This window comes from Xyrauchen texanus, chromosome 20 (assembly GCF_025860055.1).
Source record: "Xyrauchen texanus isolate HMW12.3.18 chromosome 20, RBS_HiC_50CHRs, whole genome shotgun sequence".
NCBI lineage: Eukaryota > Metazoa > Chordata > Actinopteri > Cypriniformes > Catostomidae > Xyrauchen > Xyrauchen texanus.
In genome coordinates, this window is record NC_068295.1 from 40,316,965 (window position 1) to 40,461,143 (window position 144,179).

General features: G+C 39.5%; 6 protein-coding genes across 6 annotated transcripts in view; 4 read left to right on the forward strand and 2 right to left on the reverse strand.

The window, feature by feature from the left end:
- The first annotated feature begins 9,747 nt into the window (after positions 1-9,747).
- LOC127660550 (CB1 cannabinoid receptor-interacting protein 1-like) lies at positions 9,748-19,099 on the forward strand. Its single transcript, XM_052150870.1, has 3 exons — positions 9,748-10,048; positions 14,812-14,956; positions 18,470-19,099. Exons 1-3 carry the CDS (start codon positions 9,870-9,872, stop codon positions 18,632-18,634), a joined length of 489 nt encoding a protein of 162 aa, XP_052006830.1. The 5' UTR covers positions 9,748-9,869; the 3' UTR covers positions 18,635-19,099.
- Positions 19,100-22,266: 3,167 nt separating this feature from the next.
- On the forward strand, positions 22,267-69,386 carry LOC127660549 (calcineurin subunit B type 1-like). Its single transcript, XM_052150869.1, has 6 exons — positions 22,267-22,440; positions 48,229-48,268; positions 60,206-60,382; positions 64,572-64,631; positions 64,742-64,926; positions 67,014-69,386. The coding sequence occupies exons 1-6, from the start codon at positions 22,438-22,440 to the stop codon at positions 67,059-67,061; spliced, it is 513 nt and encodes a 170-aa protein (XP_052006829.1). The 5' UTR covers positions 22,267-22,437; the 3' UTR covers positions 67,062-69,386.
- On the reverse strand, positions 67,129-80,263 carry LOC127660548 (RNA-binding protein PNO1-like). The gene is made up of 7 exons (XM_052150868.1): positions 79,987-80,263; positions 72,293-72,442; positions 72,079-72,162; positions 71,359-71,419; positions 70,659-70,776; positions 69,745-69,815; positions 67,129-69,663 (listed from the first exon to the last, which is right to left on the reverse strand). Exons 1-7 carry the CDS (start codon positions 80,179-80,181, stop codon positions 69,596-69,598), a joined length of 747 nt encoding a protein of 248 aa, XP_052006828.1. The 5' UTR covers positions 80,182-80,263; the 3' UTR covers positions 67,129-69,595.
- Positions 80,264-86,280: 6,017 nt separating this feature from the next.
- dnaaf10 (dynein axonemal assembly factor 10) lies at positions 86,281-97,128 on the forward strand. The gene is made up of 8 exons (XM_052151606.1): positions 86,281-86,550; positions 91,478-91,578; positions 91,656-91,786; positions 91,932-92,033; positions 92,567-92,682; positions 93,090-93,224; positions 94,003-94,100; positions 96,334-97,128. Exons 1-8 carry the CDS (start codon positions 86,365-86,367, stop codon positions 96,539-96,541), a joined length of 1,077 nt encoding a protein of 358 aa, XP_052007566.1. The 5' UTR covers positions 86,281-86,364; the 3' UTR covers positions 96,542-97,128.
- A 1,743-nt stretch (positions 97,129-98,871) lies between these two features.
- psmb1 (proteasome 20S subunit beta 1) lies at positions 98,872-105,953 on the reverse strand. The gene is made up of 6 exons (XM_052151295.1): positions 105,809-105,953; positions 105,245-105,352; positions 105,046-105,127; positions 102,801-102,930; positions 102,560-102,666; positions 98,872-99,557 (listed from the first exon to the last, which is right to left on the reverse strand). Exons 1-6 carry the CDS (start codon positions 105,907-105,909, stop codon positions 99,372-99,374), a joined length of 714 nt encoding a protein of 237 aa, XP_052007255.1. The 5' UTR covers positions 105,910-105,953; the 3' UTR covers positions 98,872-99,371.
- Positions 105,954-132,681: 26,728 nt separating this feature from the next.
- LOC127660272 (p53 apoptosis effector related to PMP-22-like) overlaps positions 132,682-144,179 on the forward strand; it is a 12,510-nt gene continuing 1,012 nt past the window's right edge. Inside the window, exons 1-3 of the mRNA XM_052150399.1 lie at positions 132,682-133,029; positions 137,917-138,057; positions 144,033-144,179. The exon at positions 144,033-144,179 is cut by the window's right edge and continues 1,012 nt beyond it. Of these exons, the coding sequence (XP_052006359.1) occupies positions 132,825-133,029; positions 137,917-138,057; positions 144,033-144,179 (493 nt within the window). The 5' untranslated portion in view covers positions 132,682-132,824. The remainder of the gene's footprint in view (positions 133,030-137,916; positions 138,058-144,032) is intronic.

Here is a 144,179-nt window from a genome sequence, read left to right on the forward strand (position 1 = left end):
CGGCTCGATGAGAACAATATAATTACTGAGTTTTGTGACTGTGGGTCAAAGTGTAAAGCAACCCCCACTTTTGTCAAAAGGTGGCGCTACTGAGCCCCTGCACCACGCCCGTTTCTGAAACTTTGCACATGTCTACTGGCTAATAAATGTGATGTGTCTGTTGAGTTTCATGCAATTTCAAGTATGCTAAGAGTCTCAAAAGCATCAAAAAAGAATATTCAAGTTTGAAGCGTTGCCACGACAACAGTATCTAAGATATCAATAATCCTTTCACACGTCTACATCTGCCGTTGTGTTTACATTATACACATAAAGTTTTAAGTAAATCGGGTAAAAATAAGAGGGTGATTTCAAAGCATTTTGAAAGTGACACACTTCCTTCTGCCAGTTGGTGGCGCTATAACTTTGACTCACAATAGTCACATCCATGCGATCGGCCTCTTACAGCAAACACACTGCTGAAGTTTCATCGAGATCAATTAATGTATGCAGAAGTTATAACACACTTCCTGTTTCTCTTTTCGTGCCATCATTTCGCTTCTCGCCACGGCCAAACCGCTCGAGATATCAAAAATCCGCTGACAATTTTTCATCCTCAATGTCTTGACTTCATGCTGACCGAGTTTCGTGGTGATTGGTGGAATTCTCTAGGAGGAGTATTTCAAATTCCATTGCATGCGTTTTCCAAACAACCCTAAATAGACGATTTCCTGTTGGCCTGAGGTAAAAAGTAAAAGTATGAAGGATATATGAAACGATGAGATCTATATGTGTACCAAGTTTCATATTATTACATGCAAGCGTGTTTGATTTATGGACCAAGTTTTCGGACCCTGTTCCAGGGGCGCTGTCGAGCCCCCTGCCACGCCCGGTACCAGCTTCAGCCCGGCCCTAATGGCCGCGGGTTCTGACCCGTGTGCAAAGTTTCAAGAGTTTTTGAGCATGTTAAGAGCCCCAAAAGTGCCCCAATAGTCGTAAAAAAAATAATAATAATAATAATAATTAAAGCTGCGCAAGCAGCGTATGACGGGCCCAAAGCCGGTGGCACCGCCACCCCTGGGCCTTTAGGGTCGCCACAGCACGACGGGCAATAACGTAAGCTCGCTTCGACCGTCGAGAAGATGTGTGCAAATTCCAAGAAATCCACATTCAAACCAAAATATCTGACTTTCTGTTGGTCTGTTTGTTCACTTGAGACATAAGGGGTGATTTAAAAGCATTTTGAAAGTGACACACTTCCTTCTGCCAGTTGGTGGCGCTATAACTGACTCACAATAGCAACATCCATGCGATCGGCCTCTTACAGCGAACACACTGCTGAAGTTTCGTCGAGATCAATTAATGTATGCAGAAGTTATAACAGACTTCCTGTTTCTCTTACTGCCTTCTGCCAGTTATTATAGGCTTTGTACTTTACTCACGCTCCAATACCGACGTAGAAAATCATCCTCTTTACATGCGCAAAAATATGCTTGGAAACATCACAGTGGAGCGGTGCTTACTGTGAATGATACTGAATTGTACTACTGACTATTTAAACAGAGTAATTTTTATATGGTAGGTTTACTATTTTATTATTATATTTTATTGCGGCTATAATGAACAGGCTGCAATGTCAAGATTGCAATGATGGAGTGTGTGTGTGTGTGTGTGTGTGTATTTGTAACCTTAAAGGGGTCATATAATGCCATTTTTGTACAAGTTAATATGAATCTTTAGGGTCTAAATGAAAACTTTGTAATATACTTTTATTAAAAATTCTCATTAGTATTTTAAGAAAACACTAATTTTAACTGCTCAAAAACAGCTCCGCTTTCAGCACGCCGCTTCAGTGCATATGACTTTAAATGATAATGAGGTTTGGTCACCCCGCCCTCCCTCCGTTCTGGGGGAATTCTAGTCTTGAATCATATGCATTTGCAAGATGTAAACAGTATTTTGCCAGTATTGTGTTACCATTCATCTTCATGCAGTTATAACTGTTTTTTTTACATTACTTCTTAATCAGTAACATACAAGTAAACCAGGTGTAACTTAGTGTTACCATGTTAACTGTAACACCTGCGTACACAGTTTTTAATAACACAATAACCATAACGCGTTGTTCATTATAAACGTGTGATTATGAATTATATTGAGAACGTCGTAACGTTATGGAAAACATGCCGTAATGTACCCTGAGTGTAAACATTAGCCACATGCAGTTTAGCGTTGTTTTGGTTGAACTCACCTCTGAGTGCTGCTTTACCTGCAGTTGAGCGTTGTTAAACTCACCGATGAATGGTGTTGTACGCCACAATGAGCGTTGTTAAACTCACCGATGAATGCGGTTGCCTATGAACGCGCTAAACCTTTGCTGAGAGGGCACTTTGATATCAGATTGTGAGGGTTTTTAAAAATAAAAAAACTGTTGGAGGGCCAGATAAAGATGATCTGGGGGCCACCATTATACTAGCCCTGCCATAGATCATTCATTGTAGCCTATTCCTTTTTATTTTTATTTATTGCAGTCTCGACCCATTCGCAGCAGACCAAAAACGTACGTGCAGGTCCAGCTGTTTCGTTTTGGTGGTGCGATGAAGACTTTCGTCGAACATCAGCACGTAACGGTCCCGTGATTTTGGAAATTAGTCATCATCCGCTATTCCAAAGCGCGTAATGGCTGATGGCTGTAGTTTGCTGGAGACCCTTGACAGCAGTTAGATATTTTTCACTTTTTGAATGAGACTCCAGCGCCCGTACACCCAACATTCCCAATTTAATAGCTTTCTTGCATAAGCAGTAGGCTTCAAATGCGTTATTTGCAACTGGCTTTAACCAAGCACGAAATTCAGATTTTTCAAGCCAAGTATCGCTAAACTTGCACTTCCTCATAGCTGAATAAAATCCGTTTAACGTCTTTCTGTTGTATCCGAGAGACTCGCGCCAATAACACGAAAGCTCAAAGCTGGCTGTTGCATGTTGGTCTATTTTGTAGTCATAATACAGCGAATTATATTTGGACTAGCGAAATAAGAAACTACAACAGCACGGAAGTAAAAAAAGAAACATTCCAAAGCGCTAGGGAGCATTTAAATGAGATTTACATGGACGTAGGAAAATTAAGACCTGTTAAAAATTATTTAAGACCTAGAACACAATACTTCAGCAAATTTAAGACTTTTTAAGGCCTTAAATTGTGATTTTGAAATTTTAGACTTTTTAAGACTTTTTAAGACCCCGTGGAAACCCTGTTTTTTTTTTTTTTTTTTTTGTAGAGTATTTTTTATTGTATCACCAAAGCAATGACGCTCACGACTCCCGTTGAAGTATCCAGCATCTCTAAGGTCTGCAAATAACTCCATCCAGAACTGAGACCTATATACATTTTGAAGAGTCCTCAAGCTGATGCTTACACCGTGTACAGCGTACGAGTGGCCCTCGTTAAAATATTGAACGCAATGATGCAGTATGTCTTGTTTTTCCGTCTGGTCCGCGTCTTTTAAAATCTCCAAACACCGTTCTCAACAGTCAACACGTACAAGTGTTCTTCTTACGTTAAAACAACGAGAATACAGAAAATGTGCTTAGACCTCCATCTAGTGGTTATATTATAGAATTAAAGGAGAAATTACATATGAGACAGCTTTATAACTGAAATAGACAAGTTTAATATAACTATTCTGATAAGTGTATATTTCCAACGTCATGTTTGTGTTATCCGTTTCTGTAAGTTTTTGTGACGTGTTTCAGAAAGATAATCGCTTAGACAGAGTAATAGTTTATTTTCATCTTAACCGGACATCACAGTTGATCAGTGAAATAATTAATAATTCAATATATTGATACCGATTTCTTTATCAACTGTTTGTTCAATTGAGACATAAGGGGTGATTTCAAAGCATTTTGAAAGTGACACACTTCCTTCTGCCAGTTGGTGGCGCTATAACTTTGACTCACAATAGTCACATCCACGCGACCGGCCTCTTCAAGTGAAGAAACTGCTTAAGTTTCATCGAGATCAAGTAATGTATGCAGAAGTTATAACACACTTCCTTGCTGTTTAAGCTTCATTTATGTGCTTTTTGAGCTTCAAAGTTCTTGTGCAATGTGTTCCACATTCAAACCAAAATATCTGACTCTAGGTCAAAGTATGAAACCAATACCCCACTTTTGTCTGAAGGTGGCGCTACTGAGCCCCTGCACCAGGCATCAAAAAAGAAATTCAAGTTTGAAGAGCTGCCACGACAACAGTATTTAAGATATCAATAATCCTTTCACACGTCTACATCTGCCGTGTGTTTACATTATACACCTAAAGTTTGAAGTAAATCGTGTAACAATAAGTGGGTGATTTTAAAGCATTTTGAAAGTGACACACTTCCTTCTGCCAGTTGGTGGCGCTATAACTTTGACTCACAATAGTCACATCCATGCGACCGGCCTCTTACAGCGAACACACGGCTGAAGTTTCATCGAGATCAATTAATGTATGCAGAAGTTATAACACTCTGACTGTTTCTCGCTTTCGCCATCATTTCGCTTCCTCGCCACGGCCAAACCGTTAGAGATATCAAAAATCTGCCGGCAATTTTTCATGCTCAATGTCTTGACATCATGCTGACCGAGTTTGGTGGCGATTGGTGGAATTCTCTGGGAGGAGTATTCCAAATTCCATTGCGTGCGTTTTCAAACAACCCTAAATAGACGGTTTCCTGTTGGTCTGGGGTAAAAAGTAAAAGTATGAAGGATATATGAAACGATGAGATCTATATGTGTACCCAGTTTCATATTATTACATGCAAGCGTGTTTGAGTTATAGACCAAGTTTTCTGACCCTGTTCCAGGGGCGCTGTCGAGCCCCCTGCCACGCTCGGGTACCAGCTTCAGCCCGGCCCTAATGACCGCAGGTTCTGACCCGTGTGCAAAGTTTCAAGAGTTTTTGAGCATGTTAAGAGCCCCAAAAGTGCCCGTAAGTCGTAAAAAAATATGATAATAATAATAATACAATAATAATAATCTAATCTGAAAACAATAGGGTCCTCGCATGGCAGGCCCATATATATAGCTTAAAGCAATTAATTAAAGCTGCGAGCAGCGATGACGGGCCCAAGCCGGTGGCACCGCCACCCTGGGCCTTTAGGGTCGCCACGCACGACGGGCAATAACGTAAGCTCGCCTCGACCGTCGAGAAGATGTGTGCAAATTCCAAGAAATCCACATTCAAACCAAAATATCTGACTTTCTGTTGGTCTGTTTGTTCACTTGAGACATAAGGGGTGATTTAAAAGCATTTTGAAAGTGACACACTTCCTTCTGCCAGTTGGTGGCGCTATAACTGACTCACAATAGCAACATCCATGCGATCGGCCTCTTACAGCTGAACACACTGCTGAAGTTTCGTCGAGATCAATTAATGTATGCAGAAGTTATAACAGACTTCCTGTTTCTCTTACTGCCTTCTGCCAGTTATTATAGGCTTTGTACTTTACTCACGCTCCAATACCGACGTAGAAAATCATCCTCTTTGCATGCGCAAAAATATGCTTGGAAACATCACAGTGGAGCGGTGCTTACTGTGAATGATACTGAATTGTACTACTGACTATTTAAACAGAGTAATTTTTATATGGTAGGTTTACTATTTTATTATTATATTTTATTGCGGCTATAATGAACAGGCTGCAATGTCAAGATTGCAATGATGGAGTGTGTGTGTGTGTGTATTTGTAACCTTAAAGGGGTCATATAATGCCATTTTTGTACAAGTTAATATGAATCTTTAGGGTCTAAATGAAAACTTTGTAATATACTTTTATTAAAAATTCTCATTAGTGTTTTAAGAAAACACAAATTTTAACTGCTCAAAAACAGCTCCGTTTTCAGCACGCCGTTTCAGTGCATATGACTTTAAATGATAATGAGGTTTGGTCACCCGCCCCTCCCTCCGTTCTGGGGAATTGTAGTCTTGAATCATATGCATTTGCAAGATGTAAACAGTATTTTGCCAGTATTGTGTTACCATTCATCTTCATGCAGTTATAACTGTTTTTTTTACATTACTTCTTAATCAGTAACATACAAGTAAACCAGGTGTAACTTAGTGTTACCATGTTAACTGTAACACCTGCGTACACAGTTTTTAATAACACAATAACCATAACGCGTTGTTCATTATAAACGTGTGATTATGAATTATATTGAGAACGTCGTAACGTTATGGAAAACATGCCGTAATGTACCCTGAGTGTAAACATTAGCCACATGCAGTTTAGCGTTGTTTTGGTTGAACTCACCTCTGAGTGCTGCTTTACCTGCAGTTGAGCGTTGTTAAACTCACCGATGAATGGTGTTGTACGCCACAATGAGCGTTGTTAAACTCACCGATGAATGCGGTTGCCTATGAACGCGCTAAACCTTTGCTGAGAGGGCACTTTGATATCAGATTGTGAGGGTTTTTAAAAATAAAAAAACTGTTGGAGGGTCAGATAAAGATGATCTGGGGCCACCATTATACTAGCCCTGCCATAGATCATTCATTGTAGCCTATTCCTTTTTATTTTTATTTATTGCAGTCTCGACCCATTCGCAGCAGACCAAAAACGTACGTGCAGGTCCAGCTGTTTCGTTTTGGTGGTGCGATGAAGACTTTCGTCGAACATCAGCACGAACGGTCCCGTGATTTTGGAAATTAGTCATCATCCGCTATTCCAAAGCGCGTAATGGCTGATGGCTGTAGTTTGCTGGAGACCCTTGACAGCAGTTAGATATTTTTCACTTTTTGAATGAGACTCCAGCGCCCGTACACCCAACATTCCCAATTTAATAGCTTTCTTGCATAAGCAGTAGGCTTCAAATGCGTTATTTGCAACTGGCTTTAACCAAGCACGAAATTCAGATTTTTCAAGCCAAGTATCGCTAAACTTGCACTTCCTCATAGCTGAATAAAATCCGTTTAACGTCTTTCTGTGGTATCCAGAGACTCGCGCCAATAACACGGAAGCTCAAAGCTGGCTGTTGCATGTTGGTCTATTTTGTAGTCATAATACAGCGAATTATATTTGGACTAGCGAAATAAGAAACTACAACACCACGGAAGTAAAAAAAGAAACATTCCAAAGCGCTATGGAGCATTTAAATGAGATTTACATGGACGTAGGAAAATTAAGACCTGTTAAAAATTATTTAAGACCTAGAACACAATACTTCAGCAAATTTAAGACTTTTTAAGGCCTTAAATTGTGATTTTGAAATTTTAGACTTTTTAAGACTTTTTAAGACCCCGTGGAAACCCTGTTTTTTTTTATTTTTTTTTTTTTTTGTAGAGTATTTTTTTATTGTATCACCAAAGCAATGACGCTCACGACTCCCGTTGAAGTATCCAGCATCTCTAAGGTCTGCAAATAACTCCATCCAGAACTGAGACCTATATACATTTTGAAGAGTCCTCAAGCTGATGCTTACACCGTGTACAGCGTCACGAGTGGCCCTTGTTAAAATATTGAACGCAATGATGCAGTATGTCTTGTTTTTCCGTCTGGTCCGCGTCTTTTAAAATCTCCAAACACCGTTCTCAACAGTCAACACGTACAAGTGTTCTTCTTACGTTAAAACAACGAGAATACAGAAAATGTGCTTAGACCTCCATCTAGTGGTTATATTATAGAATTAAAGGAGAAATTACATATGAGACAGCTTTATAACTGAAATAGACAAGTTTAATATAACTATACTGATAAGTGTATATTTCCAACGTCATGTTTGTGTTATCCGTTTCTGTAAGTTTTTGTGACGTGTTTCAGAAAGATAATCGCTTAGACAGAGTAATAGTTTATTTTCATCTTAACCGGACATCACAGTTGATCAGTGAAATAATTCATAATTCAATATATTGATACCGATTTCTTTATCAACTGTTTGTTCAATTGAGACATAAGGGGTGAATTCAAAGCATTTTGAAAGTGACACACTTCCTTCTGCCAGTTGGTGGCGCTATAACTTTGACTCACAATAGTCACATCCACGCGACCGGCCTCTTCAAGTGAAGAAACTGCTTAAGTTTCATCGAGATCAAGTAATGTATGCAGAAGTTATAACACACTTCCTTGCTGTTTAAGCTTCATTTATGTGCTTTTTGAGCTTCAAAGTTCTTGTGCAATGTGTTCCACATTCAAACCAAAATATCTGACTGTAGGTCAAAGTATGAAACCAATACCCCACTTTTGTCTGAAGGTGGCGCTACTGAGCCCCTGCACCAGGCATCAAAAAGAAAATTCAAGTTTGAAGAGCTGCCGCGACAGCAGTATTTAAGATATCAATAATTCTTTCACACGTCTACATCTGCCGTGTGTTTACATTATACACCTAAAGTTTGAAGTAAATCGTGTAACAATAAGTGGGTGATTTTAAAGCATTTTGAAAGTGACACACTTCCTTCTGCCAGTTGGTGGCGCTATAACTTTGACTCACAATAGTCACATCCATGCGATCGGCCTCTTACAGCGAACACACCGCTGAAGTTTCATCGAGATCAATTAATGTATGTAGAAGTTATAACACTCTGACTGTTTCTCGTTTCTCGCCATCATTTCGTTTCCTTGCCACGGCCAAGCCGTTGGAGATATCAATAATCTGCCGGCAATTTTTCATGGTCAATGTCTTGACATCATGCTGACCGAGTTTGGTGGCGATTGGTGGAGTTCTCTGGGAGGAGTATTCCAAATTCCATTGCGTGTGTTTTTCAAACAACCCTAAATAGACGGTTTCCTGTTGGTCTGGGGTAAAAAGTGAAAGTATGAAGGATATATGAAATGATGAGATCTATATGTGAACCGAGTTTCATATTATTACATGCAAGCGTGTTTGAGTTATAGACCAAGTTTTGGCCCCTGTTCCAGGGGCGCTGTCGAGCCCCCTGCCACGCCGGGTACCAGCTTCAGGCCGGCCCTAATGACCGCAGGTTCTGACCCGTGTGCAAAGTTTCAAGAGTTTTTGAGCATGTTAAGAGCCCCAAAAGTGCCCGTAAGTCGTAAAAAAAAATAATAATAATAATAATAATAATAATAATAATAATCCTAACTGAAAACAATAGGGTCCTACGCACTTTGTGCTTGGGCCCTAATAATAATAATCCTAACGAAAACAATAGGGTCCTACGCACTTTGTGCTTGGGCCCTAATAATTCTAACGAAAACAATAGGGTCCTACGCACTTTGTGCTTGGGCCCTAATAAAATAGTTATAGTACCATTTCAGTACAGTTATAGTAGGTGGTATGTTACTTCTGTCATATATTCATATGTACTGATATCTATGACTATGATTACCATATGGCACATGGTACTCCAAGACACTTCAGACAATACTAGGGTACAGAATTAATGACCACAGGAAACACTGTTTTTAACTCATTGTCTCTAAGCAGCCTATATTTTTCACTGCCAACACTGCAAATTGACACCCATCAAACCTACTTCAGGGGTTTTCTGACATGGTTAAAGATCTGGGCTAAAGTTTGATTTATCACCGTATCATTGATAAAGACATAAAACCTCAGGTTGATCCAGTGGGTCTGCCTATCTTGTGTAAAACATACAAATAAACACACACACACACACACACACACCCAAACAAATCTCCTAAAGAGTTGATCTGAAGTGGGCTACACTGCGTCTCCCTTGATCTCATTAGATTGGCACACGGGCTTGTAAGGATTACTGTTGTGAAGGGGATTATTGTCAGGAACAGTAGAGATGACTTTGGAAGTGCTTTCTGCAATGCATTTTTTACGGTTTTCCAAGCGAGTACCTCACAGCCTCTCGATTTAGTTCAGCCTGAAATATCTTGAGCTGTTCGCACACAACCGACTGCCTTTCCACAACATTTAGCATTATGGCCGACATACCACAGCTGATTAAAATCGCCGTTTCCTTGAAAACGACTCCAAATAACGGACCTGTGTTCTTCAAGACGGATGGGACGAGATTCGGGCAGACCCGAACGATTAAATTATTGACCGGAACCAAGTACAAGATAGATGTGGTCGTGAAACCGGGAGCAGTTGAGGTGATGTGAGTAGATAACAATTAATCAATCAGAAAGTAAAATGTCTTATTGATCCTCTCATTTTATATTTTCAAAGTAGTTTCACAGAAAGTAAAACTAAAATAAAACGAAACACTTATTTTGTGTATTTACTACTGTGGCATATGATATAGACTAATGTGTTGTACTTTGAAAATCATATAATACTACCTTATTGACATATGACACTTATAGATCTTGCTTTCTCCTCCACTATGTATTTAAAAGAATAACATATTACTATAATACATGTCCAGAAAAACATGTCTGAAAAACCTTTCTAATTTTTTTGAAAATAATAAAATACATCTTTGAACCATGATAAAGCTGTGCCTTAATCTTTGACATCAAATACATGCCCTTTCAAACATGTACCACTGTGGTACCTTAATGATATCAGATTGCAATGATGGAACTTTGATGCATACCATGGTGTAATTGATGCAAGACAATTACAATAGTATACATGTGAAAAACCATGTTACGTTTGTGAGAGCAAAATTATGCATTTGATAAGAAAACTTCCCTCTGGATGTAGCATTTCATGCCATGCATGTCAGTCCAGATGCATAGCTTCAGGGCTTATCCTGCATGTCATGCCCTGACAGAGGGAGCAGACAGATTGCTTGCTTCTACTGGCAGTCAAATCCACAGACGATTAGGGCATCAACCATGTTTGACTGGCAGCATGTGCACAATTCTGCCCTGTTTTAATGTGTGTTGTATTTTTTGTTTCGCATGCAGATATGTAGGCAAAAATGTCTAGATGTTGCTTTCTAAACTCTCTCTACAGTTTCAGTTTTTAAAAGTTGTTTGTTTAAGGCATGTTTTCCACATTGTGTTTCACTAAACAAACATAACATTTAATTATTTTCATATATGGGTGATTCTCACAAAACCTGCCAAGAAAATGTTCTGGTCCTATTTTACTCTAAAATCAAAAGAAACTAAGACATTTTATTTTGCATATAGATAATGAAGCGTTTTTATAGGGGCATTAAGATTTTTTAAACAATGACATTTTCATAACAATTATGCACATTTTACCCCCCATTTCATATTACCGCAATGCAACAACAAAAAAAACCTCTCTTTTTCATATTCTCGTTACCGCAATGTGGAAAAAGTGATATGTTATTAATTAGTAAAGTATCTATACATCATAGTACTAGCCTGGTAGCCTACTGCCTAATTCATTAAATACCAAAAAGTACCAAAAAGAGCTCAATCTAATTACAAAATGTACTATTTTACTAATATGTGTGTTTGTAATTGTATGCTTGTAAGAGTATCAGATTGTTAGCTTAGCATCACGCTACCACCAAAGTCTTTTAATCAGTTGAGTGATTCTCCTGTTTGCTTCACATAAGGAGCACTAATTTTATGACACAAGTTGAAGAATTAGTCAGTTAATGCTGTGACGCTAGTGTTAGAGACTACCAGGCTAGCAAGATAAAATACTTTCTTTAAATCCTTACAGATCTCTGCGTTCTCGCCTACTCTGAAAATCCAAGCCAATGTTGATTTGTGTTTTATAATGGGCTCTGTCCTTTGTCTTTCACTTTTTGTCTGCAAGGTTCAAGGTTTCTTTATTTTTACAATGGGTGATTCCCCAGAGGGTTGCCTTTTTGAATGATCCACGATCAATGTTGCAATTTGTTGTTACTTTTAGCTTCAAGCTACTACCACACATTCCACCGCACCATACATGCACAATAGTAGCCGGACCTTCTTTATTTATGGACATGATGTAAACACTCATTGAAAAGTGAACTATTATTAATTAGTAATGTATCTGTACATCATAGTACTAGCCTGGTAGCATACTGCCTTTAATTTTCGCTGATTTTAATTAAAATACTCATTGAAAAATTACTATTTTATGGTATAATGAGATGAAAATCACCATTGAAAATATGGGAGTAACAGAAGTAAATATCCGGATGCATTGCGGTAATGAGAACTGGGGGTTAAAATGTGCTTAAGTGTCCTAAAAATAATGTCAAAATGCAATGGTCCTAAATGTAGCTGTTATGTTCCCGTGTTGTCTGCCCAGTGTTTTCTGTTTCACTCGTCACTGATCATATTCCATGTCACGTTTTCCTTGTTGTCTGCCCCGTGTTTCACTGTCCTTGTAAAACTACATTTTCCATCATTCCCGACCCTCACTGCCAGCACTGCGTTATTGTCCACACCTGATTGTTATTTTGTCATCATCGTATCTGTTTATTTAAACCCCGCTGTTTCCTCCTTCCTTTGTCAATCGTTATCGTTTCATGTTCTCTGCTCCTGGATGTTCCTCATGTTTGTCAACGTTTGCCCTAGATGTTTATTTGTGTTCGCTTGAGGTTTCCTTATCCTTCGTGGTTGTGTTTCACTTGTATACTTTGAATGTTGTTTCGTGCTTTAGTTTAATTTTCCCATCGTGGACCTTTGCTTTTGTTCCTGTGTTTGTTTATTTTTATTTGTAAATAAAACCGCATCTAGATCCGAATTCCCCGTCTGCCTTCTCCTGCTTCCTACACAAGCCTAACAGAACGATTGACCCAACAATGGATCTAGCGGTGTAACATGCCAACTTCCGGCTGCTCTGCCTCAAACAAGAGGACCGCCCTGTGGAAGACCACATCAGCGACTTCCTTGCGCTGGCGAAGATCTCGGACTTCCCGGACTCAGCTCTGATGGTCTTCTTCAGGGACACTTTACACAGTTCGCTTAGGGAGCGTTTGCCGCCGGCGACGTGCGGCTGGACTCTCCGCGACTTCCTGGAGGTGACTTTGCTGGTCTGCGGCTCGCCGCTCACCGTGGGCGTCGTTGAGGAGGACCCTACCTCTCCACCCACGGCGGTGACTCTCCAGTCGTCCCTAGCGCTCCCTGTCACGCCAGCCCCACCGGTCAGTGAGCAAACCCCCACGCCTGTCGTTGTCCATGAGCCAGCACGGTCAACTTAGTCTGCCCGGAGGAGGAAGAGAAATGAGGAGGAGCCAGCGCCAGTAGCCACCACCGTCCAAGAGCCAGCGCCAGTAGCCACGACCGTCCAAGAGCCAGCGCCAGTAGCCACGGCCGTCCAAGAGCCAGCGCCAGTAGCCACGACTGTCCCAGAGCCAGCGCCAGTAGCCATGACCGTCCAAGAGCCAGCGCCAGTAGCCATGACCGTCCAAGAGCCAGCGCCCCCCGAGCCTCCCAGGGCTCCGCCTCTCAAGTCTCTCGAGCCTCCCAGGGCTCCACCTCCTGAGCCTTCCAGGGCTCCGCCTCTCAAGGCTCTTGAGCCTCCCAGGGCTCCGCATCTCAAGTCTCTCGAGCCTCCCTCTGCTCAGCCTCCCCAGCCTCCCTCTGCTCTGCCTCCTGAGCCTTCCACGGCTCCGCCCCCCTGAGCCTCCAGAGCTCTCCATGGTTCCGCCCCCTCAGCTCCGCCTCCTGAACCTCCCTCGGCTCAGCCTTCTGAGCCTCCCGAGCCTTCCTCAGCTCCGCCTCCAGAGCCTCCCTCAGCTCCGCCTCCGAAGCCTCCCTCGGCTACGCCCTCAGAGCCTTCTTCACCACCTACGCCTTCCACGGCGCCACCTCCCAAGCCTTCTACGGCTCCGCTGCCGAAGTCCCCCTTGGCTCCGCCCAACACGGTTCCGCCTCCTGACCCAGTCTGCCATGGCTCAGCCAGCTTCTGCTCTACCCTCAGTGTCTCCCACGGCTCTGCCTGTCTCTGCTCCGCCCCAGGGTCTCCTGCGGCCTTGCCTACGCCTCCTTCGGCGCCGCCACCCAAGTCTTCGACTACTCCGCCTCAGAAGTCCTCCTTGGCTCCGCCAGCTTCCCCAGTGGCCACTCCTCCTCCCAGGCCCCCTGAACTGGCCCTTGCCCTATGGCCACCTCCTAGGCCACCTAAACCTATCCCTGTCCTGTGGCCACCTCCCAGACCTCCTGAACCGGTCTTTGCCTTGTGGCCAACTCCCTGGCCTCCTAAACCTACCCAGTCCCTACCCAGTGGACGCCCCCAGGCCACCTGACCCTGGCCCCGTCTCACACACCCATAGACTGCCTGCCTGCCCCCTAGGCCTCCGTGGACTGCCTGTCTGCCCTCTCGGCCTCCCTGGTCTGCCTGTCTGCCCCTTGTGCCTCCGTGGACTGCCAAATTTCCCCTTGTGCCCCCTTGGACTGTCTCAGTGTCCCTTGTGCCTCCGTGGACTGCCTGATTGCCCCTTGTGCCTCCTTGTTCTGTCTCTGTGTCCCTTGTGCCCCCTTTGGTCTGTCTGTTTTCCCCCTTTTCTAGCCCCTCTCTCCTTGAACATTTGTTCATTTTTGCTATTTTTTTTTTTTTAGGACCGTCTGGAATCCGGTCCTTTTGAGGGGGGATTATGTTACGTTCCTGTGTTGTCTGCCCCGTGTTTTCTGTTTCACTCGTCACTGATCATATTCCATGTCACGTTTTCCGTGTTGTCTGCCCCGTGTTTCACTGTCCTTGTAAAACTACATTTCCCATCATTCCCGACCCTCACTGCCAGCACTGCGTTATTGCATTGGTGTGTGAATGTGTGTGTAAATGGATGAATGAGACACAGTTTAAAGTGCTTTGAATACCACTAAGGTTAAAAAAGGCGCTATATAAATGCAGACCATTTACCATTACTAATAAGCTGTCAAATGTAAAATAATTGTTAACTTTTTTAGCTCTTACAGTTCTGTTGATTCTGTTAACACTTTGTTTTGAGTTGTTGTGACAGTTTATCCCATCTCTCCCTCTGCATGTCTCATTTCTCAGATCCATGACTGTTGCCGGGGTGACTTTCCCTTTGGAGCAGCAGTCTAAAGACCCCCAGTCTGTAGTATACACTGGAATGTATGACACTGAGGGAGTAGCACACACTAAAAGTGGAGAAAGACAACCTGTTCAAGTCAGCATACAGGTAAGTATTGACAGTCGCTCCATTATCCAAAAGCCTAGTGAGCTATGTTAATAGATAGAAATTTAAAACTTCATAGTCACTCTCTCAACATGAAGTCTGTTTATAAAGGTAGGGAGAAGAATTATGCTGGCTTCTAAGATGCCTTGTTTTGGCCATATTGTAAGGCAGCATCGCAAGTATCCTTCACAGAGAAGGCAATTCTATAATCTATATAGCATCATGAATAAAATGGCAAATTAAATGTAAATTATGAATATTGGTGATTCTCACTAACCTGTCAATAAATGTCCAGCTCCTATTTTACTCCAAAATCAAAAGGCACAAATAAGAAATTATATTTTGCTTATAGAAAATGAAGCCTATTTTTAGGGGCATTAAGATTTGAGAATCTCATTAAGTATCCCCCCAATTCTCATTAACGCAATGCATAAATTGTAGACCATTTCATAATGATATTCAGTGGTGTGGGAAGTGAAGTCTTTGTTCCAAAACATTTCCAGTTAGTTGTCAAACTCATTTAAAATAACAGCTGTAGGCCCTTTAGTCATAGTGACTCATAGTGGTAACGTTAGCATGAAAGTCAGCATTAAAATTTGGACCATGTTGTTTGGTGGCTGGATGTTTCCTATATGCCTTGAACAAGGCATATTGAATTGTTTAGATTTCCGGGGGAAAAAAAAGGGAAAAAAACACAAATGGCCGTGAACAGCATCCATGAGGCGAGACAGCTGGATTTGTGCAGTACTTACAATTGTAGGATATGTAGCACATGTTTTGTCTCTGGTAGGTGAACAAAACATTTTCCAACAACGTACGTTTGATAGTAAGAGTCTAGCTGGCTTTTAAGTCTGAGTTTTTCTTTAAGGCTCTAAAATTGACCTTCATTTATTATAATAGGAGGGATCAAATATTCTCGACCTTTCATGACCTTCAGTGTCACAAGGAAAAAATCATAATAGTCCTAAATGTAGGCTTAATTTTCTTTATGCAAAATGTAATTTCATATATATTTTTTATTGATTTGGGTTTAAATGGAGTGGTATAGCGTAGTGGGCTAAAGCACGGAACTTGAAAGCAGGAGGTTGCCGGTTAAATCCCCACAGCCACCACCATTGTGTCCTTGAGCAAGACACTTAATTCCAGGTTGTTTGGGGGTATTGTCCATTTAATTAATCCAGTGTAATTAGCTTAGGATAAATGCATCTGCCAAATGTAAATGTGACCAAGAATTTTTTTTTGCCAGGTTTTATGAGAAATACCCATTATAGGCTACTTAATTCACTAACCTGTTGATACGCACCCCCTTTTTGAGCACAAACCATGAAAATGACATACCTGAACTTAAATGGTTGTATTTACTGAAACCTTTAGAGTATGCACACAGTTGTAGTATCTTTTGAAAGAAGACACTTTGGGCTTTATTGCCCAGCATTAATTATATGTTGTTATTTTTTTAAGTTAGAGAAGCAGAAGTTTATAGTAATGGAAATATTTTGTGCTGAACATGTTTTTATAATCTAAAAAAACTATAATAAAAGTGCCAAGACAACCCAGAAATACAATGTTCTCAAAGCCACAAGTCTAAAGAAGTTATGTTTCAAATTTGAAGATGATCTAACAAAAAATGAGGTTCCTGCAATCTTTTATCTCTGAAAATCGCTGGAAGCGTACAGAGTCAAATTAAGGCTCCGCCTTTCAAGACTACACAAAATCTGAGTGCGGGGAACTTGCGTATCAACAGGTTAAATACCAAAAAAAGTACCAAAAAGAGCTCAATGTAATCATTTTATTTTTTACTATTTTACCAATGTGTGTTTGTAGTTTGCTTGTAAGAGTATCAGATTGTTAGCTTAGCATCACGCTACCGTCAAAGTCTTGATATCAGTTGAGTGATTCTCCTGTGTGCTTCACATAAGGAGCACTCTTTGTTTGACACAAGTTGAAAAATTAGTCACTTAAAGCTGTGACTTTTGGCCCTCTAGCGATTGAAGCATAAAACTGCAAGTTACTTGTGGAGGAACATTATTTTGATAAATAATTGAGTTGGGCTTCAGCTCTGCTCTTAACTCAGTATAGGCGTATTAGTGTACCCTTGCTGAAAACAAAAAAAAAACTAAAACTAAAATAAAAGCAGATTATCCTACTGATCATAACACATTCGCTACAAAGTGAATAGCTCAAGAGATAACCTGTTTAGCTGGAAATGGTCACTATTCGGCTAATTAGATAGATGAAGACGTAGCTAGTTTACAGATCTATAAAGTAAAAATTTTCCACTGTCCTTCATCGAAAATGAAATCAAGCACTGCAGTACCACAACCCACAATAAAATGCCCCATTAGAGTGGCTAACACTATCTAACGATCTACAGCGCTAGTGTTAGAGACTACCAGTCTAGCAAGATAAAATACTTTCTTTAAATCCTTTCAGATCTCTGCGTTCTCGCCACCTCTGAAAAGCCAAGCCGATGTTGATTTGTGTTTTATTATTGGCTCTTCCATTGTCTTTCACTTTTTGTCTGCAGACTCTTCTCGGTTCAAGGTTTCATTATTTTTACAATGGGTGATTCCCCAGAGGTTTGACTTTTTTAATGATCCATGGTCAATGTTTGTTGTAACGTCAAGCACAATAGCAGCCGGACCTACTTTATTTATGGACATGACGTAAAAAGTTATGGACGAATGACCGAAGTATGCAATTTTTCGGGAAATCCAACCCAACTGCTCTAAAATATATATCATAGGCTTACTATAGTGAATCGTGGTGAGGCAAAACACAGTTTGGAAGATGGATTATTGGTGTACTTGCTCATTAATTCAATTTTATTTATTTCTAACAAACAATCTTAAATAGTGTAGCTTTAAGACCTGTTCACATTGTAAGCGACTTTGTTGCTTGATGTTGCTAGTTTCTGTACTCTTGTGTCACTAGTGGGCGTTCCTACTGCTGTAGCTCTAACGTTATTGGTCAGCAGCACAACTGGCCATTGCTTTGGCTATACATGTTTGTAGTTACAGGCAAGTGATATAGATCAGTGAAATCTTTGACAACATTAACACCTCCATCTTTCCTGCACTTGACTCCTCCAGTCTCTCACAGGAAACGGATTATGTGAGCTTCACCATCTACACTAATATTGGAAGTCTCTGTCCAGTATCGCTCTGCATTGCAAAAAGTTACACTTTTCTTAACTTTGTCACATCTCTTATCATGCCCACATCCTGTTGCCAACGGCCGCTGCAACTTCTGTTGCCGGAAGTTGCCAGTTAAAAAGAATGATCTTCTGTCACTTTGTGGCTGTGAGACGCTGACAATGCAAATGGGGCTTTATGATATTCAATGACAGTGTGGATGCTACCTTATAAGACAAGTGCATATGTAGACAGTAGAAAGCAAGGCAGCTCACTAGGTTTTGGGACAGGGCCTATAATTATATTACAAAAACCTGAATAAGAACATAAGTGGTTGTAAAAGTAAGAGCTACTCCTGATATGTTATCACTGTACTTTACAGTTCACTCATGCAGGCCTTTTTGAGACCGTCTGGCAGGTCAAATTCTACAACTACAACAAGAGGGACCATTGCCAGTGGGGAAACAGCTTCAACAGTATTGAATATGAGTGTAAACCCAATGACACACGCACACTCATGTGGATCAATAAAGAACTATTTCTGTGAAAGATGTCTATGTGTCAACCGTGATAGCAGGTAATCTTATGACAAACACAATATAGAGCTAGAGACCTCCCTAGACACCACCCTGATGAGTCATGTAGAAACAAATCAAAGACTCTTGATAGTGTAGGGATGCAACCTGTTTCTTTCCTGTTAGTGACGTGTGTCTAACAAGTGATTCGAGTGTTGTGATGCATTTACAAGTGGGAGTTTTGTTGGATTTGTCTTGGTGCTGCTGGAAAATTTGTAACATACTGTGTCTAATGCAATATAGTTACACTTTACCCTGTTAGTTTTCGTGTTGTCTGTTTTTAGAGTTTTCCTTCCAGTTGTCTACCTCTGAAGAATCCTGTGAGGATGAAGTTTATTTTAATATGGGTTTACAGATTTTATGATAAAACTATTACAATGTGTGGCCTATTAATTCAGCAGTTACAGATTCAATGTATCATCTTTGCAATAAATCTTACCGTACATGAACTTCTGTACATGAGTGTTTTTTTTTTTTTAAATCAGTATTTTTAAATGTGCAATAATGGTATCTGGATCTATTTTTTGTTTTCCACTGATTTTGCAAAATTGATATATATAGTATATTGTATATTTGATCAAATAAAAAATGAAGTATTTCAAAAAATGCTATCTGTTTTGTTTCAGTTAAGTCATTACATATTTAAATTGAGCTAATGATCTGTCATTTCTGCAGCACTTTCCAAAAAAGATGTTTTCATACTCACCCCTTCAGCTATTGGTCTGACAAACAGGTTGTCTCACCTCAAATTCACGTCATTGGTTGAACCAATGTTGCTATGCTGGGCCGGTCAAACAAACAGAGCAATGTTTTGAGAGCAGCACAAATGGTGCTTGTTTTTGTTAAACAAGCACCATTTAAGTACAAGGATCAACTTTCTTGCTATATACAGTAAGGCACTTCCATTTGTTCCATGAATTACAGAATCTCGCCAGAAATAGTAGGTCATCCAGGTGTATCGCTTACTCTTTTATAAATACTGAGGATTCGGACATACTACTCCATTGGCTTACTGTTAATGGAATACTATATAAGTAGAAATGTATGCAAATTCAGATGCAGGGACAGTGTTTACACCTTTCATGCTATTTAACCAATAGATGGTTACTTATAGCTGTCTCTGCACATTAAACTGGGATAGGAGAAAGTATTTTATTCTTTAAACAATTACAAATGTCACCTTAAAGACTTTTAAGCAAATCCATTAGGGTCAATAACACAGCTTTGTTCAGTACGTAGGATGTAGAATGCATCTATTTTGAGCTTTGAGATGTGCTGCAATTCCCCTTCCCAGCATATTTGTAGCTGGTGAACTACTGGCATTATCAGACACCAGTGATAGGATTATCACACCAGTGATTTGCAGGACTAGTGATACGTAAAAGAATTAATTCTGTTAACACTTGTTTCCAAATTGTGTTTATTACTTTATTAAAATGATGCCCAACAAGACATCAAATGTTGACGCAGTGATAACTCTCATGCCACACTTTCACAAGCTTATAGCGGGAAACTTTTGAGGGAAATGTCCTTTTCAGTATCGCCACACACTATTGTATATTATGCAGTCTGTGTAGGGCACCAAATCCCTAGGGGGGCACCACCTTACCCAAGTGTCCTTACTTACACGCTATGTCATTCAAGGACCCGTCAGCAGTCACAGAACACAAACGATCGTACCATACGACTGATATTCGGCCTGATCAAAAACAAATCAGGATCATTGTATGCACTCTCATTAATTGCGTTCTTGAGGGTTGGAATTGAACTTCGGCAGTGGGTGAAAACATCAAACAAGTCCACAAGAACGTAAGAACACATAAGAATGCACATTGAGAAGCACCCAATTTCTCTCTCTTGGGCTAAAAAGTCTTTGGTAGTATTCGGCTGGTCATGTGTTCTCAACATGGCGGCCACCATGAGAGGTTAATGGACAGCTTTTCTAGGCCTTCTAGATATATATTTGCCATGTTTGTCAAAAAGTGCTAGTTATTTCTTTTGACTTAAAGCTTCTAAAGTGAAATTAACAACGCAGTATATTTCAGTATGTTGATGTAGTACATTTTGACTCCAGCAGGTGGTGCTGTAAATTGTCCATGAAATCTCCTCTAGATTAGGTGGTGTCCGAAATCATTCACTCATTCACTATTTCCTATATAGTGAATGGTAGTGAGTGAACGAAATGAGTGAGTGAATTCGGACCCTGACGTATACACAGAGTGTTCTGGGACTGTCACAGAAACATTTTACATATGAACTTTTAAAATACTTGGGCCTTACTTGATATTCTTCTTCAAAAATATATGAACACAATCTTCATTCTGTTTGTCATTGTTAATATATATGTTAATATAAAGAGGAAACGCATTTGATCAAATGTACATTATTGTATTTATTTGTTATACTTTAATATCTTTAAACTCCAATACAAGCTGGGTAGCATTTCATCTGACCAAATGATCCTAACCTACATGTTATTACAGAATATTTCAATCATCCACAGCATTATCATTTACACTGTGTGCAGTCTCCTGAGTTAAAAATAATATCACATCAGTGAATTATTTAGTAAATAAAGAATTATTCAACTTATTGGCAAAATTCTTTATAAAATATAAATAAAGAGTACAGAGTAAGAGTAAAATTTATCTGTATGTTTTGTCTCTCTATATATTATTATGTTATTTTAATCCAGTAATGATTTGTCAAAAAGTCATTTAATACATTCAGCATGAAATAAAACATGGCAGGAGTGAAGGAAGCAGTAAACTCCCAGCTCGTAGGTCTTCCCCGCAGTGGAGTATGGGCAATTAATCTAAGGGACACCCGAAATAGTGCACTATATAGTGGATAGGGGGGTGGTTTCAGACACAGCACAGTCTTAGCTTGTTAATGAAGCATGTTCTAGACATTTAACAGTTGGGTAAATATTTAAGACCATTTTAATACCTAAAAATTAGGTGTGGTATGACCACTTTAAGACTTTTACATTCATGAAACCTCAAGAAGATTAAAGGTAATATGTTATTTTTCAATGTGGAAATGCTTTCTCCTATCCCAGTTTAATATACAGAGACAACTATAAGCAATTTGTTGGTTGATGAAAAGTGTAAAGTGACACTGTGCCACTATTAAAACATGTGTTGTTTGTTTGAGCATCCTGACCATCCCAACAAAGCAATATTGGTTCAAGCAATGGTGTGAATGTCAATCTCACAGCTATGTGATTACTGTAGATGGTTGAACAGTAACACTTCATTTTGTTATTGTGAAAGAAAACAAATATGACTTCCCTCTTTAAAAAATTATGAATTTAATAATATATCCAATAGATAAAGAAAGAAAAATGATGGGAACATGAAAATGTACTGCATACTATGACCCACCTACAGTACGCACAGTAACACTTGTGAAGCCCTGACTCTGAGCAGCTGCTATGCAAATGTGTTTTTGTGTGTGGGCGAAAGGGTCCCGTATGCAGTGTACAAAAGAACCGCCCATCAGCACGTATGTGCTCCGCCTCCTTCATCTCTCGTCCAATAGCAGTGCGTCTCCTCTGCCCCTCCCTACCTTCCCGCCCTGCGGCTCTTCCTCCCATCGCTACTGCAGTGAAACCCACGGAAACAGACGGAAGATAGCTTACACCGCCGCTGTATCAAAACAAGCCTTTTCTTTACAAAATAACGATATCAAGAGCAGAATTTTCTTCTTGTATCTGTGCTCTCATTATTTGCTGTTCATTTCCGAGGGTGAATTCCGTCGCGCAGGCAGCAAAATGGTAAGGAAAACAACACATTCATAGCATTGTTTATAAATACCAGACATTATAGTTTCAAATTCATCTTTTAAACAATTAAGAACAAATTCGACTAATGAAAGAACTGTTCTACCCAGAAGCGTTTATGCATTTCATAATGTGCATCTGCCGGGGTTCAGTAGGTGTATCTATTCTCAGTCTGTTTCATGCAAAGTTGTTGCAAAGCCATTGCAGAAATGACAGATCAGATCATCAGAGTTAAATGGTGTTGAATGAGGCTGCTGTCTTGTGTGAGGTTATTTGCTATGTGAAGTTAAAGCCTCAGCTACTGTGTATATCTATATTAGTTATTAGAGCAAGCAAGCATCTTTATTTCCATTAATACGAGCTCGACAGTTTTATACATTGGGAGATTTTTTCCTCCAGTGGATGCTGTGGAAAAAAATCTGGATGTTTTATTGTTTCTTTCTGCAAATCCATTATGGAATGCATTTACTGATATATAGGGTGTCAGATATGTTGCATGCAGTGTGGAGACTGATTAGAAATACGCATTGCACTTATTGAAGGGTTTGTGTTGTATATTATTTCGTTTTTTCATGCCACCTCTGAAACAGACTAGTTGGGTAATAGAATCACGCTTTATTGTGCTATGCTATATATAATATGTAGATGACCAATGTAAAAGGACTTAGTATTACAACACAAGTGTATTCAGCTCTCTTTTTTGATCAATTGTACTGAAGTGCTTAAAAAAAGCATGTGATGGTATCCGATGGTAATTCCATAGTTTTGTAATATACTATGGTACTGAATGATAACTATATTCACATATCATGATATGTAGGGCACACCTTAAGGAACATATGCTTTTTTTCTGGTCACAAAGTGTTTCAAGATTGAAAAAATGTATGTCTTTTTATTGAATATTGATGAAGCAACAACATTTGTGTGGAAATAAAAACCGTAATAATGGAAGGTTGTTTTGATATAGTTTTAATTATTTTTGTAAGGTGGTGAAGGGGCCTTTTACTCCACACTTGGGGTAGAAGGCCCGCCGCACACTCAGGGTAAAAGGCCCCTAGGGGGGTTTAGTGATACCGTAGTAGATATAGGGCAAAATCGGTCAACTTAGGCAAATACTTTTGAGACATTTTAAGATAATGCCTATTTGAAAGAACCATTTCCTGTAAACATCAAATTTGGCATTTTATAACATCTCAAGTATTCTATAAACAAATGAATCTTCATTTTGATTGGATCAGTCAATGTGAGCCCAGTTTGAAAATTTTTCATAACAAATCTATTCATTTAATAAAAACCCTATACCAGGGCTATAGTCCCTGCAAATCCTGTCACTTATTGGACAATTATTAAAAAAACCTTTGATTCAGTCGCCTTCAACAAAACAGAAAATTAGTCCAAATTAGAAGAAGAACCAAAATAATTGGAACAAATTTCAAAATAGTTTTTTATTTTGTTTTTGGGGGGGGGTCTAAATTCACTCTACATTAACACTGTTGTTTCTTTTTGGAAACAAGACCACAATAATATTATATTAATGATAATATTAAGTTATCTATTCATTTCTGTTTCAATGCTGACATTTCAGAAGGTACGTACATTATAAGAGTGCCATCAAATCCATACTCCTATCGCCCACACTGATCTCACAGTGAAATTGTAAATAGTAGGTTGACTTTTCTTTAGATGAAATCGATCTGCGCTTACCAAAATCCAAAACACAGCCCCCAGTGGTCAAAACGTTAAGTGTTGTTGGGTGAATGTGCACGTAGAGGTACAAAAGGTGAGTTGTTTTCAGTTGTACAGGCTGTAATACAGTGCAATCTCAGAATCATGCTGTTCACTGATTATGCAAATGCGATTACTTCCTGGTTTCAAAGTGGGATCAGAACCCAGGTCTCCCACGCTGCTGACACAACACTCTTCTGGTCCCGATACAGGGGACACTTGCCACACATGTTGGAGCCGATGCAAACATGTCTGATAGGAGATAGCGCTTGTCAGTGAGTCTGCATAATGTGGCCGATACTAGGGTTCCAGAACTATCAAAACAACAAGCAGACTTCCCGTGTGATCATATTGGATCACCTTCCGAGATGCTGTAAGTGTGATTCTTTCTAAAGGGTCTAAGATCATTTGTTGGAGTGTACACATATGAGCTAAAGTTCTTGCAAAACACTCTCAGACCATTTAAATCTATAAAGTGTGAAAACACCTCAAACCAGAAACTAACACCTTCCTTACACCTGATTACAAACATCATGGTTTACAGAATGCTACAATGCAAAAGATATATTTCTAGAAGCATCACCTAGCTCTTACACACTCTAGCTGAATCACTTTAGGGTTAAACATTTGATCCAGTTGTCCTGTTGTTAGTAGATGTAAATGAAATTGGTTGGTTTTCCAAATGCATTAATATTGCAAGTTCTGATATTCATAGCTTGTAACAAGAGACAAATATCAAAACATATATGATATGTAAGAATATTAATATAATATATCAGAGCAGCATGTTATATGGTTGGCCTAAATCATTGTAGAGACATTGAAGTTAACTGGAACAAAAACTAGGTCTGTCCTACCAGGTTTTGTTTCAGGTCCTTAGGGCTTCGGTGTAATATAACTGTTCTGTGCACACAGTCTTTGTCTGTTTCTGGAAGGGTCTAGAAGTGACTTTGTGAAAACTGGCAGCACTAGGGATGGGTGCAGACTTCTTGATCAAAGTCATGTTAAACTTGCCACAATGTCCACGTTTACATGAACTTAGGAAAACCATTTATTCTTGGGTTTTTGCAGAGAGCAGATTTTGAAACGTCATGTAAACGAGAATGGCATTTTCCTTATGCCATTTAAGGGATTAAGAGAAATCCGTTTAAAACGCCTGGGATTATCCCGGAGAACGTGGTTTATGTGGTCATGTAAACACATTAGCTGTGTTTTTCAGGTTTTTGAGGAGTGCGCATGTGCGTGAACAGACTGGATAACAAACGTCAACGAATGGAGCCCAACAACAATACACAGCAGAAAGATTTCAAAATTTTACAGATTACAGTGGGGAAAGCACATAAACTTAAAAATATACAATTTATACAAACCAATGTAAAATATCGACTTTCCCTCAAGTTCGGGTATATGCGCTCATATATTGGGGGAATCCCAGAGTTGTACATTAGAGGAAAACCCCACCGCTGCAGGACACTATGAAAAGTTTAGGAAACAAATAGCAGTCGACTGATAGTGGGTTTTGCCGATACCGATAACAAAGTTTTGGAAACAAGGCTGATAGCCGATTCATTGGCTGATAGATTTTTAAATGTAAAATATGAATGAAAATTTTCCACTCACTGTAAATTAGTTGTGGAATAAGTGGAGCAGGAGCTGAGGAAAACTTGTGTGTCGTGCATCTTTAAAGGAAACATCCTGGCATTACATCTTAAATGCAGTTATATTTAATGCGTTATAGCTTTATTAAAGTTAAAATAATATGGAAGAAGATCATGTAAATAACTACAAACTCAGAAACTGGCATTTCTCTGTGTGGTCTGTGCCTCTTCTATGAGTTGAGCGAATGTTCCGTGAGAGATTGAAACTGCAACCGGCTGATGCACAGTTTGTCACGTGGAAGCTCGTCCCTGGAGCGCGCACGCTTAAGTCAAGTCAAGTCAAGTCAAGTGGTTTTTATTGTCGTTTCAACCATATACAGTTAGTACAGTACACAGCAAAACGAGACAACGTTCCTCCAGGACCATGGTGCTACATAAAAACAACAAAGGACCAACATAGGACCACATGAGACTACACAACGAAATAAAATACCTATATAAACTACCTATATATACCTATATAAAGTGCACGTGCAAACATGTGCAAAGTACGGGACAGTACAACAAATTACTGACAATGAACAGGACAATAGACAGTGCAGCGCCGACCAGTACTCAGTAGTGCAAAAAGATGACAGTTTCTAAAAATGTAAACATAACATACTATGAGATAATGTTCTATGCACATAGCAGTTATTGAGGTAGCAGACAGTTATAAAGTGACAGTAATTAAAGTGCAACTCAGGACACGTGTGTGTCAAACCAGTCTCTGAGTATTGAGAAGTCTGATGGCTTGGGGAAGAAGCTGTTACACAGTCTGGCCGTGAGGGCCCGAATGCTTCGGTACCTCTTGCCAGACGGGAGGAGGGTAAAGAGTTTGTGTGAGGGGTGTGTGGGGTCAGTCCACAATGCTGGTTGCTTTGCGGATACAGTATTTTTTGTAAATGTCTTTGATGGAGGAAGAGAGACCCCAATGATCTTCTCAGCTGTCCTCACTATCCTCTGCAGGGCTTTGCGGTCCGAAGCGGTGCAAGTCCCAAACCAGGCAGTGATGCAGCTGCTCAGGATGCTCTCAATAGTCCCTCTATAGAATGTAGTGAGGATGGGGGTTGGGAGATGTGCTTTCCTCAGCCTTCGAAGAAAGTAGAGACGCTGCTGGGCTTTCTTGGTGATAGAGCTGGTGTTGAGGGACCAGGTGAGGTTCTCCGCCAGGTGAACACCAAGGAATTTGGTGCTCTTGACGATCTCCACAGAGGAGCCGTCGATGTTCAGCGGAGTGTGTTCATCTTGTGCTCTCCTAAAGTCAACAACCATCTCTTTTGTTTTGTCGACATTCAGGGACAGGTTGTTGGCTCTACACCAGTTCGTCAGCCGCTGCACCTCCTCTCTGTATGCTGACTCGTTGTTCTTGCTGATGAGACCCACCACGGTCGTGTCATCGGCGAACTTGATGATGTGATTCGAGCTGTGCATTGCTGCACAGTCGTGAGTCAGCAGAGTGAACAGCAGTGGACTGAGCACACAGCCCTGGGGGCCCCAGTGCTCAGTGTGGTGGTGGTGGAGATGCTGTTCCCGATCCGGACTGACTGAGGTCTCCCAGTCAGGAAGTCCAGGATCCAGTTGCAGAGGGAGGTGTCCAGGCCCAGCAGGTTCAGCTTTCCAATCAGGTGCTGGGGAATGATTGTGTTGAATGCTGAGCTGAAATCTATGAACAGCATTCGAACGTATGAGTCCTTATTGTCTAGGTGGGTGAGGGCCAGATGGAGGGTTGTGGTGATGGCATCGTCCATTGAACGGTTTGAACAATACGCAAACTGCAGTGGGTCTAGTGAGGGGGGCAGCTGGGTCTTAATCTGCCTCATGACGAGCCTCTCGAAGCACTTCATGATGATGGGTGTAAGTGCGACGGGACGGTAGTCGTTGAGGCAGGACACTGAAGACTTCTTTGGCATGGGGATGATGGTGGTGGCCTTGAAGCACGTTGGAACAATGGCGCTGCTCAGAGAGATGTTGAAGATGTCGGTAAGAACATCTGCTAGCTGGTCTGCACATCCTCTGAGCACTCTGCCAGGAATGTTGTCTGGTCCAGCAGCCTTCCGTGGGTTGACTCTACGTAGAGTTTTCCTCACATCTGCCGTGGTAAGACAGAGCACCTGGTCGTTGGGAGGAGGGGTGGACTTCCTCGCCATCACGTCGTTCTGCACTTCAAACCGAGCGTAGAAGTCGTTCAGCGCATCTGGAAGGGAGGCATCTTTGTCACAGGCAACTGATGTTGTCCTGTAGTTGGTGATGGCCTGGATGCCCTGCCACATGCGCCGCGTGTCACCGCTGTCCTGGAAGTGACTGTGGATTCTCTGGGCGTAGCGCGCTTTGCCTCTCTGATTGCCCGTGACAGTTTGGCCCTAGCTGTTCTTAGGGCTGCCTTATCGCCTGCTCTGAAGGCGGAGTCTCGGACCTCAGCAGCGTGCGCACCTCCGCAGTCATCCACGGCTTCTGGTTGGAGCGTGTGGTGATGGTCTTGAGAAAGTGACATCATCAATGCACTTGCTGATGTAGCTGGTCACTGATGCTGTGTATTCCTCCAAGTTGGTAGAATCGCCATATGTTGCAGCCTCCCTGAACATGTGCCAGTCAGTACACTCAAAACAGTCCTGAAGAGCAGAGATGGCTCCTGCTGGCCAGGTTTTCACCTGCTTCTGAAGCGGTTTTGTGCGTCTGACGAGCGGTCTGTATGCTGGAATTAACATAACAGAGATGTGGTCTGAGTAGCCGAGGTGGGGGCGGGGCTGGGATGTTTGTGTAAACAAGATCAAGCGCGTTCGCCCCTCTCGTTGCAAAGTCCACATACTGATGGAATTTAGGGAGCACTGTCTTGAGATTTGCATGGTTGAAATCTCCGGCGACAATAAACAGTCCAATAAACAGTTAATGCAGCTAGATTATAACGTGATGGCTTGCGACTTATTGAATCATAACGTGTCACTGTGCATTTCTGATCATGAAGAAAATTGCCAATACGCATCCTTATTAATAAGAGAGAGTTAAAGAAGGATTGAAATGAACAGAAAGGTGAGAGAGGGCAGTCTTTGCCTCATTATACACTGCAACAAAATACATTTTTTATTTGATTTTGTTTTGGCTTGTTTTCCCATAAAACATAGAATAATTTTTTTTTTATCTAAGTGTACGTTTACATCACAATGATGTACTAAAAACGGAATGGTTTTCCTTTGCATTTTTTAAATGTTCCGCGTACCGACGACAACATTGTTGAAACGATACCCATTCACACAGATCTGCGAAAACGACTAAAAACGCTGTATAATGCATTCCAGGCCAGTAGTTGTCGAGTTAATTTGTAAAGAAACTCTACGCTCCTGCGCAGATAAGCATTCTTCCACAGAGTGGTGAATACAAACAATGAAGATGGCGAAAGCATCGAGCAATTTTGTCTGGAAGGACGATGAGGTTGATTTATTACTACAAGTGACCCTGGACTATAAAGCACGCCATCTTTTTAAGGACTCCAACTGATGATCTCGTGTTGGTCTGGAGGTAAGGACGAAGTTTTTGAAGTTCATGCCTATAGAAAGAACACGTAATACGCTTGCACATGACGTCATCGTTTTCACAAATTAGCATTTTTGTATGTTTACACAGAGATGATAATGCCATAGTTTTCAAAAACATACACTTTGAAACACGTTTTCAAAAGTTTGCATTTTCAGGCCCAAAACGCCGTTGTCGTGTAAACGAACACCAAAACACATAAAAACTTTTCAGTTTTTAGTTGAAAATGTTGTCGTGTAAACGGCTCCTAAGAATGTTGAATATGTTATAAAAAATTAGACTTGCTTTTAGAGTCTTTACTCCACTCGCAGAAGTATAACCAAGTGAAAAAATACACTAATATACAAAATACACTTACTGTATATTTAAGATACATTCTCTTAAAGAAAGTCTAAATATCTTTTATGTTGCTTCTCAAGTAAATGTATCTTGTTTTAAGGATTTTTAGACTATTTTAAATGAAAACAAGACAAAAACACTTGATAAAATTAGGATTCCTGCAGTGAATTTTTTACTGAATTAAATTTTATAACAATAATTTTTTCCCTTTAATTCGGTGAATGCCATTTAGAGGTATTTTTAAAAGATGATTTTGTCCTCTTTATTAATAGTAAGCACGGTTAATGCAACCTTTTAAGTCGGGGCACAAGCTGAATAATCTGTTAAGAGCTAATGATTAATCGTTGCAATAATCGGAAAATAGTCATTCTAATAATTGTTAGATTAATCAATTATCAAAATAATATTAGTTGCAGCCCTATTTATAATTCTTTTTTTTTTTTTCAAATAGCATATTAAATGTATATCTTTGACTTGTATCATTGTTCTAACCATTCAAACAGCTAATGTTTGCATCCTCTCCACCTTGTCGGCAATGCAGATATCCAGTGCGGCGATTAGTTATAAATAGGGCTGTCGATTAACGCATTCATTCAGTGCGATTCATTTTACAAATCCATACCCACAGACCATAATAAAGAAGATTCCTGAGAAATGCAATCTTTTAGTACCACCTGTTTATTCCAGAGGGCAGTAAGTGAAATTTCAGCTCTATGAGCAACACACAGTTTATAGAGTGAAGAAAACACTTCAGTAGGCAGAACAACACAAACATTAGCGTTACGTTCTTGTGTTCAAAACACTCGGAGTGCAAATGCAAACTAAGGGATCTCAAGATGTGTTTAAAGATTGAGTATTAAACTATATTTAACTTGACACAGTGAACTAAACATTTTATGTTTATGACACAACACACCCGAGACGTCTGATGTAGGTGTAAATTGACAGTCCTTAAACAAGAACTCAAAATAAATCTCCAACTGATTGATAAATTCACTTTCAATTGCTGTGAACTGTATGCCAATGATTGACTTATGATCAATAATATGGTAATAAACAATACATTGTATTCTAAAGCCGTTTTTATATTGTCTTATCAATGATGAACTCTTCTGCTACAAGAATGTAATGCATTTTAATGATCTGAATATTTTTTTATATATGTATATATAATTTTTTAATATTTAAAGATAACTATGTATAATTATATATTGATATAAATATGTATAATCATTATATATTGAGTTATTGTTATATGAGGGGCTTTCTCAGCAAATATTTGTATATGCGATTAATTAATCGGGACACCATGTAATTAATTCGATTAAAAATTGTAATCGATTGACAGCCCTAGTTATAAACAAATGAATTATCAAACCACCGTTGGTTGTCTTAAATGACTGATACGTTTTACCATGACAATAATAATAATGTGCTTGACATACATACCTTGGCTTTTTTCTGTCGATGTTTCAAACCCGCTTTTGAAGCATCTGTCTCTATGAGTCACGTTGCAAAACAAACTCCATGGGTAGACATTGATTGTTTTTATTTAACCTCTAGAGGGGACCGTTATATTGATGAACCAAGTAGTTAAGACAGTAGAACCCTCCAGCGCCAGCCATGCAGAAATGAAACCAAAAATAACTATCAGAAAATATGGGAGTAGATTTTTTTCTGGTAGCCGATAGTTAAAAAAAACACAGATATATCGGTCGACCTCTAGAAACCAACACAGCAACTGAGAATTAAATGGCAAAGTCTTCCTTGGATTCCATGTTTGTTATTTACACAAGCATGGTGGGGAAATTACTTTGCTGTGGAGCTGCTTACTGACTGAGCCTCATGTATACGAGAGTAAAGAGTATGCTGCTTATACAGTGCATGTTAATGGGAACTCCACTTTCTCTCAATAAGCCGCTACTTTCTGGCATTCATTTAAACTTAGCCACTGTCAACTGGAGGTCAAACCACTAACAGCACAGTATCCCTGAAACATTGAGTTTGTCTTGTGACATATTGAAAAAAACACAGCCTCAGACGGCACACCCACCACAGTCCATTAAATGGCTGTCTGATGCATGTTGAATGCAACTTTCTTAATATGACCATCTCTAATCTGATTGGCTGACTAACATGCAACTTCTTGTGTAAGTGCACAAGTTTTTTTAGTAGTTCACTTGGAAGTTGTGTTTAACAAGTTGAAGCTTTTTTGGAAGAACTGGTCTCTGGATTTGCCAAAGTTTGCCAGGCATAGTGGCATCAAAGGCTTCATAGAGTTTGTTAGAGGACTGCAATGTGGAACACACTTTATGCCAACAGTCAAAAGTCTGGCTACCGAAGACTAGCCTGGCTAAGACAGTGCCTTGCAAATGTTTTCAGACCCTTGACCAATTCTTTTATTTGTTATATTATAACACTGTGTTAACATTTGTCTTTTCTGATATGTGTATTTCAAAGTAATTCAACTTAAAATGTACTATTTCAGTGTGACATTGTTTCATGTTAACTAACATAAGCTAACAGTTGACAACAACATGATTGTCAGAGTATACACCAATAAGCCATAACATTAAAACCACCTGCCTTATATCGTGCAGGTTCCCCTCGTGCCGCCAAAACAGCGCCAACCTGCACCTCAGAACAGAATTCTGAAATGCATATAAGTAACAATACTTATATGCATTTTTGCTTATAACTTCACATAAAATAAACCGAACATAAAATATCACATGCCATTACTTAAAAATGGTGTTGATCTTTCAAACAAGCGCACAAATAAGGTAATCAGATGCATAGATCATTAAATAAACCTCATGAAGCACAATGTTACATGTGGCCACCAGGAGATGGCGCTATGTAAATAACAAACTCGATGCAGACTCATTGAGTCAAAAGGCACTCATTCTGAGAAATCTCATTACTAAAATCATGTCTGCATGCTATGCATACCTTTAGTCATTGTTCTTATGTACAAATATTATGTTGTATTTGTTTGGAGAGGCCTTTGGATACATGGAGACGTTTTTGGACACTATGATAAATAATTTCTGTAATGCTGTAACTTTTTGGCGCTTTTCCATTACCAGTATCAGCTCGCGTCGGCTTGCCTCGCCTCGGCTTGCCTCAACTCGTCTCGCTTTTCGCTCTGTTTTCCATTGCAGACAGTACCGCCACAAATAGTACCCGGTCGTCATAGCGACGCCGCAGGAAACTGCCGTGACGTAATCTTATGCGCGACACACATATCCGCTACTCACGCACACAGGACAATGGAGGAAATCGAGTGTATGCTGTTTTTGATCCTCGGGATGTGGCTGTTTCTCACAGCAAGAAGACAAACGTTGTTTCATGAGAGGCTGAGGGCAGCAAAACGAAACACTGCTGAAAAAAACAGGAGAGTTTGGGAATTACTACAGAGTTCAGACTACGAGACGAATCCGGTTGTTCAAAGCCGACGCAAGAGGGTAAGTTATGCTAACGTTTGCATATGTGTAAATACTATACTATATGCAAAGTATTTAATCAACTTTATAGCTACCAGTATTACGTACTAAAATGTGCATGGTTTATGTGTTTCAGATCCGTTTAGCTTTGCAAAGTCGCCGCGACGAACCGTCTGTTTGGGCTTTCAACCGAGCTACCGAGTGGTGGGATGTTATTGTTCCTGGTTTCACAAACGCGCAGTGGGTTCAGAACTTCAGAATGTCGGAAGAAACATTCATATATTTGTACAACAAACTGCGTCCAGTGATGGAGAGACAAGACACAAGCTTCCGCAAGTGTGTTCCTCTAAAGAAGAGAGTGGCCATCGCACTATGGAAGCTTGCAACCGGTTCAGAGTACAGAACTATCGGCCATCTTTTCGAGTAAGCATAACAACTGTTTGCCGGTGTGTTCAAGAGTTCACTGCTGCTGCAGAAACGTTGTTGGTTCCCGAACAAATCCGTTACCCAGACCAGGAGAAGTTTGAAGAAATGGCTGCCTACATTGAGAACAGATGGGGGCTCCCGCAGTGTGTTGGTGCTATTGATGGATCACACATACCCATTTTGGCACCACAGGAGTACCACTGTGACTATTTCAACCGTAAAGGCTGGCACTCCATCGTCCTTCAAGGTGTTGTAGATGGAAAAGGACTGTTCTGGAACGTGTTTGCAGGACTGCCTGGCAGCTTGCATGTTGCTCGTGTTTTAAGACTGTCCACATTGTGGGAGTTGGCCAGCCGTGGCAACCACTTTCCAACTTACACCAGGAATATTGGTGGGGTGAATGTTGGCTGCTACATCCTGGGAGATTCTGCCTATCCCCTGCAGAACTGGCTCCTAAAGCCATTCACTGACACTGGACGGCTGACAGTAGAACAACAGATCTACAACAAGAAAATATGTCGAGCACGGGTAGTGGTTGAAAACGCTTTTGGTAGACTGAAGGGAAGGTGGCGTTGCCTCATGAAAAGAAATGACTGTGATGTTACAATTGTGAAATCTATGATTCTTACTTGCTGTGCTTTGCATAACCTTTGTGAGAGTCACGGAGAGGACTATGACAATGACTGGGATGCACCTGCAGCAGCAGAGCCTATGGTTCCAGTGGCACAGGGTGTTGAGGAGGAGGGCAGAGATGTACGAGAGGGTCTGATGCGTTATTTTAATTGCTAAATAAATACATTATCATTAAATATGTTGTCTCTGCTGTTTTTCATTAAAAGTTATCACAGTATACAATCTGAAAATACTTGTTCAAACCCTTGTAAAAAAGCAAACCATCCAAAAAAAACACTGTTTGTAATAAGTTTCAAAAAGGTTTTATTTAAACACGCATACAAATAGAAAAAAAATATAATATTAATATAAATTCACACATCCAACTATATACATATGTTACATGTAGTGCAAACATTAAATTAAAATAAAATAAACAAAGGGGTTTCAGTCCAGGGGCGGTGGAACAGCATCCCGCCGGTTCAGTGCCTGGACAAGCTGGCTCAGGGTTCCCAGAAAGGCCTGGTTGAAGGACGACATTGCAGCAATCTCCTCTCTCCTTAAAGCCGCCGAGTTCTCGGGCATGTGCTGCATCATCGAGTGCCATCTGTAAATGGCGCTCCGCTGTGCCCGGTTCAACTCCAGCTGCTCGACATCCGATGTCTGCATCTCCCTCAGGACAGTCAGATGCTCCTGTTCCCTCTTTCGTTTCCTCCGTCCTGGCCAAAAAATAATTACAATGAATGAGTTATAAAGAAAAACGGACCAGTCACGTTTCATTCAAAGGTTGTGTGTGTTTTAAATTGTTCACATGTATTATCATTACAGCTGCTACACAAAAAAGACAAGCCCACAACTTACTATTACTTATATAGTATATGTAACGACTTAACATCTGAGCCCAACTATTTTAGTAAATGTCAACTTTAAAATACTATGTGTACAGTATAGGTGTACACTGTGTACGTCTGGAAAGTTATAAAAATACTGAACAGGTATATTAATGAATCCTGTATTCCCATAACTGGGAATGCTTCCTGTTGTTATGCAAGTAAGTTTACGTTATTGAGTTATTGATACGATTAATGATATATTAATAAGTGTGTATGGATTCACAGACAACAGGCTAGAAGGGTTTACTTTTTCTCAATTATACTAACCGGTTGCCGGTGTCGACGCTGCTGCGGGTCTCGGTGTCGACGCTACTGATCTTGTTGGTGTCACTGAACCATTCTCCCTCGTCGAAAATGAATCTTAGATAGAAAGATCATACAAAAGTCAACACAATACGAAAATAGCAATGGCAGATTGCTATTAGCAGCTAGCTAGAGGTAGCAGCAATTGTTATCTGCGACACAAGTTTACAGTCTTCGTTGTTATAAGTGAGCTTCAGCTTTTCAAAAGCCAGCCTACAGAAAACATAACTCTCGAGCTGAGTGCGCCTACAGAATTAATGTAATGTAAACTTAAAACACTTACCATCCTCCATCATCCTCCAACAAACTGGTGGCCGAGTCAAGTCCACCCTCCCCCCCGTTGCTCGCCGGTCTATGGCCGTAGATACCGTCCATCTGTTCATACCACTTCCAGCTTTTTCGGTTTGAACCACTGCGGCCGTTGTGGTCCTTTACAGCTCTGTAGTCACTTTTCAGTTTTTTAACTTTTCCCTACATTGCTGGAAAGTCCTGTTGTAGCCATGTGTGGACAGCAGTTCGAGATTTCTCGATAAACTTTTTCGTTCCTCGTTGCCCCATCAAGCTCTCGCTGGATCCTTTCTTCGGCAACCAAACAAAGAAAAGTCTGCACCTCCTCGTTTGACCACGGCGTATTCTTCCGAGTTGCCATAATAATAGTTTTGTAGGCTATATCTGTGTTTACTTTTTAAACTATTTAAAAATGGCGGGGTTATTCTGGCTACTCCGTCTGGCGCGCGCAATGATGACGGAGTGAATGATGACGATTCTCTCTGACCAATCAGCAGTCGGCATTATTTTTACGTCACATTTTAGTATCGCCTCAGCCCGCTCAGAACCTCGCCGGAGGTGGTACGAAAAAAAGTACCCGAAAGCAGGTACAGGTACAACTTTTACACAGTGGAAAACCAAACAAAGTCGAGTTGAGGTGAGCCGAGGCGAACTGGTACTGTGTAGTGGAAAAGCGCCATTTGATGCTTTGTCGTATCAACACAAAAAGTTCTCAGTTACAGTTGACATTAATGGGAACAAATCAAAAGCAGTTTATATATATAAAATGTTAAAAAAAAAAAAAGTACAAAAAGTATTTGGACACTAACAGCATATTAAAAAATAAAACAAGTGGCATCTACAAACTAATGATGCTAGAGCCTTTCCCAAAATTATTTTCAATCTACTCCACAGGTAGTTGATCACATTATTATGGACATGTTCCACTGATATATGACAACCAACCTCCTTCTTTACGCATGTTTTTAAATGCTTTGTTTTTGGTCAGTGAAAGATATGATGAAGCTTCCAAAAAATAGAGTACACTTTCAGACTTACAAAATATTGTCATTTTCATTCGGTTCAGTCCAGTTTTCACCCATAAAAGCTGAGGGTAAAAATGTTTTTACATCTTGACATTATTTGTACAGAGTGACTATTTGCAACCAGGTGTAAATAAAACCTGCCACACAGCGCGGCTATTTGCACCTCAGTAGTCTATTGGAAACATAGAAATTTACAACAAACTGCAGTGTCAGTGTCACTTCAGTGGCGTGGGCATAATGCCGGTGACGCTGTGCCTTTTTGAGTCAGTGTTCATCACTATTTTTTTTCCCATTCTTTTTCCTTTTTCCTCTCTTAAAATGTTCTTATTATTATACATAAAAATGAATATAAAGGTAGTTTTACTACATTGTAAAACCTAATGTTGGCATTACTTGAAAAATCAAGATATATTAACTAAACATTGCTTGAAATTTCAAGTTTGGGGCTCATACATCAAATATATATGTTCCTTGATCATATTTTTCTTTAAAATCCTTTGACTTAATACTTTATGTTAATAACAATTGAGTACAAAATTGAGGCTATGGTGAATACTCATAATCCCTTGCACTTGAATTATTTAATTATATTTCCTTGGTCAATGGGAACTTATGGAGGCATTAAAATAGTTGTTATTAATAATTCATAGAGGTTTTATCTCTTTTGTAGTAGTATTTCTATATTGTTTTGTGTAAATAGTTGTTTCATGTGATGTCACCATTAGAGTGATCTGAGTCTTGTTTGGTCAAGTTGAACTCTGTTAACACTATCTCAGTTGTGCATGTGCTGCTGATTGTGTCTATGCATTTCTGTGGAGAAATAAGTTTATTTTATTATTCACCTAGAATCAGATATAGTCTTAATTTGGGCAGTGTTACTATATGATCTAAATTTGAGTCCATTCAATTAAAATTATTTAGTAGAAAGAACGATATTTAAAAGCAAATCTGAGTTAAATCTACTTGCATCTAGTTACTCTAACTTACAAATAGTTACGTTCATTTTATATGAATACCGAAATAAGTGAGCTTAATTACACAAGTTTTGGAAATGCTATTACTCAATTAAATTGAGGGAACAAGTTTACTTAATTAAATTGAGTGAAGTCAGCTTATGAGGGTTGTCAGTGTTTATATGTAGTAACCATGTTTTGTGGTTACTGGGTTTTCCTACGAAATACCATGGTGATGCTATGGTTACTGTAGTAAAACCATGGTTAGGTTTTGTAAAGAAAGGTTAGGGTTATCAGATGCACTTGAGGACAGATTATATGTGATCAAACATACAGTATAATGTGTTTTTCAGATGTTTATAATGATTGATTATGATAGATAAGATGTAATCGTGCTTGCCGGCTATGAGAACCGCCATATTTTTGTTGCATTTGGAGTTCGTCTCGTCATTGAAGCATACAAAAGGAGGAGCATAGGTTTTAAAAAAACTAGCCCTTCCACTTCCTGCAGATCACACCTGTATGATCATACACGTCTGAGCACAGCCTAGTGTAATCCCACAGGTTTGATTGTTCGTGCGTGAGTCAGTAAATGCACAGTTAAACAGATGTGTTTCCAGTCTGGACTTGAATGTGGCTACTGTTGGAGCACACCTGACCTCTTCTGGAAGGTGGTACCCGCTGCCGGTGGCATAATAGCTGAACGCTTTCTCACCTTCTTTTGAGTGAACACTTGCTATTTCTGACTTGATCCTAATGAGGTCTGTTGAGTTTATATTCAACACGCTTATCTGCAATGTATTTATGTCCTAGGCCATTAAGTGATTTATATACTTGTAAATAGTACTTTAAAGTAAATTCTAAATGTAACTGGAAGCCAGTGTAAAGACATGAGGACTGGAGTAATATGCATAGATGTTTTTTTTTTGGTTCGGCACAGAATCCTGGCAGTAGCATTCTGAATGAGCTGCATCTGTCTAATGGTCTTTTTGGAAAGGCTGGTGTGTAGCCCATTACAGCAATACATGGTGTTATAGTCATTTGGTGATAAGACTAGGTAGATATGTGTGTTGTCTGAATAGCTATGGTATGCAATTTGGTTGTTTTCATAATTTGGCCTAGTGGGAGCATAAACAGGCATGAGTAAGAAAGCAACCTGTATTCGGGTCTGCACTTGTTCAGTAAAATAACTTGTGCATGCATTTTTGCTGATTTAAGCATGACGACATCATGAGTTGCTCAAAAAAAACACACACATGCACCATGAGTGGCGGGGGAACAGTTGGTCTCCTAAAAAAAAAGACTTTTTGAGAGCATCAGATATAGTCACCTTCTCCTGGACATGTATATCTGCTGAGTTATCACACAAAGATCCCCGGCGGCCTTGCCATCGGTATTGTTTTCATTTAATGCATGTGATTGCCATACAGTTCTTATTCAATCATGACAACCTATACGTCATTAGAAAGGTGCACTCCAGCTGTGATCTAAAGGAGATGGAAAGGGGGGGATGGTGGTTTTACAAGGGGGATGACATTCCCTCAGTTATTAATCACTTGTGTTGTTTTGCTTTTTGCACACTTATTAGGCCTTGCACTAATGTTTGACCTGAGAAAACAAATTGTGTAAAAAATAAACACATAAGTGGGTAGGAGACAGGAGGGGCGCAGTGACTATCCCCATTCTGCAACATGTGATGAGGTGCACCTGATGTTAATAATGCCTCATCACCACAGCCTTTAAAAGATGAGCGCACCTCTCCTCCAGAGACCGGTCTCTTATCCCTTGTGTATGCACACTGGCATCTTTGCAGGTCCAGGAATGGAGCAGGGAGGATATCGGCTGAATTAGATTCCTCGCCGGACCCCCTCCCCGGACTGCTTAAGCGTTGCCCACAAAGGAAAATCTATTTGTGATATTCACGTAGTGTTTTTAAGAGTCGACCTGCTGATGCAGAATGAGTGCTAGATGCCTTAGTTTACATGTCAGGAACTTTATCGTCTAGCAGATTGATGACGCTTAATGGATTTGGATCCCAATCACTGACTGTTTACATGTCATTGTTCACAGGCCTATTTCATATAAATAAATGTGCCTATGCAAATGGACATCCAAGACAGTTATTGTAATGACCATATCCAGCAATGACACATTTGTGTATTTACATCTTGTTTGTGAAGACGTTTGTATTTATATAGTTATTTTTATTTATTATTTTATTATAAAAGAAATTGCTGGGTGCATGGTATAAATAATTTGTGCACTGTGTATTTTGTGCAGTCTAATTAAGTCTGAATGGTGAATGTATTATGTATGAGCTAAACTGAGTGTTTGCCTCTTGGTCCTCCCAGACAATGTGCAGCCCACTAAATAGTTCATTTACATCTCAAAGAAGCCAAATGATTCAGGAAATAATTTGAAGCAGTATATATTGCGATATTTTTTGCTCTTATTTTAATCGCAAGGCATAATTTCCTCTTATCACTGATTAGTAGGCTTACTGTGAATTATCATTGCGCCAATTCAAGTTTATTTTGGTCGTGGGGGATCTGATATATACCCACATGCAAATCAACAAAATCTGTCCTGATGTCATTTTACTTGAGCTCTGCATTTATTGCATCTGGTTTCGTAGTGTAATGCTAAATGAATAGTATTGATCAAAGGATATAAATGTTTAGGAAAGGTCTTTAAAGCAGAAATGATGTTGAGACCTTTGGCATCATTCTCATTTGCATTGCAGTGTGTCACTTCCCTTTTACCCTTAAAGGTGCACTCAGTCATTTTTTTGAATATGTCATCTTGGACTCACACTGACACCTAGGGGCGTGGATGCAGTAACATTCAATCACAGAAGTTTTCAGTAACCAATGCCATTGTAGAAATTCACTATTCGCAATCAGCCAGGATTCATTTAATTAATGAGTGAATGTATCCAATAATAAGACAGTTAATGAGATTAAGCGAGTAGTATTCGGCTGGTCATGTGATTCTAAAATGGTTGCCCTCATGTGCAAACCCTCCAACTTTTTGATGTAACCTTATAAAAGCTGTTTTATTCTACATGGAGATGGTCCGCACATGGTGGCAGCCGCCTCGCTTAATCTCAGTAACAGTCCTGATATTTGACACTTTCACTCATTGATTGAAGTAATCATGACTGACTGTGAATATTACATTTCTATAATGTCATCTGAAACTGAAAACTATTGATTTTAAATGATGCTGCATCCAAGACACTAGGTGTCACTGTAAGTCCTGGATGACACAAAGACAAAAGTTACCGAGTGCACCTTTAAATCATTATCATTCCTTGCCATCATGCCTCCACTCTACGTAAATTAGGCTCATTATAGATTGTGCTTCAATCACAAAACTGTGCTATTTGTCCAGTGCAATTAACATAGCACTATTACTGCCTGGGGAAAGCAAGCTGTAACTGAATTTTCTGAAAAAAACATTTTATACTTTTTCTATCAATCATATCTGTAGTAATTAATTAAATAATGATTAAATGATGGAGAAGTGTGTTATAACCAGAGGAGAGTACGCAAAATCTTTACTCAAGTTAAAATGCAATTACTTTAAATAAGAAAATAAAAAATAAATGTAAAGCACTTTAAAAAATATTGCTCAAGTAGAAGTAAAATTAATATTGTAAAAGACTTCTTGAGTAAGAGTAAGTAAGAATCAAATGAAAAGAATACTCAAGTAGTGAGTAACTAGTTACATCCACATAAAACATATTGGACGATTAATATTCCATTACATAATACATATTTAACATGTATTACAGAATAATAATAATTATACTAATAATTATTATTATTATTATTATTAATGGAAATTGTCATGTTGTTTCAAACCATATGACTTTCTTCAATGCAACACAATTAATTTACATTTACTGTCACTGCATGTTTTAAAAGGGAATGGTAACTGAGTCTCTAACATTATGCTTAATATCTTTTTGGGTTCCACAAAATGCACAAAGTCACACAGGTTTGGAACAACATGAGGGCAGGAAATTATGACATAAATTTATGGTTGAACTATCACTTTATGAACGCTTGTCAGATTTGGACAAATCTGTCAATTAGAACCAGTTTCTAGTCATTTTTATGGTGAAAAAAAACACGAACAATGTCCCACAGGCCCAATTATATGTACTGCTGAATAAAACAAAACAAGATCATGCTTTATTAACACCCACTGTCACTTTTTCAAACGTTTAAATATAATCATTAAAGTAATTTCTTTCAAAAAAGTTACTCAAGTAAATGTAGCACATTTCTACCCACCTTTGGTTATAACCTGGCATATATCCAGATCCACGGTGTAGTCAAACGCATTTTCAGCAAGTTAAACTAGATTCAGGATCACAGTAGTGACGTAATTCTTTACAGTCCTGGCAGAGTATGTAAGATTGTGGTAGTTTGCTGCGTCCTCCACTATATAGTTGTAACGTATGACCTTGTCTTGTTTTACTGTTTCCCCTTTTGTTTTCCATTTGTGTCACTTTTGTTACTCCATAGTCTTCACTTTTGACCCGTCTGTAACTCCACAGTCTTGTTAGCCCTCGTGTTCATTGTTCATTGTTTTCACCTGTCCTCGTTAGTTTCCCATTGGTTTGTGTTCATCACCTTATCATGTTATTTTGAGTTCTGTTTGTTCATTGGTCCTTTCTTGTATTTATACCCTGCCTGTTTGTTCAGTCACTGTCGATCGTTGTTTGTTATGGAAAGTTTGTTTAAAGCCTGCTCTGTGTTCACTTCCCGAGTTCCTTGTTTATGTTTATTTCCCCATCGTGGGTTTTCCTTTGTGTTTGTTTATTTAATAAAGTTACTGCTTGTGGATCCTCAACCTTTGTCTCCCTCGTTGTCCTACCGCTATTCGTGACAGAACGATCGACCGCATAAATGGATCCAGCAGTTCAACGGGCTAACTTTCTTCTACTCAACCTAAGACAAGAAGACTGTCTGATTGAAGAACACGTTAGCGTCTTCCTCAAGCTGGCAAATGTCTCGAACTTCCCGGACTCAGCCCTGGTGGCCTTCTTCAGGGGTAATTTGAACACTTCCTTGAAGGAGCGGTTGCCACAGGACACGCAAGGCTGGACTCTCTGCGACTTCCTTGAGGAGACGTTACTGGTGTGCGGCTCGCCACTCACTGTGGGCGTTGCTGAGGAGGACTTTTCCTCACCACCCACAGGGGAGACCCTTCAGCCATCCCTGGCGCTCCCAGTCACACCAGCTCCACATGTCAGCGAGCAAACCCCCACGCCAGCCACTTCCCCGGAACCCACATGGTCAACCTCGTCTGCCCGGAGGAGGAGGAGAAGACGAGATTCCGCCTCCCAGCCCACGCCTGCCCAGGTCTGTGGGCCAGAGCCAACACCTTCCCCGGTCGGCGAGCCAGTGCCTACTGCCTCAGTCGTCAATGAACCAGTGCCCGTAGCCTTGACCATCCCTGCGCCAGCGCCTGTAGCCTCGACCGTCCCTGAGCCAGCGCCTGTAGCCTCGACCGTCCCTGAGCCAGCGCCTGTAGCCTTGACCGTCCCTGAGCCAGCGCCTGTAGCCTCGACCGTCCCTGAGCCAGCGCCTGTAGCCTCGACCGTCCCTGAGCCAGCGCCTGAAGCCTCGACCGTCCAAGAGCCAGTGCCAGTAGCCGTGACCGTCCAAGAGCCAGTGTCAGTAGCCGCGACCGTCCAAGAGCCAGTGCCAGTAGCCGTGACCGTCCAAAGGCCAGCGCCAGTGGTCGCGCCCGTCCAAGAGTCCGAACCCCCCAAGCTTTCGAGAGCTCCTCCTCCCGAGCTTTCCAGAGCTCTGCCTCCCGAGCTTTCCAGAGCTCTGCCTCCCGAGCTTTCCAGAGCTCCGCCTCCCGAGCTTTCCAGAGCTCCGCCTCCCGAGCTTCCTAGAGTTCCGCCTTCCGAGCCTCCCGAGCTTTCCAGAGCTCCGCCTTCCGAGCCTTCCAGGGCTCCGCCTCCCGAGCCTTCCAGGACTCCGCCTCTCGAGCCTCCCAGGGCTCCGCCTCTCAAGTCTCTCGAGCCTCCCAGGGCTCCGCCTCTCGAGGCTCCCGGGGTTCCCCCTTCCAGAGCTCCGCTCCTCAAGTCACTCGAGCCTTCCAGGGCTCCGCCTCTCGAGTCTTCCAGGGCTCCGCCCCTCAAGCCTCTCGAGTCTTCCGCGGCCTTTCTCCCAGAGACTCCCAAGCCTCCCACGGCTCCGTCTCCTGAGCCTCCTATGGCTCTGCTCCCCGAGTCTCCAGAGCTTTCTACGGCTCCACCTCCAGAGCCTCCTACGGCTCTGCCTCCCGAGCCTCCTACAGCTCCGCCTCCCGAGCCTTCCAGGTCTCTGCCCCTAAAGCCTCCTGAGGCCCCAGAGCCTCCCTCAGTTCCGCCTCCTGAGCCTCCAGAACCTCCCTCAGCTTCATCTCCAGAGCCCCTCTCAGCTCTGCCTCCGGGACCTGTCCCTGTCCAGTGGCCGCCTCCCAGGCCTTCTATACCTGTCCCTGTCTTGTGGCCGTCTCCCAGGCCTCCTCGACCTGTCCCTGTCCTGTGGCTTCCTCCCAGGCCCCCTGAACCGGCCCTGGCTCGACGGCCATCTCCCAGACCACCCAAACCTGTCCCTACCCGGTGGACGCCCCCCAGGCCACCTGACCCGGTTCCCTGCACACGCCCCCAGGGACTGCCTAATTGGCCCCGTGTACTGTCTCTTTTCCCTTTGTGCCCCCGTGGACTGTTTAACTTCCCCTCGTTGCCCCCCTTGGACTTCCTGCCTGTCCTCTGTGGCCCTTGAACTGCCTCCCTGCTCATGTGCCCCCGGTCTGTCTGTCTGCCCCCAGTGCCATCATTTTGTTTTCTATGGTTTTTTGTCTTGGGTTTTGTTTTTTCGTTTTGGATCGTCTGGGATCCGATCCTTAGAGGGGGGGATATGTAACGTATGACCTTGTCTTGTTTTACTGTTTCCCCTTTTGTTTTCCATTTGTGTCACTTTTGTTACTCCATAGTCTTCACTTTTGACCCGTCTGTAACTCCACAGTCTTGTTAGCCCTCGTGTTCATTGTTCATTGTTTTCACCTGTCCTCGTTAAGTTTCCCATTGGTTTGTGTTCATCACCTTATTATGTTACTTTGAGTTCTGTTTGTTCATTGGTCCTTTCTTGTATTTATACCCTGCCTGTTTGTTCAGTCACTGTCGATCGTTGTTTGTTATGGAAAGTTTGTTTAAAGCCTGCTCTGTGTTCACTTCCCGAGTTCCTTGTTTATGTTTATTTCCCCATCGTGGGTTTTCCTTTGTGTTTGTTTATTTAATAAAGTTACTGCTTGTGGATCCTCAACCTTTGTCTCCCTCGTTGTCCTACCGCTATTCGTGACAATAGTGCTCAAAACCATCCTGTTAGGGCTGGGAGATTAATCTAATTTTATTTTCATTTATGATTTTGGCTTCCAACAATTATGAAAAAAAGATAATCAAGATAAAATTATTATTGTGCCGCATTCCATTTCACAATGAAACACTCCGGTGTTATATCTTTAAAGCATCCTTTATTTAAGTTAAATAATAAGGAAGCGGGTTATGAAAATATTCTCAGAAACTGGCATTTCTCTGTACAGTCAGCATGAGTTGCATAAAAGTGACCTAGTAAGAGATTGAATCTTCTGCTGGCTGATGCACACTCTGGTGCAGTGATGCTCGTTACTCATGCAGCTAGATTATAACGCGATGGCTCGCGAAGTAATGAATCAGAATAGATGTGTCACACTCACTGTGTGTATCTTATCATGAAGAAAATCAGCAATACGCAGCTCTATTAAGAAGAATTTTTTTACAAATGTTAAAAATGGATGAAAGTGAACAAAAATGAAGGGGTATAGTCTTGGCCCAGTATACACTGGAACAAAATATGTTTTTGATTAGTCTTTATTGGCTTGTTATCCAAAATAATATCCAAAACTCATTTAAAACAACATACATTTACATTAGGAGCTATCCTGCAGAAGACGTAATTGTTATCTGAGAATATTGAACACAATATTTAATCAGCGCTTGACATTACTGCTTGTCCGGGACAAGTGAATGTTTGAAGGGGCAAGTGAAAGAGAATTTGACTTGTTAAAGCTGACTGATTAAAAGTCAATAATGAAAAAATAACTGGCTATGTTTGTGATAGCCTAGGCCTGTGTCACTTATTAGAAAGTTCATATTCTTATTCTGCTGTTGAAGCTAATCTAGTAAAAGCTACGCCCTATTTGATTGACAGGCGGTGTATGTGTGTGTTCCGAAAATGCTCACGCTAATGCGCACCTGAATGGTCAAATACATTTCAAAATTCACATAAACACATAACTAGCCCTAAAATAAATCATTTAAAAATATATGAAATATGATATCATTCATTTCCTGTTTTGATGTATTTCTGTGAAACAGAAACTTGAAATTGCAAGGTTTTAATTATGCTACAGCCATGAACCATTTTTTGCTAGTCTTAAAATTAGTGAAGTGCAACATGAGTCATGTCAGAATATTATTCTGGAAAAGAAATACTGTACATTTTTATATGTGTATATCTGCTTTAAGTTCATTTTAAAAACATTTAGGAGTACACTGCGATATAGATGCTATAGTGAAAGCTAATATGCACATGACTTAAAAGCTACACTATTGATTTCATAGGGTCTATAAAAACATCTGAGGAAATGCACAATGCACACATCTGGAGCTATTTTATTGCTTTTGGTTGCATATTATACTTTACATTAACTTTATTAATTTTGGTAACACTGTGTCCTAACAAGGCACCTTGTGATAAAGTGGCAAGCAATAAACGCTATCTCCTCTAAATAAAATTAATCTATGTATGACTTTTTATCCTAGCCTGCTGTAACAAGTGGCATTTAGTTGATCGCTTGGTTTCTATTTCTGTGGTGTCATGCAGGGTTTCTCCACTCATTGTGAAATCTAGTTGGTCCAAAGATCCAACTGCTTATAACTGTGCACTAAACATCAAATATATTCTGATTTGCTGTGTCACGTGGCACCGCAGTTTTGCATTCAGTGCGGACTGACAAATCGCTTGTTGCATCGCAATTGATTAGAACGCAGTGTGTTAGTGTTTCTCCATACAGTTTTGCCGTCACGTTGTAGAGTGGCAGGAATGGGGGCATTTGTGTGGGATTAGAATAGGCTACACCGCAACCAAGAGCATGTCCACCTCTCACTGCAGATCAGATGATACGTGCTACAAAATCACACTTCATAGCACCAAACCAAAATACATTTACACATCACAAATGTAGAGTGTGGAAACTGTTGCGATTTGTGATATAAATGATGATAATCCAGACCTGAAATGCCTAAAAAGAAAGCAAAACCTCCTGGTGGCAGACTATTTTTACTCTATATGTAGTGCTTGGTGTTTTTGAATCTTAGATTCATATATTTCAGAGAATATAAGATAGTCACCCTAATGCTAGACTCCATTAAAAACGGACTAGGCAGACCTCACTACTGCGATTTATAGCATTCAGTGTCACCGTGAATATGGGCCTTTGAGCCCTTGAACTGAATGGAACATTATAAATAATAAATCAAAGCAGATGGAGAGATGGAGGGTGGAACCATTTAGTATTTCATGTTCTAGAACACAGCAGCCATTTCTTTAAATGAAAGGAGATAATGTAGTGTTTCAGTGCAACAGTATAAAATAAATAAGACAGGATTTCCATGTCAGAGGCTAACCTGTTGACTACAGACCTGTTACATGGACTTGACATGCACGCACATACACTATGATACTAAAACTTCTGACATTAATCAGAAATGTGTTATGTGATCGTGCTGCAGGGGTTTTGGGGTTTTGTTTTCTATTATCAAAATGTCTTGGTTTAATATATTAAGCTATATTAAATGTTCAAATAATGCCATAACACAGTGTCATTTCAGTCAGTCTGATAGACTGAAGGAGAAAGAGTGTGTGTGTGTGTGTGTGTGTGTGTGTGTGTGCGTGCGTGCGTGCCTGCGTGCGTGCGTGCGTGCGTGAGCGCGTGTGAGCGTGTGTGTGTGTGTGTGTGTGAGAATCAGTGTTGTGAATTTTGGCCATTTTTAAATAGTGTAGCTATTTTTTAATTGTGTTGCAGTTTATTTGGTTTTTGTACAGTTTTTTGTTTAAACGTTAATATTTTTAACTTTAATAAACATTTTGCACTTAATAACCTCCATTTGGGATCTGCATCATTGGGATCCTCTGACCATTGGGTCACTCTTAAGTACTTTACAGGTTAAGTACCATTGAGTGTTGCTCCAGTTGATCAACCGCTGATCAGAATTCGCCAATAATCACTTCCAATAACTCGATCTGTGGTCTTTTAACTTGGCCAAGCACAAATAAAACCATAAGACTTAAAGACTTCCCAATCACTTTCATATCAGCAGCGGTGTGATGTTGAGTGTTACTAAGCAATGAAAAATGTGTACTATTAATAAAATGCAGCGTGAGAGATCATTGACCCAATCTATATGTCTGTTTGAGAGAGGAATGTTTGATGTGTTCAGTAACAGTTTATGAATTCTGAATATTTAATGTTGCTCTTGTTTTCTTCTTTTGTAGGGAAATGAAGCGAGTTATGCCATGGAAATGTGCTCACACTGTAAGTATTTTAATTTGTACCTAATTTAAACATAAAACTCACTATTCCAATATTTTGTTTAATTGACTATAAGGTATTGCTAATTTAGAAAATACCTCTAAAGAATCTCTAAAAAAAAAAACTGCAAATGCGACATTTGTGCAAAATTATATATCATGATTAATTACATGTACGCAGTAGTTCCGAGGTAAATGTCAGTTGTGTGGTGCTAAAAGCCAGTTACATTTTCTCCCAAACAGATGAGGTTTTAAAGCTTAATGATTAGGCCTAATTGAGTTTTAAATCAACAAAACCTACCTACAGTTGAAGTCAGAAGTTTACATAGACTTTAGCCAAATACATTTAAATTCAGTTTTTCACAATTCCTGACATTTAATCGTAGAAAACATTCCCTGTCTTAGGTGTGGTCAGAAGTTTACATACACTTTGTTAGTATTTGGTAGCATTGCATTTAACATGTTTAATTTGGGTCAAATTTTTTGGGTATCCTTCCACAACCTTCTCATAATAAGTTGCTGGAATTTTGGCTCATTCCTCCAGACAGAACTGGTGTAACTGAGTCAGGTTTGTAGGCCTCCTTCCTCGCACCCACAAATCTTCTATTGGATTGAGGTCAGGTCTTTGTGATGGACACTCCAATACCTTGACTTTGTTGTCCTTAAGCCATTTTGCCACAACTTTGGAGGTATTCTTTGGGTCATTGTCCATTTGGGAGACCCATTTGCGACCAAACTTTAACTTCCTGGCTGATGTCTTGAGATGTTGCTTCAGTATATCACAATATATTTGTGAAGTGCACCAGTCCCTCCTGCAGCACAGCACCCCCACAACATGATGCTGCCACCCTCATGCTTCACAGTTGGGGTGGTGTTTTTCAGCTTACAAGCCTCACCCTTTTTCCTCCAACCATATCATTCTCCCAAACATTATTGGTTATTATGTCCAAACGGTTAAATTTTTGTTTCAGTAGACCCAAAAAGCAAGATCTTTGTCCCCATGTGCACTTGCAAACTGTAGTCTGGCTTTTTATGGCAGTTTTGGAGCAGTTGCAACTTCCTTGCTGAGCAGCCTTTCACGTTAATTCCAGCAACTTATGATGAGAAGCTTGTGGAAGGCTACCCAGAACATCTGATCTAAGTTAAACATTTTAAAGGCAATGATACCAAATAGTATGTAAACTTCTTACCCACTGAGAATGTGATGAAAAGAAATAAAAGCTGAAATAAATCATCTCTATTCTCTACTATTATTCTGACCTTTTACATTCTTAAAATAAAGTAGTGATCCTAACTGACCTAATACAGGGAATGTTTTCTACGATTAAATGTCAGGAATTGTGAAAAACTGACTTAAATGTATTTGGCTAAGGTGTATGTAAACGTCTGACATCAACTGTACCTCCCTACTCTTAACCTTAAACATAGACCTAACTGATAGTGTCATAAAAAGCAAATGTGTAATGAAAAATGTATTTGCTGAAGCAACCATGTCATTTTTGTGGTGCTTCTTTGACACTTTCGGCTCATGTGTCGACAAACGTCATCAATGTATCATGGTATTACCATCAGATATCATTAGATATTGGAGTGTTATTGTCCAGCTGTACACACACACACACACACACACACACACACACACACACACACACAAGGAATTTGGCCTCTGAACAGACACTTCCAGTACATACAGAAATAAAACAGTTAGACACAGAATTACAGGTTAAGATAAATAGTACTGTATATGTAGGTAGAGTGGTTATACAGGAATGTGCAAAGTACATTATGTTTAAATGGGTATTGGTTTGTACAGTTAAAAAAAAAATATATGTATTGAACACATGGGTTTGTATTGGTAGCATGTATAAATATGATTTTACATGCACATACATTTTATAATGCACCATACTGTATACTTGTGTACTGTATTGCACTATATCAAACTATGTTCTAAATGAAGTAGCTTTATTGTAGCAAGCTGCTTTTGCCGTGTGGCATGTAGTGTAGTTCCTCTGAAGTGTAGCTTTCAGCTTAGCTTGACCAGTTTTTCTGTTGAATATTTGGTAGTTTAGCTAGCTACATTAAATTGTTTGAGTAGCTTCCCCGACACTGACTGCACAATTTGACCATGCTCGAATAAGCTTGTAAATGTAGTCGGTTTAATTCATGCAAACGTTCAAATGTATCGCCTACAAGTCATGTGCAAAAGTACAAGTAGATGTCATAAGATAGCATTGTGTGAGGAACAGGGTGAAAAATAAGTGTTTATGAATTGGTAATCTGCCATTTTACTCTTGATTTGAGTTCAAGTTAATAAAGTCATTGTTGTTGAAGCCTCTAGTGTTTATTTCACCAGGAAACTGATGTGATACATACATTACAATGAGCCACATAAAATAATTTAGCAAAAATGTAGATACAGTAGCTTAATTCTATGAGACCAGCTTTGTTGTTTGTTTTAAATCTAAAATAGTGGTAATGTAGATAATTAGTGATGTGTGATTATACATGCAGCATATGGGCTTTGCTAGTAGTATAATAGTATAACAAATCTGATGTACACAAAAGTTTAACACATTCAAAACTAAAATAGAGAAGAGAGTCTGTGATAGGCCTGGGAATTTGACACATTGAAATCCATGAAAATATTAGTTCATTTATAGCAAGTTTCAGCATCCCATATTGATAATAAATCATGCATGTGACACATGTAAGTCCCAGATCTCTCACAAAGTGGAACAGTGTGAGAAATAAGAAAAGAAAAATAAGGAGTAGAATAGGGGCTCTGCAGATGAGCTTGTGGCTTTAGAGCTGTAAGTATGAAGTGTTATGGTATAATTTGCTGTGTATGCCAAAGCTTGGATAACTTTGTGTACGCCCACATGAGAGTCAGTTAAGATCATTCAACCCTTGAGAGTGTAGGAAGACCGATTCAATTGGATCATTTACAGTGTGCCATTGGAGTGGGCGGTTGCTGCAGAGCTCTTTTGGTGCTCTTTTTCGGCTGGGATTCACTGATTGGTGGATCGTTTCTTTTCAGGATCATGGCTAGTGTAGTTGTTCACCATCAATTCCACTATTTAACACTATTTTTTATAAAATAAACACACAAAAAAAATGCTAACTGACAACTTTTCGGGCCAGTACTGCATTTGTTCTGTTAATTCAGTTTGCTCACACTTATAGTTGCAATTGAATGAGCAGATTTGAAAAAGAGTGAGGGGCATTTTTAATAGACATCAGGCTAAAATGAATGTCCAACATAAAATTTAAGTCTGACATTGTCATAACCAGTACGTGTATTGTTTTATGACAGTTGTACACTGTCAATAAATGTAAAAACTGTTAACTTACAACTTTAAAGATTTCACTTTTAAAAATAAGTTGTGTTGTAAACTGTTGTAAAGTGTTAATGTTTAATATAAAATGTATGTTGTTTCTGAAACATTATTTAAAAAATGGTTGCATGTACAAAAAAATCTAGAGTTCTGACAAACTTGATGCAAATTTCCCACTCATTATTTTTCCATTCAAATAAGCGTGTAATTCACCGCAAATGATTGACAGAATTTGCAGCTCTTCACCGGTAGTGGTGAAGCAAACCTTTGCCGACAAAGAAGAGTTTGATTCAAAGGTCTTTTGCATGTGAAAATAATGAGTGTCGAATTTGCAGCAAGTTTGTCAGAACTCACGAAAAATTTTGCCAGGACAAATTATTTTTAATTATAATCATTAAAACTATATATATATATATATAATTGTTGAGCTTTGGACTAGACACAGACTTAAAACTTGTACCAGTGATGAGCTTCACTCTTGTAGTGTGCACTTGACTGACCAAATAGACTCACAAATACTCCCATACCCAAACTTAACCATCACATATATGTTGTCCCCAAAGAGCAAATACATGTGATAGTTTAGGCCAAGAGTTAATTTTGAGAACTGTCAGCTTGCTCATGCAAATGACCTACTTCTGAAAGCACATGTGGAATAATGTGGCTCATATAGGCATGTGGCTGAGCCCGAAAGCATCCCAAGCTGTCTGTAAGGACTCAAAATAAACCCGAGCCTGCTCACTGAAGTCCTTTGTTGCTGGGGGTTTCCCTTAGGTTACTAAAGAGGGGTTCGTGTGACCTCATGACTAAAAATATGAGTGTTTAAGGTCCTGCCCAGTTCATACTCTTCATTCATAGCATGATGTCATGTTTGTGGCTGTGTGGCAATGACAGTAAAATATTAGATCTGAAACTGGCTTAGAGACAACAACAGGGCTCTTTTTGTGTAAAGATTATGAAATTTGGCAGATGATTAATTGTCAAACAAATAATTGAAGTTATGAAAATGAATTGTCTGTTAGGGCTTTCATGATTATGAGGTCAATGTCATAAAATTGTAATGCTTTTTTCATAGGTGTACGTGTGCTTCATAAACCTTACGACATTTATTCATATTTAACTTTTACATAATTTCAGATTTAAGGCTTTAAAAACTTGCTAATTACATAAATTATATTTCAAATATCTAAATATTTCAAAATATCTGTTCTCTTTTTGGTCAAGTTTTTGGTCTTGGTCCATTTTGCATTTACACTGTTGTTGTTGGAACCCATAATGGATTCCAACAACAACAGTGTAAATGGTAAAGGGAAGGAGGTATTGCCCCAAGTGAAGGAGTTCAAGTACCTCGGGGTCTTGTTCACAAGTGAGGGGACAATGGAGCGGGAGGTTGGCCGGAGAATCGGGGCAGTGGGGGCAGTATTGCACTCGCTCTATTGCACCGTTGTCACGAAAAGAGAGCTGAGCCAGAAGGCAATTTTTGTTCCTACCCTCACCTATGGTCATGAAGGCCGGTTCATGACCGAAAGAGCTAGGTTGCGAGTACAAGCGGCCGAAATGGGTTTCCTCAGAAGGGTGGCGGGCTTCTCCCTTAGAGATAGGGTGAGGAGCTCAGTCTTCCGTGAGGAGCTCGGAGTAGAGCCGCTGTTCCTTTGCGTCGAAAGGAGTCAGTTGAGGTGGTTTGGGCATCTGGTAAGGATGCCCCCTGGCCGCCTCCCTGGGGAGGTGTTTCAGGCACGTCCCCCAGTCAGAGCTGGTTAATGTGGCTCGGGATAGGGAAGTTTGGGGCCCCCTGCTGGAGCAGCTGCCCCCGAGACCCGACTTCGGATAAGCGGTTTAAGATGGATGGATGGATATATTATATGTATGCAATAATAAAATTATTGTAACCAAAATTCTTTACTTTGACACGTTACGGCTCTCTGATTAAACCCACAAGCCCTTATTACACATGAAGAAAGACCTTTGAGATTAGGGATGCACCGATACCGCGCTCCTGTACATGTACTTGTAAAAATGCTCTGATACCAAAAACTGATTCCATCTGACGTACGAATGTCATTACTTAAACATTCAGTGCTCAGATTAAAATCACGTCACTTCCTAGTGAGATTATTTAACAGCAAAGGCTGCAATTTAATGGGATAAATATATAGTTTGCATGTGCAGCGTTTTAAATGTGAGTGCATGTGAATGTGTGGAGCCTGTGTTGTGCTGACAGAGACACAAACTGCTCATACCTTTAGAGATCTTTGGCTCATACATGGAAAACACTATTATGAGCATTGCATGTTCTGTTTGTAGCAGATGGAAGCTGGCAGAGCACTAATTCCCTTTTAGCACAAGTCATATACAGACTACATATTTATTTATTTATTTATTTATATAGAAACCTCTTGCAATAAGAAGTAGATCACTACTGTAAAGTTATGTCATATTTACTGTTATACAACTAATAATAATAATAAATAAATCAATAATAATAATAAATCAATAGTAACTGATATATTTAAGCAATATCACACATTGTGGTGCTCTATTATGCAGCACTTTATTTAACAAAAATATCTCCAGTGTTGTATTTAGGATTGTGCTGTGAGGATCTGTATAAAATCACTTCATTTGATTCAACAGGTATCGGACTCCGTATCGGCGAATACTAATAAAAAAGTATCAGTACGCATACTCGTTGTCAAAAAAATGGTATCGAAACATCCCTGTTTGAGATTCTGTGTTTTTTCATTCTATCATTTCGTGCTCTTCTGTGTCACTGCATGTCATTAACACTGTGTATATGAACCCCAAACTAACCCAAACTATAACATTTGCCATTTTCTGTTAAATTAAATTGAAACCGTTGTGCGTTGCATTCACTTAAATCCTCATTTACACTGATGAGCCAAAACATTATGACCACTGAGAGGTGAAGCGAATAATGTTGATCATCTCCTAACAAGGCCACATGACAAGGTCTGGGTAGATCAGTTGATACCTGAACAATCAGTTCTAATAGTCAACTTGATGGAGAATTGTGCTGGAGTAAAGACCTGAGCAACTTTGACAATTGTTATGGCCAGATGACTGGGTCAGAGCATCTCTGAAACGGCAAGGCTTGTGGGGTGCTTCCGGTCAGCAGTAGTCTGAGGAGGGACAAACCACAAACCGACGACTGGGTGTTGGGCACCCAAGGCTCATCGAAGCATGAATGCTATTCCGTCTGGTCCGAACTGACAGAAAATCTACTGTGGCACAAGTCACCGAACAATTTAATGATGGTTATGGGAGGAGTGCGTCACAACACACAGTACCTGTTGTGTATGGGGCTGCATGGCCACAGACTGGTCAGAGTGTCCATGATGACCCCTGTCCACCATCGAAAGCACCTACAATGGGCACGCGAGCGTCGGAACTGGAACTTGTAGCAGTGGAAGAAGGTCGCCTGGTCCAAATAGTCCTGTATTCTTTGACATCACGTGGATGGCCATGTACTTGTGTGCTGTTTATCTGGGGAAGTGATGGCACCAGGATGCACTGTGGGAAGACGACAAGCCGGTGGAGGGAGTGTGATGTTCTGGGCAATGTTCTGCTGGGAAACCCTGGGTCCGGCCATTCATGTGGATGTCAATTTGAACTTGCCACGTGCCACCTACCTAAACATCGTTGCAGATGTAGGATAATTGCACACATTGTTTAGGAATGTTTTGAGGTACATGATGAAGAGTTCAGGGTGTTGACTTGGCCTCCAAATTCCCCAGATCTCAATCTGATTGAGCATTTGTGGGATGTGCTGGACCAACAAGTCCGATCCATGTCAGCTCCACCTCGCAACTTACAGGACTTGAAGGATCTGCTGCTAATGTCTTGGTGCCAGATACCACAGAACACCTTCAGGGGTCTTGTAGAGTCCATGCCTCAGCGGGTTGACGCTTTTTTGGCAGCACGCAAAAGCCCAACAGCATATTAGGCACAATGTTTTGGCTCATCAATGTATATTTTCGCTGGAGTTTGTTGCAAAACTCTGCAAACTGTGCACACATCACAGCGCTTCAAGTCTGGTTTAAAAAATATTAATCTTCACGCCCTCTTCAGGAGCTGCATTTAGTGCGGTCCGTGGTGCTGCGTTTTTGGAAAGTAAAATGTGATTGGAAATAAGTGCAGAATAGATCAAATAATCGCGCTCAGACGGTTATTTAATTATCGCGACAGGCTTATGGGCAGCACTTGTTTAAACCACAGTTATAAAATAGGATTTTCTAAAGCCTAAGTTTTGCTCATTAACGTGATCAAAACTTAACTAAAAAACCTGTTGTATGCAATGTACTGGATGTCTACTGCCTCCTGGTGAAAGTTTCCATGCTTTTCTGGAAGTCAAAGATATTGTAATATAATTTCCAAAATGACCACCCTCTTACTGTGATACACGTGTCTTTTGCAGTGAAATCTTTGCTGATTTTGATCAAGTAAAATAAACAATATTGTTACTGATATTTCAAAATGAGTATTTTCTGAATTAAAGCTTAAATACATTTTTTTATATTATTTTACGAGGCACATAAAATTAATTTAGCAAAAATGTAGGTAAAGTAACATGATTCTTTAAGACAAGGTTACTGTTAACTTTTGTGTTTAACTAATATTAACATTAAGCGTTGCCAAAATTGCTTACCTTTAACGCATTATCTAGAAAAAATTATTTGAGATTTTCTCAACACAAGAGTTTTATTCTAACATTCTCAAATGAGCAGTCTATGCTTTTTTTTTTCTTTTCATAATTTTTTTGGTAGACATTTTTTCAGTATTGGTATCAGGCAAAACCTGTATGTACAACAGAACATGTTGTTCACATATCTGTCCTCCCCCATCAGTAGCTCAGGTCTTTATACTAATGGAATAGATATTTTGACCTTATGGAATTTTCACACATTTGAGTCCACACTTCCATTATCTCAGTGGTTTAACTTCTGCTGATGGAGACATTAATTATGGATGATATGCTAATCATGATTCATCACCACTGATCTCAGAGATGGAGTTAATAGATGTGCACATAGAGAGCTATTGTCATCTTTGTAGTTTTTTTAATAGAACATTAGGGTTATGTGACTGCATCTTGTTTATTGTATCCAAACAGACTGTATTTTAGAATGCTCACAGTATTCATCTATGCATCCACCTCTACCTTTTGATTAGTCATCACCTATTGGGAACACATGATAGTCTACACTTGAATTGTAGAAACGCCTTCATGCTGATAGTCCTAAACTCCCACTCAGATGCACATCCGTGGATGATGTGAGGCCTTTCTGCATGTTCAGTGTGTCATGCATAGATAACAGCATTGTATAGTCTTTATATATATATATATATATATATATATATATATATATATATATATATATACAGTATCTCACAAAAGTGAGTACACCCCTCACATTTTTGTAAATATTTGATTGTACCTTTTCATGTGACAACACTGAAGAAATGACACTTTGCTGCAATGTATAGTGAGTGTACAGCTTGGATAACAGTGTAAATTTGCTGTCCCCTTAAAATAACTCAACACACAGCCATTAATGTCTAAACCGCTGGCAACAAAAGTGAGTACACTTCTAAGTGAAAATGTCCAAATCGGGCCCAAAGTGTCAATATTTTGTGTGGCCACCATTATTTTCCAGCACTGCTTTAACCCTCTTTGTCATGGAGTTCACCAGAGCTTCACAGGTTGCCACTGGAGTCCTCTTCCACTCCTTCATGACGACATCACGGAGATGGTGGATGGTGGATGTTAGAGACCTTGTGCTCCTCCACCTTCCGTTTGAGGATGCCCCACAGATGCTCAATAGGGTTTAGGTCTGGATACATGCTTGCCAGTCCATCACCTTCACCCTCAGCTTCTTTAGCAAGGCAGTGGTCAGTCTTGGAGGTGTGTTTGGGGTCGTTATCATGCTGGAATACTGCCCTGTGGCCCAGTCTCTGAAGGGAGGGGATCATGCTCTGCTTCAGTATGTCACAGTACATGTTGGCATTCATGGATCCCTCAATGAACTGTAGCTCCCCAGTGCCGGCAGCACTCATGCAGCCCCAGACCATGACACTCCCACTTATGCAGCCCCAGATCATGACACTCCACAACCAGGTGAGGAGTCTTTGTACTCCTCACCTGGTTGCCGCCACACACGCTTGACACCATCTGAACCAAATAAGTTTATCTTGGTCTCATCAGACCACAGAACATGGTGCCAGTAATCCATGTCCTTAGTCTGCTTGTCTTCAGCAAACTGTTTGCAGGCTTTCTTGTGCATCATCTTTAGAAGAGGCTTCCTTCTGGGACGACAGCCATGCAGACCAATTTGATGCAGAGTGCGGTGTATGGTCTGAGGACTGATAGGCTGACCCCCCCCCCACCCCTTCAACATCTGCAGCAATGCTGGCAGCACTTATATGTCTATTTCACAAAGACAACCTCTGGATATGATGCTGAGCACGTGCACTCAACTTCTTTGGTCGACCATGGTGAGACCTGTTCTGAGTGGAACCTGTCCTGTTAAACCGCTGTATGGTCTTGGCCACTGTGCTGCAGCTCAGTTTCAGGGTCTTGGCAATCTTCTTATAGCCTAGGCCATCTATATGTAGAGCAACAATTCTTTTTTTCAGATCCTCAGAGAGTTCTTTGCCATGAAGTGCCATGTTGAACGTCCAGTGACCAGTATGAGGGAGTGTGAGAGCGATGACACCAAATTTAACACACCTGCTCCCCATTCACACCTGAGACCTTGTAACACTAACGAGTCACATAACACTGGGGAGGGAAAATGGCTAATTGGGCCCAATTTGGACATTTTCACTTAGGGGTGTACTCACTTTTGTTGCCAGCGGTTTAGACATTAATGGCTGTGTGTTGAGTTATTTTGAGGGGACAGCAAATTTACACTGTTATACAAGCTGTACACTCACTATACATTGTAGCAAAGTGTTATTTCTTCAGTGTTGTCACATGAAAAGATATAATCAAATATTTACAAACATGTAGGGGTGTACTCACTTTTGTGAGATACTGTGTGTGTATGTGTATATATATATATATATATATATATATATATATATATATATATATATATATATATATATATATATATACATTTCTGACATTTCAGACAGATGCAGAGGTGTGTCAGTATTTTGGTTATTTTCTTACATTGTTTCCAAGTCATAAGCTTCTGTATCCATTTAGATTCATTCTTTTTTATTCTATTTGTTTAATATATTAAAATATCAATAAAATAATATTTTATAATCTTATTTATTATTGAATTATTATTATTAAAGTTATAATATTTATTTAACTTACAGTACAATAATTAAAAAATATAGTAATAATATATTAAAATATCAATAGAAATATCTTTTTATAATATTATTTATTATTATTATTGAATTATTATGCTTATTATTTTATGATTAAATGTATAATATTTATTTAACTTACAATTAAATAATTTTTTGTAAAACATTTTTTAATATTAATATATGAAAATATAAATGTAATAATATTTGTATACAACTATTTATTATTATTGAATTATTATGCTGATTATTATTATTATGATTAAAATTATCATATTTATTTATATTTAATTTCCTAATGGTATAATCATTATTTTTAAAAATGTTATCAAAATATGTTTTTAACAGTTATAGATTATGCACATAAATGGGCTGATGAATGTTAGTTTGGTTTGTAAAAATTCACTTAAAACAAATGAAATTGTTTTTATCAAATTCAGCACATGGCGAATTAGTACAATTAATTTAAGTCTTAATTTCAGTAGACTAGATTGAAAATATATTTAAGATATTATCCCTTAAAAATCCTATAACAAAATAGAACACATTTCCTTAATACAGTTTTTTTTTTTTTACATATTATAAAATATATGATCTGTCTCACCATATGAAATATGTTATAATACAAAGCATTTCATTATCATATACTTTTCTAAATACTTAGTAGTATATGCCATCCAGCAATGCTAGTCTATCTGCTGTTTATTCAACTTAAATTTAAGTCATTTTTGTGTTCAGAAGAATTTTACCTTTAACTTATTAAAGTTACAATATTATTTATTTTCACCATTGCCCTCTTGCTGTCAGTTTCAGTCTTAAGATCTGGAGCTTTTGTAGAAGTGACCAGAGTCGGGGGGGTGGCCAACTGAAGGGTCATGTGACTGAAAGAGCTTACAGTTAGTAACTGAGTATGATATTGTAAAGCTTACCAGTGGTATTGTACAGAAAGTTGGGCTCAGTATGGCTCAAATGTATAGAGCAATGGGTAAGACTCTGTGTGGAATGACCAATATAATGCCCGCTGTAGCTAAGGATCATTTTGGATGTAAGTGTATCCGGTTTTGTTTATTTACCCCTGTCTGACTGTACAGTATGTGTAGTGTTTCTTTTGAGACAGTGTTGAGTGTTTTGACTGAAACTCTGAAAGCTCGTCGATTAGGCAGTCATCCATGTGACGGATTGTTTGCTAATGTTGTTAGCATGTCCATTCATTAGTTTATTTTTCTCTCATTTCCTCTTCCACTCTGTCTCTGCTCCAGTTGATGCTGATGAGATTAAACGGCTGGGAAAGAGGTTTAAGAAACTCGACCTAGATAACTCCGGCTCCCTCAGTGTGGAAGAGTTCATGTCCCTGCCGGAGTTACAGCAGAATCCACTGGTGCAGAGAGTCATTGATATATTTGACACAGACGGCAACGGCGAGGTGGATTTCAAAGGTAAGGACAGTCAACAATTCCTCAAACTATTTTACTGTTACAAGAATGAATTTGCATATTTCAAATGATCATATCATCATTACTCTATAGTTTATGAGGGTGAATCTCATGTAAACATGTCCAGATAACATTTCATCCTAAAATAAAAAGAATACAATTATTAGATATTTTGCGTTAAGTAAATAAAGTTTATTTTAGGACTATTTCATCTTTTTACATTTTCATGATAAAGCACATTTTCTCCCCAAAAGTTTCATTACCATACCATGGTTTTTTGGTAACACTTTACAATAAGGTTCAATTTGCTAACATTAGGGGTGAAATATGAACCAAACATATTCTTGACAGGCTTCTTGAGATTCATCCATTTACATTTATGCATTTGGCAGACGCTTTTATCCAAAGCGACTTACAGTGCAATTATTACAGGGACAATCCCCCCGGAACAACCTGGAGTTAAGTGCCTTGCTCAAGGGCACAATGGTGGTGGCAGTGGGGTTCGAACCAGAGACCCTCTGATTAACAGCCCTGTGCTTTAGCCACTACGCTACCACCACTAATTTTAATAAAATAAATCTTCTTTGGAACACAAAAGGAGATGTTAGGCAGAATGGCACCCTTAGTCACCATTCATGTTCATTGTATGAAAAACAATAATGCAATGAAAATGAATGTGATTGAGATGAAACATGCCAAACATCTTCATATGAGTAAATGATGACAGAATATTCACTTTTGGTTGATTTATCTCTTATGCGTTACATAATGAGCATAAGGAGTCTTTTAAAAGGTTTTCATTAGTACAATCAAAAGCTTGTACTCATTAAATACTTTGAGCTACATTCAGCTAATTTGTCACAAAGGCTTCTTTTTCAAATTGAGATGAAATGGCACTTTGTTTCCTTGGCCAAGAAAGTTAAATTACTTTTCACTTTTATTCTGTCCTTACAAACACTACAAGTCAAACGTTTAGACACACTTTGAATTTAAGTTTGTCATGATCTTGAAAACCTATTTGAACTGAAGGTTTATGCTTAAATACTTAAAATTAGTTTTGTGCAAAAAGTTTTGTGTTCCCTCACAATTATTTTGTATTCCCTTGCAAAAAGACAAAACAAAAAGGTTTTATTGCTTCAGTTTATATGCACGTGTCATTGTGGGCAGATAAACTGCAGCAATGAAACCGTGGTTTTAAATACTATGGTAAATGTTGGGGGTGGAGCTCCATGTGCTATCTGCCAATGGAAGGGTTTCAGAGATCCGCACTCCTGCGAGGAACACCTTAAAGCCAAGCGTACACTTAGTGGCGGATTTAGGCATGGGCAACCATGGGCATCTTGCGGGGGGTAGCGGGCACGCCTTTAATTTTGGGTATGCCACTGAAATCTTAAAAAAAAAAGACCTTCAGAGCTTAAAGGGTTAAATCCATTGTTTTAGGGAGTGAACGTTTCAGTGCACAGGAACGATTTTGCAATCGAGACAGCCCTTAAAATGGCCAACTCACTGATCAGTGCCCTGACTACTGAACTAAGGAACTGATTGAGACGCACCCTGAGACTTCTCATTGCAGACCAGTCTCCGAATCAAAACATCAAAGGAAACTGGTGCCAGAGGTGGGTAGTAATGTGCTACATTTACTTGAGTAACTTTTTGGAAAGAAATTACTTTAATGATTATATTTAAAGGTGGGTACTTTTCACTCTTACTCAAGTAAATTTCGAATGAATAAAATGTACTTTTACTTTGTTACAATGGGTGACATTACATTACTGGTTTTAATTTAATACGTGTAATAAATGCGTAATTTATTTGTAAGATTTTTGAAAGGGACTTTTACAACAGCGGATCTTTACAGCTGTGTTCTGTCACTGGAGTCAAGTCCACCACTGCAGCAGCAGCAAGTGCACCAAATAAACACTCTCTTCACTCCACACCATGAAAAAGAGAAGTTTCCTTATGAAGTGCATTCATTTTACACCAAGACGATTAAAAGTACAGCGCTGTAAGTTTTGGTGATTTTGATAATGAGGGCTTGTCAAGTCATTTTCAGGGTGATTTTATAACTATGGGGTCTTATGACTTCAGTTCATAAGTATACATGTTTATATCAGTGTTGCAATATATCAGTTCCTAAATCCATGTAAACATCTGTGTTGTGTAAATGTATTATACTTTGATGATCACGTGCTTGACTTCTGTAGCACGAGCTGACAGTATGCCTGCGCCTGCACAGCATTTCTGACTAATGCCACATGGGCAACAAAAAACAAGCTCTGAACTTAAATAAGCCCAACATGCCTCCAAATACAGAGATAAGTTGCAGTTTACCCTTAGTGTACAGAACTAATGATCTAAATGCTTTCAAACAGTGTTGGGTAACGTTACTTTTAAAAGTAACTCAATAAAATAATGCGTTACTCCTTAAAAAATCTTATTAAATTACTAAATTAAAAAGCTAATTTTTATGTAAAGTAAAAGCACTGTTACTTTTGTGTTATTTTTGCGTTTTTCTCACAGCCACTTTCTCTTCTGTTATGTTATGCATTCCTTACAAAAAAGCCATGCATTGCATACAAGAGACATTACAGGTCATGCTAGCTACTGTACAACACTTGTCAAAACAACATGGTATTTAGAAGTAGCTCTTCACATCATATATATATAATAAAGAATAAATAACATGAATGTGCATGATTTATTTTTTCATCAACATGGCAGCCAATATGAATAATGAAGAATTACCACTGTCTTGCCTAAAGCAGCAAAGCCCAACACTTGAACCTGCATCATGTATGTCATCATGACTATGACATCATGTGACAATGTCAGAGTCAACTTAAGATGTTTTTCAAAAGTCAGGATAAAATTCAATGGGGAATGCCAGCCTAACATGTTCAAGGAATGTTTTCACTTAAGTCATCTTATTGCACGCTTGTTTGGAGTTGATCCATGGTGCGTACAGACGCCACTGGTTGATCGCATATAACTTCAAATGTGCATGTTCATACAACTTGTATTGAAGTTTTTAATGCTACCAAAATGTCAGCGACAGTTCTGCAGATGAAAACGCCTTGTTGATGAGAGAGGTCAACAGAGAATGGTCAGACTGGTTTGAACTGAGAAAGTCTATAGTAACTCAGATAACCACTCTTTACAATTGTGGTGAAAAGAATATAATCAGAATGCTGTTCTGAGATGTGGGTTGGCACTCTTTTGGCAGCATGAGGGGGACCTACACAATATTAGGCAGGTGGTTTTAATGTTGTGGCTGATCGGTGTAATTGTGGCTGATCAGATTTGTCCAGATCTGACAAGCATCCTTAAAGTGATAGTTCAAGCATTAATTAATGTCATTAGTGTCATAATTTCCTGCCCTCATGTTGTGACTTTGTGTATTTTACAGTAAATGGTGACTAAGGTTAACATTCTGTCTGAAATCTCATTCATTGTGTTGCATTGAAGAAAGTCATATGGTTTGAAACAACATGACAATTTCCATTAATAATAATAATAATAATAATAATAATTATTATTCTGTAATACATGTTAAATATGTATTATGTAATGGAATATGAATCGTCCATTATGTTTTATGTGGATGTAACTAGTTACTCGCTACTCGAGTATTCTTTTCATTTGATTCTTTCTTACTCTTACTCAAGAAGTCTTTTACAATATTACTTTTACTTCTACTTGAGTAAAGATTTTGGGTACTCTACCCACCTCTGACTGGCTCTTACCACAAAAAAATGGTTACTGCAGGTTTACTATAGTGATCCATGGTTCATTTTTTGTGTTAATTTGTTTTTTGGCAAAATAATAAAAATTATTATTACCATTATTTTGGTTTTTCTGTATTATGACTATGGTTTTATTATGAATCATTGTTAAAATATGGTTACCGTAGTAAATTCAGTGTTTACTATCCTTTTACTGCAAATACTATAGTTCAATTATGGTTACTTGTAAAACCATGTTTAATTTTTGTAAGGAACGGTTAAAGGTATTGTGAGGGAACGCAACATTGTTTTGAGGAAAAACAAAACTATATCATAAAATAAATTCCCTCCCTATCCTCAAAGGGGCTCTGTATTACTGTGCTTGCATTCTAGCAATAAAAAATGCCACTTGTCATTAATACATGATCCTGGATTCTGGATTTAAAAGCAGTGTTTCTGGGTCTCTACAGAGTTTATAGAGGGTGTCTCACAGTTCAGCGTGAAGGGTGATAAGGAACAGAAGCTCCGCTGTGAGTATGCTACTAATTCACATCTGCTCTGTATTTATCCATCAACCTACATCTGTCAATAATTGACGGATTCCCTTCATTCTAATCTGATGTTTTTTTCCGTCTCCCAGTCGCATTTAGGATCTATGACATGGACAAGGATGGCTACATTTCCAACGGGGAGCTGTTCCAGGTGTTGAAGATGATGGTGGGCAACAACCTGAAAGACACACAGCTGCAGCAGATTGTGGATAAGACCATCATCAATGCAGACAAGGACGGAGATGGAAAAATATCTTTCGAGGAGTTCTGTGCTGTAAGCAAACTAATTTAGTTGCTTGTTTTTCTTGTAATGTGAAAATGTCAGGTATCCCTGTTGAAAAGGAAACTTAAATTAGATTTAAAAAGCTTAAATCATCATAAGGTTTTTGCCTGGTTTAGCTGGTCGGCCAGCTGGTCTCTCAGTCTGACCAGCTGTTAAGTGCCCAAAACCCCTCTAAAACCATCAAAACAAGCTTACAGACCAGATATGTACTTTTGACTGGTTTAAGTAGTTTTTAAGCAGTGATATTTCAAATGACTGCTTTTGTTCAAAGAATAATTAACAGAATATTTCAGAATACTTCAAAAATTCTACTTTTGTGTTCCACAAAAAAAAAGGAATAAAAGCATATGGGTTTGTAATGTTCCTTTGTGGGGTGAACTATTACTTTACAATTTTTTATAATAATCCTAATTAACTTTTCTATGACAAATACGTCTTGGTTACTATTGCCACCTCCGTTCCCTGATGGAGGGAACGAGACATGTGTTGATGTAGTGACACTAGGGGTCGCTCTTGGGAGCCCCGAACACCTCTGATCTTTGAGAAAAGGCCAATGGGAATTGGCGAGTGGAATTTGCATGCCACTCCCCTGGAGATACGGGTATAAAAAGAGCTGGCTCGTAACCACTCATTCAGGTTTTGCACTGAGGAGCCGAGACAGTGGGTATTACAGCATTGTGGCAAGGGGGACACAACGTCTCATTCCCTCCAACAGGGAACAGAGGTTACAACAGTAACCAAGACGTTCCCTGTCTGTCACTCTGTGTCGATGTACTGACACTTGATGTCCCTATACGAAACGCCACAACTAGCTGAACTGTGTTACGTGGACTGCAGGTGCAAGCAAGCCGCTGCGTGCCTAACAGCAGGTGCATCTTGTCTGCATGTAGCATGTAGAACGTCACACAGTCCCTCACACCAAGATGTATCTACAATGGGAAAAGGCAATGCCAGCCACAGCCTTTTCTCTCTCTTTTTCTTCCCACAGAGTGAAAAAAAAAATCAGGGAAGGTGTTCTTTCCCAGGAGGGAAAGACACCGCTGAGACCACATCCTGCCGAAGAGGAGGTTACCATGTGGCACATACGTCACATGAGCTAATGACACTCGCATTCCCATTTGATGGTGGACGGGGGTCATCATGGGCACTCTGACAGGTCTGTGGCTACACAGCCCTATACGCAGCAGGGTGCGATGCACTGTGTGTTGTAACACATAAGCATCATTAAAAAAAAACTTGTGACTTGTGCCACAGTAGACCTTCTGTCAGTTCGGACCAGACTTTGCCCTCACACATCGATAAACCTTGGGGGCCCAACACCTTGTCGCCAGATTGTGGTGTGTCCCTCCTAATTTCAGAGATGCTCTGACCCATTCATCTGACCATAACAATTTGGCCCTTGTCAAATTAACTCATGTCTTTACTCCTGCCCATTTCTCCTGCATTCAACACATTGACTACGAGAACTGATTGTTCACTTACCATCTAATCTACCCAGACCTTGATATGTGGTCTTGTTAGGAGATCATCAACGTTATTCGCTTCAGCTGTGAGTGGTCATAATGTTTTGGTTCATCAGTGTATATGTTGTATAATACAGTATATGTGATTTCACGACATCATATTTATTGATGGATTACATAGAATTTGTACATTTTGGAAAAGCAAAATTGTGACAAAATATGAAAAGCTAATGACAAAATAAAATGTGTAAAATTTTTATTTTTGTAATGTACCAAGTTAAAAGGTCCCATGTATAATTACCGGTAACAGCATTAGCAGAGAGATCTTTTCTTTCATATGTAATCAAAATGAACATCATAACTGAAATATACCTAAATGAATCTGAATCAAATCAGATTGAGAGCTTGTAAATTGGAATCTAATCAAATCTGGAAATATATAACAGTTCTCAGCCTTAGTACAATTATTTGAATTGGTTACAAGGAATGCAGATGTGGCTCAAGTCAATTTTAAAGCTGGATCTTCATATGTTATAAGTTTCCATTTTTAACATGGAAATGAATAGGGTTCTCAATGATTCATTGTATTCATATGTTTACTGCTTCCTTCTACAGGTTGTTGGAGGTCTTGATATACACAAGAAGATGGTTGTGGACGTGTGAGCGAATCCCATCTCCACAACATCCACTTTCCTCTCCATCTGATGATCTGCTCAAAATATCCAGCACATGCTCTCTGTGTATTTCAAAGGAAGTATTTACCAAGCCAATTTTTTCAATAGAAGCCTTGTGATGCCGACGTGTAAATGTTATTGAACTCAAATCTGCTCAATAACCCAGTGTAGCACCGCATGGGCTTATGGACAATGATAGAGCATCTCAGTGAAAGAGGAAAGAGTTTTGGCTTGTTCATATTTCATTTTTTTTTTCAATGCTTCTTTTTTATATTTATTTTGTTTTCATCTTTTTTAAAGAAAAAATAGGCGTAATATAAAGTGTAAGTAAGGTATGACGTGCCAAGCAGAACACGCAGTTAGAAAAAAAGTCTACCACCATTAAATTCAAGTGAACTCATTTGATTGCATGAAAAGATGCAAGGTTAATTTTAACGTATTCCGTTACACTTTGTGATATACACTATTTCTATCATTCTAGCATTTTGGATTCTAGCATCTAACCATCTTTAATACTTGTTTTTGTATTAATTGTGATATAACGTTTATGTATAAATGTGTTTATTGTTGGAGAGTGCAACAGATTCATTCAGACAGTCTGGTAGAAACTGGTACCAAGAAAAATATAACTGGTTTAATTTATAAGCACTTCATAAGAAACATACAATTCTGACAAGCCCAAGAACAGCACATACAGGGGCCCCAAAAGGTATTTGGATACTTAAGTCACACTTAAAGATGTATGAATGTCATTGCATTAGAAACTAAACATCGAAGCAAGTGGCATCTGCAACCAAATTATGAAGTGTTTTTAACACCGGACACGAGCGACACGTTGTGACAAAAGCAAATCGTTCACACTGGAAGCGTCATCTGCCACAGATCAACTCCAGCTACTTTATTATCCCTTCCATCTAAAAATACAATTATTTTACTTGCCAAATATCATACATGACTCGTTTTGCTATTAATTTCATTCGTTACTTATTTAATAAACGTCTTACAGCCAGCTTGTGATGTTTCAGGTTTTTTTTTGGGTTCAAACCATATTTGTGCTGTGTTTGCAGCAAAAACATAGTAATAATAATTCTATAATAAGTAAATGTTCAGTCCAGTGGATTTCTGAAGAAAATAAAAGTATGATACAGATTCTTCTTCCTTCAGAACGTTTACGTGTCAAAAAAGCGCTTCCGGGGTAGGCATGGGATTAGAACCAACTCCTTTTCTGGACAATTTTTGCAATGTCCTTAAACCAGTTGGTCACATGATCCTTTTAAGTGAATGTATTAACTCAGTTCCTCTGAAGTCCACACAGGTGTTCAGCAGCGTGACCAAATAGCTAGCTTATCACATCTATGGACATGTTCTGCTAACATTTGACAACAAAAAGTGTCCAGAAACATGTTGCCTTCATTTCAATCATCTACCAAAAAGTGTGCTAGTGCTATCTTTCCTTAAAAATGACACTTGCTTTGATGTGGCTTAAAGTGTCCAATTCATTTTTGGGGCCCACTATATATTTATATGTTAATGCAGTGGGAGACCATTTAGCTTTGGTAAATGTACGTATTACAGTTGGTTCACAATGCAGTTGATTAATATATATTAATATTAGCTTTAAAGTATCTAAAAGCTTGTAAAAATTGGTGTAACAAGTACAATAATTTCAATGGGACTACAGCTTATTACAACTATAAAATTAATTTACTGAATGTTTACATGGATGACAGGAGCAGCTTAACCAAACCAATGGCTATGAGCGTTAATTCAGTTTCTGTCTTTTTACACTGATATCTGCATATCAATGCATCTTTAACCACAAGATCACTTATGGTGTGCATGCTTGATGGATTAGTTGCTTTCTGCATGTTTATCAGTTCAACCTATTCCAATTGTTTACACTTAAGCTGTGAAATTTATATCCAATATCAAAAAAATGTCAAATACATTACACACGTTGCCAAATTTAAATCAGGCAAACACGATTTAAATACATCGATTTATTTTATTTTTTTCATTTTCTCACAAGTGGCACATGTCATAGTCAAGCCACATAACAAATTCAGGTCACATCATTTAGCCCTTTGTTTTGTAAATACATATCTTTAAAATTAAGGTGTTCGTGCTTTAATAAGAAAAATTACTTTATCTGCAACTTTTGTCTTCTTTTAGTGAATGAAATGGGATCTCATATGAGGACACATTATTACATGTCAGTTTTGAAATTCTGCATGCTGAATCATATTAACTACCGTGGGATATATGGACTACTTGATACTTTAAGGAAACAATAAACATTTTAAACTTGACATTGCTTTATTTCCATGGTGTGTTTTTTTTAAAGCTCTGTGAATATCCATCGATTTGAGGAATTGGTCAAACAATAGCAGTCCAATGGTGCTCAAATTGAGCACCATAAAATTCATAGACACAGTTCATGCCAATGTGGCACCAACTTTGTATATCAATAGCAGTAATTAGGGAAAAGTCCAAGAGCGGTGCATTTTTGTAGATCTTCATGTGTTAGAACCTCTCGGCTGCACGGCTCGCCACAGCCCGAATGTTGCCATATACTTTTGATGGTGGGCTCCCTGGTGAAAATGAAGAATCAGCATTAATTTCTATCATTTCTTTGTTCAGAAACACAAGTTAAGTATTTCAATTTTACTAACCGAGAATGAGGTTGCATATTGCCGTCCGTGCCATTTTGATATTCTGGAAAGATCCCAATATATGAATCTTCCTGTAGAGAAGAACCAAAACAAAATACTCAACTCTGTATTCCAACACTGTATATTAGGTTGCAAACATATTAGAGCTGTAAAAGTTAAGGTGTTAATGAATATGATTAAAGTTTAACGCGTCTCTTAATCACGTTTAGCGCATTTATTCAAATTAAAAAACTAGCCCAAATGGAACTTGTGACAGAAGTACTTTTGTTGTAAGGTGCCATTTAAATACCACAGAAGCAAATCAAGGCTTAACTATCATGAAAATTCAGAACAAGACGTTAGCAAGAGCTTTTCACGGTGCTTGACACTGCTGTACACCCTGACGCGAATCGTGAATAAGGTTTGACGATTGCTGTAGGAAAGAGGACAGCCACAGTCTGCCGGCCGATTATTATTTGTGGATGAGAGCGTTAAAGAGATTTAATGTGCACTGCAATTAATACGCAATCTATGTGGGGACTAAATCTTTCAATTAGTCAACCTCCCAACCTAACATTTAATGTTACTTGAATGTGTTAAATTTTAGTGCATTTCTATCTTTATACGTTTGGAAGACTTTGTTTGGAAATTTATAATAAAGCATTATTGTTACATATTTTGTTTTCTTTCCTAAAAATGAAAGAAATACATTTTGATTAGAAAAAAAAATATCTCTAAACTCTTATTAACTTGATTGCGATTAACTATGAAAAATTATGTGATTAATCACGATTAAAAATGTTAATTGACTGACAGCACCAAAACATACAAGAAAGAATTTCCAGAACAAGCAATTTGATAATCAAGTGTTTTTCTTTATGAATTCTTTATTAAATAAATCACTGCATGCATATTCTTCTTTGAAACAGACTCACGTGTCTGCCAGCACAATCCTGGTTTTCGTCACGTTCTCAATAGTGAATTTTGTTTTGCCTCCTTTGCCAGCTATCCTGCCGACAGCTCTGGATAAGTGATCTCCTTTTAACGGTTTAACTGAAAAACACACACAAATTAGTGATGGAAGCAAAGTCACTCTTACACAATAGCTTTATAATGTTAAAGGGTAACTAAACCCTAAACCAACTTTTTTTAGATAATGATCTGTAAGCACGGGGCTTTATTAGTACTGGTCATTGATTCAAGTAATTTCTTTGACATTTGTGTATAAAGTGTTTTCATTCTACAATATATGGTGTAAAAACGTCTGAGTGCTGCCCTCTTCAGGTTGAACGGTGGCTACTGCAGTTGAATTTTCCTATTGGCTGTTGCGGTATTTCGTGACGTAAGCGGTGACAGCTGATGTAAGCAGGTTCCAGCTCACCACGCCAGATTCATGTACATGTCGTCTTGCGACCGTGTGAGGAATAATAATAACATAGAGTCTGACAGCAGCTGTCAATTAATCCGTCACTACAAGTCTCAGGTGCCACCCCCGCCACCCCGCACAGCCCCGCACTCGGTTCGTTCCCTCTATCCCCGCCGGGGTCGGCCCACTTTTCCTGCATTTTCAAATATTTCTAGTGGGTGGAGTCAGACTCTGAGCAGGTGTTTAGTTACCCTTTAATAATGACTTACCATCGGTGACATCAAATGTTTCCAAAAACAGTTCATCTAATCTGATCAGTGCCAGTGCATCCTGTGGGATGACACAGGTTAACATACGTTATACATTACCTGATGAAAACTGAAGAATAAGAATAAATAATTGAAAACTAGGGCTGTGCGATAAAGCTAAACAATTCTCAAAACGATATACATCTCGATATTTATGTATTTGCGCTCTTATTTTTTTAAATCAGATGAACTATTTCAACCAAACAGCCATTGTTGCAAAGTGTTCAATGCAAGTAAAATACAGTAAAAATCTTTCAATTTTAACAGTTTTTTTTTAACTAAAAAACAAAGAATACTATGTAAGGGAAAATGTTTATTTAGAGATAATGACTGTCAGACATGGAGACTCTCGTGAACATATTCAAGTGATGAAGCAAACAAATTATTGAATCAGAATTTTGAATTGATTCACTAAAAATGACTGTTTGAACTGGTTTATCAATCATATTTACCAAGTCTATTGCAAATGTTGCTACTGAAGTTTAAATCAAAGACTGGAATCAAACATCTGTCAACATCTTAACACACTCACAAGACAAGGAAGAATCGCAAAACTAGTCTAAATGACACGGTCTTAAGAAAACTTAAAAATCACTGTGATATTCACGATGTTTATAGCCAGTAAGATCATACTTCATATATCGCACAACCCTATTTTAAAGTAATATTAATTATACTCACTTCAACCTGAAATCCTAACACAAAGGCCTTCACAAAATCTGAAGCTTTGGTGAGGGCACCAATATCTTGTGTTTCTTTGCATGTCTGTCAAATAAGAGAAGTTCAATTTCACTGCACACTTGAACCATTTTAAATGCATTTTTGAGACACAGAAATCAGTTTATAATTTCCCAATAAAATCATAATCTACCTTGTCTAAATCATCTTCACTTACTTTAATTTCGACATTTCTTGTTTTGAGATTAAAACGAACTTGAAGCTGCAGGTTTTCTACTATGGGGGTGAAGATTTTCAGCCAGTTTTCTTTTAAGGGTGTGTAACGGTGAGCAGGCACAGGCACTTTCCGCATTTCGTCTGCACCTCCCTGAAACACAAAATAAGCCATGCAATAAAAGTATTTTATGTATGAAATGGAACCGCATTACATGGTCATTCTATGAATTGGGTATTTTGCAGCATTTGGTCTACCAGAACTAGAGCTGCACTAAAATATTTAAAGAGGAATTAGCCAAAAATCTAAACAAAAACTGTTTCTTTAAAATCAAGAAACAGAGACACTGACATGCAGAAAATGCATGTGTTTCATGTGAAAAGATGTAACAGCAGCTAATGTTTAAATATATATTGATGGTAACAAGATGGTGCTTATAACTGAGATGTGCATCTGTATGTGTATATATGCATCACTCCATGAACAATTATTAGGCAAATTGTATTCCTCAGGATTAATTTTGCTCTAATTTACACAATGCTCTCAGTCAATCCAAAATGTTATTGAACCTCAAACCTGAATGTTTAACAAAGAAAAAGAGAGTTCCCTTTCGAGAGGTCTCTCCTATTGCGTAAGTAGCTTACGCTATGGGAAAACTCAGTTTCTCGAGAAATATTGAAGTCTTTATGTAAAACGCATTGCAGCTGCACAGCAGACAGCAATGAGCGAGGCAGCTCGGTCATTGGCTGTGCTGCGGCAACTTGCTCGAACCAATGACGGGGCGACTCTGAACGCGCGACCAATGAGTGCGCTTTGCGCCCGCTCAGAGCCCGCCAAGATGGGCGTGGCTAAGGCTATATATTAGGCGCCCCGTCATGAGAGTTCTTTAGATTTAATCTCCTTCAGCAAAGACCTTCTCTTCGCTGGATCCTCCGGATTATTGGAGTCTTTTCGCCCGCCGTCGACAAGCCTATAGCAGGACTGCTACGAGGACGCCGGCGCCTTCAGCCGCCTTCAAAGCCTTCTGCTACGCCATCCGCCGCGCATCACCTTGATATCCTTTTGTTAAAAGCTAACTTTGCAAGTGTTCGCCTCTGCGACGCTTTTTGTCCTTTAGTAAAAGAGCAAATTCGAGGCGTTGTTTCAAATGCCTTCAACCTGCGCCTCGTGCAGAGGCCCTCTTCCTGACGGGGACCGTCACATTCTCTGCGCTCGCTGCCTGGGACCTGACCACGCAGAAGCTGCTCTCACTCGAGGCGGATGCCCCGAATGTGACTCCCTGGGCCTCACCGAGCTGCGCTTCGCTTTGCCGCCTTCGCCGTGAACGAGCCTGCTACCACCGTGCTGCCATCCCCTCTGTTCGAGCCGCGCAAGAAAAAGTGCCGCTCACGGAGGCCGCCAGAGCACGCGGACTTCAGTGACGTCACGCCGGGCCAGTCCCCGCGTGCTTCACCACCACCCGAGGACTCCCTGCCCCCAGTTCAATTCACGCAGGCAGACCAGCACCCCTCCAGAGCGGTGGGTCTCGTCTCGTTCGGCGCGACAGGGGACGACAGTGAAAAGGATGACAGCCTTTCCATTGACGCTGCATCCCACGACTGGCCGGGCTCGGCCTTCGACCCCGTGCCGTCGACATTAGCGGACACGAGCAGGGGCACCAGCGACGCGCCTATCGCTCCAAAGCGGCCTGTTTGGACCGGCGGTAAGAGAGTTCGCTGAACGCTTCACTGAAGCCCAGAAGAATTCGCAGGCTATGCGTCACTTCCTGCCCAAGCGCTCCAGCTCGTCACAGAGCCGCCAGAGACCGCCTCAGCTGCAGCAGCGAGCCAGGGCGGCGCCTCCCGTCTCCCAGACCTGAAATGGACGCTCAACGCCGCTCGCGTTCCGCTAACCGAAAGCAGTCGCCTGAGCGACGGGGACCTCGGCCCAAGATCGTGCTGAACCCGGAGCCTCGTAAGTCTTCCTAGCCATAGGAAGAAAGAGAGAGAGAGTGCGTGTCTCGCAAAAGCCGGACCACTCTCTCCAAAACGTGTAAAACATTACCCAGTCCCCTTACAAGCGGCTGGAAATGTCTGTACAGCAGTCAATGGGCCAGTCACAGAACTCGCTCACCTGCAATCAAACGCCGTTTTAACGGCAACACACAGAAATCACAAAAGAGTCATTTTCTGCCTGTGTCACTAAGGGGTCCGCGTGTCCACACTAAAGTGCACATTCCCACATATCAATACTGTCCAAACAGTGCCGAATACTTCCCCAGCTCAAGCTGGACGCCCCATAAATGTGGTTCGTGTGCCTATTGTCATGTATGCACCACTACACACAAGCACTGTTCCCACAGTTATAAACACTTCCCCAGTAAAAGCGAGAAATACTATAAAGGTAGCGCGTGCCTGCTGTCATGCATGCACCCCTACACACAAACACTGTCTGCATGCCCAAAACCCCCACCGCATGGCCGGAGGCTTTATGAAAATGGCGGCGTGCCTACTACGGTATATGCACCCCCACCCATAAGCGCTGCCCATACAGTTTCAAACAGTTCTCTGGCTCATGCCGCGAGCGTCACAGATGCGACGCGCGAGCCAAGAAACTCCCCGCTAAGAACGGGAAGCTTTATGAAAGTGGCGCGCGTGCCTATTACAATGTATGCACCCCCACCCGTAAACACTGTCTGTACAGCTTCAAACATTTCTCCAGCTCATGCTGCGAGCATTACGGAGATAACGCACGTGCCTGTAATCTCACACGCACCCCTGCACTCGGCACTCAACAAAGCTGCTCAGCGCGCTCCCGCGCCTCTGAGAGCTGTAAGCTCAGTGTTAGCACAAGGCAATTCGCCGGCAGGGCCCATACGTCACTGCGACACACCCCCAGCCAGCATTCAGCCCATATCTGTGCGAGCAAAAGCCTGGGAAAAAATCCCGACATGCGAAATGGGTTTTGAACATAATAAAACACGGTTACTCGCTTCAATTCAGCTCGCAGACCACCCCGCTTTTCAGCGGTGGTCGAGACGAAAGTGAGGAAAGATGTTTCACATTTTCTACGCACCGAGGTGCTCAAACTGATAGAGAAGGGCTATAGAAACTGTTCCTCCCTCTATGAGCGAGGCAGGTTTTTACAGCCGCTACTTTCTCGTCGAAAAGGACGGTGGCCTCCGCCCCATCCTAGATCTCAGACATCTGAACAAAGCTTTAATGATTTGCTCGTTCAGAATGTTAACGACCAAACATATCCTCGCGCAAGTTCAGCCCGGGATTGGTTTCTATCAGTGGATTTGAAAGACGCTTACTTTCACATTCGATAGCGCCTCATCACAGGCCATTTCTGAGATTCAGCTTTGAGGGGCAGTCATACCAGTACACAGTACTACCATTCGGCCTATCATTGGCCCCCCGTACATTCACGAAATGTATGGACGCAGCACTTTCCCCCCTGAGACAGCGGGGAGTGTGAATACTGAATTACCTCGATGATTGGCTAATCCTAGCACAATCAGAGAGTCAGTTAACGACGCACAGATCTTGGATTATCAGCCATCTAGAATGTCTGGGTCTGAGAATCAATTTTGCAAAGAGCGTGCTATCCCCAAGCCAGAATATCTCTTTTCTGGGAATAGTGCTAGACTCAGTGCAGATGACGGCGTGCCTCTCATCAGAGCGCGCGCTCGCTATTCGGCGCCTTGCAACATCATTCAGAGCGGGCGCACGCGCCCCCGTCAAACGATTTCAAAGGATGCTCGGTCTCATGGCCTCGGCATCAGCTGTACTCCAGCTAGGATTGTTGCACATGCGTCCTCTCCAACGCTGGCTCAAGAGCCGTGTCCCCACTCACGCGTGGCGCTCGGGCCACTTTTTAATCAGAGCGAATCACGGCTATATAAAAGCCCTGATGCCCTGGAAGGCCGTCGACTGGTATCAAACCGGCGTGAGTCTGGGCGTGAACACACAGAGAAAAATGATCACGACAGATGCCTCCAAAATAGGATGGGGGGGGCCCTTTACGAGGGCAGGCCTGTCTCTGGTTTTTGGTCAAACCCGGAAAAGCGCCTACATATAAACTGTCTGGAAATGAAAGCGGTCGCCTTGGCTCTCAGAGCCCTGATTCCGTACCTGAAAAACGAACACGTCCTGGTCCGAACGGACATGACGGTAGTATCGTATATAAATCGCCAGGGTGGACTCAGGTCGAGCTCCCTGCACTCTATGGCCAGGGAGCTCATCTTATGGTCACAGCACAACCTGCGCTCGCTGAGAGCAGCGCATGTGCCAGGCGTCCTGAACCAGGGAGCGGACATGCTGTCCAGAGACAAAGTTCTCCCAGGAGAATGGTCTCTCCACCCCCTAACGGTTCAGTGGTTATGGCAAACCTTTGGCGAGGCGGAGGTCGACCTCTTCGCCTCCAGGGAAAATGCGCACTGCCCTCTTTTCTTCTCAAAGAGCACGGACCCGCTCGCCCAAGTCTGGCCGAGCCGCCCCTTGTATGCTTTTACCCCGATCGCGATGCTACCTCAGGTCATCAGTCAGATCAGGGAGGTGAAATGTGCAGTGCTCCTGGTAGCCCCACTCTGGAAGAACCAGACGTGGTTTCCAGAACTGATGCAGCTGATGCAATCTGCCCCATGGCCGATTCCGTTGAGGCTGGACCTCCTCAGGCAGGCCAACGGGATGATTCTTCATCCCGCCCGATCTGTGGGCCCTTCATGCATGGCCCCTCAAAGGGTTCCAGAGAACCTCCCAGCGAGTGTTGAGTACCATCACTGAGTGCGCGCCCTCTAGGCGCTTATATGCCCAAAAGTGGAAAGTGTTCAGTGACTGGTGTGATACCAAGAGCTTGAACCCCAAATCGTCGCGAGATACCAAGTGTACTCGCCTTTGTGCAAGAGCTGCTGGAGGTGGGCTGCACACCCTCCACGCTCAAAGTCTATGTGGCTACCATAGCGGCGTCACACAATCCTGATAAGGGCGCTCATTAGGGAAAAACGACCTAATCATTCGTTTCCTAAGAGCTAGGAGGATGAACCCTCCTCGCCCCCCTCGGTACCGATCTGGGACCTGGCCACGGTCCTGGACGCACTCAAGAGTGCCCGTCACGAACCTCTCCGAACCGTGCACCTTAAACAGCTCTCGCTCAAAACTGCGCTCTTGCTGGCACTTCGCCTCAGTCAAGAGAGTGGGCGACCTGCAGCGCTGTCATCAAGCTGCTTGCTTGGAATTTGGACCTAACGACTGCAGAGTTGTCCTTAGGCCAAAGCACGGGTATATTCCTAAAGTGCTCTCCACACCCTTCAGAGTACAGGTGATATCTCTGGCAGCGCTATCGTCTCCAGCAGGCTAAGCGATGCTAATTTACTCTGCCCGGTCAGGGCGCTCAGAGTATACTTGGAATGTTCTGCCCGTTCAGACAGGCGGAACAATTATTCAGTATGCTTTGGCGGCCGCACTAAAGGTCTCGCAGTTTCAAAGCAAAGAATATCAGCTGGATAGTAGATGCTATAGCTGGCTTATGAAGCCAAGGGCCTTCAATGCCCCTTAGGCGTCAGAGCTCACTCTACGAGGAGCATGGCCTCCTCGTGAGCGTGGACGAGTGGGATACCCATTGAGGATATTTGTCGTGCGGCAGGCTGGGCCTCGCTCGACATTTATCAGGTTTTATAACCTACAGGTCCCCTCATTGCACTCCAACATTCTATCAGCCTGACTGTAGTATGGACTGGAGTACGTATATGCTGAGCATTATCTCCTCCCTTACAAAGTCCGTCTCTGACTGACTTAGAGGGTTTTTATGCATATCAGTAAATAGAAAAATCAGTACATAAGATATGTGCTTGTGTTTTTACAATGAGCACCCCACCATGGGCCACCTTGGGGCAAAGAGCTCTGTATTATCCCATTATATAGCTCGCCGTTGGCCGGCTCGTTGAATAATCACTTTGCTTTAAGGCTCAGGCATCTGCCTCTGGCTTTATAGAGTGAAGTCAGCACGCACTGGCGTTTTGCATGGTGTTCCCATAGCGTAAGCTACTTACGCTAATAGGAGAGACCTCTCGAAGGGAGCGACTCGGTTACTAACGTAACCTCGGTTCCCTGAGAGGAGGGAACGAGTATTGCGTAAGCTGCCGTGCTTGTGCTTGGTCAGTCGCTTCAGTCGATTGAACCTAAAGAACTCTCATGACGGGGCGCCTAATATATAGCCTTAGCCACGCCCATCTTGGCGGGCTCTGAGCGCGCGGGCGCAAAGCGTGCTCATTGGTTGCGCGTTCAGAGTCGCCCCGTCACTGGTTCGAGCAAGTTGCCGCAGCACAGCCAATGACCGAGCTGCCTCTGAGTTTTCCCATAGCGTAAGCTACTTACGCAATACTCGTTCCCACCTCTCAGGGAACCGAGGTTACGTTAGTAACCGAGTCATTTTGTCTTTCTCAGGGGAATATATAAGTGTGGGCAATTATTAGGCATCTAAATTACAAAAATAATTTCTCCCAACTCAATTGTTTATTCTTATAGTAGGTGCAACAAATAAGAAACACAAAATCACAATAAAATAACATTTTTGGCCTTTTAAAAATATTCATTGACCAATATATACACCCTTCTTTTCAATAACTTTGTCAGTCTGTCAGTTTCTTGATCTGTTCACGATCAACTTTCGCTGAAGAAGCAACCACAGCCTCCCAAATGCTGTTCAAAGAGGTATTGTCTTCCCTCACTGTAAATCCCACATTTGAGAAGGGCCTACAAGTTCTCAATAGGATTTAAGTCAGGTGAGGAAAGGTGTCAAGACATTATTTGGGCATTTCTAAGGCCCTTGCTGGCTAGCCAAGCAATGGAGTACATGGATGCATGTGATTGAGCATTGTCCTTAGGGTTGCAGCGGTATACCACGGTTTGAAAATTGATGGTTATCATACCATGTACATTTGCTTATTTACGGTATTGAGAAAAAAATGCAACCGGAATGAGTATCTCACATGCGCGTGCGCATCTCCTTCTGCTTTGGTGCATCACTAACCAGTACCCATTCTTTCCCAAAATACATATATGCAATTACTTTTGCTATTGTTTACCTTTGATCATGTGAACCAACTGTTTTCGAATTTAGTTTGTATTATTACCTGCTAGTTTATAAATGGGTCAAACGTTTTTTGTATATAAACATATATATATATATATATATATAAGGAATACTCCAGGTTAATTACAAGTCAAGCTCAATTGACAGCATTTGCGGAATAATTTTGATTACCCAAAATATTCCTTTAAATATAGTCAATATTAAATATAATCATATAAATCTGATTTACAGTATATTTATTACTGGATTTAAAGAAAAAGAAACTAAGAAAACTGAAGATTTTTGCCATAACAGTCACAAACACCACTGAGTTTACCTCTTTGCCAATCTAGAATCAATAAAGCACAAAATTGGAAGAAAAGAAGGGTCAACATTATTTTACTAGTTTCTTTAATATTGACTCGTGGCATGAACTACAGAAACTAGACCACTACCATAACATCACACAACTCCAAACCAACACTGACCCATCAGCTGAGTACAGCGCATGCGTGGCACGTGGGCAACTTTAATCAGCAGGTAAAATTGCGAGTGTTGAGCATTTACCCCATGGGCTGTTTTAAAATTCAACATCACATACTATTACACTGAGTTTATATACCGTGTTCAGTATGCGCCAGTACCTTGAGTAGGTCTCCTGATATGGGTGGGAACTGCGGTCTCTTTGGTGCTACTGTGTCCGACTCCATATACACTTCACTCGCATCCCGCTTACGTTTCTGTGTCTTCTTTGATTTTACTTTCTCAAACACCTCTGTGTTTCCATCACAGTCCATAGTAGCAATCGCATCAGTCGTCGAGTTTGTGGCAGACTCCATAGTGAAGTTAAATTTAGAAAATTACAGTTTTATAAAACGCAGGAGATGTTTACCAAGAACATGTGGCATTCGCCATGTTACAGAAAGGACATTTGTGCTGTCCAGCTCGTGCCAAATGCTATGACTAATTACATGAACCATTAATTTCGCTTCAAGATATCAAAAATAAATACTTTTGATAAATTAGTAACCAAAACAATCAAAGAGTTTTACGTATGCGTGTTCGTGTAAAAAAAAAAAAAAAAAAATCAGTTGCAGTTAATTTAGAGCAGGCCTACATAAGGACAGCTATGTTTCGTTGGCGACGGTTTCTGAAATGGCTCTCTTGTACACTCATGCCCTATATCAGGCAAGGAGTGAACGAAAATCCCCAACTTAATCTTTAATAGAGGTTGTGGTCTTAAGTTTCTACTTTTTTTAATTTTATTTCAAATGTACCAAACTCCCCTTTAAACTTTCCAACTTTCATACACAAGCTTTGGATGTGTGGAAATTACTCTACAAACACAATTGTTCTCCACACTCATGCATAATTTCATCAATTTATATTACTCAAAAACAAGACTATTTTCAAGATAGACTGGTTTAACAAAGGATTATTTCTTGTTGCAGATTTATTAAATCATTCTGGTGAAATGTATAGTTACAATGAATTAATTAATACTTTTGGAATAAATGAACCTCAAAAAGAATACTTAAAATTAGTTTTATTTCCCCAAAACTACATAATCTCAAAAAAATATGTATATTTCTATAACTGGTTCACTTCCAGGTCTCATGGTTGGGGGCATTGACATCAATGGAAAAATGTAATAATGTATTTATTAGAAAGATATTAACCAAATATAAAAGTCTCCCATAGCGCTGTTATGAAATGGAAATGTGATTATCCGTCTCTTGTTGTTCAGAAATTGTGGTTTGATGTTAATTTGTTAATTCCTAACAAAATTAAACAACTCCAATTTAAAATAATAAATCGATATTATCCCTGCAATGCCTTTATTAGCAAAATTTTCACCATTATGTTGTTTCTTCACAGAGGAAGCAGAAAAATCTTACACTTATTTTTTTAATTGTAGGCATACAAAATCATTTTGGTCTCAAATCTCTTTAAGTGTTTTTGAGATTTTTCACAAAATTGTTCAAATAACTGATTCAATGGTCTTGTTTTTGGAATGTGAAAACGGTTTATTGAGATTGACAACACAATTAAAGTTTTTTCTTCGTTTGGGAAATATCACATTCACAAAGTGTATTTTTTATGATTCTTTATATTTTTAAAGAACAATAGAAAAGATTAGAAGACATCTTTGCTGATGAAAATGATTATTGATAGAAATTCATAATTGTTCTTTGGTACTATGAGTCAGAAGGATATGGTACTATGAGTCAGAAAGGTGGCTCAGCGGTTAAGGCTCTGGGTTACTGACCAGAAGGTCATGGGTTCAAGCCCCAACACCACCAAGACACCACTGTTGGGCCCTTGAGCAAGGCCCTAGAACCTATCTGCTCCAAGGGTTGGGATATGTGAAAAAGAAATAATTTCACCATGTAAATGCAGAAATGTATGTACTGTATAATGTGTGACAATTGATCAATTAAAATTATTATATTGTATGATGTATATGTATTTCGGAGAAGCCATGGAGAAGGACTTTCGGTCCGCACCAAAGTGCTTCTGGAAAACCGTCTGCCACCTTAGGAGGGGGAAAAGGGGAACCATTCAAGCTGTATACAGCAAAGATGGGATGCTGTTGACCTGAACCGAGGAGGTTATTGGGCGGTGGAAGGAACACTTTGAAGAACTCCTAAATCCCAACATGCCTTCTATGGTAGAGGCAGAGCCGGAGGATGATGGGGGATCAGATTCTATTTCCCTGGGGGAGGTCACTGAGGTAGTCAAACAACTCCGCAGTGGCAAAGCCCCGGGGATTGATGAGATCCGATCAGAAATGCTGAAAGCTTTGGATGTGGAGGGGTGTCATGGATGACACGCCTCTTCAACATTGCGTGGAAATCTGGGACAGTGCCTAAGGAGTGGCAGAACGGGGTGGTGGTTCCCTCTTCAAAAGGGGGATCAGAGAGTGTGTGCCAACTACAGGGGTATCACACTTCTCAGCCTCCCTGGTAAAGTTTACTCCAAGGTGCTGGAGAGGAGGGTTCGGCCGATTGTCGAACCTCGGATTGAAGAGGAACAATGCAGTTTTCGTCCTGGCCGTGGAACGACGGACCAGATCTTTACTCTCGCAAGGATCCTGGAGGAGGCCTGGGAGTATGCCCATCCAGTCTACATGTGTTTTGTGGATCTGGAGAAGGCATATGACCGGGTCCCCCGGGAGAGACTGTGGGAGGTGCTGCGGGAGTACGGGGTGGGGGGTCCCTTCTTAGGGCTGATCCAATCCCTGTACGTCCAAAGCGATAGCTGTGTCCGGGTCCTCGGCACGAAGTCGAGTTCATCCCATGTGGGGGTTGGTCTCCGCAAGGCTGCGCTTTGTCAACAATCCTGTTTGTGATATTCATGGACAGGATATCGAGGCATAGTCGGGGTGGGGAAGGTGTGCGGTTCGGTGGGCTGGGGATCTCATCGCTGCTTTTTGCAGATGATGTTGTCTTCATGTCATCATCGGTCCGTGACCTTCAGCTCTCACTGGATCGCTTGGCAGTCGAGTGTGAAGCACTCTAAATCTGAGGCCATGGTTCTCAGCAGGAAACCGATGGAGTGCGTACTCCAGGTAGGAAATGAGGTTTTGCCCCAAGTGAAGGAGTTCAGGTACCTCGGGATCTTGTTCACGAGTGAGGGGACAATGGAGCGGGAGGTTGGCCAGAGAATCGGGGCAGCGGGGGCGGTATTGCACTCGCTCTATCGCACCGTTAGTCACGAAAAGAGAGCTGAGCCGAAGGCAAAGCTCTCGATCTACCGGTCAATTTTTGTTCCTACCCTCACCTATGGTCATGAAGGTTGGGTCATGACCGAAAGAACTAGGTCGCGAGTACAAGCGGCCGAAATGGGCTTCCTCAGAAGGGTGGCGGGCTTCTCCCTTAGAGATAGGGTGAGGAGCTCAGTCATCCGTGAGGAGCTCAGAGTAGAGCCACTGCTCCTTTGCGTTAAAAGGAGTCAGTTGAGGTGGTTTGGGCATCTGGTAAGGATGCCCCCTGGCCGCCTCCCTAGGGAGGTGTTTCAGGCACGTCCAGCTGGGAGGAGGCCTCGGGGAAGACCCAGGACTAGGTGGAGAGATTACATCTCCACACTGGCCTGGGAACGCCTCGGGGTCCCCCAGAGTTGGTTAATGTGGCTCGGGATAGGGAAGTTTGGGGCCCCCTGCTGGAGCAGCTGCCCCGCGACCTGACTTCGGATAAGCGGTTGAAGATGGATGGATGGATGGATGGATGGATGGATGGATGTATATGTATATTAAGATGCACATGATTTATGTATTTGTATCCCCCTGTTATATGTTCCAATAAAAATAAAAAATAAATTGAAATGAGTGAGTGAATTCGGATGCTGACCTTCAAGATCAGCAGGTGCCATCCTTCTAAATAACTTTAAAGGTCAAATTGTATCCCATATGGTAGACAAATTTGGTCACTGGTTGATTCTTATCTTAAACATTGATGGGGTGAGGTTCATCTTAATAAAAATGTATGGCTATAACATTGGCAAAGAGAACCAAAACCTACTTGAACAGATTGGCTTGCATTTAGACAACCTCAAATTAACACACTCAACTAATAAAATAATAATATGAGGCGATCTAAATCTAGTCCATGATGAATTTCTTGATAAATATCCCTGTAGATATGCTGTAAGTCATCCAAACACCACATTCACTAACTTTTGCAATGAACACTACCTGATTGATGCTTGGAGGCACTTAAATCCAGGAATATATAAATACTGAAATCTAGAATTGATCACTGGTTAATTGCAAGTCATTTGCTACATTACAATATCAACTCTGACATTTCGGCTGCTCCACTATCTGATCACTCTGTTATTTCACTACAAGTCAAACCTAATGACTGCAATTCACATTCACACAAATATTGGAAGTTTAACTCCAGTCTGCTTAAAAATAATGACTACTGCCAAAAACTTTAATTAATTATTCAAGAAATTATAAACTCCGGGGAGCTATCAGCTCCTACCAAGAAGTGGGAATTCCTAAAGTATAAAGTACGCCAAGTTACCATTTCATTTAGTAAAAGATTGGAAAAAAAGTTTGAAAAGCAAGAATTGGATATTATTAAACAATGAAATATATGCTACAATAAATCTAACCCTACTGAAGACAATAGACAGAAAATATTACATCTTCAACCTAAATTATATGAAATTTACAGTCGAAAAACTCAAGCAGCTTTTATTAGATCTAGAGCTAAGTGGATAGAGGAGGGAAGAAAATTCAGAATATTTTTGTTGACTTGAAAAAAGACGACAAGGAAAAAAATAGCATTTCAGACAAACATGTGATAATCAAATAATGATGGCAGAACTTGATGCAGTAATTGGTCGTCTATCTCTTAACAAAGCTCCTGGTTCGGACGGTCTCACAGGTGACTTTTATAAGCATTTTTGGATAGATATAAGAGAACTACTGCACTAAGTTTTTACTGAAATATTTGAAACCTGTGTCCTTCCACCCACAATGAGACATGGGGTTATCGTCTCAATTCCAAAACCTGAAAAATCTGTTCATTTTAGCTATAGAACTGCTAGCAATCTACCTAAAAAACTGTAATGATATTCTGTCACCAAAGACAGGAATATACTGGATCATTGCTACACAACAATAAAGGATGCATATCGCTCTGTCCCACGTGCAGCTTTGGGACTTTCTGATCACTGTCTGGTTCATCTTCTTCCGACCTACAGGCAGAAACTAAAATCAGCTAAACCTGTAGTAAAGACTATAAAGACATGGACCAATGAAGCAGAGCTGGAACTATATGCCTGCTTTGATTGCACTAATTGGAGATCTGAACTTAAAAGTGCACCTAGTAATTTTTCATTCATTTAAAAAGTTTAACGGCTAAATAAATTAATTGTCATTTTGAAATATATAAAATCATGAGCACTCACATGAGTTGAAGACTCCAGTCATATCAGTAACCTTACAAAAGCTGTTTTATTCTATATGAAGAGCATCCCCTCACAGGGGTTGCCATGTTAGAATCACATGACCAGCTGAATACTACTCACATAATCTCAGTAACCGTCCTGTTATTTGACACTTTCACCCAGGGATAAAATTAATCCTGGCTGATTGTGAATTAATGGCATGAATAACTGAAAACAATTGCATTTGAGTGATGCTTCATCCAAGTCACTAGGTATCAGTGTAAGGCCAGGATGACATATTAAAAAAATTACATAGTGCACCTTTTCAGTTTCAAACATTTCAAACTATGGTTGTAGTGAACATCACAATGCAAAGTCTTCTTATACAGTAAAAGGTCCAGGCAAGGAAAAGTATAAACTGCATTATTAAATTATATCAGAGGAACAGGCTTATATAGCATGGTCTAAATACCATACACACATAATAAATAACGAATAGATCATGAAAAAAATAATGATTGTTTTTTTTCCCCTTTCTCCTTCCTTCTGTGGCGGTAATGCACCAAAAGCTGGTTTGCCAACAACCTATAAACCTCAGAAGAAGCAGATGTGCACACTGTATATATGTGTATATTGATCACATAGGGTGGCAGTAATGCACGAGTTTTGTTGTGATCTGCCATAAAAAACGAGGAAGAAGAAGAAGATGTGCACACTGTGGTTAGCCTGAATCTGTTCAGCATGTGCTGATGGAATGTAGGGGATATGAGGAGGACAGGAAATAATATCAGTATTAAAAAAGCTAAGCTAAATGTCATTACAGGAAACCTCCTGGCAGAGGTATCATGGGGAATATACAGTTACTAATTGAGTATCTGAAGGAAACAGGGCTAATAGAAATTATTTAGTCTTTTTCTTATCTTTTTTTTTCTCTCGCCTCTCTTTTCCTGATAATCTACTGTTCCACACGTCAGTCCGGTAGGTGGCGGTAAGGCAAATGTAAGCTGGTCTGCCAACCACCAATCAAACCAAAAGAAGAAGACTAAACACATGAACAACCGACATCTCTTGTATAGTTTGTAAACTGATCGGATTTTAAATATCATTTGCATCTGAAAAACATGTCAGCAACACTCGAAAAGCCACAAATCATCGCGCACATCCAGAAGAGTTTGAACTACACTGTGTTTGAGAGCAAATGGATTCCCTGCAGCGCAAAGTGTGTTTGTATGGGGAACTTCGCCAGAGGAACAGGAGTCATGCAGATCTACGAGATCCAACACGGGGAGCTGCAGCTTGTCAAAGAGGTTTGCACTGTTTATCTTGACATAAAACAAATGAAGACTGTTCTGCATTTATTCGCTAGTTCGATTAGCTAGTTTCTAGAAAGCTCGTTGTTGTCATGGCGACAGTGAAGCGGTATGAAGACAGTTTGAGCTGGAAACATTATATGCCCCCTTAATAAATAGCAACCATTTTTATCATATAATTATCAAACTGTTCTGAAGACACATTATACAATTCATAAACCTTCAATGAAACGTGAATGTTTCTTTCATAATGTAATTGCACTTAGAGCAAAGCACTGTTTGTTTTTAATGGGGCTAATCTTTGTAACAGTTACAATAAAATAAACATTTTTAATGGTGCACCAAATTACTCCCTATTATTAAAATATCCCTATTATTAACTGACAGATATCACAAAAAAGGTGTCCTGAGATATCATAGCCCTCTTGGTGAACAACAACCAAATGAGTTGGGAAAGCGGACAGCACCTTATTAGCCAACCAGAAAGTCTCTCTGCATGTCAATCATTTTGCCCATTCGGATTGACTGTCATTGGTTGGCTGACATTTCGTTGGAGGGGAGGCTTTTAACAGAGGGTGTGTGGCTGAAGCAATGAGGGAGGTGTAATTATGGTGGAAAATCAAGCAATACGTATGAAATTGTTTCTAGTACCTTTTAAAGGATTAGTTTACACAAAAATGTTAGTTAATTTATTGTTTACCCACCCTCATGTCATATGTTGTTATTTTATTCCAAAAATGTGACATTTCGTAGAATCTTTAATCAGCTATTTTTCATACAACAACTGTTAGTGGTGGCCATGGCTGTCAAAATCCAAGAAAAACCAAGAAATGTCTTGTGCACTATATTCCAAGACTTCTGAAACCTTACGATAGCTTTGTGGGAGGAACAGGATTAAATTTAAGTCATTATTCCCTAAAGAATTTCCCATCCACTGAATGAAATCACTGCAATCACGTGCAGATAAAAAAAAAAAAAGATTGCCTGATCACTTCGTACCAGGTTTGTCATCATTAGCCCCATTTCCACTATCAGGCCAAATGAGGGTGTGCTAGTACATGCCGGTGCCAGTTGTACTCCCACTGTCACTTCTGGGGCTTCATTGGGCCTTGTCTCTGTTTCCTCGAGGCCAATGCCCAAGCACCTTTGCCTGCCAATTACCCTTGGGCCAGTACCAACAGTTCCTTTCAAACACTAGCTAGTCTCCAGAGTCTGATGCCTCATCTTGAGTTTCACGCTTGTTTGTGAAATGGGCGGAGTGTGTGACGTTGGCACCAGGGCGACGTATTAAGGGCAGGTTTTAGGGCAATGCTGCGGGGCTATTGGCCTGATGGTGGGAATGCACATTGATTTTGGTCTCATGGCTCGAGGTCTGAGGCTATTGGCCCCCGGCTGACCAGTTGATAGCCCTGGCTCGCACTGGCCGGGTAGTGGAAAAGCAGCTATTAATGCCAAAACACCACTGGTTCACGTGTGTCATTAGAAGTGTTGGTTGTGTTACTCAAAATGTAAATTACTATGTAAACACCAAATTACTAATAAATTCTGTAAAAAAAAAAATTAACATTACTGTTTACTTCACTGAAAAATGAATCACATTACTAATTACGTTTAAGTTCCTTTCTAAAATACTTTTCACAAAAAAGTGTTTTGTTTTTTGTTTTACAATTTAAAAATAACGATCAAAGGATTTTCAATTAATGGATTGTCGCTTCAAGTCATTCTTCGTGCTCGCACTGATGATGTTATCATAGGATAATCGATTAGAATATCGCATTTTCCAACAACTTATCTCATATCACATTTTTCCTCCATATTATGCAGCCCTAGTACATATGAACATAATTTCTGTTTTAAATTCTACATGAATAATAGTATTTTAGAAATGTGTTAACAAAGTAATGTACTTAAACATAATTCACTTAATTAAAAATACCTGTAATCTGAGGCTGTTTAAAGCCACTTAGAGTAACATTTTTGTCTTAAGTCTGTCAATTTTATGAATGACGTAATTGTTATATAATAGCCTTATTCCAAAATGGATTAAATTCATTATTTTCCTCAAAATTCTACAAACAATACCCCATAATGACAACGTGAAAGAAGTTTGTTTGAAATCTTTGCTAATTTATTAAAAATAAAAAAATCACATGTACATAAGTATTCACAGCCTTTGCTCAGTACTTTGTTGAAGCACCTTTGGCACCAATTACAGCCTCAAGTCTTTTCTGGAGAGAAAGTCCGCAACAGCCATCTGCACCCCAGGTCTGTGGACCACCTCAAACTTAAAAAGATGAAGAACCAGAGACCAACAGGTGATCCACTCATTGGTATCCTTCATGTGATGGAGCCACTGGAGCGGAGTGTGGTCCAAACCGAAGGGTGAGGACCGCCCACTTGATGCCAGACACTCCTTCTCAAAGGTGCTGTACCTCGTCTCTCTTGCCGAAAGCTTCCAGCTGATGTACGGCACTGGGCGCTGCTCTCCCTCAACCACCTGGGATAACACGGCTCCCAGCCCCCTGTCCGATATGTTTATCTGTACATCAAAGGGGAGAGAAAAATCAGGAGCATGTAACAACGGCCCACCACGAAGCGCAGCTTTCACCTGCATAAAAGCCTGTTGGCATGGTTCCGACCACTGGACCGGGTCTGGGGCTCCCTTTTTAGTGAGATTGGTTAGCGGGCTGGTGACGTCTGAATAATTAGGCACAATCCTCCTATAATATCCAGCCAGCCCCATTTCTTAGGGTTTGCCGTGTGTCCCGCCCATCGCAGTGACCTCAGAACGGCCCTCAGATGCTGCATATGCCACTGCCAATCATTAATGTATATAATGATGTCATCCAGATCAGGCAGCAGCATATGCAGAGTGCGGTCTGACGACTCGGTCCATAAGGCACTGAAACTTGGCCAGAGTAAGCCAAACGGAGTGGAGAAGGCTGTTTTTCTTGGGACATGGGTGTCAAGGGGGTCTGCCAATAGCCCTTTGTTAAATCCAGTTTCGACAAAAAGCGAGCCACACCTAAGCGAGCAGTTTAGGTGTGGCTCACAAGGCATTGGGCCCAAAGGCACAAGGCCACTTTACCAAAGTGTTTTTCACACACTCGTTTTTGCTTTACCAATAATCTCTTTAAGAGTACTAAGCAACAAGAAATATTAAAAAAATGTCCAAATTTGTGAAGAGACATTGAATGTCTCATCATTTCTTTTAATAAAATATTACCTTATTGTTTATGAATATCAGAGACCGCAGTTATTGAACTCATTTTAATTCACCAAGAAAACACTTCGACCTAAACATAAACGAGTCCTTTTATTACTTTCTGCTATCAAAGCAACTGCAAGCTTTTTTCTCTCTTCCAAATACATGTTTTCAACGTTTATTGTGCACACGTCCCGCTTTTTTACGTTACGTTTATTTCTCGTAAAATCGCCCCTCTGTGACGCTTTCTGCAACTCTTGTCATGTGGAGGGCAATGATGCGCTTGACGCTGGTATTGAACGGAGCGTTGACGCCTCCACTCAACTCGTGTGAAATGCACTTTACAATGACAAAAGAACATTATTTAAAATCAAAATGATTATTATTTGTATATTATTGTTGCCTTTTCTGATAAAAGCCATTTTCAGCAGTTTAAATAGGCTACTAAAGGAAAATGATACTGTAGATCTGCTTTGTGTTTATAATTCTTGTACTGAAGTCAGTCGATTTGTGGCCATGCAAGTTTTAATAAAGAAGAATGTAAGCACGTTATTGAAACACTATTATTAGACTATTTTTGTTGTCTTTTTGGATGAAAAATAATGCTCTGACTGAAGGAAGACTATAGATCTGTTTTGTTCTTTTAATGCTGAAACACTATAAAGTCTCTTGGTAGATTTCGGTCATGAACGACTCAAAATGATTCACTGACTCACTCATAGCACATAAGGTGCTCATTTGTCGCCACCTAGTGACATTTCCAGAAGGGGTCACTGAACGAATCAGTTAATAAAATTGAACAAATTTGTGAAACAGAAGCAAGCCTCATCAAAATACTCTTTATTTTGCAGTTAGTTCTGCACAATTGTAAAGTTGAATAAACTTGAATCCCAAAAATAGCTGGAATTTGTGCTTTTAGCTAATTCTTTCAAAAAAATATCAACAGAAAAATTGACCAGTGATTCTTACATTTTCCCTTTAATTTGTTGTGGCATTACAAGAATAAATCTACAAATTAGGAAAGAAAATGTGTTGTGTTTTCATTGCGCATTTAAAGCATAAATTGCAACATTACTGGAAATCAGCCTTAGCATAAAGCTATAAAAATGTATTTACGGTTAAAAGTGAGGATAAAGTAGATCAGTCAAATTAACTATGCTATAATGACTACAAACTAGATCCTTGTAGGTCGTTTTTGTCTCGTTATTAGTAGAAAATTTCTAATTTTACCCTTACTAGAAAATAAGACGTTTATCATGTAATATGTAGTAATGACAAAACTGAGAAAGTGTGTGGCAGCACTGCACCATCTACTGTTTAGGAGATTTAACAGAGGACGCGGCTCAGCACATTTGTGAGAAAATCAGGACTGTGGTTGAGAAAATTGTGCCAAAAGTCACTTGACTCACAAGTGGTATGTATTTGTTCACATCGGATTTAATATTTCTTTGTTTACTTTTGGCAGAATTCTGGCACCATATGCGGCATTTCCTGTGAGTGTAGCATACAAGTTATATTTACAATTTTATGGCACTTATTAATATTCATAAAAAATCTCCATTTGTTTTCCTTTGAAAAAAATAGTAGCACATGGGTGTGAGTAAATAATGACAGAATTTTCATTTGGGTGAACTATCCCTTTTTAACTAGAATTGTTAGTCTTTTTAGTCAATTTTGCAGATTTATTTAATTACTTTCATGTATGTATGTACATTTCAGATAGAAAAAGCCAAGCCAATCAAATGTGGAACATTCGGAGCCACATCTCTCCAGCAGAGGCATTTGGCCACAGGAGATTTCGATGGCTGTCTAAATGTTTGGTAGGATTAATGTTTTTTCATTTACATATTTACCATCCAACCCTAAACACTTCTGAGATTGGTATTTGGCTTTGCAGGAATCTTGAAGTACCTGACTGTCCAGTGTACTCTGTGAAAGCGCACAAGGAGATCATAAACAGCGTTGATGGAGTGGGAGGGCTGGGCATTGGAGACGGGGCCCCTGAGATTGTTACTGGAAGTAGAGATGGTAACTAGTCTTATCAATAATCACTTTTGAAAACCTTAACGCTTTATCATTACTTGTGCTTTTGAGACTACCATTGACACTTAATGTTTAGTCTCAACATATTATTGGCCCTGATGTTTGTGTCTGTGTGTGCCGTGTGTGACAGGTACTGTTAAGGTGTGGGACTCCAGGCAGAAAGACACACCTGTGGCAAACATGGAGCCAATGGAGGGAGAAACCAAGAGAGATTGCTGGACTGTTGCCTTTGGTGTGTATTTACATCACTCAAATTCAACATCTCCCAGTCAAACTTGGAATAATAGTTCATTTGTCACATGTTTTGCTCTCATTTAGGGTTCACATGGTTGTGGAAAACACAGGAATATTAGGGAATTTTACAATTGTGATTTCCAAGCCTGGAAAAGTCATGGAATTTAATCAAATCTTAGTTATGGAAAGATCTATAATACATACAGTATATATTTATCTTTTTATGCTCTGCTCTTCAATATCTTGTTGACTATAAAGTGCTAGTTGTGAGTTTTTTGAGAAACTGTATTTATCATTCAATCTCACTGATGTTTTGATAATCTTAGAATATTGTTTTGCAGGTATTATTACTTAGTAATAGTATTTAGTATTATTAGTAGTAATATTGCCTTTGTTCTTGATTCTGGTGTTTTGTAAAATCTGTTGTTCTGTGCTTTTGTAGTGTAAGAAACTCAAGGGTCAGCATTCTCCTGTCAATGCATTTGATTTGGGAAATTGACAAGCGACTAATTGCAAATGTTTTATTTCAAGGCCATGCATTCAACGACCAAGATCGCTGTGTGTGCGCTGGATATGATAACGGTGACATCAAGCTATTTGATCTCAGAAATATGTCTCTACGATGGGAAACTAATATCAAAAATGGCGTAAGTGGATATTCACCTTGGATGTGTTGATTTTATGCATGTTGCTGCTTCACAAATATTTCAAGTCACAATATTAAATACAGGAATGTAAATTATGACATTGTTGACACTGGATGTGAGGTCAAAACGAAATAACTGCCTTCAGTTCACTTCTGCCCTGTTAATGTTTTTATTTATTTTTTATGTGTTCCGGAAATATTCTAACTGTTTGTAAACAAACTTTTAGCATTATTAACTTTCAGCTTCCAGCTGATTTGTCCATGTTAGTGAACTTTCTGTGATGATGTGCAGCTTGGATGCTTCCTGTGTAGACAAACTCATGCTGTTGAAATGCAACACCAGTTGCGTTTGGTCCTGCCCAATTACAGAACAGGATGAAAACTAATTTGACCCTTTTTCTGTGACAGGTATGCTCTCTTGAATTTGACAGAAAAGACATCAACATGAACAAACTTGTGGCAACATCATTAGAAGGGAAATTTCATGTGTTTGACATGAGGACTCAGCATCCCACCAGCGGCTTTGCTTCAGTGTGTGAAAAGGTGTGCCAGCCTGCAGATGAGTTTAACTTACATGGGTGGAAAATGTGTACTCTTTAGGGGTGTAACGGTTCAAGAAGTTAAGATTCAACTTTTTTTTTAAATTATTATTATAACTTTATAGTCATATGCAAAACAGTTTGTTTCCCTAAAAATGTAGGTAAAAGTACTGTTCTTTAAAAGTGCTAAATGATCGGTCAGAGATGTATGGGACAAAACAGTCCAGATCAGGGCAATGGTCATTCTGCTTACTGAGAATACAGAATTATGTTCAATACATGTGCTGCTTACACCGTCACTGATTACAAAAATATTTTAAATTCAAATGATATTTTTCAAAAATAGTCTAAATATTCTTCTAAAAAATACATATTTAATGGAAGTACATTATTAAACATCTGTAAACTTTCATTTTCTCTCGCGCTGTCAGAGCAGATCACTCTTGCGCTTCAAAGGGACGTTCAATCCCTCACGCTATAAAGGCGCGTCTCACTCCTGCTCCTGGATTCACTTTCAGCCAAACTCATGGTACAAGTACAACACCGGTGGCTGCTTGTGTGCATATTTTAGAGCTCCTTGTGTATGCCTGTTATGTAGGCGTAGGAGGTTGCATGTATTGGAGAGAACAGACAGCAAAATAACTTTAAATAAAAAATGGCTCATCTCCATGATGCGCATCATCACATTTTTTAACCCCGATGCATCGTGCCACAATAAACCATTACACCCCTATTACTCTTATCAATTTTAGAGTTTTATATATTTGCTCTTTGTATTTTAGGCTCATAAGTCTACAGTATGGCAAGTGAGGCATTTGCCTCAAAACCGTGACATCTTCATGACAGCTGGCGGAACGGGTAATCTGCACTTATGGAAATAGTAAGTGATTTCTCATATGTAAACTGCAGTTAATCAGAGAGATTCCACAGTTATGGAAAACCTGGAAATGTTAGGTTTATCATATATCAAATTGTGATATACAGGCATGGAAAAGTAATTTAAATAGAAATGTATTTGGTGATTACTAGAGATACAATGCCAAGAAAATGTGAACCCTTTGGAATTACCAGCATTTATGTATACATTTGTCTTAAAATTTGGTTTGATCTTCATCGAAGTTACAATAATGAAACAAACACAATCAGTTTTAACTAATAACACACAAATTATTATATTGTTCTTGGACATATTGAATACATCATTCAAACATTCACAGTGTAGGTTGGAAAAAGTATGTGAACCCATAGGCTAAAGATGTCAACAAAAGCTAATTAGAGTCAGGAATTGGCAAACCTGGCATCCATGAAATGAGATTGGAGGTGTGGGTTAGATCTACTTTGACTTATAAAAAGCACTCGAACATTTTGAGTTTGCTTTTTTCAAGATCTGCTAACGTGGACCATGTTTCGCAAAACAGATCTCAGAAGACCTACGACCAAGAATTATTGCTTTGTATAAAGCTGGAAAGGTTTACAAAGTTATCTTGAAGAGTTTAGATATTCATCTGTCCACAGTTAGGCAAACTGTCTATAAATGGAGAATATTTAGTATCGTTGCTATTCTCCCTGGAAGTGGCTGTCCAGCCAAGATGACTCAAAAGGCACCGCAGAATGCTCAATGAGGTAAAAAAGAACCTAGAGTGACAGCTAAAGATTCAAGGAATCACTGGAACTGTTTAACATCTCTGTTCATGAGTCTGCTATACTGAAAACATTAAACAGGCATGAAGTCCATGACAGGTCATCATGAAAGAAGACACTGCTTTCCATCAAAAAACATTGCTGCGCACCTGAAGTTTGCCAAAGACCACCTTGAAATTCCACAACACTACTGGGAAAATGTTTTTTGATTTGTTTGGGAAGAATACACAGTACTATGTTTAACGTAAAAAGGGCATCACATACCAACATGAAAACATTATTCCAACGGTGAAGTGTCATACAGGATAATGTCAGGGTTGCTGTGTGCCAGTTGAAGGTCAGTAGAAGTTGGGTGATGCAGCAGGACAATGACCCTAAACATCAAAGTAAATCCACTACAGAATGACGTAAAAAAAGAGTCCAGACCTTAACCCAATAGAAATGCTGTGGAATGACCTCAAGAGAGCTGTTCCCATCAGACATCCTAAGAATATGACTGATCTGAAGCAGTTCTGTAAGGAAGAATGATCCTGGTTCTTGCTGCCAAATGAGGATCAACCAGTTATTAAATACAAGGGTTCACTTAAATCTCAAAATCATACTTTCTCGATCTCTTATGCCAAATGTCCAATTCGCACAAAATCTGGCATGTATTTTTATTTTATCAAGGCACATTCTTGACAAAAAGTTATCAAAAGCTGACGGCGAGCTCGTCAAAGTTGTTGTGAATATATTGGCAGTACTTTGGCATATTGAAATGAAACTTGGTAAATACCGTAGCCATCATGACCTGAGGGTACCTGAACAGTTTCAGCACAGCGCCACCTAGTCAAATAATGCTAATCTGTCTGTAATATTGGGCATCGGCCATTTTGAATTTTTTGTAAAATGTATTTTACAAACTCATTATTGCATCATTATAAAACTTGGTCTGTGTCATCGTCACCATGCCCTAAAGGTACCTGAGAAGTTTATGGTAAAATTATAACTAAATGTTTCAAATTCCTTGTAACTTTTCATTTGTTTTGTCCCTGAGACTAGTCTTTTTACATTCCTTGGGTCATGCCGAGTACAATGATACCATTTTGCCATGGTCGGCCATAATTTTCTGTCTGCCATTTTGAATTTAATTGAAAATCTACTTTTTCAAATGCGTTTCCGACAATTATTATTTTTTTAAATCTGCCCCAATCTCTATAAAATGATTGAATGAAATGCCTTATTACAAGACTCTCTAGAAAACTCTGCTCAATGCCTGAATGACCAATCAGACTAGTCAAGTATAGTTGTATAATGACTGCTAAACTATGTATCTGACCGGTGTCCCAGGCAACCTTCACGATTTAGGGTGATACAAGTCCCGATCACCCTGTCTGGGGTTTGAAGTGTGTGAACCATGGTTAATTTCTTGAACATCTAAGAGTTATTTATTTTGCCATGTTGGACTGAGCATTGTTTTTCTATTTTTTTAGTGAGTATCCAGCCCAAAGGAGTAAAAAGGGTGCAGATGATGTAGACATGGGCGTCGCTGGGACTGTTAACCTCCTGCAGAATGTCACTGTGTCCACACAACCCATTTCCAGTCTGGACTGGAGCCCTGACAAACAGGGACTATGTGTTTGCTCTTCGTTTGACCAGTCTGTGCGAGTCCTTATCGTGACCAAACTTAACACAGTCTGAGTGGAGAGTAGGACTGTAGTACTGTAATGCAGTAGTACAGTACAAGATTGCAGAACATTTCTACTATTCCCAAACAAATTGGAATATTGGTTGACTAAGTTTATACTTATACATTAAGTCTTAAGTTCATTTGTGATATATGGAGTTCCTTTAAGAATGTGTTATAATTCTTTGCCATATTAACTGCTTTTGTGCCTTGCTTTATGGTGAAAGTCAAGTTGATATTCTTTAAATAACCAAACCTTAACCTAATTAATAAAGCAATAATCCACACGAGGCAGTACATTATGGTGATTTTTACCTTGTTTGTGGGGTGTTTTCAGGCACGACACAAAACAACAACAATATGATAAAGACATCAATGTTCCATAAATATTTTAATTTAATATTAATGGTAATTTATTTAATATAATAGTAATATATATATATATATATAATTTAAAGTAAATTGTGTTTCCGCTTGCCAAGCAACATAGTAATTTGTCGCAATCAGAACCTGTAATATAACCAGGATTTTAAATTCATAATGAAGTGAAAATGTATCCTATTTACTGCATGTTCCTGGTCTCATTGTGCAGGATGTATCAGTGGATATTATTCCAAGTAAAACACAATGTCTTCATAATCTTATATTAAAATGTAATAACATAAAGAACACTCCTTTTTGGATGTCACAGATTCTATTTTCTTTTCAACCCCTCCCATCCAACCACCTGCTCCATTCTATTTGTGTAGCGTCCACCTTTTCATGATGCAATCAATTCCTGATGAATATGAAATCTCATCCTACATATTGAACTTGATGAATATCCTGTTTGGTTAGGGAACTGCCAGATTACAAAAGTTAATACAGTGTTTCACTTTGTCTTAAATGTTCAAATGTGTAAAGATAAAACATAAGGACTACCATAATAAATACTGTGGTTAGTTAAGATAGTTATAACATGGTAATAAGCAGCGGAATCGGGATAGGAATCGGAATCAAAAGTACATTCCCTCACTGAAAAATCATATCCAGCACTTGAATTTGAAAAAGTCTTGCAGCTCCTTGTTATCCACCGATTTGTCAAATTCTAGCGAAAACTGTCCTCAGGAGTTTGGTCATGAACTTCCCCACAAATCCAATGATACATTTTACTCAACTAGAAAGGAAGATGTTCCCTTGACAAATCCTTATCTGGAATTTTGAAAAGAGTGAAAAAAGAGATTTGGTTGGTTGATTGAAAAACTGAGTGTAATTTTTTTTTTTTTATTAAAGTCTTTGTGAGTTTATGGAATTTGATTGTTAGCAACAGGAAAAAATGAAAGTCTGACCTGTTAAAAACATTAAGAATACTAAGTCAGAACAGGCTGATGGTCTCATTGGTGGATGTGACTTGAAAGCGGGAATCATAGTCGGATTATTTCAATGGAAAAATATGGGATTTTTAGGGACGTTTGTCAGTTATGGGAAAACGGTGTTGGTTAGTAATGGACTACATGTCATATAAACTATGTACTTTGTACTAATATGTTTTTAAATGTGCGCGATCTGCTTACTGTTACTTTTTACGGATTACATATTGATTGCATTCACTCAGGGACCTACAAATAGCAAATTGTTGTTTGATTCACACCTTGGGTATGCATTATTTTTCAACAATTCAATGGTCCATCGTCAATTATTCCTTACATAACATGTAAGGGCAGCCAGTGTAGTTTCTGGTGCCCCCTAGGGAGTTGGTGCCCTACGAAGACTGCATCATATGTGTATGAACTTACAACACTATACATGGGGGACCTTTTTATCTGACCAGTTACTTGTCTTGAGGTAACAGCATTTTGATGCTCCAGGGTGAATTCTACACTATTTTTTCCTCCTGCTGTCCCTCATATGAGAAAAACAAATTTAAGTCATTTGTCAACAAAAAAACACTTTTTGCCCCAAATGGTATCATCTTACAGGGTTTTTATGTTGATCAAAAACATAATTTCAACTAACCTCATCTCATGAATATGAAATGTATTTGGTTTCTTATACGTTTCATGGCAATTCTGAGGTGAAATGTCATCTGTATGTTGCAAAATGAGTTAAAAGTTCTCCAAAACAGGTGAGGTTTTTATGGTCAAAACTCTGTCACAAAAGCAAATGTTAGATGAATAATGCATTTACTGACACAACCACAACATTTTGTGGTGCCTCTATAGGCCTGGACTGGTAGTTAAAATCACCCCTGGAAAAATCCAGCCCATCTGGCCCACATGATCCCACAGTGAGATGTGCAGTACTTATGTGTGTGTGTGTGTGTGCCTGACTTCAAAGCAGCAAGCGATCTTATTTTCATTTCAAAATAATATGAGCTTTTTTTGTTGTTGTTTGAAGTTGTTTAAATCACAGTTTAAATGTTTACAGCATTATGTCATCATGGCAACAAAGTTGTAAAAAGATTAAATGTACATGTAACTGTACACAGAAAAGGGAAGTCATTTTATCACAGTAAAATCATGTTAACATGCATATTGCTTGTCTTGTGGCTATACTTTTGAAACAGCGAGTACTGTAATGTTTACAGAATGCCCCTCTTCACTTCAATTTTAAGTGCCTCTCTGGAACAAAGATTTTTTTTTTAAAAGAGAATGAGAGACAAAATTTTGTTTTGTTGTAATCAAGATTATGCCACAAATGCCGTCGATTGAGCATAATTTGTATTAATCCAGGAATATTCCTTGAATGTACAACATTGATATTGGTAACATATTTATTCTTGAGAAAGAATATAAAAAGAACAGCAGAAAGATGGATGCAACTGTAGAAAAACAAAAACAGACTAATTTTGGCAGACAAGACGTCTCAGTCTTTCCTCAGTGGCACAATCTCTTCTCTAATGCCTTCCTTGGTGATGATACAGATCTTGAGGCCATCTCCAGTATAGACGTCTCTCTCTGCAGCGGAGATGAACACATCCTTCACCAGCTGCACGGCCTTCTCCTGAGTCAGGGGCAGCTGCTCCACATTCTCCATGTTTTTGAATCCAATCTGAGCACATGAAAAACTCATTTAAGGTTTTGGAATGATGTTCACAAATCAAACATCATAATGGCTTGTAAGTTGCTCTACACACAAGAGAAAAATATAGATGATTAAATATCTTAGTGATCAGCAAAACTATAAAACAGCATTGTTGACTAGTAAAATTTCCATACCATCGAACAAATTTTAAGGATTTATTCATTTACATGACTTCTCCAATCTTGGAATGTTCCCTGATATTTCCAGGATTTCCATGAATGTGTGAACCCTGTAGTTAGGGATCAAGCACTGAAAGTGCATAGGCACCTATTGTATTCATTAGTGTTCTTCTTATTATTCCGCCAAAGTCTATGGCAGCCCATAGAACCGTACATAGGAAAGTTATGAAATTTGGCACACTGATAAAGGACACAGTACAGTAACTGACCCAAATTTGAGGTCTCTAGAGCCACAAACTGTTCCAAGTTTCACTTTTGTTTATGCTCATAACTTGTGAACTGTAAGGCCTCTTATTCCTTGGCTCATGTCAACTCGAATGCACACCATGGTTTCAATTTCTGTCTGACTAGATTTTCTGCCATTTAGAATTTTCTGAAAAACCTACTTTTTCAAACTCCTCCAAGACCGTATTTAGATTTGCACTACATTTGTCGTGTATCATCTATGGACACTGGGGACAAAAGTTATGAAAAGCTTTTTGATAGACCAAAGTGTTCTCGAATATTGCTTCAACAAATTTGACAGCGAGCACGCCAAAATGGTCGTGAGGCTGTGTCTTCGCCATGCTTAGGCGTATTGACACCAAACTTGGTATATGTCATAGCCATAATGACTTGAGGGTACCTGCAGTTTCGGGACAGAGCCATCTATTAGTAAGGAAATACGGAAAAACAGCCAGTTAAAAAATTTGATCTCAGTGATTTGGACCGTGGCATGATTATTGGTGCCAGACGGGCTGGTTTGAGTAATTCTGTAACTGCTGATCTTCTGGGATTTTCACACACAACAATCTCCGAATGACGCCAAAAACAAAACTCATCCAGTGAGGGGCAGTTCCGTGGATGAAATGTCTTGTTGATGAGAGAGGTCAACAGAGAATGGCCAGACTGGTTTGAACTGACAAAGTCTACGATAACTCATATTACCGCTCTGTACAATTGTGGTGAGAAGAATAACATCTCAGAATGCTATTCTACGATGTGGATTGGTACAGTTTCGGCATCACAAGGGGGACAAGGGTCATCACAAGGGGGACCTACACAATATTAGGCAGGTGGATTTAATGTTGTGGCTGATCAGTGTGTAATTATATATATATATATATACACACACACACACTCACCTAAAGGATTATTAGGAACACCATACTAATACTGTGTTTGACCCCTTTCGCCTTCAGAACTGCCTTAATTCTACGTGCATTGATTCAACAAGGTGCTGAAAGCATTCTTTAGAAATGTTGGCCCATATTGATAGGATAGCATCTTGCAGTTGATGGAGATTTGTGGGATGCACATCCAGGGCACGAAGCTCCTGTTCCACCACATCCCAAAGATGCTCTATTGGGTTGAGATCTGATGACTGTGGGGGCCATTTTAGTACAGTGAACTCATTGTCATGTTCAAGAAACCAATTTGAAATGATTCGAGCTTTGTGACATGGTGCATTATCCTGCTGGAAGTAGCCATCAGAGGATGGGTACATGGTGGCCATAAAGGGATGGACATGGTCAGAAACAATGCTCAGGTAGGCCGTGGCATTTAAACGATGCCCAATTGGCACTAAGGGGCCTAAAGTGTGCCAAGAAAACATCCCCCACACCATTACACCACCACCACCAGCCTGCACAGTGGTAACAAGGCATGATGGATCCATGTTCTCATTCTGTTTACGCCAAATTCTGACTCTACCATCTGAATGTCTCAACAGAAATCGAGACTCATCAGACCAGGCAACATTTTTCCAGTCTTCAACTGTCCAATTTTGGTGAGCTCTTGCAAATTGTAGCCTCTTTTTCCTATTTGTAGTGGAGATGAGTGGTACCGGTGGGGTCTTCTGCTGTTGTAGCCCATCCGCCTCAAGGTTGTGCGTGTTGTGGCTTCACAAATGCTTTGCTGCATACCTCGGTTGTAACGAGTGGTTATTTCAGGCAAAGTTGCTCTTCTATCAGCTTGAATCAGTCGGCCCATTCTCCTCTGACCTCTAGCATCAACAAGGCATTTTCGCCCACAGGACTGCCGCATACTGGATGTTTTTCCTTTTTCACACCATTCTTTGTAAACCCTAGAAATGGTTGCGCGTGAAAATCCCAGTAACTGAGCAGATTGTGAAATACTCAGACCGGCCCGTCTGGCACCAACAACCACGCCACGCTCAAAATTGCTTAAATCACCTTTCTTTCCCATTCCGACATTCAGTTTGGATTTCAGGAGATTGTCTTGACCAGGACCACACCCCTAAATGCATTGAAGCAACTGCCATGTGATTGGTTGATTAGATAATTGCATTAATGAGAAATTGAACAGGTGTTCCTAATAATCCTTTAGGTGAGTGTAATTATATATATATATATATATATATATATATATGAATGAGAGAGAGAGAGAGAGAGAGAGAGAGAGAGAGAGATAGATAGATAGAGATAGAGATAGAGAGAGAGAGAGAAGCTTATTTATAGGAGCAAATCTAATTTGTAAGCATATTTTATCCCCAAGTTGTAATAACTAATGTGTCGAGATATTTAATTTGTTAAAATTTTCAATCAACTCAGTGGTAGTTTTTGCTGTATTATTACTGTAATACAATTATGCTTTTCATTAAAAATTGCATTTCTTAAAGGCAGTACAATGTATAAATACTTAAATAATACAAATTATTACTATTTGTACAGTCGTTACAAACGATTGTAATGAAAGCAATGCAAAAACCCTTAATGGTTCAAAATGGGTTTCATTTTCTTTAAGGAAAATAATAAGATACATAATCTAGATTAACTTGAATTATTTTACCTGGTTGTCCAGAAGAGGCTGCAGCATTGCACTTGCTGAGCCACCTGCTTTGTAAGTGTCTCTCTGGTAAGATCCAACCGGATCAAAACTATAAACTGCACCTCGACCTTAAATGAAAAAATAAAAAATGTAAATGGGATATTAAAATATCTTTCTTTATAATTTGGACAAGCACTTATTACAAGACAAAATTGTCAGTGTATCTAAGCAAACCATGCTTGTCTGAGTGTCACACACTTACCCTCCTCATCCAGACCACCGATGATGTTGTACACATAGTAAGGGAAGAAACGCCTTCCATACAGGATTGTTGACAGCATAGCTGCGATGGCTCCACTGGTCATGGTCTTATTATTTGAATGCTTGTACATCTATAAGAGGAGGATTGCTTATTAGAAAACACAATGATTATATCAATTAGAAGATATCCCCTTTCATTCTTTCCACAAAATCTTGAATGACTTGACAGGACTGATGTACCAACCCTTAAATCTAAACTAGAAACTTCATAGACACTGCAATAAAGACGGATATCTTGCATTGATATTATTCTATGATTTTTTCGTAAAAGAACAGATGCATAATTTCTGCAATAGTTCCATTTTATTCCACCATTACAGTAACAAAGTTTCACTGCTTAAGAGATTCAGATGTCAACAACACAAATTTAGAGGACATATTGAAACATTACAGTATTTTTGGTGCATATCCCATTAATATAACAAAGCTGCTGCAAACATTTTAGGCTAGTACATAACACCTAAAGTTGCAAGAAAATACTCTTTAAACCATTTAATAATTACATTTGGCCAATACATGTTGCTAAAATTCAAGTTTAATTTCAGACTGCACTGAACGAAGCAAAATGACATTCTATTTTTTTAATTAAATCTGTGAGATGTAAATATGTACTGTTAACTTGATTACATACCCTTCATAAAGCCCTACTCAGATGGGATTGGTTTAATATAAGGATGTGTGATAATGTAATAAAAACCAGAGCTTTTCTGAAATTTTATTCCTGTGAATCAGTCATATCAGTAACTTTTTCAGACTTTAGATGAATTGTGTGTTCCTGTGGCACTAAAAATGACTAATCCCGTTCAAACTGATATCAATATTACCTAATCTCCAGTGAGAAATTACTTTTAAATATATATTTTAACCTTATTGCAGTTATTGTGACAATAAAGCTCCAATACTTAATAAATATCAGACCTCTTTTAGGTTTAAGAATATTTCTGAGCTGTTCCAACATGAACACGTAAATTACGAAGACATGCAGTTTCTGCAGACACTGCTTATCTTGTGCGAATTGACAGTAAACATTGCAGGCATCCTCAAATAGGGCTTAAAGGATTAGTTCACCCAACATTTTTAATTCAGTCATTGTTTACTCACCACTGTGTTGTTATAACCCTATATGACTTTCTTTTTCTTAACATAAAGGGAGAAATTGAGAAAAAAGTGCTGTGCTCAGTGGTCATACAATGGCAGTTTTTTTTTTCTTTTCACACAGGGGATGGTCAAAAATGGAAAAAGCGGTTGCCTTCGCTTCTGAGACCATCAATCTGTGCATCTTATCACGTGGCTCATTGTGCACTGCGGAGACTCACAGCATGTGGAGGCTCATGCTACTCTCCGAGATCCACACACACAACTTACCACGCACCCCCATTGAGAGCGAGAACCTCTAATCGAGACCATGAGAAGGTTACCTCAAGCGACTTTACCCTCCCTAGCAACCAGGCCAATTTGGTTGATTAGGAGACCTGGCAGGAGCATGCCCTAGATTCAAACTTGCGACTCCAGGGGTGGTAGTCAGCGTCTTTACTAACCGAGTTACCCAGGACCCTCTGATAGACTTACATTGACGGAAGGTTAAAACAGGCCAACGTAATGCTCTTTAATCAAACTTGAATCGTCAAAAAATTCAAAAGTAAACAAACCCACAAAAGGCCTTTAATCTGCTTTATCAAAGTCTTTCAAGCAAGTCAGTCCACTGGCGGCCATCTTTGGAACAATACTGCGCAGCTATTTTTCTATGTAAACAAGCAGCATGCAAGAGCAGCTCCTATCTACTTGAATGAGGTAAGACCAAAATCTCAAAAATGGTTGGCAAGTCCCCCCTGTAAGGTGGGACTTCCTTTCTACATCCGTTGTCCATTCCAATTTCTCTCATTCAGTTTAATAGAAGTGACCGGTCTCTTCTAAATAGTCTCTGCTTCTATGCAGATCTAAGTTGCCTGACAATCTGTGTGAGAGTCCATCTAACTAGCTAGCTAGGTGTTTTTCTTACTGCAACGTGTAACAATCAAACTTCTAAAACTAGTTTAAACTTTAAGACATGGCTTTGTCAAGCCAACATCAAATTCAGTCTTGACAAGCATTTACCAATCTAGTTGGAAACTGATGTGCGTGCAATGCATGCACACACAATCAACATTACAAAATTATGTACTTTTCTAGTCCACTGTCAAACCCACCTTCAGTCTTGCCTCAATGATTTTGGTTAGGGTCAAGCAGTCGCCATGGAAACCACTGCAGCCGAGCACAGTAGTGTTCGTCCTTTATGGAAATGAACCAAACAGATCAGATTCAGCTTTCAGTATATGATGCATCTCATCTTTATGAATTGTCTGTAGAGTATCTACACAAAATCATGTTGAACACGCTGTCACTTACAATTTGTAGCATTTAGGGGAATCACGGCTGTGGATGCTGTATCCCTCGCTTAAACGTGTGTCTGAAGCCACAATAGCAAAGTCTTCACCAGCCACGGCCAGCACAGTCCTGAAAAATATCATAATAAAGTCTTACAGAAGAGTTTGCGAAACTTAACTGCAACTATTGTGAGAAGACATGTTACTTAGATGGGGGAATAGGCATAAAATAATCGTTTTAATCCACATTTAAACCATGAAATGATATAGCAAAATCCAGGCAAGGTGTGATTCTCTTTATTCCCCATCACATACGGCGCTTTTCATAGTGAAAGTAAAACAGACATTAGTTCACATCAACTCAACCCGTATTTACAGAGTTGTGATTTTACATCAGTGGCTCAATTTAATTCTCGAAATGGCCATTGCTTTTGAAGCTTGCAGAATCCTGAATCACATCAACAAACAGACTTTATAAAGCGTTTATAAATGACATTCTGTTATGAATTGAAGTGTCACGTTCGCTAGCTGTGGCTAAAGAAGACAAACTGGAGCCTGAGAATATCGCGTTTTGCAGTGTTCTTACCCTCCGTTGAAGGCATAAGGAGAGAATTTATGCTCCACTGGTCCCGCGTAGTGATATTCTTTCATCTTTCCATTCTCACCATAAGTTTGTGCAGACAGCATGATGAACCGAACACAATAAACCCGCTGTATCACCGCAATATGGCCACCGGAAGAGGACAGCTCATGTGTTCCTGCGCAACGTCACAGTTTGTAGTCACGTGGTGAATATGCCGCCGTCTATTGGTATTTAATTTAATTTGTTTAACTTATTTATACAGGTAGATGCAGAAGTTATAATTACAATATTAACCAAATTAATATTTTAATATATACAATTATAAAATAAACTTTAACTAAATATAATAAATTAACTATATTTAATATATGCAATAATAATATCATTCTTTTCTTTTATGTTAATTTTATATTTATAAATTGTAAGTGCCTCACTGTAACTTTTTTTTTTTTTTTTTTTTTAAGAAAAGGAAGAGCAAGTCAAGATTAAACACACATGTCAAGTTCATATACGTCATCTTTGAGTTTGTCATGATAAAAAAAAAAAAAAAAGGAAATAAATATTATTTAAAAAAAGTTATTTAATGAAAAAAAATCATTATTTTGCCATATCATAAAATATACATATACATATTTCATGATATGACAAAATAATGATTTGTTTTTTCTTGCAGGTCTAAAGAGATCTGTTTTATGAACAAAATTTCTACCTACATATTGGTTTCAAATTTTAAGATAAAATGGATTCACTACTTATTAAAAACAAAAAAATAAAAAACATTATTGAGGACAACTCATGCCAATAATTCTTTTTTTTAAAATGTCAGCTTTTAATGAGACTTTTTTGACTGCCTCCAGACGGTTACACCACATGACATTTTTTACTTTAAGCCCAGGAAAAATATTAAAATGACTTTGAACTCTGTAATTGAAAACATGTTCAAGTATTTGTTTTGTGTGAATTGCATTTGTAATGTATATTTGAATAATACATTAGATTAGAAATTAGATATTTGCATCACGTCATTGACACATATATCGATATATTTATACAATGTTTATATACATTTTAAATATTTATTTTTTATTTTTATTGTACTATATTATTAATATTAACCTTATTTTACATATTTATTTTTTATTTTTATTGTACTATACTATTATTATTAACCTTTAAATGTAAAATGTTATATTCCTTTTACATTTATATTTATTTGTGTTGTTTGGTTCTATGAGGTATATCTTTGTATAACAAATAAATGTTTAGGCCTTGTTAATACATACAAATAAAAGTGTTAAAAAAAAGGCTTTTCACAACACACATCGTTTCAAATCCACTTTACAGAGTCATGCTGTAACAGAAAAAGAAGCTGTAATGTCTGTAATGTCTTAAAGTAATCATTGACTTAAATTAAAAACAAGATTATGCCACAATTTATTTTTTAATTATACAGGCTTGCTTACTGTCAGTTGACATATAAACATATATGCAGTACATATATACTGTACTGTATATACAGTATGTCTATATGTCAACCTGTATACATATTTTCTTGTTCTCAAATGTAATATAATTATGAGGTATATCATTACTGTGCATAAATAAGCAATCTATTAGTAAAAATAAAATAAATCGTTTAAATGATTCTTCAAGTCAAAATGAAGTCATTTTTATTTGTATAGCACATTTCACAACACACATTGTTTACAAAGGAGCTTTACAGAAGATCAGGCATTAACAGAAGATTATACTGTAATATCTATAAAATATTAGAGTGATCATTGTGTAGTTTGATTAAATATGATTGTGAATTGTGTTTAAAAATAAGTAATGAAATAATAATTGTATTTATAACCCCAGTGAGCAAGCTGAAGGTGACTGTGGCAAGGAACACAAAACTCCATAAGATGTTAATTAATGGAGAAAAATAACCTTGGGAGAAACCAGACTCACTGTGGGGGCCAGTTCCCCTCTGGATAACATCATGAATATAATGTAAATATTACTTATGTATAGTTAAAGTCATGGCTTAAAATTATTAAACTAAGTAAGTGTTAAGGGTCAGTGATTAAACACAGATTTTGTATGAACTGTAAGATTAATGACTAATGTCTTTGAAGTCCATCCTGGATTAACTGCAGAAGTTCACATAGATGCAATTGTTCTTGTTAGTTGGCTGATGAAGGGTTTTATTGGCAATTGATTGATAGTCTATATTCCATTTCAAGAGTGCAGTCCATCATTAGAGCGAGGTGATGCAGGCAGAGATCAGTGAGGTGCATCACAGTTCAACTGGCCGGTCATTTCGGTGAGGTCTATCCTAAGTCCAAGGTTCAGACAATGACATATAAAGTATCCCATGTCTTATGGTTGCAGTTGGCATCAGTTCATCCTCTGAAGACTGAAGTAATGTCTGGCTAGCACCGGCTGTAGTTTAATCAGACAAGGTCAAATGACAATCTCTTTTCATTTTCACTGGACTCGGGTTAAAGGGGACAGAGAAAGTGTGAAGGTCCTGCCAAATGTCTGGGCTGGATTGTTAATGAGAAGCTTTACACTGAAGTAACGGGAGAAGCTGCTGTTATTGATATCCACCAATTCAAATAATATAGCATTTTTATAGCAATAACTATTACAACAAAATGTAAAATTGCTCCAAAATATAAATTGTATCTATAATCTTTTATTATTATTCAAATCACCCTTAAGCTATTTGATAGAAATTCATATTTTGTTTGCCATTATAGAAGTGATGTGGTAGAGCTGCTTGTATTCTCTGTATAGCTCTCATCATCAACAACAACAACAACAACAACAAATCCTATATTTATATCACAGGTGAACCTGGTGAGAAACACATCAAGAAATTCACCAACCTGTGACTAGTCCAAAACTGTTTTGTCCATTTTAGTTATTAAATAATAACTTGATTTACACTAATTTTACAACTCTTGTATTCTAAAATATATATACTGTAAAACATCTATAAGAAATGGTCTGAAATATCCTGACACAGGCATTCTAAACTTCTTGTGAAATTTGTCGGTCATTCACAACAATACCATAGCTTCCCACCTAACAGGGAACGTTCCAACAACTTTGGCTAACATTATTTAAAGGTTTGGAACAAATGTTGTATATAAAATGTTAATGGAACATCCTTATAACGTTATTAACCTTAAAAAACGCTTTTTCATGTTCCCACAACCACAATGTTATGTTTGGAAAATGTTTTAAGAACATGAATTTGCTAGCTGGGTTGTTGCATACCCTAAAATTACAGTACAATTCAGCTTTATTGAGTGTGTCACCTTAATATCTGCAGGCGCATTTTGGTGTTGATACTGTAAAAAATGATGGTAGAACTTGTCGAACCAGGGAGTGTTAAGCTGAAGCTGTCTCCACCCTCTCCGCTGAAGTGTTTCCTGAATCATTTGAACATTTAGTCTTTAATTAGATGATGTCACCACACCCACCAATGTGCCCCATGCTCTTCTCACCTCTGATTCACATGAAATCGTGAGTGCAGGAATTATTCCGCACCAGAGTTTCTATATGAGTGGACGAAAAGGGTGGACATGGGCAGTTTCAGGACCTCAGGCCTAAACAAATGATTTGATTCATCTGCAAAGATCTCCATATAATAAAAGCATATAGTGGATGTGTCAGAAAAACATGCACAAAACAATACCATGTGCAGTGAGATAAAAAAAAGTTGGGATGTGGAGGGAATTGTGACCAGTTACAGTTACCAGTTGTGAAAGATTTATGCATTTCAATTTCATAATACATTTCTGTAAAGCAGTCAGTGGAAAGGAGGCGAGAACCGGCTTGACAATATAAATAATAGTTTTAATGATAAACTTAAAAAGACACAAACACACACACATGACGGACATGTCCGTAAACATTTTCTCTCTCCTGCACCATCCTCCGCAGTCGGTCTTTATCCCTCTCGGAGGCTTGATTAGCCTGATAAAGGACCGGGTGTGTAGAATCACGACCCGGCCCCGCCCTCCACCCTGTCACAATTTCTATTATACTCAATTGAGTAAAACAAGGTAATTAATAAGATTGCACAATTTAATCTTATGGGAATTTGTTATGAAATGGAAATGCATAAATCTTAAAAATATTTTTATTAAGCGCTAGAAGCAGTTTTTTAAAGCTTTTTTCCTGCTAATAAAGAATGGAATATATTTTCATCATCTTTCTATTTTAGTCAAAACGGTACAAAATTATCAAATGCATGTGACATCAGTTAAACAAGTATTAGGTCAGAAGTAATCAATAAGTAATCCAAATGTAATTAGATCAGATTACCTCAAATATAATCTAAAATATGACATTACTGATAAGAAATTTACACAAATATTTTAATAAGTATCGGATTACAAGTAATCTGCCCTGTGCTGCACATGTAACTTCTTGAAAAAAAGCTCCATTTAAACTTGTTCCCTAGACTTCCAGCTGCATCATGAACAGCCAATAGTTTACAGGACACAAGCTTCTCACTGCCATCAGATAAACCTGAACAGGCTATTAATTTACATGAACAATGCTTCTGTACACTGTACATCTAAAGAAAGCAACAACAACACATTGCTACTCATATCATTGTCTTTTAGAATATATAAAACATTTAGCTAGAATTTGAAAAACAGAAAGACAAGAAAATATATCCTCCACTTTCACAATTTATCTCTGCCGCATATGAAAATACACTATAATATGTTGCAAGGATTTTAAGGCAATATTTACAATTAAATACTGTATTCAGAAGTTTACTGTGAAATAAATGGAGGCTAGTCATTTTCCATTTTTCTTACTTAGCAAATTACTTAAAACAAAAAAAGAACATAATTGTTGCACTGTGGGATCCCATAATATATTTAGAACGAAGTTAGTAAATAACTTGTTAAAATAATTTACATTTCTTTATACAATTAACATCTAACATATCTTATTAAAGACACACCTCTCAGTGGGATTCTATAGAACAATACTACAAATATTTATCAAACACTGATTGTATATGTACCCACACAATAATGGCAAAAATATCTTTAAATAGGCATGCACTTTTCAGAAGGATTATTATTATCCATGAATGCCTATAGTAATGTTCTTTACAGTGATGTTTGAGTCTTAACATGTCAAAATTTATTACATTTCATAAAGGCTAAATACATATATTCACAAATAATTATATGTAATGTAGATATTTTCAAGGAGGACTTGAATGAAGCGTGATATCAAGTTGAAATTTAAAAAAATATAAAGTTAAAAAGTCATGAAATATCAACCGGATATGTTTATGTTAATAACGGCTTTTCAGCCGGGGGCCTTTCAGTCGCCCAAACAGAGCATTAAGTATTTGGGTATTTTATTCCCATAAAATTTGTCTGATTCAGTTAGAGTTAATTTTGATCCCCTAATAAAAAGGTTTTCGAGTGATGTGGGCAGGTGGGCTTCATTATATTTATCAGTGATTGGGCAGGTTAATGTAATCTTATTTCAACAACAAACAATTGGATAGCATAGCGAAGCCCTTCATTTGGAATAGTAAACGTCCCAGATTACATTTCACTAAGCTGCATAGGCTGTTTGACAAATTGGGCTAGGCATACCCAAGATTTTGTTATATTATTATGCATTCGGTCTCAGAAATTTGGCTCAGTGGTCACTTTCACCTGAGAGAGCCCGTTATCCACCAAGTTACACCTCGTTATCTCGCATTTGCACTCAGTATGGACAAAGGTGCCATTCAGAGATTTATTTAAATGTTACCTACAGCATGGGTTTTCAAATTGGGTGAAAGGGAGCCTCCCCCTAGAGAACTTGAAGACAGCCGCTAGACTTTTTCTTTAAGTTTCATTATTGTGACAACAAAGTTTCACTATCATCAGAATAGTATACAAAACAGATTTAAGTGCAACAAGAATTGTAAATAATTATTATAATTTTTTATTTTTAGTGACTGGTTAAGTGCTTTTGTAAAGGATGTGTTTTTAGCCATTTTTTGAAGATAGAGAGTGAGTCAGCTTCACGGATTGAGTTGGGAAGGTAATTCCACCAACGTGGAATGATGAAACTGAAAGTCCGGGAAAGTATATTGGTGCCTCTTTGTTTTGGTACGACAAGGCGACGTTCCTTAGCCGACCGCAGGCTTCTGGTGGGAATGTAGCTCTGCATAAATGTTTTTAGGTATGCTGGAGCAGACCCAGTGACTGTCTTTTATGCCAGCATCAGGGCCTTGAAATTAGTACGTGCATGAACCGGCAGCCAGTGCAGAGAGACAAAGAGTGGTGTAACATGTGCTCTCTTAGGTACATTAAAGACCAGACATGCTGCTGCATTCTGAATCATTTGGAGAGGTCTAATAGCACATGCAGGAAGGCCTGCAATGAGAGTGTTACAGTAGTCCAGTCTAGTTATGACAAGGGACTGAACGAGCAGTTGTGTGGCATGTACAGAGAGGAAGTGTCTTATCTTCCTGATATTGTAGAGTGTAAATCTACATGATCTTGCAGTCTTTGAGATTTAACTCATCATCAGTGGTTACCCCTAGATTTCTGACCGTTTTGGAAGGCGAAACTGTAGTTGGACCCAGCTGCACGGTGATGTTGTGTTCAACAGCAGGGTTGGCTGGAAAGTCAAGGAGTTCGGTCTTGGCTGGGTTGAGTTGCAGGTGGTGTTCCTTCATCCAGGCTGAGATGTCTGCCAGACAGGCAGCGATTAGAGCGGTCACTGTGGTGTCGTTGGGCTGGAAAGACAAGTAGAGTTGCGTGTCATCAGCGTAGCAGTGGTGAGAGAATCCATGTGACTGGATGATGGGTCCTAATGACGTTGTGTATATGGAGAAGAGAGTGGCCCAAGCACTGATCCCTGAGGTACCCCAGTAAGTAACTGATGTGGCTTGGATACCTCCCCTCTCCAGGCTACCTCAAAGGAACTTTCTGAGAGATAGGAGTTGAACCAGCCAAGCACATTTCCAGTGATGCCCAGTTTAGAGAGGGTGGAGAGTAGGATCTGATGGTTGACTGTGTCAAAGGCAGCAGAAAGGTCCAGCAGAATCAGAATGGATGATCTGGATTCAGCTTTCGCCTGTCTCAGCGACTCCGTGACAGACAGCAAGGCAGTCTCAGTGGAGTGTCCACTTTTGAAGCCTGACTGATTGTCATCCAGCAGCTTGTTCTGTGAGAGATAGGCAGAGATCTGAAAAACTGCCCTTTCAAGTGTTTTTGGCATGAATGGGATGAGAGAGACTGGTCTGTAGTGTTCTATCTGTGTGGGGTTAAGTGCAGGTTTTTTCAGCAGTGGGGTTACTCAAGCCTGCTTAAATGTAGTGGGAAAAGTGCCTGCAAGAAGAGATGTGTTAATTATGTGTGTAAGTGCAGGTAGGATGGACAGAGAGATGGCCTGGAGAAGGTGTGATGAAATGGTGTCGAGGGAACAGGTGGTGGGGTGGTTGGAGAGGAGGAGTTTAGAGACCTCAGTGTCAGCTAAAGGAGATAACATAGAGAAAGAAGAGTTGCATACAGGAGGTGGGTGTTTGACAGGGTGTGGTGCTGTGAATGTATTGCTGATGGCTGTAACCTTCAGCAATCAAATATTCAGCATAAATATGGTAACCACTGGTCCCAATCGGACCCAGTGTCACTCACAAATTTACGGAGCATTTGAACAAGAGTTTGATTAAATCTTTCAACCAGCTCATCTGTTTCTGGATGATAAGGTGTGGTCTTCAAACCTTTTATCCCCAACAACTGATAAATCTGTCAGTGAAATTAGACCCTCTATGAAACATCCTGGAGGAAACCCCACTCTAGCAAAAAACTGAACCAAACAGAAGGCTACCGATTTGGCTTTAATGTTCTTCAAAGGAAAAAACTCAGGATATCGAGTTGCATAATCACAAATTACCAACATATATTTGTTACCAGCTTTACTTCTTTCTAGAGGGCCTACATTATCCATGTCCAATCGTTGAAAGGGCACGTCTATTATTGGCAAAGTAATTCAAGGAGCTTTCGGGGGGCCTCGAGGGGCAGTCCACTGGCACTCTGGACATGCCTTACAAAATTCAGCTATATCCTTGGTCATTCCTGGCCAAAACAAATGTTTACTGATTTGGTGATACATTTTACTGCGCCCCAGATGACCCGCCAGGGTATAGAATGTCCCATTTTTAACACTGTTTTACGCACACTCAGAGGGAGAACCATTTGTTGTCTCCCTTGGGTCCTACGATATAGAAGGTTATTGTCTAAACAAAAAGCAAAACCTCTAAAAGAGACTATCTCCATACCCTGCTCTGCTTGTTTTGCAGCTCTGGCATATATTTTAGAAATTTCAGAATCTGCTTTTTGCTGTTCAGACATGTCAGTTGGTAGTTGACACTTAGTGCTCAAATCATCTGGACCCTCCCTGTCAGTAGTTCCCTGGAACTTGTTTAACCTCTTCTCTGCTTTGGACTTAACAGGTTTCACTGGAAGGGTTGGTAAATCACAATCATATAAAGGTAGACAAGTCAAAGGGTTTTCTTCATTCACATTCTGACCCCTTTTGGATTTAACCCCAGTTAACGCCACATTACAGGTATTATTGGGGAGCAATAAATCCATCAAAACAGGACAATCATGGCCAATTATCACAGGGTATGGTAATTTTGGGGCTAGTCCCACTTTCATTAAATAGGACTGCCCTTTAACCTCTAAATATACCTCAGCAGTTGGATAAGATTGTTCTTCCCCATGAATACATTTGACCATGACAGGGCAATCAATTTTTGTGAAGCATTTAGATACAAGATAGGTTTCTACTAAGGTCTGTGTGCAACCTGTGTCTACCAAAGCAACTACCTTCTGACCATTCAATTCCACAGGAATTGTAATATCATTTGGCATAGGAATAATACTAGGCTCAGGTTTTATCACACGAGGAACATAACAAACATTAGTAACCTTTTTAGTCAGGTTTGGACACATGGGTTTCTTATGGCCTAACTGGCCACAACTATAGCACCTAATTGTCCCAACTGTAGTTAAACTAGAATTTTCAGTTTGTATCAGATGTCCCTCACCCATTCTCTTACCCCCTTCTGGCGGGAAGGATGCCTTGTGGGAAGGAGGCCTCTCCCTTCCTTTCCACTGGGCACAACTCCAAGGCTCCGTCCTCCGTCTAGCTGCTACAAAGACATCTGCAAGTCGAGCTGCCTCCTCGGCAGAAGGCGGATCATGCTCTTTAATCCAGGTTTGCAGTTCAGGACTCAACATTCTCAAAATCGGTTCCAAAACAATAGTCTCTCCAATCTGCTGCACCGTTTTTCCAGTGGGTTCAACCCACTTGTAGAACAAATCCTTCAACCGGACATACAATTCCTTAGGGGTTTCTTCTGCCAACACCTCTATGGAACGGAACCTCTGTCTGTAGGTCTCAGCATTGATTGAATATTTCTTCAATATGGCCTCTTTCACCTGCCCGTAATTGTTCACTTCCGCTACATCCATAGCCACATAGGCCGCAATGGCCTTGCCAGTGAGCAGGGGAACCAGGCGTATCGCCCAATCCTCTTGAGGCCATTTGCAAGCTCCCGCAATACTGTGGATTTCCCAGTGAGGTGCGCTGACTAACTTCCCCTTGAAGTAACTGGAACTGATGTTGCATGGACCTCCATCTTGTTTCTTGTTGCGCTGTTTCTTGTTCTTGATGAGCCTGTCTTTCTTGTTGATCTACCAGAAATTTCTGGAACATATCCTTTAGCTCAACAATATCTCTAGGTATATGCAGGGATGTCTGCTCTGCAGCCCTTCCACTAACACCTTGCAGTTCTTCTTCCTCTGAACCAGGCTCCACCTGTGTTAGCATCTCAACACGTGCTACCCGCTTTGGTGCCATCACACCTGAAGATTTAGCAAAGCACTGCTCCCACCATATTGTGGGGTGTTGACCAGAAAGGCATCAGGAGACAATGCTCATAAACAATAAACAATTTATTGTAATTTTTTCCTCTTTGCATATATATGTCTATTGGGCAAATGTACATACCATGGAGAAAGATCTTTGACCCTCCTCATGGAGGGTCCACTTCAGGACTGATTAATCAGACAAAGACACCACATTTTTAACCCAAGGATCAAACCATTTTACCCTCCCAGTGGAAAAATAATAAACACAACACAAGATAAATACATAAATAAACAAGCTCTTAACAATTAACATTAAAACATACAATAATCATCAACATAAATACAGAAAATAACAAATACACCATAAACTACCACATCTAACATTAACAATACTTCTACTATAATCAGTGAATGCTCCTCAACAGAAGGCCTGACCCATAATTCCATGATTACTGTATAAAACAGGAAACAGATAGGCCGGACATTCTCTTAAAACCCACCCCTGGAACCATGCTGCAGTCATGAACCAAGAGAAAGGTAAGAAGAAGAAGAATCAAACAAACTTCAAATTAATAAAACAAATGAAAAACTTTTGTTATAATTCTTTCTTGCCTAATGTGCACCCTTAGACAGCAAAAAGACAACAAATACATATCATACAACTTATCACTTAAACATATAATGTGGGCATGTACTACTCAAAAACAACCCATCACATCCTCACAATTTTGAAATAGGTTATATTTTGTATTAACATTTCAAAAACGTTTGTCTTACTTTTTAAAACGCAACACATTTTTACCACATTCAAGAAATTGGGAAACTGTTAAAATTAGCCTTCTGAACAGGATCCTCCACAGACAAAAAACTAAACTAGAACGTAAGTATTCTCAACATAGACAGACAGAACAGATATAGAAAGAATTCAGCACGATGGACAGCTCTATTTTCTGATCACTGAACAAATAACTCTCGAAGGTCAAATAACTAAACTGGAAACATTAGTAGTTTAATTAACTACTAATGTTATCTCAACTGAATAAGAGCTATTTTTGAGATTTTAGGCTACTTAAGCCAATTCAGCTTTGAAAACGTCAACATCAGACATCAAACAACATCAGCAAGATGGACAGCGCTGTTTTGTCACAGTATCAAATGCATAAAAATCACTTCCATATAGGCCTACGTTAACCAAAATGTTTTTTTAAATCTGATTGCCGATTTTGCCTCTTCATTTTCATCGCCCCAACATCAGTGGGAACAATGAGTCTGAATTTTTGATGCACACAGGTGATCGATGCGGGGCTGCACGGTAGAAAGGAATAAAGGTAAATCATCCTCCACCTGCAGCCTTGACCGGTATTTACTTTTAAGCAGGGTCAAAGCGGAAAACCCACACTCACATGGAGGTGAAGGGTATGAGGACTTTCATAGCCTTTCGAGAGAGGTGGGGAAACTCAGTCCTATACGTAAAGCAACGCAATATGATGCTTCAGTCGCCTTAGTATTAACAGAGCTAAAAGTCTGGATTACTCTCTTTTGTGTTTGGAGTGTGGGCTAGGATTTTAAAAACCGTCAAGTCTGCCTCTAGAGATGCATCAGAATCCAATCAGAAGACACAACACATGTTTTTTTGGTGGTGTGATAAGATCCAAGAATTTTGGTTGAAGGTTCAGAGATTTATGTGTGACGTATTGGGCACTCAAATTTCATTTTGCCCTTGACTCGATTGGGCAGTCATCAATATAGGGGATAAATATATATATATAGGGGATATATATATATATATATATATATATATATATATATATATATATATATATATATATATATATATTTACATTTTCTGTAATGGCATGATTTGTACACCCAATTTTACTAAATGTACCTTATTCACGTAATCCATCTCTTCTTACAATATTTTTTTTATTAATTGTGATAAGCCATTAATTGTACTGATGAAGAATGTATCAATACACTCAATTAAAGTGGACATTTGTAAAAAACAAAAAAACAAAAAGGATGGTAACTTGATGTTAAATATATATTTAAATTAATAGTTGTCATTAAAATTCCTTTTATTAGGCTACTATGAAACTTGTAAATACTTTATTATTGCTCAAACTAATAAACGAATTCATAGTACACAATAAATTGTTAGCATTGTAGCTAATATGAGTGTAGTAATGTTCACGTCAACATGTTATCTTGAAATACCATATACTGTATAGTCAACATAAACATTTATGATTGTTTGTTTTATTCGTGTACTATAATGTGCTTTTCTGTGTATAGTGAAATTGTTTCTACTTAGAAATATAAATGTAACTGATTTGATATCACGAGAAAAAGGCACCACCGACAGCATTAAAAGGCAAAAAGAAAAAAGAAAATCCATCCATCCATCCATCTTCAACTGCTTATCCGAAGTCGGGTCGCGGGGGCAGCAGCTTCAGCAGGGGGCCCCAAACTTCCCTATCCATTCACCTTAACCAGCTCTGACTGGGTGACCCTGAGGCATTCCCAGGCCAGTGTGGAGATGTAATCTCTCCACCTAATCCTTAGTCTTCCCCGAGGCCTCCTCCCAGCTGGACGCGCCTGAAACACCCCTAGGGAGGCGGCCAGGGGGCATCCTTACCAGATGCCCAAACCACCTCAACTGACTCCTTTCGATGCAAAGGAGCAGCGGCTCTACTTCGAGCTCCTCACGGATGACTGAGCTCCTCACCCTATCTCTAAGGGAGAAGCCCGCCACCCTTCTGAGGAAGCCCATTTCGGCCGCTTGTACTCGCAACCTAGTTTTTTCAGTCATGATCCAGCCTTCATGACAATAGGTGAGGGTAGGAACAAAAATTGACTGGTAGATCGAGAGCTTTGCCTTCCAGCTCAGCTCTCTTTTCGTGACAACGGTGCGATAGAGCGAGTGCTATACCACCCCCGCTGCCCCGATTCTCCAGCCAACCTCCCGCTCCATTGTCCCCTCACTCGTGAACAAGACTCCGAGGTACTTGAACTCCTTCATTTGGGGCAATACCTCCTTCCCTACCTGGAGTACGCACTCCATCGGTTTCCTTCTGAGAACCATGGCCTCAGATTTAGAGGTGCTAATCCTCATCCCAGCCGTTTCACACTCGACTGCCAAGTGATCAGTGAGAGCTGAAGGTCACGGACCGATGATGACATGAAGACAACATCATCTGCAAAAAGCAGCGATGAGATCCCCAGCCCAACGAACCGCACACCTTCCTCACCCCGACTACGCCTCGATATCTGGTCCATGAATATCACAAACAGGATTGGTTACAAAGCGCAGCCTTGGCGGAGACCAACCCCCACATAGAACGAACAGGGATTGATCTCATCAATCCCCGGGGATTTGTCACTGCGGAATTGTTTGACTACCTCAGTGACCTCCCCCAGGGAAATAGAATCTGATCCCCCATCAGCCTCCAGCTCTGCCTCTAGCATAGAGGGCATGTTGGGATTTAGGAGTTCTTCAAAGTGTTCCTTCCACCACCCAATAACCTCCTTGGTTGAGGTCAACATAGTCCCATCTTTGCTGTATACAGCTTGGATGGTTCCCCGTTTCCCCCTCCTAAGGTGGCGGACGGTTTTCCAGAAGCACTTTGTGCGGACCGAAAGTCCTTCTCCATGGCTTCTCCGAACTTTTCCCACACCCACTGCTTTGCCTCCCTCATGGCCGAGGCCGCAGCCCTTCGGGCCTGTCAGTACCTTGCAACTGCCTCCGGAGACCTCCGGGACAACAAATCCCAGAAGGCTTCTTTCTTCAGTCGGATGGCTTCCCTGACCACTAGTGTCCACCACGGTGTTCGAGGGTTACAACCCCTTGCGGCACCTAAAACCTTGAGGCCGCAGCTCTCCACGGCGGCTTCGGCAATGGAAGCTTTGAACATTGCCCACTCTGGTTCAATGTCCCCAACCTCCGCAGGGTTGCCTAAAAAACTCCGCCGGAGGTGTGAGTTGAAGATCTGCGGACAGGGACCTCCTCCAAACGTTCCCAGTTCACCCGCACTACTCGCTTGGGCTTCCCAGGTCTGTCCAGAGTCTTTCCCCACCCCCTGACCCAACTCACCACCAGATGGTGATTGGTTGACAGCTCTGCCCCTCTCTTCACCCAAGTGTCCAAAACATATGGCCTCAGATCCAACGACAAGATTACAAAATCGATCATCGACCTTCGGCCTAGGGTGCTCTGGTACCACGTACACTTATGAGCATCCTTATGTTCGAACATGGTGTTATAGATAATCCATGACTAGCACAGAAGTCTAATAACAAATATCCACTAGAGTTCAGATCGGGGAGGCCGTTCCTCCCAATCACGCCTTTCCAGGTGTCCCTGTCATTTCCCATGTGCGCGTTGAAGTCACCCAGCATCACTATGGAGTCCCCTACTGGGGCCCTATTCAGGACTCCATTCAGGGTCTCCAAGAAGGCCGAAAAAAGAAAAGAAAGAAAAAAGAAAAGTGCATCAAAATCTAGCAGGGGTGCAATAACACGCAGTATTTTCAAAAGGTTTAATTGCATAAGTTATATATATATATATATATATATGGAATAATGTACAACTAAACAAGAGGATAAGTACATCAGAGTCTCTAGTTTGAGAAATAGATTCCTCACATGTCCTCAGCTGACAGCTTCATTGAATTCTACCCGCTCAACACCAGTTTCATGTACAACAGTAAAGACAAGACTCAGGCGTAAGGGCCTTAAGGGAAGAATTGCAAAGAAAAATCCACTTTTGAAACAGAAAAACAAAAATAAAAGGTTAGAGTGGGCAAAGAAACACAGATATTGGACAACAGATAATTGGAAAAGAGTGTTATGGATACCCCATTGAGCTTTTGTAGGAGAAATGGTAATTTAAGTGGGGATTTAAGTTCTCAGTGGAAAAGACCCAGTCTGTGTTCTTCACAAATAAAAGAATAGATAACGAGTTTAAATTAAATTTGTACAATCAGACATTAGAAAGGGTAAATAAGATAAGGTTTCTTGGAATATGGTTAGACAGCAGACTCACATGGAAAAGGCATATAGAAAAGATGGAAGAGAAATGTAAAAGAGTTTTGAATATAATGCGGTGTGTGTCCGGTCAAGACTGGGGGATGGACAGATTGGCTTTAAAAACCATATACATAACACTAATTAGATCAATGATGGATTGTGGAAGTATTGTTTATGGATCTGCAGCTAAAACTAATTTAGCAAAATTAGATAAAATTCAGGCAGAAGCATTAATGATTTGTTGTGGAGCATATCCATCATCTCCAGTTTCAGCATTACAGGTAGAAGTAGGTGAAATGCCTCTTCAAATAAGAAGACAACAGTTGATAGTGGTCTACTGGGCAAATCTTAAGGGACAGGACAAATCACATCCCACCTTAAAATTATTAGATCAGTGTTGGGAGTATGGGTGGTAGGGGATCTCATAAATTATTTTAGAATTACACCAAGAGTGATCCTTCCAGCTGTTCCGTTGTGGATTTTGCCTCAACCTCTAGTAGATTTGACACTACTGGAATGCAGACAAAAAGAAGGTCAGAGTGAGCATGAGGTAATCCAAGTAAGGGAGTATTTGGGTAGAAAGTATGGACACATTACTCAAAATATTTACAGATACATCAAAGATTCTAAGTAGCAGAAAAGTAGGTATAGCATTTGTTATACCAACATTACAAATCTCAAGGGAGGTATATCAGATAGGCTATCAGTGTTCACGGGGGAAATGTTGGCAATTGTGATTGCTTTTATATGGATTAATGAAACAGGAGTGAAGGATGTAGTAGTATGTTCAGATTCCAGTGCAGCCCTCTCAAGTATCGATGCCCAACAGTCTGACACAAGACAAGATTTAGTAATGGAGATTCTCCATGAATTATATTTGTTGCAAAAAACAAATGTGAGGGTACAGTTTTTGTGGGTTCCTACACATGTGGGTGTGAAAGGGTATGAGGTAGCAGATAAGCTGGTAAAACAAGCAGTACAGGATACAAATGTGGAAATAGATATATCATATAGTAGATCAGAAATCAAAGCAATAGTTATAAAGGAAATGTATCAAAGATGGCAGCAGTATTGGGATTCTGAAACTAAAGGATGGCATTTGCATGCAATACAGCCAAAAGTAGGGAAAGGAAGGCATTCTAGCAGAAATAGAAGAGAGGAAAATATTTTATCAAGACTCAGACAGGGCTAAATAAGACAATGCAATTAATATCCAAGCATCCAACAGGGCTTTGTGAATGGTGTGGAAACACGTCATTATGCATTGTGGAAGGCACACAGAGGAGAGAGTATTTCTAGTAGAGGAGATAAGGAGAAATGGGGAACAAGATATTTCCTTAAAAAATATTTGAAATCCGAAGATAGGAGGTAATGCAATAACAATATTGTTCAAGTTTCTGGAGTGTACAGGCCTAATTGATAGGATATAGGTAGTTAAGTATATGAGAGTATTAAAACCCTATTAAAAATATAGGAGTGTGAGGGTATGTATGTGTGTGTGTGTGTGTGTGTGTGTGTGTGTGTGTGTGTGTGTGTGTGTGTGTGTGTGTGTGTGTATATATATATATAAAAAATGTATTTAATGTTTTCCCCCTCTACCCCATCCCTCTGGTCTAAGAAGGGTTACGAGCGAAAGCTAGAGGAGCTGAACACGCAGCGCTGGCTGAAGCAATGACTCTTGTTGGGCTGGAGGAAGGGGGGAGGAGAGGTAGTGGTTAGAGTCTCTGGTTCATGATCACAGAGGGTGGCAGTAATGCACCAGTTTTGTTGCGAGCTGCCATTAAAAAACGAGGAAGAAAAAGAAGAAGAAAGAGCTTTTGTGAGATCAGCTAGACTGTAAGGTGGGTGAGAAGTGCCCGACAAGACAGTCACATCTATGGCAAGTGTTACAGGAAGTATGGGGTGAAATGTCACCTGAGTATCTGGACAAACTGACAGCTAGAATGTCAAGGATCTGCAAAGCTGTCATTGCTGCATGTGTTTTTTTTTAAATGAGAACTCTATGAAGTAGTTTAAGAAGTTCTGAATATTTTTCAGTAATTTTTCACGTTATTAATGTCCTGACTTTAAATTGTGATCAGTTGAATGCCACTTTGGTGAATAAAAGCACCAATTTCTTTCCATAAGAGTAAAATCTGGACATTATCCGCCAGTGTGTGTGTGTGTGTGTGTGTGTGTGTGTGTGTGTGTGTGTGTGTGTGTGAGCGTGTATTTATCACTTTGTGGGGACCAAATGTCCCCATAAGGATAGTAAAACCCGAAATTTTTGACCTTGTGGGGACATTTTGTCGGTCTCCATGAGGAAAACAGCTTATAAATCATACTAAATTATGTTTTTTGAAAATGTAAAAATGCAGAAAGTTTTCTGTGAGGGTTAGGTTTAGGGGTAGGGTTAGGTTTAGGGGATAGAATATAAAGTTTGTACAATATAAAAACCATTATGTCTATGGAAAGTCCCCATAAAACATGGAAACACAACGTGTGTGTGTGTGTGTGTGTGTGTGTGTGTGTGTGTGTGTGAGCGTGTATTTATCACTTTGTGGGGACCAAATGTCCCCATAAGGATAGTAAAACCCGACATTTTTGACCTTGTGGGGACATTTTGTCGGTCCCCATGAGGAAAACAGCTTATAAATCTTACTAAATTATGTTTTTTGAAAATGTAAAAATGCAGAAAGTTTTCTGTGAGGGTTAGGTTTAGGGGTAGGGTTAGGTTTAGGGGATATAATATAAAGTTTGTACAGTATAAAAACCATTATGTCTATGGAAAGTCCCCATAAAACATGGAAACACAACATGTGTGTGTGTGAGTGTGTGTGTGTGTGTGTGTGTGTGTGGCCGACACACTGGCGGCCAAAAGTTTGGAATAACTGATCACAAAGTATATTTGCACTATAAATTTATTTCCCTGCTAAACGTATAAACGAAATACATTTATAGAGCAAATTATGATTACTCCAGGGATCAGACGCTGGAAATGTCCCGCCCCTTACTAAAACAGAAAATATGATTGTTAGCAAATGTCCAATCGCATCTGAAATGAACGCTCTTATTGGTGGAGCAGCTTAAAAGTCAGACTGTCTGTCTTGCCAGTGCTATCAGGACTTGAATGAAGCGTGATGTCAAGTTGAAATTTAAAAAAATATAAAGTTAAAAAGTCATGAAATATCAACCGGATACGTTTATGTTAATAACGGCTTTTCAGCCGGGGGCCTTTCAGTCGCCCAAACAGAGCATTAAGTATTTGGGTATTTTATTCCCATAAAATTTGTCTGATTCAGTTAGAGTTAATTTTGATCCCCTAATAAAAAAGGTTTTCGAGTGATGTGGGCAGGTGGGCTTCATTATATTTATCAATGATTGGGCAGGTTAATGTAATCTTATTTCAACAACAAACAATTGGATAGCATAGCGAAGCCCTTCATTTGGAATAGTAAACGTCCCAGATTACATTTCACTAAGCTGCATAGGCTGTTTGACAAATTGGGCTAGGCATACCCAAGATTTTGTTATATTATTATGCATTCGGTCTCAGAAATTTGGCTCAGTGGTCACTTTCACCTGAGAGAGCCCGTTATCCACCAAGTTACACCTCGTTATCTCGCATTTGCACTCAGTATGGACAAAGGTGCCATTCAGAGATTTATTTAAATGTTACCTACAGCATGGGTTTTCAAATTGGGTGAAAGGGAGCCTCCCCTAGAGAACTTGAAGACAGCAGCCAGACTTTTTCTTTAAGTTTCATTATTGTGACAACAAAGTTTCACTATCATCAGAATAGTATACAAAACAGATTTAAGTGCAACAAGAATTGTAAATAATTATTATAATTTTTTATTTTTAGTGACTGGTTAAGTGCTTTTGTAAAGGATGTGTTTTTAGCCATTTTTTGAAGATAGAGAGTGAGTCAGCTTCACGGATTGAGTTGGGAAGGTAATTCCACCAACGTGGAATGATGAAACTGAAAGTCCGGGAAAGTATATTGGTGCCTCTTTGTTTTGGTACGACAAGGCGACGTTCCTTAGCCGACCGCAGGCTTCTGGTGGGAATGTAGCTCTGCATAAATGTTTTTAGGTATGCTGGAGCAGACCCAGTGACTGTCTTTTATGCCAGCATCAGGGCCTTGAAATTAGTACGTGCATGAACCGGCAGCCAGTGCAGAGAGACAAAGAGTGGTGTAACATGTGCTCTCTTAGGTTCATTAAAGACCAGACATGCTGCTGCATTCTGAATCATTTGGAGAGGTCTAATAGCACATGCAGGAAGGCCTGCAATGAGAGTGTTACAGTAGTCCAGTCTAGTTATGACAAGGGACTGAACGAGCATTTGTGTGGCATGTACAGAGAGGAAGGGTCTTATCTTCCTGATATTGTAGAGTGTAAATCTACATGATCTTGCAGTCTTTGAGATTTAACTCATCATCAGTGGTTACCCCTAGATTTCTGACCGTTTTGGAAGGCGAAACTGTAGTTGGACCCAGCTGCACGGTGATGTTGTGTTCAACAGCAGGGTTGGCTGGAAAGACAAGGAGTTCGGTCTTGGCTGGGTTGAGTTGCAGGTGGTGTCCCTTCATCCAGGCTGAGATGTCTGCCAGACAGGCAGCGATTAGAGCGGTCACTGTGGTGTCGTTGGGCTGGAAAGACAAGTGGAGTTGCGTGTCATCAGCATAGCAGTGGTGAGAGAATCCATGTGACTGGATGATGGGTCCTAATGACGTTGTGTATATGGAGAAGAGAGTGGCCCAAGCACTGATCCCTGAGGTACCCCAGTAAGTAACTGATGTGGCTTGGATACCTCCCCTCTCCAGGCTACCTCAAAGGACCTTTCTGAGAGATAGGAGTTGAACCAGCCAAGCACATTTCCAGTGATGCCCAGTTTAGAGAGGGTGGAGAGTAGGATCTGATGGTTGACTGTGTCAAAGGCAGCAGAAAGGTCCAGCAGAATCAGAATGGATGATCTGGATTCAGCTTTCGCCTGTCTCAGCGACTCCGTGACAGACAGCAAGGCAGTCTCAGTGGAGTGTCCACTTTTGAAGCCTGACTGATTGTCATCCAGCAGCTTGTTCTGTGAGAGATAGGCAGAGATCTGAAAAACTGCCCTTTCAAGTGTTTTTGGCATGAATGGGATGAGAGAGACTGGTCTGTAGTGTTCTATCTGTGTGGGGTTAAGTGCAGGTTTTTTCAGCAGTGGGGTTACTCAAGCCTGCTTAAATGTAGTGGGAAAAGTGCCTGCAAGAAGAGATGTGTTAATTATGTGTGTAAGTGCAGGTAGGATGGACAGAGAGATGGCCTGGAGAAGGTGTGATGAAATGGTGTCGAGGGAACAGGTGGTGGGGTGGTTGGAGAGGAGGAGTTTAGAGACCTCAGTGTCAGCTAAAGGAGATAACATAGAGAAAGAAGAGTTGCATACAGGAGGTGGGTGTTTGACAGGGTGTGGTGCTGTGAATGTATTGCTGATGGCTGTAACCTTCAGCAATCAAATATTCAGCATAAATATGGTAACCACTGGTCCCAATCGGACCCAGTGTCACTCACAAATTTACGGAGCATTTGAACAAGAGTTTGATTAAATCTTTCAACCAGCTCATCTGTTTCTGGATGATAAGGTGTGGTCTTCAAACCTTTTATCCCCAACAACTGATAAATCTGTCAGTGAAATTAGACCCTCTATGAAACATCCTGGAGGAAACCCCACTCTAGCAAAAAACTGAACCAAACAGAAGGCTACCGATTTGGCTTTAATGTTCTTCAAAGGAAAAAACTCAGGATATCGAGTTGCATAATCACAAATTACCAACATATATTTGTTACCAGCTTTACTTCTTTCTAGAGGGCCTACATTATCCATGTCCAATCGTTGAAAGGGCACGTCTATTATTGGCAAAGTAATTCAAGGAGCTTCGGGGGCCTCGAGGGGCAGTCCACTGGCACTCTGGACATGCCTTACAAAATTCAGCTATATCCTTGGTCATTCCTGGCCAAAACAAATGTTTACTGATTTGGTGATACATTTTACTAGCCCCAGATGACCCGCCAGGGTATAGAATGTCCCATTTTTAACACTGTTTTACGCACACTCAGAGGGAGAACCATTTGTTGTCTCCCTTGGGTCCTACGATATAGAAGGTTATTGTCTAAACAAAAAGCAAAACCTCTAAAAGAGACTATCTCCATACCCTGCTCTGCTTGTTTTGCAGCTCTGGCATATATTTTAGAAATTTCAGAATCTGCTTTTTGCTGTTCAGACATGTCAGTTGGTAGTTGACACTTAGTGCTCAAATCATCTGGACCCTCCCTGTCAGTAGTTCCCTGGAACTTGTTTAACCTCTTCTCTGCTTTGGACTTAACAGGTTTCACTGGAAGGGTTGGTAAATCACAATCATATAAAGGTAGACAAGTCAAAGGGTTTTCTTCATTCACATTCTGACCCCTTTTGGATTTAACCCCAGTTAACGCCACATTACAGGTATTATTGGGGAGCAATAAATCCATCAAAACAGGACAATCATGGCCAATTATCACAGGGTATGGTAATTTTGGGGCTAGTCCCACTTTCATTAAATAGGACTGCCCTTTAACCTCTAAATATACCTCAGCAGTTGGATAAGATTGTTCTTCCCCATGAATACATTTGACCATGACAGGGCAATCAATTTTTGTGAAGCATTTAGATACAAGATAGGTTTCTACTAAGGTCTGTGTGCAACCTGTGTCTACCAAAGCAACTACCTTCTGACCATTCAATTCCACAGGAATTGTAATATCATTTGGCATAGGAATAATACTAGGCTCAGGTTTTATCACACGAGAAACATAACAAACATTAGTAACCTTTTTAGTCAGGTTTGGACACATGGGTTTCTTATGGCCTAACTGGCCACAACTATAGCACCTAATTGTCCCAACTGTAGTTAAACTAGAATTTTCAGTTTGTATCAGATGTCCCTCACCCATTCTCTTACCCCCTTCTGGCGGGAAGGATGCCTTGCGGGAAGGAGGCCTCTCCCTTCCTTTCCACTGGGCACAACTCCAAGGCTCCGTCTAGCTGCTACAAAGACATCTGCAATTCGAGCTGCCTCCTCGGCAGAAGGCGGATCATGCTCTTTAATCCAGGTTTGCAGTTCAGGACTCAACATTCTCAAAATCGGTTCCAAAACAATAGTCTCTCCAATCTGCTGCACCGTTTTTCCAGTGGGTTCAACCCACTTGTAGAACAAATCCTTCAACCGGACATACAATTCCTTAGGGGTTTCTTCTGCCAACACCTCTATGGAACGGAACCTCTGTCTGTAGGTCTCAGCATTGATTGAATATTTCTTCAATATGGCCTCTTTCACCTGCCCGTAATTGTTCACTTCCGCTACATCCATAGCCACATAGGCCGCACGGGCCTTGCCAGTGAGCAGGGGAACCAGGCGTATCGCCCAATCCTCTTGAGGCCATTTGCAAGCTCCCGCAATACTGTGGATTTCCCAGTGAGGTGCGCTGACTAACTTCCCCTTGAAGTAACTGGAACTGATGTTGCATGGACTTCCATCTTGTTTCTTGTTGCGCTGTTTCTTGTTCTTGATGAGCCTGTCTTTCTTGTTGATCTACCAGAAACAGAAAAACAAAAAGAAAAGGTTAGAGTGGGCAAAGAAACACAGATATTGGACAACATATAATTGAAAAAGAGTGTTATGGATACCCCATTGAGCTTTTGTAGGAGAAATGGTAATTTAAGTGGGGATTTAAGTTCTCAGTGGAAAAGACCCAGTCTGTGTTCTTCACAAATAAAAGAATAGATAACGAGTTTAAATTAAATTTGTACAATCAGACATTAGAAAGGGTAAATAAGATAAGGTTTCTTGGAATATGGTTAGACAGCAGACTCACATGGAAAAGGCATATAGAAAAGATGGAAGAGAAATGTAAAAGAGTTTTGAATATAATGCGGTGTGTGTCCGGTCAAGACTGGGGGATGGACAGATTGGCTTTAAAAACCATATACATAACACTAATTAGATCAATGATGGATTATGGAAGTATTGTTTATGGATCTGCAGCTAAAACTAATTTAGCAAAATTAGATAAAATTCAGGCAGAAGCATTAATGATTTGTTGTGGAGCATATCCATCATCTCCAGTTTCAGCATTACAGGTAGAAGTAGGTGAAATGCCTCTTCAAATAAGAAGACAACAGTTGATAGTGGTCTACTGGGCAAATCTTAAGGGACAGGACAAATCACATCCCACCTTAAAATTATTAGATCAGTGTTGGGAGTATGGGTGGTAGGGGATCTCATAAATTATTTTAGAATTACACCAAGAGTGATCCTTCCAGCTGTTCCGTTGTGGATTTTGCCTCAACCTCTAGTAGATTTGACACTACTGGAATGCAGACAAAAAGAAGGTCAGAGTGAGCATGAGGTAATCCAAGTAAGGGAGTATTTGGGTAGAAAGTATGGACACATTACTCAAAATATTTACAGATGCATCAAAGAATCTAAGTAGTAGAAAAGTAGGTATAGCATTTGTTATACCAACATTACAAATCTCAAAGGAGGTATATCAGATAGGCTATCAGTGTTCACGGGGGAAATGTTGGCAATTGTGATTGCTTTTATATGGATTAATGAAACAGGAGTGAAGGATGTAGTAGTATGTTCAGATTCCAGTGCAGCCCTCTCAAGTATCGATGCCCAACAGTCTGACACAAGACAAGATTTAGTAATGGAGATTCTCCATGAATTATATTTGTTGCAAAAAACAAATGTGAGGGTACAGTTTTTGTGGGTTCCTATACATGTGGGTGTGAAAGGGTATGAGGTAGCAGATAAGCTGGTAAAACAAGCAGTACAGGATACAAATGTGGAAATAGATATATCATATAGTAGATCAGAAATCAAAGCAATAGTTATAAAGGAAATGTATCAAAGATGGCAGCAGTATTGGGATTCTGAAACTAAAGGATGGCATTTGCATGCAATACAGCCAAAAGTAGGGAAAGGAAGGCATTCTAGCAGAAATAGGAGAGAGGAAAATATTTTATCAAGACTCAGACTGGGGCATACAGGGCTAAATAAGACAATGCAATTAATATCCAAGCATCCAACAGGGCTTTGTGAATGGTGTGGAAACACGTCACTATGCATTGTGGAAGGCACACAGAGGAGAGAGTATTTCTAGTAGAGGAGATAAGGAGAAATGGGGAACAAGATATTTCCTTAAAAAATATTTGAAATCCGAAGATATGAGGTAATGCAATAACAATATTGTTCAAGTTTCTGGAGTGTACAGGCCTAATTGATAGGATATAGGTAGTTAAGGATATGAGAGTATTAAAACCCTATTAAAAATATAGGAGTGTGAGGGTATGTATGTGTGTGTGTGTGTGCGTGTGTGTGTGTGTGTGTGCGTGTGTGTATATATATATATATAAAAATTTTATTTAATGTTTTCCCCCTCTACCCCATCCCTCTGGTCTAAGAAGGGTTACGAGCGAAAGCTAGAGGAGCTGAACACGCAGCGCTGGCTGAAGCAATGACTCTTGTTGGGCTGGAGGATGGGGGGAGGGGTGCAGGGGCGGAGCTAGGGGGTGGCCAGGGGTGGCCACGGCCACCATGGAAATAATCGCGGCCACCCCACTGGCCACCCCGATCGTAATTACGATCTATTATAAAAAAGAAAGACTAAACAGAGCTCAAAGCTCCATGGATATGTTACAATGTCCCAACTAGCTGGCCGTTCTGAAAGTACTAAAGACACTTTTCGGACCAGTATATTCTACCCCGTGCTTGACAAGATGCTGAGTGAGTTAAACAGACGATTCTCAAAACCAAACTGTGAAATTATGATGGGAATCCAAGCTCTGAACCCAACTAGTGCAACATTTTGCCATGAGAAAGAACTTTTTCCATTTGCCTCTATCTACTCATGCAACATAGATGACCTAAGACATGAACTTCACCAAATGAAAAGAATTCTGGAGAGGAAAGTGCAAGCTGGCATACAGAAGCCCACTAGTGTTGTAGATTTGACTGTGCTCATTGAGCCATTTAAAGAGGTATTCCACGAGCTCTTTAGATTGTGCAAAATTGCAGTTGCCATTCCTGTGAGTACAGCTGCATGTGAACGCAGCTTCTCTACTCTCAAACTGGTAAAGAGTTACCTGCGCTCAACCATGCATGATAGACTGAGCAATCTAGGTGTCTTAAGTGTGGAGTCCACAAGAGCCAAGTCTCTGAACCTTGATGAATTTGTGAATTTCTTTGCTTTAAACCACAATAACCGTGAGAATCCAACTAATGTAGGTTGTTTGTACTAGTGTCATGTAATTTGGAAACAGCTTGTAAGTTTGCTGAGTTTTCATAGTTTGCACTTACATAATTGACATGTACATAATCTTTTTATTATAGATATTGATTGCTATTTGTTAAATAGGTTTGGTCAGCCTTTTGGCTGTTGTAATTGTGCTAAATAAAAAATAAATAAATAAAGTGATCTTGAACATGATTTTCTGGTCCTGTTTAAACTGTTTTTTTTTTTTTCAGCATTGGGAAATATGTATTCTGTTTTCAAAGTGAATTTCCTAAGTTTTATTTGATTAAATAACTTGAGGGTGAGTAAAATTATGACACACAGTTATTTGGTGAACTTTAATAAAAATGTCATTGTAGGCTAGCTATTGTACATTATACATCATTGTGATTTTGGGCACCTACAATACTTTAAAAATTATTTTAAGGTTGGATGAGTGCCATGTTTGTTTGCAAAATTATGTTTTTTGTGCCACCCCAGAGTAAATGCTGGCCCCTGCCCGGCCACCCCTATGAAAAATTCCTGGCTCCGCCACTGGAGGGGAGGTAGTGGTTAGAGTCTCTGGTTCATGATCACAGAGGGTGGCAGTAATGCACCAGTTTTGTTGCGATCTGCCATTAAAAAACGAGGAAGAAAAAGAAGAAGAAAGAGCTTTTGTGAGATCAGCTAGACTGTAAGGTGGGTGAGAAGTGCCCGACAAGACAGTCACATCTATGGCAAGTGTTACAGGAAGTATGGGGTGAAATGTCACCTGAGTATCTGGACAAACTGACAGCTAGAATGTCAAGGATCTGCAAAGCTGTCATTGCTGCATGTGTTTTTTTTTTAAAATGAGAACTCTATGAAGTAGTTTAAGAAGTTCTGAATATTTTTCAGTAATTTTTCACGTTATTAATGTCCTGACTTTAAATTGTGATCAGTTGAATGCCACTTTGGTGAATAAAAGCACCAATTTCTTTCCATAAGAGTAAAATCTGGACATTATCCGCCAGTGAGTGTGTGTGTGTGTGTGTGTGTGTGTGTGTGTGTGTGTGTGGCCGACACACTGGCGGACAAAAGTTTGGAATAACTGATCACAAAGTATATTTGCACTATAAATTTATTTCCCTGCTAAACGTATAAACGAAATACATTTATAGAGCAAATTATGTTTACTCCAGGGATCAGACGCTGGAAATGTCCCGCCCCTTACTGAAACAGAAAATATGATTGTTAGCAAATGTCCAATCGCATCTGAAATGAACGCTCTTATTGGTGGAGCAGCTTAAAAGTCAGACTGTCTGTCTTGCCAGTGCTATCAGTTACGCTCCTAAACCTTTTTATTTCATTTTGAAGCTTATGATTATGTTCACGGTAACCAAATAATAATATCCCTAGTTAAAAAACAAATAGAATCGATATTTTTGTGCGAGGATCGATATATTGTTTATACGATTTCAGTATCGGAAGTATCAATACTTTAGGATCGATCCACCCATGCCTACTTCAGACACAAATAAAGCATGAGGGTGAATACAAAACGATTTAACTATTACGGAAAATACTGTAAAAGTGATATATTTTTTTACAGTGTATTATGATTAAGAGTGTGTCATATTCGTTCTCATTGATGGCCCAACCCTCAGAGCTTTTAAACAGGTTGGGTTCCTCCAGGTCAGGTCAGATTTCACTGTCTGCGTGGTGGAGCTCCAGGAGTGTTTAGAAACACACTTGGCACCAAAACACCCAACACAGCGGCTGTACACATCGGTTAAGACACACAAATCTGCGTTATTGGCGAAAATGTTTCGTTGTGGAATCTCTTATCCAAGATGCAGGTGGATCCTTCCTCTGCTTCTGCTGTTCGCGGTGATTTTTGACATTATTGCCATCGCAGCGCAGTCTGGATGGGTTGAAGACCAGGACGCCAAATCCCACTACGCCAGCATGTGGCAACAGTGTCGAGGCCGCAACGATAATTGGGAATGCAGATCCCTCATGGAGTTCTGTAAGTATTTCATCGTAATACTTAGAGGAAGTCTAACGAATACTTTTAGTATTTAGGATTAATGCTAAACGGTAGATTGTTGTACGAGCCAAATTTTTTTAAATAATAATTATTGGAATATTTCCACCGGAAGATTGTCTTGTGTTTGTTATCATAGTTCTGGATATTCCGAGAATATATTTTCCTTTGCTTTTCCTTCGAGACGAGAGTTGAAGTGGAAAGGACATTAAAGTTTGAACAACTACTTTTAAACGTAATAGGCTTATATTATGGCACTGAGGTGTCGTTTTCTGACGAGGTCATGGGGTCAGATGCTTATGCACTTAAATTACACCGATGTTTAATATCTATGTTATAACTAAGGCTTATTGTCTTGTTACCATGTATTAAACACGAATAATCATTCATTGTAATGAAACCTCTCATTAGACTATTTAAATCAGTATAATCAGACTTTTGTTTTTAATGATTCAATCATATTAAATGAGCCTATATGCTGACAATTTGACTTCAGACTGTGGGATTCAAGTGCAGTTTTGTCTGTTAATATTGTATGACTCACACATCCATATATTGTACCCTCAGAAAACAACCCTATGTGTTTCAGAAAAGTAAATTATTTTTCAAATGTACAATTTTTTTTTATTAAAATACTCAGATTTGACTTTGAAATTGTTCACTTGTAAGCAAGTAGTAATCACATTGATGGATTATGTAATTACATTGGTTTAGGGTTTGGGGAATATTTGAGAAAAGGGGAAAAATAAAAGAGTTTGACAAAGTTTGCAAATAGAGTCGCACATAACCAGTTGAACTAGTCAATCAATCTGTTAATGTCAAGGTAGATTGAGACTGTTGACAGCTTTACAAAGAGGTTAAGCGCTAGGCCTAAACCGGCATTTTGTTTTATTTGTAATCAACGGGAAACCGTTTCTCAATTGATAGTTTTGTTATTTTCAAAACTTTGTCAGTAGAACATGTTGCATTTAAAAACTCAGACCTATCCGTGGAGTTCTGTTCAATACTATAAAGTAAAATGTAGCAGTTGTTTACAGAATAGACTGAACACTTTTACAGAAAGTATTTTTAATGAGGAAATAGCATGGATTAGTACAAGAAAACCTCCGTTTTGGGACCACAGTGTCGATTGAAAGCTGTTTTATTTCGTAGCCTTTCCTGCCACAGATCACTGCCTGAGCCATGTGATCTGGAGTCAGACCAAAAATTACTACTTGTATTTATCAGATCTTTTTGTCATACCCAACCACACCCTTACTCTCCCCCGCCCGCCTGCCTCCACCTCAGGCGCAGGGTGTAACTGTATTCCGGCAACTTGGAGCAAAAACACATTCCTGTGAAGTTTAGGAAGCCAAACATTGTATCTACAAATTCTCAAATTCTTAGTGAAACTGATTCATCACTGAGAGAAACGAGATAATCATTGCTGTTGATCTGTTAATGTGTAACCAGCAATATCATTGAAATGTTCCTGTTGTATTCATTTTTGTTTCGTTTTGAAGTTCATCATGTTAAGGTTGCTGATGACATCAATCATATAATTATAATCTATATATATATATATATATATATATATATATATTTTTTTTATCTTTTTCCTATTTCTTCCATCAATCAGTTTTTAGCTGTTTGGCTAGATGGTCTTAATGGGTGTAGAATTGGGTATGGATGATGGTAAGGATTAGAGTTAAGAGACTACTGAATTATCCCAACCAATATTTCTGGCAAACACACTTGTGACTGAATTCAATGTAAGGATAGTTAGTTAATGAGTTATTGTCTAGCACACTACAGTGCATAAAGCCTTTTTATACTTACAGCGGCTGTGTCAAGTATAAACCAGGCTTTACTCGTGCTTTGTTTATGTTTGTTTGGCACAAACCACTGCAGACGTTGTGCACACCTCAAAAGAATCTAGATTTTTAAATATAAAATCATCCTCTTTGTATTGTTTGGACATTTTTATTCAGTGTACAAAAGGTAGTGGACAGACTACATACTTATATAAACACTTTCTTAACAAAAACAACTAAACTCATGAACTCGCATTTTTTAATATGATTACACAGGAAATCGGCAAGCTGTTTACGAATGTTCATGTACCCTGAAATCGACAACATTCTGCTGAATTACTGACAAACGCCATCCCCCATCAGACGATGTGGCGTCAATTCAAATGTATTTACAGGTGAAACTCGAAAAATTAGAATATCGTGCAAAAGTTCATTAATTTCAGTAATTCAACTTAAAAGGTGAAACTAATATATTATATAGACTCATTACAAGCAAAGTAAGATATTTCAAGCCTTTATTTGATATAATTTTGATGATTATGGCTTACAGCTTATGAAAACCCCAAATTCAGAATCTCAGAAAATTTGAATATTGTGAAAAGGTTCAGTATTGTAGGCTCAAAGTGTCTCACACTAATCAGCTAAACACCTGCAAAGGGTTCCTGAGCCTTTAAATGGTCTCTCAGTCTGGTTCAGTTGAATTCACAATCATGGGGAAGACTGCTGACCTGACAGTTGTGCAGAAAACCATCATTGACACCCTCCACAAGGAGGGAAAGCCTCAAAAGGTAATTGCAAAAGAAGTTGGATGTTCTCAAAGTGCTGTATCAAAGCACATTAATAGAAAGTTAAGTGGAAGGGAAAAGTGTGGAAGAAAAAGGTGCACAAGCAGCAGGGATGACCGTAGCCTGGAGAGGATTGTCAGGAAAAGGCCATTCAAATGTGTGGGGAGCTTCACAAGGAGTGGACTGAGGCTGGAGTTACTGCATCAATAGCCACCACACACAGACGGGTCCTGGACATGGGCTTCAAATGTCAAACGTCTTACCTGGGCTAAAGAAAAAAGAACTGGTCTGTTGCTCAGTGGTCCAAAGTCCTCTCTTCTGATGAGAGCAAATTTTGCATCTCATTTGGAAACCAAGGTCCCAGAGTCTGGAGGAAGAATGGAGAGGCACACAATCCAAGATGCTTGAAGTCCAGTGTGAAGATTCCACAGTCTGTGTTGGTTTGGGGAGCAATGTCATCGGCTGGTGTTGGTCCACTGTGCTTTATTAAGTCCAGAGTCAACGCAGCCGTCTACCGGGACATTTTAGAGCACTTCATGCTTCTTTCAGCAGACAAGCTTTATGGAGATGCCGACTTCATTTTCCAGCAGGACTTGGCACCTGCCCACACTGCCAAAAGTACCAAAACCTGGTTCAATGACCATGGTATTACTGTGCTTGATTGGCCAGCAAACTCGCTTGACCTGAACCCCATAGAGAATCTATGGGGCATTGCCAAGAGAAAGATGAGAGACATGAGACCAAACAATGCAGAAGAGCTGAAGGCCGCTATTGAAGCATCTTGGTCTTCCATAACACCTCAGCAGTGCCACAGGCTGATAGCATCCATGCCACGCCGCATTGAGGCAGTAATTAATGCAAAAGGGGCCCAAACCAAGTACTGAGTACATATGCATGATTATACTTTTCAGAGGGCCGACATTTCTGTATTTAAAATCCTTTTTTTATTGATTTCATGTAATATTCTAATTTTCTGAGATTCTGAATTTGGGGTTTTCATAAGCTGTAAGCCATAATCATAAAAATTATATCAAATAAAGGCTTGAAATATCTTATTTTGCTTGTAATGAGTGTATATAATATATTAGTTTCACCTTTTAAGTTGAATTACTGAAATTAATGAACTTTTGCACGATATTCTAATTTTTCGAGTTTCACCTGTATCTTTCCCTAAGGCGTATTGCACAATCTTTGAGACATGTGTTACCAGGAAAAAATCACATTCGTTCGGTTACATGGGAACCAGGAAGTAATCGCGTTCAAATAAAAATTGATGAGCATGATTCGGAGGTGGCATTTTTTCTTTAAAATGAAATGTTTTCACAGTGATGGTTAGGTTTAGGGACATTTCGTGACATTTCACCTCAACACCTTCAGCTTAGTCTACTGGGGGCAGTAGTATGAATTTTGGGAAGAGCAGACCAATTTAAACTTCAGAACACATTGTTAGCCTGGCATCGTTATCCACCTTATTTTTCAGTGTAACTGGGGCACCAACATTATAAACTTTGAATGTGGACCGCTTCCGGTATAAGCCATCTCCTGCTGTTTCAGCGATACAAAAATAAAATATTATGCAAATTTATATTGCAGGCTGGTAATATATGCTATCATATTATGATCAATAATTGTTATTTTAACATATACTGTAGATGTACTGTTAATCACATTTTGCCATTGTTTCATCACACATTATTAATAACTATTAATGAAAGAGATCAGGAGCTGAAACGAACAGTCCTTAGCTCTTTTTGTCATGGCTAGCCTACCACAAACGTAACACAACCAGGAGAGAGCTTAGCTTGCACTTTTATAAAATAATAATGCATTGTCACGCTCTTGGTAATGTAAGAAGCACATTTTTTTAATCATATTTTCAATACAACACCCAACAACAACTGAACGATCCACCTTTTTTTACTGTGAATGCTTTTCTTGGAAAATGATCCTACATAACCATATTATTCTGATGTATTTCCCACATTAAATTCTGGTATTATTCTACTCCTAGTAATTTACATTGCAGCCAATAATACCAAAACCAGCCAGAAATGCATCTGCAAGCTTATTTCTGCATTACAAAAATTGGTGGATAGTCCTTACCAAACCTACACCCTTGGTTTAAGCTGCCAACCCACAGAGGGTCTCTCTCTCTCTCTCTCTCTCTCTCTCTCTCTCTCTCTCTCTCTATATTTTTTTTTTACAGTTTTATAATATTTTATTTTGGTTATTCACATTTAATTAAATAAGTGATTTGTCATTGAAAAGTGTTTCTCTTGGTTCTTCTTCAGCATGGGCTCAGGCTGTGGCTGCTCTGATGATCATCGGCCTCATCATCGTCATCGTCGCCTTCTTCATCTCATTCGTCGCTCTCTGTTGTAGTCTCAATATTTCTCTGCTGCCTGTAATTGGAAGCCTCCTTATTCTGGCTGGTAAGAGCATTTGTTTACTTTGGTGGTTGGAAATAAAGGTGTGAAATTGGCAAGAACTCAATATCCAAATGTGCACCTGTGCAAAGATCTGCATTGTGTGTGTGTGTGTGTGTGTGTGTGTGTGTGTTTGTGGAACAAGACTATTTTATACAAATAACATATAATGTCCATATAATGGTCATGCAGTGTGACAAATTGTTTTTGCAATTACAAATATTTCCTGTAGGTTCTTATTTAATATGAGGTCATAAAAACTGCTTGAGGTGTTAACCTGCAATCGTTAACTTTAGGAGCTATTTCTTCCCTATATTGTAATGTACATTTAAAAAAAATACATTTTCCTGTAATGTAGTCAGGCATGTTAAATAATATTCTTTACTTCAATAAAACCATTTCATTTAGATGTTACCACATGAAGCACATTTTCAGTGTCTATTACATTTGTTTAGTGTGTTTAGTTATTGAAGAAGAATAAGAAACATTTAGTTTAAATCAGTTTTAGATTTTAGATCATTCTAGTATTTTACACTGCAGGTCACTGCTGAAACTGCTGTAAATTTGAACTCAACTCTTTGTAAGGAAATTCCATTGAATACAATACACTGGAAGAACATTCCCATCACTTTGATGACTTGAGGGTCTTCCCAATAATACACTGGCATAGGCTGGGGCAGTATGACAGTATATATTGTGCAATGGTAGAAATGTGCCAACTGGTAGTTTATATATTTGTGTGGGTATTAATGGCCAGACTGCTTTATTACGTTATTTTAATGTGAGAGAGATGGAAAAACATGAGTAATGTAAAAATACAGAGTGGGGTGTGTCTCAAACAATGTAATGCAGTGTTTAGATATTTATGGTGGCCAAGCAGCGTCGAGCTTGTCGGATTATAATACGCTGAAAAAATGTTGACTGTAAACAATGAAGTATTATTGCATAAACTGAAACTTCAAAACTATTTCTTTTTTTAATATCACAAATAAAAGTTTGATACATTTCTAAATATATAAATCCAGATGCATAGTTTGCGATTAATATAATCCAAATGTAAAATTAGTGCATGAGTTACAACAAGCAATCAGACCACACAGTATCTGCAGCAATCTACTGGTTATTATTGTTATGACATCATTTTCTAGTCTTGTAATTGTTCTTTTTTCCCACCATATGTCAGCAATCTGCCCCCAATACATATTTTCTTCATGTTTAAACATTTAGAAGTGTAGGTTATTACTTAATTGAAATTTACATACATTTGCATATGCAAATTAATGGTGTAATTGAGAAATGTTCAAGTAAATCGGCATATCTTAATAGCATGAAATCCCAAAAGAATTGTTATAATGTTATAGTTTGTTATAAAAAGTGTCCTGGATAACACTTTGTTGTGGTGTTGCCATGACTGCATGATTCCAGAGCACAGCTTTCACCCCTCCCCCATCCACTTCACTAGTATTCAGTTGTGAAATTTGTGAGGCTCATTCCTCACCAGAATGTATCATAAGGGGGGTTTTCCACTGCACAGTACAACTTGACTCAACTTGACTCTGCTCGCCTTTTTTGGGTTTTCCATTGTGGATAGTACCTGATACTTTTTTTAATACCACCTGTGTCGAGGTTCCAAGCGAGCTGAGCCGATACTAAATGTGACGTTGGACGTTTGGATTTCACATTAAAGTTAGTAAGAGTGATAGCAGTATAATTTGTTCACGTGACTTTCGAATTGTGAAAAAAGGAATGGCTGTGCGCAAAACCACGCCGTGGTCAATAAACGAGGTCAGACAGTCTACTCATTAGCGATGAGCAAAACTAAAAAGTCTCCCAGTAAGTGTCTCAGCTGTTGGCTGCCCACGGCTACCATCAGACCTACCAACAGTGTAGGGAAAACTTAAAATAAATAAATAAATGTAACTACAGAACCATCAAGGGAAAGTGGAAGTGGTTCGACCAAATTTACGCTATCTAAACTGGCGAGCAATGGGAGGGAGAGTGCCCTGGACTCAGCCATGATGGAGGATGGTAATTTGTTACGTTAACTCTATACTCTGCTTGAAAGCTTCACTTTATTTAGTTGACCAGCTACTGGAAGTGTGCTTCTAAAACAAACAGGCCAATTTAACTGATACACTTGTGTAAAATCACCATGCAACAACTGCTTTATGCAGTACAATGAGCTAGTAGCTAACAGCTAGTGGTTGTGTTATTGTTTTGGTCAGTTAGTGTTGTGTTTAAAGGGGTCATGACATGGGTTTTTTTATTGTATTATTATGTTCCCTTAGGTGCAATTATAGTATTAATATATTTTTTTTTAAGAAAAACTTTTAAAATCTAGTGATTTATGACCTTTTCCCACCCTGTTTCTCATCCTCTGATTCAAACAGTCTGTTTTGGGGGCGTTTTCCATTTAAGACTTCAGTGTTAACGCCCACTGTTATGATTGGCTAACGTCAGTCCCTATGTATCAATTATTGACGCTCCCAGCCAGAACAATATGCAAGTAAACTAAGTAAAAACACTGTGATTATTCATAATGAATGAAATTGCGCTTTAAAAAGTAGTTTAAAGTTTAAAATAGATTACTTACAGTTTGCGTCGTCGTTGTTCCCAGAATAGTCGGCACGGACTTATCTTTGAGCAACAGTTTTCTGGCAAAGCCAGCATCATATTGAGATTTGTTCTCAAAACAGTCATCCTTAAAATGTACAGAACAAACGCTTAAGTTAACACTGCCGTGACTGGAACGTCCGCAAAAAATAAACTGCATCCATTTTTCCCTGACGTCTGGATCTTTCGGCAGCTTATTCAGAGGTTTTGTTTGACCACAGCCAGGAACAGCACATCTGTGTGGCATCGTAATTTTCCTGTGCACAAGTAGTCTCTGTCAGAGCTCGCTGTCCATCGACTGAACACTTGTGAGGCGACGGCGATACTGAAATGAGCGTAGTTGTCTTGGGCTTAAAGCGTAGTTATCTTGTGCTGGAGGCGGTCATATGCAAACGCTGTTACGTCACTTCTAACCGACACGTCACTTCTAACCATGAATCCAGAACGAGCTGTATTTTGAGCTTGATTAAATAAATGATTCGTTTAGAATGGGGAGGACGTCTTAAAATATTAAACTTGCAGGACGTGTTAATGATACAAAGACCTCTTATATACCAAAAGATCAAGGCAAATTTGGTTTCTCATGTCATGACCCCTTTAAGATGATGTCACGGCAGTAGAGGCTGCGTAACTATGATGATCAGCCTATAATCCCACCCACGTTGAGGGGACACTACAGCGGTGGAAATGCAAGCTCTGAAAAGTAAAGCGAGTAGAGTTGAGGCGAGTCAAACCGTAACGTGCAGTGGAAAAGTGCCAATAGCCTCTCCTATCTGATCTTTTGGGATGTCACGTCTTAACGATAGTACACCCAAAAATTTACCTGACATCATTTACTCACCCTCATGTTGTTCGAAACCTGCTAACATATGACATAGTACATTTTGGCTTAACATTCATATTTGCGTGAATTATCCCTCGGCATTTAAAATAGCACTTTCTGTTGACTGGAAGTGAAAAACATTTATTTTTTTTTTGCTTTCATAATATCAGACATATTGTTCCACTCCTTAAATCCACACCCTTAGGTTTCATTATGAAGTACAGTATGTACTACTGTAACCTAGACTAATTTTAAGTTGTTAATAGAAGTGTTGTTACAATAAAAACATGGCCAAGAGCTTCTGTGAACTATGCCTGTTTAAACAATAGTTAATTTCCCTTGAATTAGATGATTACAGTGTTGTTTGCTGGAAGCATCAGACAATGAAAGTTCCCCACATACCCAAACAGGGCTCGTCCTCACTCACATGTACCTGCAGCACTCTGCGTTACGCCCTTCAATCTCACAGGGAATAATGACTTTGTGGAGCCCTGCATGTGTGCAAGTGATCTCATTAGTGCTTGTATGTCAAGTGTGGTTCTAGCACAACAAATGTCTGTTGAAGGATACAATATCAAAGCAGTTACAGCATTTATAATGTAAAGCCTTTTATGTATAAACAGCTTTAGTGATGTAAAAATGTTTATGAATTGTTTCATTAAGAATATTGAGTTCATAGGTTGATATTATTGTGTTTGTTAGGGCTGGGTAAAAATATACATTTTCCGACTTAATGCGATCTTCAGTTGAGCAATCCTGATATCAATTTTTACAATCCCAAGATCAATATTTTACTCCACTACAATGCATCAAAATTTCATGCTAAACCCCTAAAATCTCTGTGATTCGCAACTGTTCAGATTTCTTGCCAGATGCCCTTCCTGACGCAACCCCCAGTGGCGGGATCCTTTTACTGCGTGTTAAGCCAAGCGTACACTACACGACTTGCAGTCAGCGTCCTGCGAGTCACAGTCCGTTTTCTGTCATGCTGATGCGAACACTTCAGGACTGTAGTGTATCAACAACGTGACCATTCGTCCATGTGCACACCTGGTATTAAGATGAGTTTTGGGTGATCTAGTCACAAATATAAAAGCGAGACATCACCTTTACACCTTGTCGTCTCTTTTGAACACTTGTGTTCGGATTTCGAGGACAAACATCAGTCATTACGTCTGCGATTTACTGAAGTCTGCGTGGAACTGGCAAATAACCATCCGTTTCAGCTGCCTTTAGTGTCGTCCCAATTCAAATGGATCGCCAAAAATGCACCTTAAAATGAAGATAACGAAATTCATTCAGAAACTCACGCAGTTTATTCTTAATACATGTAAAAAAATGGAAGAGTGGCTCTTGCCTGTTTTCGTGATTCATTGTCACCATTTGCAAAGGGAAAAAAACTGCTAAAAATAATAAAGACACCAGGTGGATAATTTGTTATTTTATTTTCTAATTATTGTTTGTCTCCTGCTATCCAAATCTTGCTCTACTCTTTCAACAAACACGAAAGAACGGCACGTGCCCATTTTGCTATTTGCGAAAGGAAACATTTAAGAAAAACAGCTGAAAATAATTTAAGAAGTTTCATATTATTATATTTAAATTCGTTTTTGTCTTCCGCTTCCTAATACCTTGTCCTCCTCTTGCGTTCTTTCTGTATTTCATTGGATGTAGCTCATTGTCTGTCTTTTGCTTTTTGGGACAGTGCGCATACATGACGACAAGATGTCTAGATATCAAGCAGTTTTGAAAACTGTCGCAGTCATCTCGGCCTGTCGCAGGAGTGCGCACACATCAAGACCTTTCTTTGTGTGATCAAACTCAAAACATCAGTGGAGACGAGTTTGATTCGTGTAGGCATTAAGAGTAAAAGTTTGGTTTGACTCGTTCTGTGTAATGTGTGTGCAAAGACAAGATAGCTATAATGTGACCAAACTGATTTATAAAATTAATATTTTCATTATGTACCAAGTTAGAAGGTCCCCTGTATAATTAACAGCATTAGCAGAGAATTTCCTTCATATGTAAGCAAAATAGACATTAGAGCTGAAATATACCCAAAGAATCTGAATTTAATCAGAATCGAATCGAGAGCTTGTGAATTGGAATCTATTTGAAGATATATTTGATTCTAGATATATTCTGTTAATAATGTTTATAATAAATGAGATCAATTAAAGGGATAGTTCACCCAAAAATGAAAGTTCTCTCTTAATTTACTCATGGATTACTTTTATGCTGACTTTAGCTCCTTTTTGGAGCATCAAAAGTCTGGTCACCATTCACTTGCATTGTATGGACCTACACAGCTGAAAAATCCTTCTAAAAATCTTCGTTTGTTTTCTGCAGAAGAAAGAAAGTCAAACATATCTGGGATGGCATGAGGTTGAGTAAATAATGAGCATTTAGATTTTCGGGTGAACTTTCCCTTGAAATATGTTTAATGCCATTTATATTTGTTTATTTTATAAAATATTACAGAGCAGATTAATCTTGTTCTCTGTAGTTTTGTGTTCTGACTGCATGCCTGTATCTTTCATTACAGTAATCATCCAGGTAATCGCTCTGATCATCTACCCATTCAAGTTCAACGAGATCATCTATGAAGGATATTATAACTACACCTGGGCGTACGGCTTTGGTTGGGGCGCCACCATCCTGATGCTGGGGTGTGGTATCATCTTCTGCTGTC

Excerpts from the sequence above, each read along its gene's own strand:
- LOC127660550 (XM_052150870.1), top strand. The coding sequence starts at position 9,870 with ATGGCCGACATACCACAGCTGATTAAAATCGCCGTTTCCTTGAAAACG. Across the intron at positions 10,049-14,811 it reads CCGGGAGCAGTTGAGGTGAT|ATCCATGACTGTTGCCGGGG; the intron begins GTGAGTAGATAA and ends CTCATTTCTCAG. Across the intron at positions 14,957-18,469 it reads CTGTTCAAGTCAGCATACAG|TTCACTCATGCAGGCCTTTT; the intron begins GTAAGTATTGAC and ends TGTACTTTACAG.
- LOC127660549 (XM_052150869.1), top strand. Across the intron at positions 48,269-60,205 it reads CATGGAAATGTGCTCACACT|TTGATGCTGATGAGATTAAA; the intron begins GTAAGTATTTTA and ends TCTCTGCTCCAG. Across the intron at positions 64,927-67,013 it reads CTTTCGAGGAGTTCTGTGCT|GTTGTTGGAGGTCTTGATAT; the intron begins GTAAGCAAACTA and ends TTCCTTCTACAG.
- LOC127660548 (XM_052150868.1), bottom strand. The coding sequence starts at position 80,181 with ATGGAGTCTGCCACAAACTCGACGACTGATGCGATTGCTACTATGGAC. Across the intron at positions 72,163-72,292 it reads CAAGAAATGTCGAAATTAAA|ACATGCAAAGAAACACAAGA; the intron begins GTAAGTGAAGAT and ends CTTATTTGACAG. Across the intron at positions 69,816-70,658 it reads AGGATTGTGCTGGCAGACAC|GAAGATTCATATATTGGGAT; the intron begins GTGAGTCTGTTT and ends TCTTCTCTACAG.
- dnaaf10 (XM_052151606.1), top strand. The coding sequence starts at position 86,365 with ATGTCAGCAACACTCGAAAAGCCACAAATCATCGCGCACATCCAGAAG. Across the intron at positions 91,579-91,655 it reads GATGGCTGTCTAAATGTTTG|GAATCTTGAAGTACCTGACT; the intron begins GTAGGATTAATG and ends TTGGCTTTGCAG. Across the intron at positions 94,101-96,333 it reads AATCTGCACTTATGGAAATA|TGAGTATCCAGCCCAAAGGA; the intron begins GTAAGTGATTTC and ends CTATTTTTTTAG.
- psmb1 (XM_052151295.1), bottom strand. The coding sequence starts at position 105,909 with ATGCTGTCTGCACAAACTTATGGTGAGAATGGAAAGATGAAAGAATAT. Across the intron at positions 105,128-105,244 it reads TCCCCTAAATGCTACAAATT|GACGAACACTACTGTGCTCG; the intron begins GTAAGTGACAGC and ends ATTTCCATAAAG. Across the intron at positions 102,931-105,045 it reads TCATTGAGGCAAGACTGAAG|ATGTACAAGCATTCAAATAA; the intron begins GTGGGTTTGACA and ends CTCCTCTTATAG.